This window comes from Tachyglossus aculeatus, chromosome 21 (assembly GCF_015852505.1).
Source record: "Tachyglossus aculeatus isolate mTacAcu1 chromosome 21, mTacAcu1.pri, whole genome shotgun sequence".
In the NCBI taxonomy this organism is placed as follows: domain Eukaryota; kingdom Metazoa; phylum Chordata; class Mammalia; order Monotremata; family Tachyglossidae; genus Tachyglossus; species Tachyglossus aculeatus.
Window position 1 is genome coordinate 10470023 of NC_052086.1, and position 107640 is coordinate 10577662.

General features: G+C 53.1%; 4 protein-coding genes across 8 annotated transcripts; 1 reads left to right on the top strand and 3 right to left on the bottom strand.

The window, feature by feature from the left end:
• Nucleotides 1-23194: 23194 nt before the first annotated feature.
• Nucleotides 23195-38023, bottom strand: LOC119942645 (interleukin-9 receptor-like). Of its 2 annotated transcripts, none has more exons than XM_038763525.1 (8): nt 37952-38023; nt 35585-35702; nt 35182-35357; nt 34816-34955; nt 33992-34184; nt 32379-32490; nt 25892-25976; nt 23195-24328 (listed from the first exon to the last, which is right to left on the bottom strand). In XM_038763525.1, exons 1-8 carry the CDS (start codon nt 38013-38015, stop codon nt 23942-23944), a joined length of 1275 nt encoding a protein of 424 aa, XP_038619453.1. In that variant the 5' UTR covers nt 38016-38023; the 3' UTR covers nt 23195-23941. The 2 variants fall into 2 exon arrangements, with proteins under 2 accessions (XP_038619453.1, XP_038619450.1); XM_038763522.1 differs by having other exon boundaries at nt 23195-24474.
• Nucleotides 38024-44920: 6897 nt separating this feature from the next.
• POLR3K (RNA polymerase III subunit K) lies at nt 44921-46457 on the bottom strand. The gene is made up of 3 exons (XM_038763768.1): nt 46283-46457; nt 45892-45979; nt 44921-45585 (listed from the first exon to the last, which is right to left on the bottom strand). The coding sequence occupies exons 1-3, from the start codon at nt 46391-46393 to the stop codon at nt 45458-45460; spliced, it is 327 nt and encodes a 108-aa protein (XP_038619696.1). The 5' UTR covers nt 46394-46457; the 3' UTR covers nt 44921-45457.
• A 109-nt stretch (nt 46458-46566) lies between these two features.
• On the top strand, nt 46567-53150 carry SNRNP25 (small nuclear ribonucleoprotein U11/U12 subunit 25). 3 transcript variants are annotated; one of them, XM_038763766.1, is made up of 6 exons: nt 46567-46785; nt 49488-49578; nt 49785-49890; nt 51174-51248; nt 52473-52538; nt 52742-53150. In XM_038763766.1, the coding sequence occupies exons 1-5, from the start codon at nt 46579-46581 to the stop codon at nt 52528-52530; spliced, it is 537 nt and encodes a 178-aa protein (XP_038619694.1). In that variant the 5' UTR covers nt 46567-46578; the 3' UTR covers nt 52531-52538; nt 52742-53150. The 3 variants fall into 3 exon arrangements, with proteins under 3 accessions (XP_038619694.1, XP_038619693.1, XP_038619695.1); XM_038763765.1 differs by having other exon boundaries at nt 52753-53150; XM_038763767.1 differs by having other exon boundaries at nt 52771-53150.
• Nucleotides 53151-53848: 698 nt separating this feature from the next.
• Nucleotides 53849-87615, bottom strand: RHBDF1 (rhomboid 5 homolog 1). Of its 2 annotated transcripts, none has more exons than XM_038763295.1 (18): nt 87599-87615; nt 68031-68173; nt 66335-66474; nt 63646-63859; nt 62111-62317; nt 61649-61771; nt 61369-61529; nt 60926-61183; nt 60570-60681; nt 59681-59755; nt 58753-58914; nt 58349-58449; nt 58104-58167; nt 57827-57921; nt 57158-57233; nt 56056-56156; nt 55004-55157; nt 53849-54518 (listed from the first exon to the last, which is right to left on the bottom strand). In XM_038763295.1, the coding sequence occupies exons 2-18, from the start codon at nt 68148-68150 to the stop codon at nt 54099-54101; spliced, it is 2583 nt and encodes an 860-aa protein (XP_038619223.1). In that variant the 5' UTR covers nt 68151-68173; nt 87599-87615; the 3' UTR covers nt 53849-54098. The 2 variants fall into 2 exon arrangements, with proteins under 2 accessions (XP_038619223.1, XP_038619222.1); XM_038763294.1 differs by lacking the exon at nt 87599-87615 and adding an exon at nt 73601-73713.
• Between the last annotated feature and the right edge of the window lie 20025 nt (nt 87616-107640).

Sequence of the window (107640 nt, forward strand, 5' to 3'; positions counted from 1 at the left end):
CCCATGCAGCAGACAAATGGCAGCAAATCTTCTGACTCCTTTTAGACTGTGAGCCAACTGTTGGGTAGGGACTGTCTCTATATGTTGCCAACTTGTACTTCCCAATCGCTTAGTGCAGTGCTCTGCACACAGTAAGCGCTCAATAAATACGACTGATGATGATGATGGTGATTCCCAGGCCCATGAGCCAACCCCATGCAGCAGACAAATGGCAGCAAACCTTCTGACTCCTTTTAGACTGTGAGCCTACTGTTGGGTAGGGACTGTCTCTATATGTTGCCAACTTGTACTTCCCAAGCGCTTAGTGCAGTGCTCTGCACACAGGAAGCGCTCAATAAATACGATTGATGATGATGATGATGATGACTCCCAGGCCCGTGCCCAACCCCATGCAGCAGACAAATGGCAGCAAACCTTCTGACTCCTTTTAGACTGTGAGCCTACTGTTGGGTAGGGACTGTCTCTATATGTTGCCAACTTGTACTTCGAAAGCGCTTAGTGAAGTGCTCTGCACAAAGTAAGCGCTCAATAAATACAATTGATGATGATGATGATGACTCCCAGGCCCGTGCCCCAACCCCATGCAGCAGACAAATGGCAGCAAACCTTGTGACTCCCAGGCCCGTGCCCCAACCCCATGCAGCAGACAAATGGCAGTAAACCTTCTGACTCCTTTTAGACTGTGAGCCTACTGTTGGGTAGGGACTGTCTCTATATGTTGCCAACTTGTACTTCGAAAGCGCTTAGTGCAGTGCTCTGCACACAGTAAGCGCTCAATAAATACGATTGATAATGATGATGATGACTCCCAGGCCCGTGCCCTTACCCCCTGCACCAGACAAATGGCAGCAAACCTTGTGACTCCCAGGCCCGTGCCCCTACCCCATGCAGCAGACAAATGGCAGTAAACCTTCTGACTCCTTTTAGACTGTGAGCCCACTGTTGGGTAGGGACTGTCTCTATATGTTGCCAACTTGTACTTCCCAAGCGCTTAGTGCAGTGCTCTGCACACAGTAAGCGCTCAATAAATACGATTGATAATGATGATTATGACTCCCAGGCCCGTGTCCTTACCCCCTGCACCAGACAAATGGCAGCAAACCTTCTGACTCCCAGGCCTGTGCCCCAACCCCAAGCAGCAGACAAATGGCAGCAAACCTTGTGACTCCTTTTAGACTGTGAGCCTACTGTTGGGAAGGGACTGTCTCTAGATGTTGCCAACTTGTTCTTTCCAAGCGCTTAGTACAGTGCTCTTCACACATTGATCGCTCAATAACTTAATATGATTGAATAAATGAATAAGGCCCCTCCGTGATGTTGCCGTATTTTGGCGCCATCTGGTGGACATTCATTAGCACGACACGCCTGTGGCTTCGCAGCCCTCTCTAACGGGGGGGCGGCTTCGCTGAGGCCCCTCTGTGATTCCTGCCTTAACTCATCCCTCTCCGCTGCCAGACAAAACTATTTCTCCTCCCTTATTGACACCCATGCCCATCATCCCCCTCAGCTCTTCAGTACATTCAACTCCCTCCTCAGGCCCCCGGTTCCTCTCCCTCCTCCTTCCCTCATCCCCAACTGTCTGGCCTCCTACTTCATTAATAAAATTAACCCTCTGCACATCTGCCAGGCTAGCTCTCTTCCTCCCTTCAAGGCCCTACTGAGAGATCACCTCCTTCAGGAGGCCTTCCCAGACTGAGCCCCCTCCTTCCTCTCCCCCTCGTCCCCCTCCCCATCCCCCGTCTTACCTCCTTCCCCTCCCCACAGCAAATGTATATATGTATATATGTTTGTACGTATTTATTACTCTTATTTGTACATATTTATTCTATTAATTTTATTTTGTTAATATGTTTTGTTTTGTTCTCTGTCTTCCCCTTCTAGACTGTGAGCCCACTGTTGGGGAGGGACTGTCTCTATATGTTGCCAGCTTGTACTTCCCAAGTGCTTAGTACAGTGCTCTGCACACAGTAAGCACTCAATAAATACGATTGAACAAATGAATGATGATGATGATGATGGTAATAATAATAATAATGGTATTTATTAAGTGCTTACTATGTGCCAAGCACTGTTCTAAGCACTGGGGGGCATACAAGGTGATCAGGTTGTCCCACATGGGGCTCACAGTCTTAATCCCCATTTTAGAGATGAGGTAACTGGGTAAGTCACTTAACTTCCCTGTGCTTCAAAGTCAAACAGCTGACACGTGGCGGAGCAGGGATTAGAACCCATGACCTCTGACTCCCAAGCCTGTGCTCTTTCCACTGAGCCAGGCTGTCTCTCAGTGCTTAGAAAGGTGATAGACACATACTAAGGGCTTAACAAATACCATTATTATTCTATAAAAATAATAATAATCCTGGCTCCGCCATCTGCCTACTAAGTGACCTAGGGCAAGTCACTTCACTTCTCTGTGCTTCAGTTTCCTCATCTGTTCCTCATCTCATTCCTCAACTCATTGGAGAAGCACTTCCCAAGCGCTTAGTACAGTGCTCTGCACTCTGTAAGCACTCAATAAATACGATTGAATGAATGAATGAATGAGTCAGAGGCCATGGGTTCTAATCCCAGTTCTGCCACTTGTCAGCTGTGTGACTTTGGGGAAGTCACTTAACTTCTCTGGGCCTCGGCTACCTTATCTGTAAAATGGGGATTAAGATTGTGAGACCCACGTGGGACAACCTGATTACCTTGTATTCCCCCCCCGCCCCCCCCCCCCTTCCCCCAGCGCTTAGAACGGTACTTGGCACATAGTAAGTGGTTAACAAATACTATTATTATCTGTAAAATGGGGATTCGATACTCCTGTTTAGACTTGCGAGCTCCATGTCAGACAGGGACTGTGCCTGACCTGAAAATCTAGTACTTACCCCAGAACACTACTAAGAGCTTGGAAGAGTACAGAACTAGCAGATACGTTCCCTGCCCATAACGTGGAGTCGGAAGGTCATGGGTTCTGATCCCGACTCCTCCATTGGTCTGCGGTGTGACCTTGGATAAGTCGCTTGACTTCTCTGGGCCTCGGTTCCCTCATCTGTAAAATAGGGATGGAGACTGTGAACCCACGTGGGACGAGGGACTGTGTCCACCCCGATTTGTTTGTATCGGTCCCAGCGCTTAGTACAGTGTGGGGCCCGGGAGCGTGCAGGAGGCCGCCGTCTGCGGGCGCCCTCAGGTGGACATTGCTGAGCACGACACCCCTGCGGCTTCCCTGGCCCCCTCCGTGATACTGCTGCCTTTTTGGCGCCGTCTGGCGGACATTGGTGGGCACCACACCCCTGCGGCTTCGCTCACCCCCTCCGTGATGTTGCTGCCTTTTTTGCACCCTCTGGCGGACATTAGTGAGCACGACACCTCTGCGGCTTCGCTGGCCCGTCCGTGATATTGCTGTCTTTGGGGCGCCGTCTGGTGGACATTGGTGAGCACGACACCTCTGCGGTGTTGCCGTCTCGTGTGCTGAGAAGCATGCGCAGTGGCTAGAGCCCGGGCCTGGGAGGCAGAAGTTGTGAGTTCGAATTCCTCCCCCGCCACGTTTGTCAGCTGTGTGACCTCGGGCAAATCACTTCACTTCTCTGGGCCTCATTTCCCTCATCTGTACATTGGGGATTGAGGCTGTGAGCCCTATGTGGGACAGGAACGGTGTTGACCGGATCTGCTTGTACCTACCCCAGCGCTTAGTGCAGTGCTTGGTACATAGTAAGTGCTTAACAAATACCACAATTATTCCCTTCTAGACTGTAAGCCCCGTGTGGGCAGGGATTGTCTCTCTTTTTTGCTGAACTGTACTTTCCAAGCGCTTAGTACAGTGCTCTGCACACAGTAAGTGCTCAATAAATACGACTGAATAAATGAATAAGGCCCCTCCGTGATACTGCTGTGTTTTGGCCGCCCTCTGACGGACATTGGTGAGCACGACACTCCTGCGGCTTCGCTGGCCCCTCCGTGATATTGCTGTCTGTCTTTGGGGCGCCGTCTGGTGGACATTAGTGAGCACGACACCCCTGCGGCTTCGCTGGCCCCTCCGTGATATTGCTGCCTTAGTAAGCGCTTAGTACAGTGCTCTGCACACAGTAAGCGCTCAATAAATACAATTGAATGAATTGGCGCCGTCTGGCGGACATTGGTGAGCACGGCACCCATGCGACTTCGCCGACCCCCTCCGTGATATTGCTGTGCTTTTTGGCGTCCTCTGGCGGACATTGGTGAGCACGACACCCCTGCGGCTTCGCTGCCCCCCTCCGTGATATTGCTGCCTTTTGGGCGCCGTCTGGTGGACATTGGTGAGCACGACACCTCTGCCGTGTTGCCATCCCGTGTGCTGAGAAGCATGCGCAGTGGCTAGAGCCCGGGCCTGGGAGGCCGAAGTTGTGAGTTCTAATCCCACCCCGCCACGTTTGTCAGCTGTGTGACCTCGGGCGAGTCACTTCACTTCTCTGGGCTTCGTTTCCCTTATCTGTACACTGGGGATTGAGGCTGTGAGCCCTGTGTGGGGCAGGGAAGGTGTCCTACCGGATTTGCTTGTACCTACCCCAGCGCTTAATACAATGCTTGGTACATAGTAAGTGCTTCAGAAATACCACAGTTATTCCCTTCTAGACTGTAAGTCCGGTGTGGGCAGGGATTGTCTCTCTTTATTGCTGAACTGTACTTTCCAAGCGCTTAGTACAGTGCTCTGCACACAGTAAGCATTCAATAAATTAATGATTGAATGACTGAATAAGACCCCTATGTGATATTGCTGCCTCTGGGCGCCCCCTGCTGGACATACGTGAGCATGACACCCTTGCGAACTGGTGGGCCCCTCCGTGATATTGCTGTCTTTTGGGCGCCGTCTGGTGGACATTGGTGAGCACGATACCCCTGCGGCTTCGCAGCCCTCTGCCGGGGGGGCTTCGCTGAGACCCCTCCGTGATAATAATAATAATAATAATAATAATAATAATAATAGCATCTATTAAGCGCTTACTATGTGCAAAGCACTGTTCTAAGCACTGAGGAGATTACAAGGTGATCAGGTTGTCCCACGGGGGCTTAAAGTCTTCATCCCCATTTCACAGATGAGGGAACTGAGTCCCAGTGACGTTAAGTGGCTTGCCCGAAGCTACACAGCTGACAATTGGCGGAGCCGGGATTTGAACCCATGATCTCGCCCGGACCCCAGGGACCCCAGTGGATGTGTTTGGCTTTGGAGAGTGCCCCCAAGGCCTCCCTCCCCACCCATAGCGTCACCTCAGAAGCCACCTCTGCCTCCTCCAGGTGGTCTTCCCCAGTTATCCCCCACCTCCACATTCTTGGAGAAGCAGCCTGGCTTAATGGCTAGAACCTGGGCCTGACAGTCAGGAGGACACAGGTTCCAACCCCGCCTCCACCACATGTCTATCGTGTGACCTTGGGCAAGCCACTTCACTTCTCTGTGCCTCTGTAAAATGAGGATTAAGACTGTGAGCCTGATGTGGGACAGGGTCTGTGTCCAAACCGATTTGCCTGTATTCTTCCCTAGCACTTAGTACAGTGCCTGGCACATAGTAAGCATTTAACAAATACTACAGTTATTATTATTATCACTATTACTATGACTTTCCATTGTGTGCCTCATTTATCTTTGTCCTCCTGTTCTTGTATTGTTTTTATCATTTCATTTCATTTCATTTTTATCATTTCCATCTCTGCACTTACTGCTCAGCCATTGTACATCTGACCAGTTGTCAGAACATTTGACCTCATTAGACTAATTAGACATTGTTTCACACAATTTCTTGAACAAGGGTTCATTAAATACCATTGATTGAATGATAAACTTCTGGAGGGTGGGGACCAGGCCCTCTCCCTCCGAAGCACATTCCCAAGTGCCCAGTACACAGCTCTGTAGCCAGGAGGTATCCAGTACAGTGTCATACTTCCAAGGTGAACTCTGCTCAGACTACACTGCGGTTGATGACGACGGTGACATCTTGCTTTCTGTAGAGTGCTTTTTCATTTCCAAAGCACTTTCACATCCATTTTCTCACTGTACGCTCATAACGTGCCCTGGGGGGAGCGAGAGGCAGTTGGTGTCGTCCCCGTTTTACGGCCGGGGAGACCGAGGACCAGAGAAGTTAAGTGACGTGTCCGAGGTCATCCAGGGGCGAGACGGGATCTGGAATCCCAGTCTTGTGACTCCCAACCCTCTGCTCTTTCCACTAAGCCACACCACCCCTGCTCGGGCTAGCTGTGAAGGCAGAACTGTCCGATACGATGGCAAAGTACTTTCTAATATTAATAAGCTTTAGCCACTTACTATGCACAAGGCACCATACTAACCGCTGGGGTGGAGACGAGCAAATCAGGTTGGACGGTCCCTGTCCCACGTGGAGCTCACAGTCCTAACCCCCATTTTATAGCTGAGGGAACTGAGGCACAGAGAAGTAAAGTGACTTGCCCAAGGTCACACAGCAGACCAGCGATGGAGCCGGGATTAGAACCCATGACTTTCCGACTCCCGGGCCCGTGCTCTATCCATTACGCCATGCTGTGCTCTGCACACAGTAAGCGCTCAATAAATATGATCGAATGAATGAATGCTGCTTCTCCAATCTTCCTCCTCCTCCTCCCCTCTCAGTATTTATGTCCATATCCTTTCCCTCTGCTGCTTCCCCTGCCTGTAAGTTATTTAAAACTCTGCCTCCCCTACAAGATTACAAAGTCCTTGAGTGCAGGGATTGTGTCTATCAACTGGGTTGGACCATCTCAAGCGCTCAGTACAGTTCTCTACCACAGTAAGTGCTCAATAAATACCCCTGTTGGAGAATGGGCTTCCCCTGTTGGGAAGTAGCAGGACCTAGTGGATAGAGCCCAGTCCTGGGAGTCAGACGACTTGGGTTCTAAACCCGACTCTGCCACTGGACTGTCGATTGACCTCGGGCAAGTCACTTCACTGCTCTGTGCCTCAGTTTCCTCATCTATAAAATGGGGATTAAATCCTCCATCCTCCTACTTGGACTGTGAGCCCCAAGTGTCTGGCATGTAGTAAGCACTTAGCAAATACCATAATTATTATTATTACTACTCTCGATGCTCCATTGAGCCCAGGTAGACTTTGCTATATGGGAGACTAGTCTTAACGCTGGCCACCCCACCCACTTCCCGTGTGACCTCGGGCAGGTGGCTTAGCCTCTCTGGGCTTCAATTTCCTCATCTAGAAAATGGGGATAATAATAATAATAATAATGGCATTTGTCAAGCACTTACTATGTGCAATGTTCTAAGCGCTGGGGGGATACAAGGTGATCAGGTTGTCCCACATGGGGCTCACAGTCTTAATCCCCATTTTACAGATGAGGTAACTGAGGCCCAGAGAAGTTAAGTGACTTGCCCAAAGTCACACAGCTGACAGGTGGTGGAGCCGGGATTAGTACCCATGACCTCTGACTCCCAAGCCCGGGCTCTTTCCACTGAGCCACGCTGCTTCTCAATATATGACCTCGTTGGGCTTGGTGGGAGGACATAAGAACTCTGTCGTGATGGGGCTTGGGGAAAGCAAACAGGGCCCAGGGAGAGAGGTTTAACTCCACAGAAAATGAGCAATCCCTGGGCCAAGGTACCCCTTGCTCACCCCCACCTCCTGCCCACCCCCCACCTCCCGGCTGTAGCTTGCTGCCCTCCGCACCCACCTACCTGATTCCTGGAAATCCCAGTTTCACTTTTCCACAACCTTGGTCAGCTTGTTTCCACTTGGAGTCCCTCCCCGGGCCTCTTTCTCCTCTGCCCCGTGGTAATATCCCCTCCCTCTGCACCCGCCGGTCCTTGCCTGGACCCCAGGGACCCCAGTGGCTGCGTCTGGCTTTGGAGGGTCCCCCCAAGGCCTGGGGGGAGCAGGCCTTGGGGAAGAGAGCCCCCCTTCAGCACCCTGCTGAGCCTTAGGCATGGACTCTTAGGGGTTCTTGGGCTTCCAGTCAATCAATCAATTGATCAATCAGTGGTCTTTATGGAGGGCTTACTGTAGGCCTTACTGTGTGGCCTAGTGGAAAGAGCAGGGTCCTGGAAGTTGGAGGCCCTGGGTTCTAATCATAGCTCTGACGTTTGTTTGCTGTGTGACCGTGGGCACATTACTTCACTTCTCTGGGCCTCAGTTCCCTCATCTGCAAAAGGGGGATGCAATACCTGTTCTCCCTCCTGGTTAGACTGTGAGCTGCATGTGGGACCTGATTATCTTCTACCTACCCCATTGCTCAGCACTTAGAACAGTGCTTTGCACATAGTAAGCCCTTAACAAATACCATCATTATTATTATTATTACAGTGCTTGGCACATAGTAAGCACCTAACAAATACCACAATTTTTATTTTCATTATTATACCAATAGTAAGAGTAATAATAATACTATTAATTTCACTAATTTTCAACTGAATAATCATTTTTGTTTAAAATCCCATCTCCTCCAAGAGGCCTTCCCCAAACTAATCCCTCATCTCCCCAATCCCTCTTCCTTCTGCGTTGCCGTTCCACTTGCATTTAATAATAATAATGTTAATACTAATAATTGTGGCATTTGTTTAAGCACTTTCTATTTGACAGGCACTGTTCTAAGCGCTGGGATGGATACAACCAAAGGTTAGCGGCAGAGGAGCGGAGGGTGCGGGCTGGGATGGAGAAGGGGAGAAGGAAGGTGAGATTGGAGGGGGCGAAGGGATGGACAGCTTTGAAGCCGAGAGTGAGGAGTTTTTGCCTCATACTAAGGTTGACAGGCAACCACTGGAGATTTTTGAGGAGGGGAGTGACATGATCAGAGCGTTTCTGTAGAAAGATAATCCGGGCAGCAGAGTGAAGTATAACCTGAAGCGGGGAGAGACTGGAGGTTGGGAGATCAGAAGTAAACAGTAAACAGTTATTAACATAAATAGAATTACTGATATTGAATTATTATGGATATGTACACAAGTGTTGTGGAGCGGGGAGGGTGTAAAGCAAAGGGACGGAGTTGGGGTGATGGGGAGGGGAGGAGAGCTGAGGAAAAGGGGGCTTAGTCTTAGCCTCGATCTCACCTGTCTCTCCGCCGAACCCTGGCCACGTCCTGCCTCTGGCCTGGAACGCCCTCTCTCCTTCAAAGTCCTACTGGAGGCCCACCTCCTCCAAGAGGCCTTCCCAGACTAAGCCCTTTTTTCTTCAGCTCCCCATCCATTCTGCCTCACCATGACTCGCTCCCTTTGCTCTTCCCCCCGCCCCACAACACTTATGTATACATGTACACTTTCATTCATTCATTCATTCATTCATTCAATCGTATTTATTGAGCACTTACTGTGTGCAAAGCACTGTACTAAGCGCTTGGGAAGTACAAGTTTGCAACATATAGAGACAGTCCCTACCCAACAGCGGGCTCACAGTCTAGAAGGGGGAGACAGACAACAAAACAAAACATATAAACCAAATAAAATAAATAGAATAAACATGTACAAGTAAAATAAATAAATACAGTAATAAATATGTACAAACATATATACAGGTGCAGCGGGGAGGGGCCTTTCATAATTCTATTTATGCCTGTTTACTTATCTGTCAAGCCCTCCACCCCGAGACTGTGAGCCCATTGAGGGCAGCGAATGTCTCTCTTTATTGCTGTATTGTACTTCCCAAGCACTTAGTACAGTGCTCTGTACACAATAAGAGCTCAATAAATACGGTTGAATGAATGAATAGCAGTATCGCAGAGAAGCAGTATTGCAGAGAAGCAGCGTGGCTCAGTGGAAAAGAGGCTGGGCTTTGGAGTCACAGATCATGGGTTCAAATCCTGGCTCGGCCAACTGTCAGCTGTGTGACTTTGGGCAAGTCATTTAACTTCTTTGGGACTCAGTTCCCTCATCTGTAAAATGGGGATGAAGACTGTGAGCGCCCCGTGCGACAACCCAGAGCTTAGAACAGTGCTTTGCACATAGTAAGTGCTTAATAAATGCCATTATTATTATTATTATTATCACGGAGGGGCCTCAGCGAAGCCCGTTGTTGGGTAGGGACCGTCTCTATATGTTGCCAACTTGTACTTCCCAACCGCTTAGTACAGTGCTTTGCACACAGTAAGCGCTCAATAAATACGATTGAATGAATGAAGGCCCCCCCACCCCCCGGCAGAGAGGGCTGAGAAGCCGCAGGCGTGTCGTGCTCAACAATGTCCGCCAGACGGCGCCCAAAACACAGCAATATCACGGAGGGGCCTTATTCATTCATTCAATCGTATTAATTGATTGAATGCTTATTGTGTGCAGAGCACTGTACTAAGCGCTTGGAAAGTACAGTTCAGCCAAAAAGAGAGACAATCGCTGCCCACAACAGACTTACAGTCTAGAAGGGAATAATTATGGTATTTCTTAAGCACTTACTATGTACCAAGCACTGCACTAAACGCTGGGGTAGGTACAAGCAAATCCGGTAGGACACTGTCACTGTGAAACATGGGGCTCACAGCCTCAATCCCCAATGTACAGATGAGGGAAATGAGGCCCAGAGAAGTGAAGTGACTTGCCCGAGGTCACACAGCTGACAAACGTGGTGGGGGAGGAATTAGAGCTCACAACTTCTGACTCCCAGGCCTGGGCTCTACTCACTTCACAGGCTCTCAGCACACGGGACGGCAATACCGCAGAGGTGTCGTGCTCACCAATGTCCGCCAGACGGCGCCAAAAACACGGCAATATCACGGAGGGGGGCAGCGAAAGCCGCAGGGGTGTCGTGCTCACCAATGTCCACCTGAGGGCGCCCGCAGACGGCGGCCTCCTGCACGCTCCCGGGCCCCACACTGTGCTAAGCGCTGGGACCGATACAAACAAATCGGGGTGGGCACAGTCCCTTGTCCCACGTGGGGCTCACAGTCTCCATCCTTATTTTACAGATGAGGGAACTGAGGCCCAGAGAAGTCGAGTGACTTATCCAAGGTCACACAGCAGACAAATGGAGGAGTTGGGATCAGAACCCATGACCTTCTGACTCCTCGTTATGGGCAGGGAACGTGTCTGCTAATTCTGTACTCTTCCAAGTTCTTAGTACAGTGCTCTGGGGTAGGTACAAGATTTTCAGGTCAGACACAGTCCCTGTCTGACATGGAGCTTGCAAGTCTAAACAGGAGTATCAAATCCCCATTTTACAGATAATAATAGTATTTGTTAAGCTCTTACTATGTGCCAAGAACTGTTCTAAGTACTGGGTGGGGGGGAATACAAGGTAATCAGGTTGTCCCACGTGGGTCTCACAATCTTAATCCCCATTTTACAGACAAGGTAGCCCAGTCCCAGAGAAGTTAAGTGACTTACCCAAAGTCACACAGCTGACAAGTGGCAGAACTGGGATTAGAACCCATGGTCTCTGACTCATTCAATCATTCATTCAATCGTATTTATTGAGTGCTTACTGAGTGCAGAGCACTGTACTAAGCGCTTGGGAAGTGCTTCTCCAATGAGATGAAGAATGAGATGAGGAATAGAAGTGGAAACTGAAGCAAAGAGAATTGAAGTGACTTGCCCATGGTCACAGGTAGGCAGGTGGTGGAGCCAGGATTATTATTATTTTTATAGAATAATAATAATGGTATTTGTTAAGCCCTTACTATGTGTCTATCACCTTTCTAAGCACTGAGAGGCATCCTGGCTCAGTGGAAAGAGCACAGGCTTGGGAGTCAGAGGTCATGGGTTCTAATCCCTGCTCCGCCACGTGTCAGCTGTTTGACTTTGGGCAAGTCACTTAACTTCTCTGTGCTTCAGTCACCTCATCTGTAAAATGGGGATTAAGACTGTGAGCCCCATGTGGGTCAACCTGATTACCTTGTATGTCCCCCAGCGCTTAGAACAGTGCTTGGCACATACTAAGCACTTAACAGATGTCATCATCCTTATTATCATTATTATTACAAGCTAATCAGGTTGGACAGAGTCCCTGTATCGGGCTCACAGTCTAAATCCCCACTTTCCAGATGAAGGAACTGAGGCCCAGAGGAGCAAAGTGACTTGCCCAAGATCACACAGCAGACAAGGGGCAAACCCAGGGCCTCTGACTCCCAGGCCTGAGCTCTCTCTGCCTGGTCCTGCAGCTCCCCACGGTCGCCTCTACATAGTTGATTCCATTTATTAGCCCAGTCATCGCCAGGTCCTGGCTGGGTCGCTCCTGAGAGAGCATCTGAGTTTAGATGGTGAGACCCCCTGCCCCCCACCAGCCCCCCACCCCCGACTCCCTGCCCATGGCAGATTCTTGCCTGGCATTACCGTTCTCGCTGTACCTTTGCTCGAAATTGTTGACTGAGATTTCTGCTCTTGATTAGTGTTTAACTTTCAGAAATGCTCGTCAACACAGATAAAAATCTTCCAGTAATAGTAATAATAATACTATTATTTTCACTAATTTTCAACTGAATAATCATTTTTGTTCAGCATTAATCATTAAATAATGATTAATCATTAAAATAGTCATTTTAAAAGCCCATCTCCTCCAAGAGGCCTTCCCCAACTAAGCCCTCACCTCACCACTCCCTCTTTCTTCTGCATTGCCCTTCCGCTTGCATTTAATAGTAATAATGATGATAATAATAATTGTGGCATTTGTTTAAGCACTTTCTATGTGACAGGCACTGTTCTAAGCGCTGGGATGGATACAACATAATCGGGTTGGACACAGTCGCTGTCTGTCCCACACGGGTCTCACACTCTTAATCCCCAGTTTACAGATGAGGTAACCGAGGCTCAGAGAGGTGAAGTAACTTGCCCAGGGTCACAGAGCAGATAAATGGTGTTGTGGCGATTAGAACCCAGCACCTTCTGACTTCCAGGCCCAAGCTCTATTTACTAGGCCATACCGCTTCGCATTTGTCCCCTTTATTCCCCCCCCTCCCGCCCACAGCCCCACAGCACTTATATCCCCATCTGCATTTGTTTTCATATCTGTCTTCCCCTCTGGACAATAAATACAACAGTGCCCACAAACAGCAATATAATACTAACAATAATGGCACTTGTTAAGCACTTACTATGTGCCCAGCACCTGTCTAAGCACTGGAGTAGATACAAGGTAATCTGGTGGTCTCGCAGTCTTAATCGCCATTTTACAGATGAGGGAACTGAGGCACAGAGAAGTGACTTGCCCGATGTTACAGAACAGACAAGCGGTGGAGTCGGGATTCGAACTCACGACCTCGTGCTCCAAAGCCCGTGCTCTTTCCACTGAGCCACGTGGTTTCTCCGTGGGCACGGAGGGCAGAGAGGCCGCTGGGGTGTCCTGCTCACCGATGCCCACCAGGGGGCGACAACACACCTCGGAGCACGGAGGCCTTACAGTCTAGAAGGGAATAATTGTGGTATTTGTTAAGCACTTACTATGTACCAAGCACTGCACTAAGCGCCGGGGTGGGTACAAGCAGATCCGGTAGGACACTGTTCCTGTCCCACGTAGGGCTCACAGCCTCAATCCCCAGTGTACAGATGAGGGAAATGAGGCCCAGAGAAGTGAAGTGACGCGCCCGAGGTCACACAGCTGACAACGTGGCGGGGGCGGGATTAGAACTCACAACTTCTGACTCCCAGGCCCGGGCTCTAGCCACTGCGCATGCTTCTCAGCACACGGGACGGCAACACCGCAGTGGTGTCGTGCTTACCAATGTCCGCCAGGCGGCGCCCAAAAGACGGCAATATCACGGAGGGGGCCAGCGAAAGCCGCAGGGGTGTCGTGCTCACCAATGTCCGCCAGACGGCGCCAAAAAGGCAGCAATATCACGGAGGGGGTCAGCGAAGCCGCAGGGGTGTCGTGCTCACCAATGTCCGCCAGACGGCGCCAAAAAGGCAGCAATATCACGGAGTGGCCAGCGAAGCCGCAGGGGTGTCGTGCTCACCAATGTCCACCTGAGGGCGCCCGCAGGCGGCGGCCTCCTGCACGCTCCCGGGCCCCACACTGTACTAAGCGCTGGGACCGATACAAACAAATCGTGGTGGGCACAGTCCCTCGTCCCACGTGGGGCTCACAGTCTCCACCCCTGTTTTACAGATGAGGGAACTAAGGCCCAGAGAAGTCAAGTGACTTGTCATTCATTCATTCATTCAATCGTATTTATTGAGCGCTTACTGTGTGCAGAGCACTGTACTAAGCGCTTGGGAAGTACAAGTTGGCAACATATAGAGACAGTCCCTACCCAACAGTAGGCTCACAGTCTAAAAGGAGTCAGAAGGTTTGCTGCCATTTGTCTGCTGCATGGGGTTGGCTCACGGGCCTGGGAATCATCATCATCATCATCAGTCGTATTTATTGAGTGCTTACTGTGTGCAGAGCACTGCACTAAGCGCTTGGGAAGTACAAGTTGGCAACATATAGAGACAGTCCCTACCCAACAGTAGGCTCACAGTCTAAAATGAGTCAGAAGGTTTGCTGCCATTTGTCTGCTGCATGGGGTAGGGGCACGGGCCTGGGAGTCACAAGGTTTGCTGCCATTTGTCTGCTGCATGGGGTTGGGGCACGGGCCTGGAAGTCATCATCATCATCATCAATTGTATTTATTGAGCGCTTACTTTGTGCAGAGCACTGCACTAAGCGCTTGGGAAGTACAAGTTGGCAACATATAGAGACAGTCCCTACCCAACAATAGGCTCACAGTCTAAAAGGAGTCAGAAGGTTTGCTGCCATTTGTCTGCTGCATGGGGTTGGGGCACGGTCCTGGGAGTCACAAGGTTTGCTGCCATTTGTCTGCTGCATGGGGTGGGGGCACTGGCCTGGGAGTCATCATCATCATCATCAATCGTATTTATTGAGCGCTTACTGTGTGCAGAGCACTGCACTAAGCACTTGTGAATTTCAAGTTGTCAACATATAGAGACAGTCCCTATCCAGCAGTAGGCTCACAGTCCAAAAGGAGTCACAAGGTTTGCTGCCATTTGTCTGCTGCATGGGGTTGGGGCACGGGCCTCGGAGTCATCATCATCAGTCGTATTTATTGAGCGCTTACTGTGCGCAGAGCACTGCACTAAGCACTTGGGAAGTACAAGTTGGCAACATAGAGAGACAATCCCTACCCAACAGTAGGCTCACAGTCTAAAAGGAGTCGTCAGAAGGTTTGCTGCTATTTATCTGCTGCATGGGGCTGGGGCACGGGCCTGGGAGTCACAAGGTTTGCTGCCACTTGTCTGCTGCATGGGGTTAGGGCACGGGCCTGGGAGTCATCATCATCATCATCAATCGTATTTATTGAGCGCTTACTGTGTGCAGAGCACTGCACTAAGCGCTTGGGAAGTACAAGTTGGCAACATATAGAGACAGTCCCTACCCAACAGTAGGCTCACAGTCTAAAAGGATTCACAATGGTTGCTGCCATTTGTCTGCTGCATGGGGTTGGGGCACGGGCCTGGGAGTCACAAGGTTTGCTGCCATTTGTCTGCTGCATGGGGTTGGCTCACGGGCCTGGGAGTCATCATCATCATCATCAATCGTATTTATTGAGCGCTTACTGTGTGCAGAGCACTGCACTAAGCGCTTGGGAAGTACAAGTTGTCAACATATAGAGACAGTCCCTACCCAACAGTAGGATCACAGTCTAAAATGAGTCACAAGGCTTGCTGCCATTTGTCTGCTGCATGGGGTTGGGGCATGGGCCTGGGAGTCACAAGGTTTGCTGCCATTTGTCTGCTGCATGGGGTTAGGGCACGGGCCTGGGAGTCATCATCATCATCATCAATCATATTTATTGAGTGCTTACTGTGTGAAGAGCACTGCACTAAGCACTTGGGAAGTACAAGTTGGCAACATATAGAGACAGTCCCTACCCAAGAGTAGGCTCACAGTCTAAAAGGAGTCACAAGGTTTGCTGCCATTTGTCTGCTGCATGGGGTTGGGGCACGGGCCTGGGAGTCATCATCATCTTCATCAATCGTATTTATTGAGTGCTTACTTTGTGCAGAGCACTGCACTAAGAACTTGGGAAGTACAAGTTGGCAACATATAGAGATATTCCCTACCCAAGAGTAGGGTCACAGTCTAAAAGGAGTCAGAAGGTTTGTTGCCATTTGTCTGTTGCATGGGGTTGGGGCACGGGCCTGGGAGTCACAATTTTTGCTGCCATTTGTCTGCTGCATGGGGTTGGGGCACGGGCCCGGGAGTCACAAGGTTTGCTGCCATTTGTCTGCTGCATGGGGTTAGGGCACAGGCCTGGGAGTCGTCATCATCATCATTAATTGTATTTATTGAGCACTTACTGTGTGTAGAGCACTGCACTAAGCGCTTGGGAAGTACAAGTTGGCAACATATAGAAACAGTCCCTACCCAACAGTAGGCTTACAGTCTAAAAGGAGTCAGAAGGTTTGCTGCCATTTGTCTGCTGCATGGGGTTGGGGCACGGTCCTGGGAGTCACAAGGTTTGCTGCCATTTGTCTGCTGCATGGGGTGGGGGCACTGGCCTGGGAGTCATCATCATCATCATCAATCGTATTTATTGAGCGCTTACTGTGTGCAGAGCACTGCACTAAGCGCTTGGGAAGTACAAGGTGGCAACATATAGAGTCAGTCCCTACCCAACAGTAGGCTCACAGTCTAAAAGGAGTCAGAAGGTTTGCTGCCATTTGTCTGTTGCATGGGGTTGGGGCACGGGCCTGGGAGTCACAAGGTTTGCTGCCATTTGTCTGCTGCATGGGGTTAGGGAACGGGCCTGGGAGTCATCATCATCATCATCAATCGTATTTATTGAGCGCTTACTGTGTGCAGAGCACTGCACTAAGCGCTTGGGTAGTACAAGTTGGCAACATATAGAGACAGTCCCTACCCAACAGTAGGCTCACAGTCTAAAAGGAGTCAGAAGGTTTGCTGCCATTTGTCTGCTGCATGGGGTTGCAGACACGGGCCTGGGAGTCACAAGGTTTGCTGCCATTTGTCTGCTACATGGGGTTAGGGCACGGGTTTGGGAGTCATCATCATCATCATCAATGTATTTATTGAGCGCTTACTGTGTGCAGAGCACTGCACTAAGCGCTTGGGAAGTACAAGTTGGCAACATATAGAGACAGTCCCTACCCAACAGTTGGCTCACAGTCTAAAAGGAGTCCCAAGGTTCGCTGCCATTTGTCTGCTGCATGGGGTTGGGGCACGGGCCTGGGAGTCACAAGGTTTGTTGCCATTTGTCTGCTGCATGGGGTTGGGGCACGGGCTGGGGGGTCATCATCATCATCATCAATCGAATTTATTGAGCGCTTACTGTGTGCAGAGCACTACACTAAGCGCTTGGGAAGTACAAGTTGGCAACATATAGAGACGGTCCCTACCCAACAGTAGGCTCACATTCTAAAAGGAGTCAGAAGGTTTGCTACCATTTGTCTGCTGCATGGGGTTGGGGCACGGGCCTGGGAGTCACAATTTTTGCTCCCATTTGTCTACTGCATGGGGTTGCGGCACGGGCCTGGGAGTCACAAGGTTTGCTGCCATTTGTCTGCTGCATGGGGTTGCAGACATGGGCCTGGGAGTCACAAGGTTTGCTGCCATTTGTCTGCTACATGGGGTTAGGGCACGGGCTTGGGAGTCATCATCATCATCATCAATTGTATTTATTGAGCGCTTACTGTGTGCAGAGCACTGCACTAAGCGCTTGGGAAGTACAAGTTGGCAACATATAGAGACAGTCCCTACCCAACAGTTGGCTCACAGTCTAAAAGGAGTCCCAAGGTTCGCTGCCATTTGTCTGCTGCATGGGGTTGGGGCACGGGCCTGGGAGTCACAAGGTTTGTTGCCATTTGTCTGCTGCATGGGGTTGGGGCACGGGCTGGGGGGTCATCATCATCATCATCAATCGAATTTATTGAGCGCTTACTGTGTGCAGAGCACTACACTAAGCGCTTGGGAAGTACAAGTTGGCAACATATAGAGACGGTCCCTACCCAACAGTAGGCTCACATTCTAAAAGGAGTCAGAAGGTTTGCTACCATTTGTCTGCTGCATGGGGTTGGGGCACGGGCCTGGGAGTCACAATTTTTGCTCCCATTTGTCTACTGCATGGGGTTGCGGCACGGGCCTGGGAGTCACAAGGTTTGCTGCCATTTGTCTGCTGCATGGGGTTAGGGCACGGGTCATGGGTTCAAAATCCGACTCCATCACTGGTCAGGTGTGTGACTTTGAGGAAATAACTTCTCTGTGCCTCACTTCCCTCATCTGTAAAATGGGGATGAAGTGTGAGCCCCACGTGGGACAACCCGATCTCCTTGTAAACTTCCCAGCTCTTAGAACAGTGCTTTGCATATAGGAAGCACTTAATAAATGCCATTATTATTATTATTATTATTATTATTATTATTATTATTATTATTATTATCACGGAGGGGCCTCAGAGAAGCCCCCCCGGCAGGAAGGGCTGTGAAGCCGCAGGGGTGTCGTGCGCATGAATGTCCACCAGACGGCGCCAAAATACAGCAATATCGCGGAGGGGCCTTACTCATTTATTCAATCGTATTAATTTATTGAGCGCTCACTGTGTGCACAGCACTGTACTAAGCGCTTGGAAAGTACAGTTCAGCAAAAAAGAGAGACAATCCCTGCCCACACGGGGCTTACAGTCTAGAAGGGAATAATTGTGGCATTTGTTAAGCACTTACTATGTACCAAGCACTGCACTAAGCGCCGGGGTTTGTACAAACAGATCCGGTAGGACACCGTCCCTGTCCCACGCAGGGCTCACAGCCTCAATCCCCAGTGTACAGGTGAGGGAAACGAGGCCCAGAGAAGTGAAGTGACTCTCCCGAGATCACACAGCTGGCAAACGTGGCGAGGGAGGGATTAGAACTCACAACTTCTGCCTCCCTGGCCCGGGCTCTACCCACTGCACAGGCTTCTCAGCACACGGGACGGCAACACCGCAGAGGTGTCGTGCTCACCAATGTCCGCCAGACGGCGCCCAAAACACGGCAATATCACGGAGGGGGGCAGCGAAAGCCGCAGGGGTGTCGTGCTCACCAATGTCCGCCAGACGGCGCCAAAATGGGAGAAATATCACGGAGGGGCCAGTGAAGCCGCAGGGGTGTCGTGCTCACCAATGTCCACCTGAGGGCGCCCGCAGGCGGCGGCCTCCTGCACGCTCCCGGGCCCCACACTGTACTAAGCGCTGGGACCGATACAAACAAATCGGGGTGGGCACAGTCCCTCGTCCCACGTGGGGCTCACAGTCTCCACCCCTATTTTACAGATGAGGGAACTGAGGCCCAGAGAAGTCAAGTGACTTGTCCAAGGTCACACCGCAGAAAAATGGAGGAGTCGGGATCAGAACCCATTCATTCATTCGTTCAATCATATTTATTGAGGGCTTACTGTGTGCAGAGCACTGTACTGGGCGCTTGTAAAGTGCTTCTTTAATGAGATGAGGAATGAGATGAGGAACAGATGAGGAAACTGAGGCACAGAGAAGCGAAGTGACTTGCCCAAGGTCACAGAGTAGGCAGGTGGTGGAGCCAGGATTATTATTATTTTTATATAATAATTTCATTATTTTTAATATTTAATAATAATAATTTATTATTTTTAATATTTTTATATAATAATAATTTTTATATAATAATAATGGTACTTGTTAAGCCCTTACTATGTGTCTTTCACCTTTCTAAGCGCTGAGAGGCAGCCTGGCTCAGTGGAAAGAGCACAGGCCTGGGAGTCAGAGGTCATGGGTTCTAATCCCGCTCCGCCACGTGTCAGCTGTTTGTCTTTGGGCAAGTCACTTAACTTCTCTGTGCTTCAGTTACCTCATCAGTAAAATGGGAATTAAGACTGTAAGCCCCATGTGGGACAACCTGATTACCTTGTATCTCCCCCAGTGTTTAGAACAGTGCTTGGCACATAGCACTTAACAAATGTCATCATCATTATCATTGTTATTATAAGCTAATCAGGTTGGACACAGTCCCTGTCCTACATGGGGCTCACAGTTTAAATCCCCACTTTCCAGATGAAGGAACCGAGGCCTACAGGAGTGAAGTGACTTGCCCAAGATCACACAGCAGACAAGGGGCAAACCCAGGGCCTCTGACTTCCAGGCTCAAGCTCTCTCTGCTAGGCCCCGCAGCTCCCCACGGTCGCCTCTACATAGTCGATTCCATTTATTAGCCCTGTCATCCCCAGGTCCTGGCGGGGTCTTTCCTGAGAGAGCATCTCAGTTTAGATGGTGAGAACCCCTGCCCCCCACCAGCCCCCCACCCCCGACTCCCTGCCCATGGCAGATTCTTGCCTGGCATTACCATTCTCAGTGTACCTTTGCTCAAAATTGTTTACTGAGATTTCTGTCTTGATTAGTGTTTAACTTTCAGAAATGCTCGTCAACACAGATAAAAATCTTCCATTTTGAGGCTACAGCCTGCTGTGCCATTTTTTTTTTCGCTTACCTCCACCCTGTTCAACCACTGGGCGGGGGCTGGAAGGGGGGACTTGTTGGGGTCCACCTAGCCATCTCCCCCAACTTGTTTATCCTCTCTTTATTTTAGCATCTTGCCGCAATTAGGTTGTCAGCTCCTTGAGGGCAGAGATCGGGTCTTCTAAAATTCAACTGGACTCTCCCAAGCGTTAAACCCAGTGCTCTGCACACCGTAGACTGCAGACTCCTTAAGGAAAGGGATCATGTCCATCGATCAAAGGCATTTGAATGCTCACTGTGGGCAAAGCACTGTACTAAGCACTTGGGAGAATATAACGTAACAGAGGTGGTAGTAATCCCGGCTCCACCACTTGTCTGCTTTGGGCAAGTCACTTCAGTTCTCTGGGCCTCAGTTACCTTATCTGGAAAATGGGGATCGTGAGCCCCATGTGGGACGACCTGAAGACCTTGTATCTACCCCAGTGCTTAGAACAGTGCTTGGTACATAGTAAGCGCTTAACAAATGCCATCATCATCATCATCATCCAGTGCTCTGCACACAGTAAGCACTTAATAAATATGATTGAATGAATGAATCCATTCCCTGCCCACAAGGAGCGTACAGTCTAGAAGGTTACTAACTCTACTGTGCTCTCTCAAGTGCTCAGTATAGTGCTCTGCGCAGAATAGAAGCAGCTCGGCCAATGGATAGAACACGGGTCTAGGAGTCTGAAGGTTCTGGGTTCTAATCCTCACTCCACCATTTGTCTGCTGTGAGACCTGGGGCAAGTCTCTTCACTTCTCTGTGCCTCAGTTCCCTCCTCTGTACAAAGGGGATCATGACTATGAACCCCAAGTGGGACGGGGACCGCGTCCAACCTGATGGTCTTGTCTCTATCCCAACACTCGGTATAAGTGCCCGGCACATAGTAAACGCTTAAGAAATACCATTAAGAAATAAAAAACCCACCTTTCTTACAAGTCTAGACCTCGGCTCACACCTCCGCCCATGAGTGAAACACCCCCGCCTTCCTTCAATACTGTGGATTCACATCGACACCCATAGTGTCACCTCAGAAGCCACCTCTGTCTCCTCCAGGTGGTCTTCCCTGGTTACTCCCCCCCCTACGCTCTTGGAGAAGCAGCCTGGCATAATGGCTAGAAACTGGGCCTGAGAGTCAGAAGGTCACAGGTTCCAACCCCGCCTCCACCACATGTCTGCAGTGTGTCCTTGGGCAAACCACTTCACTTCTCTGTGCTTCTGTAAAATGAGGATTAAGACTGTGAGCCTGCTGTGGGACAGGGACTGTGTCCAATCTGATTTGCCTGTATTCTTCCCTAGCCCTTAGTACAGTGCCTGGCACATAGTAAGCATTTAACAAATACCACAGTTATTATTATTATTGTTATTGTTACTATGACTGTCCATCGTGTGCATCGTTTATCTTTGTCCTCTTGTTCTTGTATTGTTTTTATCATTTCTATCTCTGCGCTTACTGCTCAACTATTGTATATCTGACTAGTTGAGTCAGAACATTTGACCTCATTAGACTAATTAGACATTGTTTCACACAATTTCCTGAACATGGCTTCATTAAATACCATTGATTGAATGATAAACTTCTGGAGGGTGGGGACCAGGCCCTCTCCCTTCGAAGCACATTCCCAAGTGCCCAGTACAGGGCTCTGTAGCCAGGAGGTATCCAGTACAGTGTCTTACTTCCAAGGTGAACTCTGCTCAGACTACACTGTGGTTGATGACGACGGTGACATTCTTGCTTTCTGTAGAGTGCTTTTTCATTTCCAAAGCACTTTCACATCCATTTTCTCACTGCACGCTCATAACGCTTCTAGACTGTGAGCCCCTTGTAAGGTAGGGACTGTCTCCATATGTTGCCACCTTGTACTTCCCAAGCGCTTAGTACAGTGCTCTGCACACAGTAAGTGCTCAATAAATACTATTGAATGAATTAATGAATAAAATGCCTGGAGGGAGTGAGAGGCAGTTGGTGTCGTTCCTGTTTTACGGCCGAGGAGACCAAAGACCAGAGAGGTTAAGTATCATGTCCGAGGTCACCCAAGGGCGAGACAGAATCTGGAATCCCAGTCTTATGACTCCCAACCCTCTGCTCTTTCCACTAGACCACACCACCCCTGCTAGGACTAGCTGTGAAGGCAGAACTGTCCGATACGATGGCAAAGTACTTTCTAATAATAATAATAATGATTGCATTTGCGCCAGGCACCGTACCAAGCGCTGGGGTGAAGAAGAGCAAATCGGGTTGGATGGTCCCTGTCCTATGTGGAGCTCACAGTCTTAACCCCCATTTTACAGCTGAGGGAACTGAGGCACAGAGAAGTAAAGTGACTTGCCCAAGGTCGCACAGCAGACAAGCGACAGAGCCGGGATTAGAACCCGTGACATTCTGACTCCCGGGTCAGTGCTCTATCCATTAGGCAGTGCTGTGCTCTGCACACAGTAAGCGCTCAATAAATACGATCAAATGAATGAATGCTGCTTCTCCAATCCTCCTCCTCCACCCCTCTATTTATGTCCATATCCTTTCCCTCCCTGTGCTCTGCACACAGTAAGCGCTCAATAAATACGATCGAATGAATGAATGCTGCTTCTTCAATCCTCCTCCTCCACCCCTCTCACTATTTATGTCCCTATACTTTCCCTCTGCTGCTTCCCCTGCCTGTAACTTATTTAAAACTCTGCCTCCCCTACTAGATTATAAAGTCCTTGAGTGCAGGGATTGTGTCTATCAACTGGGATGGACCCTCTCAACCTGATTATCCTGTATTTACCCCAGCGTTTAGCACAGTGCTTGGAGAAGAAAAAGATGGGAGAAGGAGGGAGAAGGGAGGAAATGGTGGTTCCGGGTGAGGCCATGCAGAGCGAACCCCCGGCCCGTTCTCCGACCGTCAGGAGCCTCCGTTCGAAAGGAGCCAGGCGGGCCCGGGGCACCGGCCCTGGTCCAGGCCAGGAGGAGGGCACCGTTGGCTGCCCGTCAAAGAGCCCCCCTGGCTCAACCTAGTGAACTGTGATCTTTATTATGGGCTCGTTGCAGATCAAGACTCTGGCAACACACAAAAGATCCACCCAGGTACCCAGCTCCACCCAAGAGAGCTTCCCAGAGGAGGCGGGGTTTGGAGAGAGGGAAGTGAAGGAGGGCTCTGAGGAGGGTACCCCTTGTAGGGAAGTCTGCCCGCCACCAGCCCCCCTGCGCTGGCCCAAGCTTCCTCGGGCCCGTCCGTTTCCCTTCCTTAGAACCCTCCCCCCACCGAGGAGAAGAGGACTGTGGGAACAGCTTGGCTTTGGTGTTTCAAAACGCACAGGCCCACCGCTGGACCATGAAGGGTGTCAGAAAGCTGGGCATGGCTGAGGTCACTGCTCCCTCTGGGGCACGGCGGCCCACTGAGACTGACCCCTCTGCCCGGGAGGACAGACTGAGGAGGAGGAGGAGGCGGTCGATGGCCCCAGCAAGCAGCACCGATACCTATCGGCCCAGGCCGGGAAGCTGAGGCCCCAGATGCTGGACAACCTTTAAGTAGTTACCCAGCCACTCTGGGCCTAAGTTTCCTCCACCGAAGGGGTGCGGGGAGGGAGGCACTCCAGCCTTCCCCGGCTACCGGGGAAGGGGACGGGTCACTGACTCCCACCCAGCGGTCTGCCCCACAACACGGCCACGGGCATCTCGCTGCAGTACAGGTCGCAGTAATCGTCTCTGCAGGACCAGAAGCCCTCCAGGGCCAGAGGCACTGGCCCCTTCTCTCTGGTGGGGAAGCCCGAGGCAGGGGATTTCTGCCCACCAGAGGAGGGCTGGCAACCGGTGCCGCTCTGGAGGTCCCGGCCTGGGGTCCCCGCCTCGGGCAGCCAACCCTGCAGGTCCTCCACCCTCACGTACGTCTCTTCCTGGCACTGCCAGGCCAGCTCCCTGGACCCCGAAGCCTGGTGGTCCTCTTCTTCCTCGTCCTCCTCCTCCTCCTCCTTCTCCTTCCGGGGGGCAGGGCTCCTGTTGGGGACCACGGGGGAGCAGGTGATGGGGGAGATGGCTTCTTCAGGACTGGGCCCCAGGAGGCCCTTGGTGGCCCCAGTTTGGGCCCCTCTGGATTCCTCTCTCCGGAGGTGGGAATCCGTCTGGGAAACGCCGGCCCAGGCCTGAAGCAGACGGAGAAATCCCAGCGGAAGGATGTTAGAACGGTTCGTGGTCTGCTTCTTCCCACTAGAGAGGAAGCGTCTGGTGGGCAGGAAATACTTGGGTTTCTGTTGCCTTTCTCAATCAGTAGGCCCTCGGTAAATAATAACTGTGGCATTTGTTCATCGCTTTCTCTGTGCCAGGTACTGTACTAAGCACTGGGGTGGATACGAGCAAATCGGGTTGGACACAGTCTCTGCCCCAGATGGGGCTCAGAGTCTCAATCTCCATTTTACAGATGAGGTAACTGACCCAGAGAAGTTCAAATAATAATTGTGGTTTTAATTAAGTGCTTAGTATGTGTCAAGCACTGTACTAAGTGCTGGGGCAGATATAAGATAATCAGGTCCCACACGTGACTCATAAACTGTAAGCTCATTGTGGGCAGGAAGTATGTCTATTGTTGTATCGTATTCTTCCAGGCACATAGTACAGTGCTCTGCATACAGTAAGTGCTCAATAAATATGGTTCATTGCCTGAAAACGGGATCAAATCCCCATTTTGCTGATGAGGGACTTGAGGTGTGGCGAATTTCAGTGACTCGCCCAAGGTTTCATAGAAGACAAGTGGCAGAGCTGGAATTAGAAACCAGGTCCTCTGACTCCCAGGACTGTGTTCTTTCCACTAGGCCACACCTCTTCTCATACTACTACTACCCACCCAACTATCACCAGCTCTCTGGAGGGCCAAAGATTTTTATTTTTATTTTTTGAGGTCCAAAGCTTCCAATGCTCTGTGGTGGGTCAGAGATACACAGTTTGGATCCTGCATTTCAGCCCTCCTCCTGGGCCTTTTTATGTAATTTGATGGTGGTGTCTTGGATGGGCCAAATGCTGTAAACCAGGACCCATTAATCACTGGTAATTTATTGTGTGCTTACTTGGTGCGGAGCACTATTCTAAGTGCTAGGGAGTTGGTAGACACGGTCCCTGCCTTTGAGAAGCTTACAAGCTAGTGGGAGAGTCAGACGTAAGTAAAAGTTACAGACAAGGGAAGCACTGGAATGTAATCCCCCTGTGGGCAGGGACCACGTCTCGTATTTCTGTTGCATCTCCCAAGCGCTTAGTACAGTACCACAGGCTATACTAAACACCATTTCCATAAACACCATTTCTTCTACTACTGCTCCTACCCAGTTAGGCAGTTGTCTCCCCTCTCCCTGGACTTGATCCCCATTTTCTGGATGGGGAGGTGCAGAACGGTAAGTGACTTGCACAAGGTAACACAGCAGCCCCGGGGTAGATATGGAACCAAAACCCAGGTGTTCCGACTCCCATGCGCATGCTCCTTCCACTGGAACACGCTGCCTCCCCAAAGTGACCAGCTCGGGGGTCGGCCGGGCAAAGATGGGCCGGGCTGGATGGATACCGGACTAATACCTGAAAGTTTCCGTTGTGCACAGCATACAGGGGTTTGAAGAAGCCGGCTGGAGAAGGCACATTTTTGTAGAAAGTTCTCTTCACCCTGAAGGATGACAGAGCATGGGTTTGACTAAGGTCAGTGGTCACCCAGCCTTCCCACCCCCAGTCATGGGAAGTGGAACTCAACCTAGCATTTCTAATCATTTTTTTTGTGGTATTTGTTAAGCGCTCCAGGCACTGTACTAAGTACAGGGCTAGATACAAGATAATCGGGTTTGACGCAATTCCTGTCCCACATGGGGCTCAAAGTCTTAATCCCCATGAGGTAACTAACGCACAGAGGAATGAAGTGACTTGCCCGAGGTCACACAGCAGACAGAGCGGTGGAGCTGGGATTAGAACCCAGGTCCTCTGACTCCCGGGTAAGGCTCTTTCCACTGGGCCATGCTGCCTCTCTTTTAAACAAGTACTACTAATAACTGTGGTATTTGTGAAGCTGGTCCTACTGCTATTATTATTATTGTTGGTAATGATAATAAGAAGAATAGTAGTGGTATTTGTTAAGCTCATACTATGAGCCAAGCACTGTACTATGCACCGGAGAAGAAATAAATGATCAGATGCCATATGGGAATCACAGTCTAAGTAGCGGGGGGAACAGGTATTTCACCTCCATTTTACTGATGAGGTCCAGAAAAGCGAAGTGACTTTCCCAAGGTCACACAGCAGGCACGTGGCAGAGCCGCAATGAGAACCCAGGTCTCCTGACTCCAAGACCTGGGCTATTTCTGCTAGGCCACGCTGCTTGTCGGTGAAAAATTATTTTCAACAGTTGGATGTTTTCAAATCAGTAAGGCTTGGTGACCGGGCCTTCTAAAGTCTGGTTCCACCAAAACCTCAAGTGGTTATTCATTCCCTTCTGCATCAAGGAGGAAATCCTGACCATAGGCCTTGAGGCACTTAGCTTTCCCCTCCTACTTCTCCTCTCTAAAAATAGTAATTGATTTGTGGTATTTGTTAAGCGCGCTTACTATGTGCCAGGCACTGGGTTGGATACAAGCAGACTCTATCCCACGGTCTCAATCCCCATTTTCCAAATGAGGGAACTGAGGCCCAGAGAAGTGAAGTGACTGGGCCAAGGTCACGTGGCAGGCAAGTGGTGGAGACAGGATTAGAACCCATGATTCCCAGGCCCGTGCTCTGTCCACTACACCATGCTGCTTCTCTCGCCTCTCCCAATACACCCCAGTTGGCACTGTTTTGCCCCTCTCTAACCAACATACATACTGAGCCTCATTCTCAGTCCCTTGCTCCCCTGCTTGGAACCTCCTCCCCCTCTCACGCCTTCCCCTTGCCTGGAACTCCCTTCCCCCTTCAAATCCGACAGACCACAACTCACTCTATCTTCAAAGCCCTTCTGAAATCTCATCTCCCTGATTAATTTCTCTTTCCCCTCAGGTCTTATCCTCCCAGCGATCCTCTGAGCCCTTCTGCGTCAACTCTGCCTTATGCACTCACGCCCACCCGCTGAAGGTCTGCGCCTGTCGATTTCTGTCCAAAAGGTCTTCTCTTACTAAGCCCTCCTCTTCTCCCCCGGCCCTTGACCTAGGATTTGCATTCCCTCAGCGCCTCAGGGCCACAACACTTATGTATTTCCCGTACCTTATTTATTTCCATTAATGTCTGTCTCCCCCATCTAGACTGTAAACTCATTATGAGCAGGGAATGTGTCTACCAACTCTGTTGCGTTGTACTCTCCTAAGTGCTTAGTACACTGCTCCGCACACGCTAAGTCCTCAATAAATAAGACCGATAGATTGCTTGACTTAGAGCACAACTATTTTAAACCCCTCCTAGCCTTCATATTTTTTTCTTTCTTTTTTCAGCATCTCCACCTCGGAAAAGCTAGTAGCTGTGGGAGTTGTGGAGGATTTTGAATCACAAGGAGAAATTCTGCTCCTCTGGCCAGCGCTTAGAACAGTGCTCAGTGCTTAGAACAGTGAGCGCTTAATAAATGCCATCATTATTATTATTACTGACTTGGGTTTTTAGTCTGTGTATGTGGGCAGGGAATGTGCCTACCAAACTGTTGTACTGTCCTCTCCCAAGTGCTCAGTGCAGTGTTCTGCGCAAAGTAAACGCTCAATAAATACCACCAGTGGACTGATAGATTGCATATTTGTCCTGGACCTTTAGACTGTTTTCATGTGTTCAGTCAGTCAATCGTATTTATTGAGCACTTACTGTGTGCAGGGTACTGTACTACACTTGGGAAAGTATGTTATAACAATATTAGAGACAAATTCCCTGCTCATAACAAGCTTATAGCCTAGAAGGGGGGGACTGACATTAATAGAAATAAATAAATGATGGATATTCATTCATTCAATCGTATTTATTGAGCGCTTACTCTGTGCAGAGCACTGTACTAAGCGCTTGGGAAGTACAAGTTGGATAGGGACTTAAGTGTTGTGGGGCCGGGAGGGGGGATGAATAAAGGGAGCAAGTCAGAGTGATACTGAAGGGAGTTCAAGAGAAAGAAAAGAGGGCTTAGTCACAGAAGGCCTTTTGAAGGAGATGTGCCTTTAGTAAGACTTTGAAGGTGGGGGAGACTCATCGCCTGTCAGATGTGAGGAGGGAGGGAATTCCAGGCAAGAGGCAGGACTTGGGTGAGAGGCTGGAGGCGAGATAGATGAGATCGAGGTACAGAGAGAAGGTTAGCATTAGCGGAGCCAAATGTGTGGGCTGGGTGCTAATAGGACATTAGCGAGGTGAGGTAGGAGGGGACGAGGGGACTGAGCACTTTAAAACCGATGGTGAGGAGTTTTTATTCGATGGGGAGGTGGATGGGCAACCACTGGAGTTTCTTGAGAAGCAAGAAAACACAGTCTGAAAGTTTTTGTAGAAAAATGATCCGGGCAGCAGAGTGAAGTTTGGACAGGAGTGGGGAGAGAAAGTAGGCAGGGAGATCAGCAAGGAGGCCGGTACAGCAATCAAGGCAGGATAGGATAAGTGATTGGGTTAACGTGGTGGCAGTTTGGATGGAGAGGAAAGGGCAGATTTTAGTGATGTAGTGAAGGCGGAACCGACAGGATTTAGTGCTGGACTGAATATGTGAGTTGAATGAGAGAGAGAGAAGTCAAGGATAACACCAGGGTTACAGGCTTGTGAGACAGGAAGGATGGTGATATCTACAGTGATGGGAGAGTGAGGGGGAGGACAGGGTTTGTGTAGGAAGATAAGGAGTTCTGGTTTAAACATATTAAGTTTGTGGTGACAAGAGAACATCTAGGAAGAGATGTCTTGAAGACAGGAAGAAATGCGAGTGCAGAGAGGGAGAGAGAGATCAGGGCTGGAAATGTAGATTAGGGTATCATCCACTTAGAGGTGGTAGTTTAATCCTTGGGAGCAAATAAGTTCTCCAAGGGAGTGGGTGTAGACAGAGTAGAGAAGGGAATTCAGAACTGAACCTCGAGGGACCCCCACAATTAGGGGGTGGGAGGCAAAGGAGGAGCCCACAGAGGAGACTGTGAATGAGCAGCCAGAGAGCTAGGAGGAGAACCAGGAGAGGACAGGGTCCGTGAAGCTGCGTTGGATAATATTTCCAGGAGAAGGGGGTGTTGCACAGTGTCGAAGGCAGCTGAGAGGTCGAGGAGGATGAGGTTGGAGTAGAGGGCATTGGATTTGGCAAGAAGAAGATCAACGGTGACCTTTGAGAAGGCGGTTTCTCTGGAGCAAAGGGGACGGAAGCCGGATTTGAGGGGGACAAGGAGAGAATCGGAGGAGAGGAACTAGAGACAGCGGGTGTAGACAATTCTCTCAAAGAGTTCAGAGAGGAATGGTAGGAGGGAGATGAGGCGATAGCTGAAGGGAGCAAGAGAAGGGTTTTTTTTTAGGATAGGGAGATATGGGCATGTTCATTTGTCTGTTATATTGTTATAACATACTCTCCCAAGCAGTTAGTACAGTGCCCTGCACACAGTAAGCGCTCAATAAATAAGACTGACTGACTGAACAGATGAAGATGGCATTCAGGGAGGTAGTGTTTCATTGCTCCCCTTGTGTCCTTTTCCAGTCTTCCCCACACCTATATTCATCAATTTTGAGCCCCCGATGGACAGGGTCCACATCTAATTCCCACCTGTGTGCTCTTTCCCAGTGTTTAGTCCAGCACTCTGCACACAGTAAGTGCTCAATAAATACCACTGATTGATTGATTGACTGACACAGGGTTTCAATGGAAATCCCCAGGTGGGCTGGGCTTCTCTTCTGGACCTGGTTGCCTTCCCATGAGCTGGATGAAGTGCTTAGAACAGTGCTTTGCACACACTAGGCACTCAATAAATATGACAATGAATGAATGAATGAATGAATGAACTGGCTCTCTTGTCCCAAAGTGACCTTGTGTGCAGGAGTGGTGCCTACCAACTCCATTCATTCAATCGTATTCATTGAGCGCTTACTGTGTGCAAAGCACTGTACTAAACACTTGGGACAGTACAGTATAACAATAAACAGACACATTCCATGCCCACAACGAGCTTACAGTCTAGAGCCTTTCCAGTGTTCTGCTCACAGTAAGCACTCAGTCAATACCACTGATTGCTAGATTCATTCAATCACTCATTTAATCATATTTATTTAGCACTTACTGCGTGCAGAGAACTGTACTAAGTGCTTGGGAGAGTACAGTACAACAATAAACAGATTGCTTGATTTCTTTACCCTCTCCACTTATTCCAGGACATCTTCCTCCCGTGTGGTCTCCCTAACCAATTTTCCACCTCTTGGCCTATGAGAAGCATTGTGGTCTAGTGGAAAAAGCCCAGGCCTGGGAGTCAGAGGATCTGGGTTCTAATCCCACCTCCTCCACCTGTCTGCTATGCAACCTCAGGCAAGGCGCTTCATTCTCTGGGTCTCGGTCACCTCATCTGTAAAATGGGGGTTAAGACTGTGAGCCCATGTGGGTCACGGACTGTGCCCAACCTGATGATCTTGCATCTACCTCAGTACCTCAGTAGAGAAGCAGCGTGGCTCAGTGGAAAGAGCACAGGCTTTGGAGACTGAGGAGTCCGCCGTTTGTCCGCTGTGTGACTTTGGGCAAGTCACTTAACTTCTCTGTGCCTCAGTTCCCTCATCTGTAAAATGGGGATGAAGACTGTGAGCCCCTCGTGGGACCGCCTGATTACCTTGTATCCCCCCAGCGCTTAGAACAGTGCTTTGCATATAGTAAGTGCTTAACAAATGCCATCATGATTATTATTATTATTATTACATGTCTGGGACATAGGACATAGGCACTTAACAAATACCATTAAAAAAAAAAAATCCCTCAACTATCCACCAAACTCAACTCCCTTGTATCCTGTCCCGACGATGATCTCAAACCACCAACCCACAGCCCTGGATCCCGTCCACAATTCACTTCCTCCTCTCCTGTACGCAGCTGAGGAGAGCGGCTGGTGGGAACACAGACTTATCTCAAACTCATTCTCTACAGTTATAACTTCGGGAAGCAGCATGGCCTAGTGGGTACAGCCCTGGCCCGAGAGTCTTAGAGGACCTGGGTTCTAATCCCTGCTCTGCCTCTTACCTGCTGTGTGATCTTGGCCAAGTCACTTCACTTCTCTGTGCCTCTGTTTCCTTACCAGTAAAATGGAGATGAAATACCTGTTCTCCCTCCCCTTTAGTCTGTGTGCGACCTGATTAATTTCTATCTACCCCAGCGCTTTGAACAATGCTTGACACCTAGCAGGCGCTCAACATATACCCTAATTATTAATCATTATTACTCTGTTCCCTCCTCTGTCCAGTGACAATTCTTCCAGTCCCTCAGCAAGTTTCATGCCCATTCCCACCGATTATTCAGCCTTTTAACTTCCTCCTTGAACCCTCAATGCCTCCACCTCCCCTTCTCTTCTTCCTCTACTCTACCGCTTCTCCCTAACCAGAGTTTATTCTAGCGCCCATCTCTTTTCTGTGCCTCAGTTTCCTCAACTGTAAAATGAAGAGTCCATACTTATTCTCCCTCCTAATGAGATTGTGAGCCCCAGGTGGGACAGGGACTACAGTATCCAGCCTGATTAACTTGTAGCTACCCCAGCACTTAGAACAGTGCTTGACAGGTAGTAAATGCTTAACAAATACCGTTTTAAAAAAACTCTGTCGTACTGTACTCTCCCAAGGACTTAGTACAGTGCTTTGAACACAGTATGTGCTCAATAAATAGCACTGACTGACCTGAGGAAGGATACACGGTGGACATAAGAAAGAACTTCCTGTAGGGAGAAAATCTCCAAGACCAACTAGGACAGGACACCCCTAGTAGTGAGGAGGAGGCGGGCAGGGATTATTGGGTTGGGGACACTGACCTCCCACCCCACTTTTTCCCACCACCCAGTGTGTGTCACTTTTGGAGATGGAGTCTTGGGCACGAGTTCCGGCGTCACTCGTGGTCTGGGCCGAGAGACGTCTTCTAGTCCCTGGGGCCGGCTGGCCTCCTTACCTGGGGGAGAGCTTGACCACCAGGTAGGGCAGGATGATGATGGAGAGCAAAATGGACAGGAAGGTGACCGTGGGGAAGGGCTGCTCCCCGGCTCCCGGAGGAGAAGTCGGATCTGGAAGACACAGAGTGAGGGGGAGTTGTGGGTGGGACTGCAAGCAGGGCCCAGGGCGACAGCGGTGACCATCGGGGTGGACCAGGATGGTCTGAGGCCCAGGAATGAAGAAACCAAGACAGGACTCCGGTTCCCAATGCCAGGGTTTCCAAAATCCCGGGTGCCCAGCTCCTCTGGGGGCTTCTAGGAGGCCTGAGGCTTGGCGCCTAGTCCCGGCACGTGTACTTGAGGAAAACTGAGGGGGACGCTGTGTCCAGGCAGGCAGGGGCCCAGCCCCCAGAGGGATCCTGGCCGGAGTCCAACCGGACGGGCTCCTGGGCGGCTCTGACCTCAGGGCAGATGGGCGCACCACGGAAGCGGAAGGCGTCATCCTCGGCTGCCCCAAGCCGGCCTCCCCCAGTCTGGGCACCGGGACTCGTATCGGGTCATACCCAGTGAGGAGAGCCCACCGTGTCTTCTTATCCACATCTCCGGGTTGGTGAGGGAGGATGTCACTTCCTCCCTAGCAACTCCCAGGGCCAGGGCCCAGCCCCGGGCTGCCCCTCTGGAAGATGGCCAGCCCCCTATCTGGGGTCCTCTCCTTCCTAAAACCCCCACCCCCACCCCCGAGGCTGGATCCCCGCCTTCCTACCCGGGTCCACCGGACCCGGTGACCTCTGGCCGACCCAAGCAAGCGGCCGGCTTCGTGGCAGGCGGCCAGCACTGGCGCGTGTCCCCGAGCGAGGGCCGAGCCCACTAGGATACCTGAGGGGGAAGCTAGTGGAGATGGGCTGCCACAGATAAGGCTGAGACGGCACCGCTCTGGAGGACCCTGGGGCTCAGAGCTGCCGCTGAGATACCACCGGTCACCTCGCCACCAGGGTCACGTCTCGACCTGCTGCAGGCGGGGGACGGGGCCCAACTGACCGAGGCCTGACTGGCAGGGAGAAGGGCCAGCGGATTTCACTCCCAGAGCTGGCTCAGGGTGGGCACACTCCTAGCTTCAGGCACAATCCCCACCGGGGTGGCAGGGGCTATCGCCTGCTGCGGGTGCCCGGGCCCTACGCTTGGGATGGCACAGCAAGGGCAGGCTTTTTCAAGGGAGGCATTTGTTCAGTGTCAAGTGGTGCCAATGCTGGGGGCAGATAGAAGATAATCAGATCAGGCAGGAGCCCCTGTTCTACCTGGGGCTCATGATCGAAGAGGGAGGGGGAGATCTGGGTGTGCCCTCATGTTGTTCTGGTGGTGTGGCGCCCGAGGATACGGGGGGAGATGCATCTCCCTACCGGAATCCCAGAGGAGGAAGTGTGGCTGCTCAAGGCGGATCTCCCATGGCTCAGCTCCATCCAGCTGCGGCCGGAGGGAGGTGGCCACGGGGACCTGGTTTCCCTCGGTTCCCTCCCCGGGGGTCAGCCTGAGGATGCGCTCAGGCAGAGGTGGGGTGGAGCCGGAGGCTGCCGGGAGGGTACGCCGGGTGGCCGCGCGGGCCCCGGGTAGCGGGTGGCGGCCCGGCCCTCCTTACCCGGTGGGATGGGGGAGCGGAAGGCCAGGGGCCGGCTCCAGTGGCTCCAAGGGCCGGCGTACTCCGGGCTGGTCTGCCGCTGGCCGGGCCGGCAGCGAAGTCTGGCCTGGTACATGGCTCCGCTGGCTTTGAACTCGAAGGCCTCGAGGACCAGCCACGTCACCCCACCGATGTCATTCTTACGCCGTGCCACCTGAGGGGCACCGGTCACCAGGAATGGGCTTGGGAAAGCGTTACGTCTCACCAGACGGCGGCGAGAAAAGAACCCCACAGTTGGTACCGCCCCCCGATAATAATAATAATAATAAATTATTTATATTTATTGTATGTTATTATGTTAACTTATATTAAATATTATACTAACGTTATTCTTTTTATTCTGGTATTTAAATGCTTACTACGTCCCAAGCACTTTTCTAAACCCTGGGGTAGATTCAAGTTAATGAGGTTGGACAGAATCTTAATCCCCATTTTACAGATAAGGGAACTGAGGCCCAGAGAATATCGATAATAATAGTAATAATAATGATAGTGCTTGTTAAGCACTTACTCTGTGCCAGGCACTGTACTAAGCGCAGGGGTGGAGACAAGCAAATCAGGTTAGACAGTCCCCGTCCCACATGGGGCTCACAGTCCTAATCCCCATTTTCCAGATGAGGGAACTGAGGCCCAGAGAAGTAAAGTGACACAGGTCTCACAGCAGGTGAGCGGCAGAGCCGGGATTTGAACCCATGACCTTCTGACTCCCGGGCCCCTAAGTCACTCCCCCCTCCTCCTCCCCGGGGGTGGCGGGCGGGCCGTGAACCCGCTAGAGAAGCTCTTACCTCCCAAGGCTCCTCTATCTTCTTGAAGTCGAGCTGATAGCTGAGATGTCCGGCCAAAGCCCGGAGCGGAGGCTGCCAGGAAATGACACAGCTCCGGCTGCTGACGTTGCTCTTCAGTTCAGTGGGACAGTCTGGCTTGACTGAGGGGAAAAGGTGCCCTGACTTGTGACCCAGGGGCACCTGTCCCCAACCCCGGCTGGCCCAGAGGAGCTGGAGAGGCGCGACGGGGAAAGGCCGGGTCAAAGGCAGGGGAAACCGGGAAAGAAGCAGGCCCGGGTCTCCAGGAAACGGGGTCCGCGAGGCGGAGGGGTCACGCTGAGTTATCTAGCGCAACCCCCGGCCTCTGAGCCCCACTTGGGCACTTACTGTTCAGCCGGGGCAGGTACAGGGCGTCCGTGAGGTAAAAAACGTTGGTCCCGCGAAGGGAGACGTTGAACCGGTCCCACGATGTGAACACATTCGGGGCTTGACAGGTGGACACGAGCAGGGCGGGGGCCGGGCCTGGCTGGACCGGGCACGTAAACTCGTATGGCAACAAATTGCTACAACGACCAGGTGAGATAAGGGGGTGAGCTCTGGGTGTCGGGGGGTGGTTTCTCCTCGACTCCGTCCCCGACCGAGCTCCCCGGCTCTCTTCTTCAACCCTCCTCCTTCCCCCCGACCGCCCCAAGCTCTCCTCCCCGTGCTGTCCAACCAAGGGCGCCCCTCGGGCCAGGACGAGGGCCCGGTGCTCCCGGAGTCGGCCAGAAGCCCTCGGCCCGGTCCTTACTGGATGAAATGGATCCGGAAGGGTCCGTCCTTCGCCGCCGTGGGCCCGGGACTGGTCCAGCTGCAGTTGAGCTTGTACTGGTAGTTGTTCAGGCAGGTCAGGTTCCCAGGCAGGTAGGCTTCGGGAGAGAGGGGGAGGACCGTCAGCTCTGAGCTCGGCCGGGGACGCCTGGGGTTCTCCCCTCCCCTGCCCACCTCCCTGTGCCAGGGTGGGTCAGCAGCTCAGAGCTGGAACATAAAGACACTGACCATCACGGCTCACCCAGCCCGGGATTCAATCTCCAACAGGAAGCTTGGTGGAATTAGGTACTGGTCAATTAGGTACTGGTCACCCTGTTGGACACCTGACCTTATTCATTCAATCGTATTTACTGAGTGCTTACTGTGCGCAGAGTACTGTACTAGGCACTTGGGAGAGTATACTACAACAACCAACAGACACATTCCCTGCCCAAAACGAGCTTACAACCTTACAGTTAGGGGAGTGAATCAATCAATTGTATTTAGTGAGTGCTTACTGTGTGCAGGGCACTATACTAAGCGCTTGGGAGAGTACAAACAATATAATCAACACATTCTCTGCCCACAATGAGCTTACAGTCTAGAGACCCAGACTGAGCCCCCACTTTTTCCTCTCCTCCTCCTCCCCTCCCTATCACCCCCCTCCCTCCCTCTAACCTACCCCCTTCCCCTCCCCACAGCACTTGTATATATTTGTACATATTTATTACTCTATTTGTACATATTTACTACTCCATTTCATTAATGATGTGTATATAGCTATAATTCCATTTATTCTGACAGTATTGACACCTGTCCACTTGTTTTGTTTTGTTGTCTGTCTCCCCCTTCTAGACTGTGAGCCTGTTGTTGGGTAGGGACCGTCTCTATATGTTACCGACTTGGACTTCTCAAGCGCTTAGTACAGTGCTCTGCACACAGTATGCACTCAATAAATACAATTGAATGAATGAATGGAGGGGGAGACAGACAGTAATATAAATGAATAATTATGGATATGGACAGAAGTGCTGTGGGGCTGGGGGTGGGGTGGTGAATAAGGGAGCAAAATGCAGAAGGGAGTTGGGAAAAAGAAAATGAGGGATTAGCGAGGGAAGGCTCCTTAGAGATGTGCTTTCAATAAGGCCTTGAAGGGGGTTGGCGGGGGTGGGAGAGGTGGGGGGAGAATAATTGTCGGATATGTAAAGGGAGGGTGATCCAGGCCAGAGGCAGGATGTGGGCGAGAGGTCTGCGGTGAGATAGACGAGATCGAGGTGCAGTGAGAAGGTTGGAATTAGAGGAGCGAAGTGTGTGGGCTGGGTTGCAGTAGGAGAGTAGCGAGGTGAGGCAGAAGGGGGCAAGGGGATTGACTGCTTTAAACCCAATGGTAAGGAGTTTCTGTTTGATTTGGAAGTGGATGGGCAACCACTGGAGGTTCTTGAGGAGTGAAGAAACTTTCATTCATTCCATCGTATTTATTGAATGCTTACTGTACTGTACTAAGCGCTTGGAAATGTGGGAAACGTATATAGAAAAATGATCTGGGTAGCAGATTTAAGTATGGGCTGGAGTAGGGAGAGACGGGAGGCAGGGAGGTCAGCAAGGAGGCTGATACTGTAATCAAGGCGGAATAGGATAAGTTCTTGGGTTAAGATACACCCCTGACTCTTCTCCCATCTCCATCCCTGACTCTTCCTCCCTGCCTAAATCACCCAACACTCCTAACTCTCCCCTTCGTGACACGGCACAGATGATCTACTACCCCCGACTCTCTCCTCTCCATCTCTGAGCGTCCCCCAGCGACTCAGCACGGACCATCCACCGCCACTGACCGTCCCTCCCGATGTCCAGAGAGCTACCCAAACCCCTCTGGGACCTGCCGATGCTTCCAGAAAAGATGACCTACGGGGATAGAAGTGCTAAAACTGGTCAGTTTCTTACTATAAATTCCATAGTACCATGATAAGAAGCACCATGGCCTGTTGGGAAGAGCTGGGCCTCGGAGTCAGAGGATCTGGGTTCTAATCCTGAGTTCTAATCTAAGAGAAGCAGCAGGGTATAGAGAAGCATGATGGTCTAGTGGAGAGAGCATGGCCTGAGAGTCAGAAGGTCATGGGTTCCAATCCTGACTCTTCTACTTGTCTGTTGTGTGACCTGGAAAGTCATTTCACTTTTCTGTACCTCAGTGACCTCATCTGTAAAACGGGGATTGAGGCTGTGAGCCCCACATGGGAGCAACCCGATTTGCTGGCCTCCACACAAGGGCTTAGTACGGTGCCTGGCATATAGTAAGCGCTTAACAAATACCATAATTATTATTATTATTATTTCTGGGCGCCCCTGGCCCATTCCCGCTCCCGCTCCTCACCTCCCTGTGGTCCTGGGACGGACGAAGTGGCCCAGAACAGGAGCTGCAATGGCCACGTCCTCATGGTTCTGCCCGAGGGGACACCCTGAAACACATGGATGCTGCGTCAGCCTCCCCGGGGTCAATCCATCCATCCCCCAGCTTCCTCCCTCAGCCCACCAACCCCACTACTCTCTCCCCTCCCTGCCCTGGATGCCCTGAAATTACCACAAGCCCCCACTGCCCCTCCCTCCCTTTCATTTTCATTCAAATGTATTTATTGAGTGCTTACTGTGTGCAGAGCACTGTACTAAGCGCTTGGGAAAGTACAATACAGCAATAAACTGACACATTCCCTGCCCATGATGAGCTTACGATCTAGAAAGTGGGATACAGATACTAATATGAACAAATAAAATTACAGATATGGACGTAAGTATTTATGGAGCGCTTACTGTGTGCAGAGCACTGAACTAACCGTTTGGGAGAGGACAAGAGTATAATAAAGAGACCCTTTCTCTGCCCACAGTGAATTTACAATCCCGCGGGGGAGACAGATATTACTAGAAATAAATAAATGACAGAGATCTCTGTGCTGCGTGGGGCCTTCCCCTGGCTGGCAAGCTTTGGATCAGAAGCGACCCTCCCCCGACCAGTCCCCCTGCCCTTGAAGAGGCTCTGCCATTGTTGGGGGCTTTCCTTTTGGAAACTCCCCCTCCCCATCCCCTCGACCCGGGTCTGACCCCCAGCTCCACATGCTTCGGCGCATTAGGACGTGGTTTCTAATCCTGGCTCTGCCGCCTGTCTGCCGTGTGACCTTAGGCAAGTCACTTCTCCGTGCCTCAGTTCCCTCATCTGTAAAATGGGGATTGAGACCGGGACCCCCACGTGGGACAACCCGATTACCTCGTGGAACACTGCCTGGCATGTAGGAAGAGCTTAATTCATTCAATCATATTTATTAAGCACTTACTGTGTGCAGAGCACTGTACTAAGCGCTTGGGAAAGTATAATATGACGACAAAGAGTGATAGTTACTGCCCACAACAAGCTCACATCCTAGAGGAAGAAAGAGACAGACATGAATACGTTGTTGGGTAGGGACCGTCTCTCCATGTTGCCGACTTGTACTTCCCAAGCGCTTAGTACAGTGCTCTGCACACTGTAAGCCCGTTGTTGGGTAGGGACCGTCTCTATATGTTGCCAATTTGTACTTCCCAAGCTCTTAGTACAGCGCTCTGCACACAGTAAGCACTCAATAAATACAATTGAATGAAGTAAGCATTGCCAATTTGTACTTCCCAAGCTCTTAGTACAGCGCTCTGCACACAGTAAGCACTCAATAAATACAATTGAATGAAGTAAGCGCTCGATAAATATGATTGAATGAATACAAATTAACAGCCATCAGTACAATAAATAAAATTACAGATCTAAGCATCATAATTACTATTATGCCACACTCCCACTAGGTGCCTGCCAGGCAGGCCCAGCAACTCACCAAGTCATCGCATCAGGGTTGGGGATGGGGGGGTCGGGGGTCGTCCTGAGCCGGGCTGGGGGTCAGGGGGAGGGGTGGAGACCCCACTGGAAGAGCAGAAGCCACTGCCCACGAGGTTGGCAGGGACTTGATTAGCCCCTCTGGGGAGTTTCCAAACCACTCGCTAGGACCCTCGGTGTGGGGAGGTAGAGGCAGTAATAATACTAATAATCATGGTATTTGTTAAGCGCTTACTATGTGCCAAGCGCTTCTCTAAGTGCTGAGGGAGATACAAGGTCGTCAGGTTGTCCCACGTGGGGCTCCCAGTCTTCATGCCATTTTCCAGAGGAGGTCACCGAGGCCCAGAGAGATGAAGTGACTTACCCAAGGCGGAGCCAGGATTAGAACCCACATCCTCTGCCTCCCCAGCTTGGGCTCTTTCCACTGAGCCTCGGGGTCCCCCCCCCCCCGCCCGAGGGCCTCACCTGGCCTCCAGGATGGTCCTGGGCTGGTTCGGGGTCTGGTCAGCCGGGGCAAGGGTAGCCTCGAGTTCCGCAGGCACGAGTAGGCAGCGGCCGGTCCTGGAGGATGCAGGCTGCAGGCTGAGGTGGCTGGAGGGAAGGGCTAGGAGGCAGGGGATTGATGTCCGGGGGTGGGGGGCGAGGGTTTGGAGAAAGGGGGCGACCCGGGGGGAGCCCAACGCAGTGCGAGCCTTACTCACAGCCTGGGGCCCCAGGGCAGGCTGCCAAGAGCCTCTTCCGAAGAACGGCTGACAGGGCCTCGGGTTGTCGAAAATGAGTGGGCAACCTCCCTTTTGAGTGGGAGACAGGGCTTGGGCAGGCTGGGGAAGGGACCCCGCCCCCCCCCCCCCCCACCTCCTGGGCCCGCCCCCCCCGGCCCGCAGACCTCCCTCCCTCAGAAAAAGCCTGAGTGATCTGATCAGATGCGGGTCTGTCCAGATAATAATAATGGTATTTGCTAAACGCTTACTACGTGCCAAGCACTGTCATAATAATAATGATGGCATTTGTTAAGCGCTTACTAGGTGCAAAGCACTGTTCTAAGCACTGGGGAGGTTACAAGGTGTTCAGGTTGTCCCACGGGAGGTTGTTTTAATCCCCGTTTTACAGATGAGGTAACTGAGGCCCAGAGAAGTGAAGTAACTGGCCCAAAGTCACACAGCAGACAAGTGGTGGAGCCGGAATTTGAAGCCATGACCTCTGACTCCAAAGCCCGTGCTCTTTCCACTGAGCCACGCTGCTTCTCATCATCAATTGTATTTATTGAGCACTTACTGTGTGCAGAGCACTGTACTAAGCGCTTCTCTATCATCTACCCAGCTCCACTGCCAGGGAGGCAGGGGCAGGATATCCTCCCCCGACACCACCAACCTCCCCACTCTATCCACTACACCATGCTGTGCCTCATGTGCCAAGAACTATTCTAAGTGCTGGGGGTAGAAAGAAGTTAAACAGGTTGGGCACAGTCCCTGTTCCACATGGGCTTCACAGTATTAATCCCCATTTTACAGATGATGTAACTGAGGCACACAGAAGTAAAAAAGACGACTTATGGTATTTGTTTAAGCACTTACTATGTTCCAAGCACTGTTCTAAGCTCTGGGGCAGAAATAAATGGATCAGGTTATACCCACTCCCTGTCCCCCATGGGGCTCACAGTCTACATAGAAGGGAGTAGAACTTTTTTTTTAAGATGTTTGTTAAGTGCTTACTATGCACCAGGCACTTTACTAAGCACTGCGGTAGATCCAAGTCAATCAGGTTGGATGCAGTCCCTGCCCCACATGGGGCTCACAGTCTTAATCTCCATTTTCCAGATGAGGTAACTGAGGTACAGAGAAGTGAAGTGACTTGTCCAAGGTCACACAGCAGACAAGTGGCAGAGCTGGGGTTAGAATCCAAGTCCTTCGACTGCCAGACCTGGGCTCTTTCCGCTAGGCCACAATGTTCTTCAATGGAAATGGAAGAGATGGGCTAGAGCGATGCCATCCTGGGATAGCACCTCATCCTGCCTAGCCCGGGAGGGACCCTGTCTGTCTCTGAGGGGGACATCAGGACACTTGGATGCTTAGACATCAGATGCTGTGTTAGCTGCCTTCCTGGATATCTTCCATCACCCCCCCCACCACCCCCCCTGCTCCAACCATGACTCTCCCCCAGTGACCCAACAAGGACCATCCAACACCTCTGACTTTCCTTTCTCCATCGCTGACTCTCTCCTGTGACCCAGCACAGACCAACACTCCTGACTCTCCCCTTTCCATCCCTGACCCTCCCACAATGACCCAGCTCAGACAATTCAAGAACCGTCGACTCTCCCCTTTTGGGAACCCCAAGAGCTGGGGTTCTGGGGTCATGAATGCGAAACAGTTCAGAAAGGTTGCAAAGGGCCCCAAACCCGCATCACCCAAGTTCTGATTGCTGCCGAACTAGGGGCGGGGGGGGGAGGGGGGCGGGAAGCTCTGTGTCCCTCCATCTCTTTAATCCACCCCAGTCCCCTGCCAGGAGCTGAGGGGACAGGGCGAGGCCAAAGCCAGCCACCAGGCAGTGAGGGAGAATCAATCAATCCTATTTATTGAGTGCTCACTGTATGCAAGGCAGCCCACTGTTGGGTAGGGACTGTCTCTATATGTTGCCAACTTGTACTTCCCAAGCACTTAGTACAGTGCTCTGCACACAGTAAGCGCTCAATACGATTGTTTGATTGTACTAAGCACTTGGGAGAGTACAGTATAACAGAGTTGAGTGAAACATTCCCCACTCATGAGTTTGCGGTCTAGGTGGGGAGACGGACATTAATATAAATCAATAAATTATGGATATGGACGTAAGTACTATGGGGCTGAGGGAGGGGTGGATAAAGGGTGCAAATCAAAGTGCAAGGGCGATGCAGGCCTGGAAGAGGAAATGAGGGCTTAGTGGGAGATGTGCATTTAATAAGGCTTTGAAGATGGGGAGAGTGATCATCTGTCAGATATGAAGAGGGAGAGCATGGGTGAGAGAGACAAGATCGAGGTGCAGTGAGTAGGCTGGCACTACAAGAGCAAAGTGTGTGGGCTGGGTTGGTGCAGGAGAGCAGTGAGGTAATGGAGGAATGGACAAGGTGATTGACGGCTTTAAAGCTGATGGGAAGGTGTTCCCGTTTGATGCAGAGGTGGATGGGCAACCACTAGTGGTTCTTGAGGAGTAGGAAAACACGGACTAACAGTTTTTGTAGAAAAATGATCCGGGCAGCAGAGTTAAGTATGGACCGGATTGGGGAGAGACAAGAGGCCGGGAGGTCAGCAAGGAGGCTGATACAGTAATCGAGGCGGGATAGGATAAGTGCTTGGATTAACATGGTAGCAGTTCAGATGGAGAGGAAATGGTGGATTTTAGTGATATCTGTGACTAGGCCGGTACCATGGCAGAGTTTCCGCTGTGCCCGGATGCCTGGGGCAGACTGAGTTCCCTTCTCTGGTCCGCGTCTGCGTATCTGTCCTCCCCGACCTAGATGGTGACTCCCGGGGAGGATGGGGACAGGCCTGATTATCTCCACTCCTGTACCCAGCGCTTAGTACACGGAGTGGAGGAAGCGCTTCAGAGATTACGTAATCAGTCAAGATAAGTGCCACCCCTGTGTCAGGAAGTCACGATTGCCAGATCTTAATCCCCATTTTACAGATGAGGTAAAAAGCAGTGGAGCGACTTGCCCAAAGTCACACAGCCCACATGTGGTGGAGTCGAGATTAGAACCCACCACCTGACTCCCAAGTCACTCTTTCAACTGAGCCATGCTGTTTCCCCACTCTAGTCTGCAAGCTCATTGTGGACAGGGAATGTCTATTATTGTATTCTCCCAAGTGCTTAGTACAGTGCTCTGCACACTGTAAGCACTCAATAAATGCAACTGAATGAAATAACGCTGAGTGACTAACTGCCAGGCGCTGTAACTCACCATCAGAAGTCTGGACAGACAGGAGTGACATTTGAGGGGTGGGGGCTGGATTCCTTCCATCCATCTAGTACTTTCTCCAACACCCTGTGGCCTTAAAGGGGTGTCCCTCCCAGCGGCAATCCCCAGGACTGATTCAGTGCGAAAGTCATAGCTGGCTTCAAAGCCATCCTCATGGCCCTGCTAAAACCATATCTCCTCCAGGAAGCCTTCCCGGACAAAGTTCTTATCCCCCCCAACTATTTTCCCTTTTTACTGCCTCTCCCACAGATTTGGTTCTACTCTCATCCCCACCCCTACAGCTTTTATGCTAACATCCTTAATGATTGTGGTATTTGTTAAGTTACTATGCATCAAGCACTGCTTTAAGTGCTGGGGTGGATACAAGCAAATCAGGTTGGACACAGTCACTGTCCCACGTCGGGCTCAGTCTCAATACCCATTTCACAGGTGAGGTAGCTGGCTAGACTGTAAGCTCATTGAAAGCAGGGATCATGCTTACCAAATGAATTGTCAAAAGATAACCATTACGGTTCTTGTTAAGCACTTATAACAAGATAATCAGGTGGGAACACATCTACCACCTCTGTGGTACTGTACCCTCCCGGGGACTGAGTCCAGCGCTCTGCACACAGTAAGTGCTCAAAAAATACTATTGATAAAGTGCTGAGTCCAGTGCTCTGCACAGAGTAAGCGCTCAGTAAATACCATGGATTGATTGAAAGTCCATCTCACGACTGATCGGCCCATGGGTGGGATAGTGGTTAGGAAAGCAGCAACCAGGAATGTGCATGAAGGTGGAAGGTTTTCCACTCCCCGGGACACGGGCTACTCCCAGCAGCAGCCCGTGTCCCAGGGATCGGAAAACCTTCCACCTTTATTCACATTCCCTGACCTTTTTTCCCTACCCTCGCGCTCTGTACCTTGAGGTCTACTTCCAGCTCTGCCACTCGCCACTAAACTCTAAGCTCCTTGAGGGCAAAGACTGTGTCTACCAACACGATGGTTATCATACCCATCCAGGGCACTCGGTACAGCAGTGCTCTGCCCACAGTAAGCGCTCGGTAAATACCATCGATTGCCTGCTGGCTGAGCGAATCACGTCTCTTCTGGGCCCCAGTTTCCTCATCTGTAAAGTTGGGTGGGGCTGTCAAACGAATATCTATTTTTCCTCCCCAGTAACTGTCCGATTGGTTTACCTTCTAAACTTAGGACTTAGTACCCTCTTTGACATCAAGTGCTGAAAAAATATCACTTTTCTTTTTCTGGTTGTTGTTTCTCTGCCCATGAGAGCCCTCCTGGATGCAGGGCTCTCATGTTAACTCATGTTATTTCCTTGTTGGCCCCGATTTATTCTTTAAGGACCGTCTTCCCCGCCCCAGGTTTAGAGTGAAGCTCCAAGTAGGCAAGGAATGTATCATTTCTTTTCATTCATGTGTATTAAGCACTCACTATGTACTAAGTGCTTAGAAAAGTACAATACAACAATATTGTTTTGTACTGCCTATGCTCCTTAGTCCAGCATATTGCACCTAGTGAATGTTCAGAAATACTCATTCATTTAAACGTTTATTGCAAGGGCAAATTCGAGGCTATCTGATCTTACGCAGTTCCTGTCCCACCCAGGGCTCACAAACCCACTTTGCGCCCATTTTCCAGTTGAAGGAACCGAGGCCCATGGACATTTAAGTAATACGTCCACAATTTTACAGCAGCGGGTTCATGGCAGAGCCAGAATGAGAGACCGGGCCTTCTGGTTTGTTGCCCCCAACCCCACCCTCTCACTGCGGTTTGGCACACCCCTGCCCCTGGTGAAGGGTGATCTGCGAACCCAAGGACAAACACCCGTTGCCAAGGTGCAGGGAGCTCGGCCTCTTGGGGCAAAAAGGTCCCGCTTCCGGAACTCCTGCGTTCACCCTGCTCCTTGCGACGAGGCCTGTCGGGGGGAGATTTAAAAAACCCTAACACTTAGGTTTAACTCCCCTCCGGACACGGTCCCCACTCCCGGGAAGCCCTCCGTCCTTCCCTGACCCCCTCCGCCTCAGCAGGCCATTTTTCCTATCGTGCGGCCTCCCCACCCTCCCCGCCCCGTCCTAGTCCCGCCAGCGGTGTCCACACTGAGCGTTGCAGCACTTGTAGAAGGTCGTCATGGGCTCGTCCGCCGAGCGCGTCTGGATCTGCATGAAGTAGGCCCGGGGGTGCTCGCATTTGGGGCACGGCTCTGCGGGAGAAACGAGGGAACGGCTGTCAGAGGGGTCTCCCGGAGCCTGACTTGGGTCTCTAAGGGGCAAACCTAACACGGGGAAGCCCAGGGAAAGGGATGGCTCTTTGTGGCTAGGCCTCTGGGCCTGCCACCCTACCCCACCCCTAGAGGATTCTGGGTAAACGTGGTCCTTGGCCATTCTCCGACTCCTCTTCGTCCTTCCCTTGGCCCAGGGACCCAGGCCGGGTCTCGGAGGGTCTTCCAGGGACAAACGGGGCCGAGGCCCGGCCGGCCTCCTTCTTCCCTCAGGCCTGGCCCGCGTACCTGGGGTGGAGTCCACATTCTCCCAGGCGGCTGCTCCCCCCAACACGTCGTCCACTTCCTTCAGCTTGGGGTACTTCCGGTTTGTGACCTGGGAAAACCAAACAGACGGGATGTGGGAGTGAAAAAGCGGGAAGAGGGGCAGGATGAGGCGAAACGGGTCCCTCAGACCGGTGGCTAATCCAATCCCTGATTCACTGGTTGGGATGGATTTTTTTATTTTTTCAATGTTATCTGCTAAGCAACCATTCTGGGCAGGGCACCCTGTCGAGAATAGGGGGAAGATACCAGTTAATAGGGTTGACCACACTCCCCCATGGGCACACGGTCTTCAGCCCCATTTTCCAGATGAGGCCCCTGAGGCCCAGAGGGGCGTCCCCCGTCCGGTTCCGACCTTCCTTGTGATGTTGTGCACGTAGGGGCAGGTGTTGCAGGCGAAGCGATGGCAGCGCTGTCCCTCCTCTACGATCAGCCCGTTCCCACAGCCAGGGCAGAACAACAACATGGCGGCCCCTCCTTCACTCGACGCCCGCCGGGCTGCTCCTTCTTCCCAGAAGCCTCCGCGCCGCCCGCTGACGTCACCGGGAGGCCGGCCCCGGGCGGAGGGGAGGGCTGGAGGGCGCATGCGCGGGGCGGTGACGTCACCGGGAGGGGGGAGCTTGAGCAGGGCGCATGCGCAGCGGCGTTGGTATGGCGACCGGGTCTCCGGGCGAGCGTGGTCCTCCGCAGGAGGAGGTGGAGAAGAAGATGGAGATGGAGGAGGAGGAAGGGGAGGAAGAGCAGGAGCAGGAGGAAGATGAGGAGGAGTCGCTGCCGCACGCCGAGGTGATGGACGTGTTCCAGGAGGGCCTGGCCATGATCGTGCAGGACCCGCTGCTCTGCGACCTGCCCATCCAGGTAACCCACCCCTTGTCACTCATTCATTCACTCACTCACTCACTCATTCATTCAGTCGTATTTATTGAGCGCTTATTGTGTGCAGAACGCCGTACTAAGCGCTTGGGAAGTACGAGTTGGCAACAGATAGAGACGGTCCCTACCCATCAGTGGGCTCACAGTCTAAAACACTCATTCATTCAGTCGTATTTATTGAGCGATTAATGTGTGCAGAACACCGTACTAAGCGCTTGGGAAGTACGAGTTGGCAACAGATAGAGACGGTCCCCTACCCAACAACGGGCTCGCAGTGTAGAAGGGGGAGACAGGCAACAAAACATGTAGACAGGTGTCGTCAGAACAAAACACTCCTGCCTTCCTTCCTTCCTTCCCTCATTCATTCAATCGTATTTATTGAGCGCTTATTGTGTGCAGAGCACCGTACTAAGCGCTTGGGAAGTATGAGTTGGCAACAGATAGAGACGGTCCCTACCCAACAACGGGCTCGCAGTCTAGAGGGGGGAGACAACAAAACATGTAGACAGGTGTCGTCAGAACAAAACACTCCTGCCTTCCTTCCTTCCTTCCCTCATTCATTCAATCGTATTTATTGAGCGCTTAATGTGTGCAGAACACCGTACTAAGCGTTTGGGAAGTATGAGTTGGCAACATGTAGAGACGGTCCCTACCCAACAACGGGCTCGCAGTCTAGAAGGGGGAGACAGGCAACAAAACATGTAGACAGGTGTCAAGTCGTCAGAACAAAACACTCCTGCCTGCCTTCCTTCATTCACTCATTCATTCAATCGTATTTATTGAGCGCTTAATGTGTGCAGAGCACCGTACTAAGCGTTTGGGAAGTATGAGTTGGCAACATGTAGATACGGTCCCTACCCAACAACGGGCTCGCAGTCTAGAAGGGGGAGACGGGCAACAAAACATGTAGACAGGTGTCAAGTCGTCAGAACAAAACACTTCTGCCTTCCTTCCTTCATTCACTCATTCATTCAATCTTATTTATTGAGCAATTACTGTGTGCAGAGCACTGTACTAAGCGTTTGGGAAGTACGAGTTGGCAACAGAGACGGTCTCCTACCCAACAACGGGCTCGCAGTCTAGAGGGGGGAGACAGACAACAAAACAAAACAAAACATGGAGACAGGTGTCAAGTCGTCAGAACAAAACACCCCTGCCTTCCTTCCTTCATTCACTCATTCATTCAATCGTATTTATTGAGCGCTTACTGTGTGCAGAGCACTGTACTAAGCGTTTGGGAAGTACGAGTTGGCAACAGATAGAGACAGTCCCCTACCCAACAACGGGCTCACAGTCTAGAGGGGGGAGACAGACAACAAAACAAAACGTGTAGACAGGTGTCAAGTCGTCAGAACAAAACACCCCTGCCTTCCTTCCTTCCTTCTTTCACTCCCTCAGAGAAGCAGCGTGGCTCAGTGGAAAGAGCCCCGGCTTTGGAGTCAGAGGTCACGGGTTCAAATCCTGGCACCACCTATTGTCAGACGTTTGACTTCGGGCAAGTCAGTTCACTTCTGTGGGCCTCAGTTCCTTTATCTGGAAAATGGGGATGAAGACTCTGAGCCCCCTGTGGGGCAACCTTATCTCCTTGTGACCTCCCCAGGTCTTAGAACAGTGTTTTGCACATAGTAAGCGCTTAATAAATGCCGTTATTATTATTATTTACTGAGCACTCACTGGGTGCACAACACTGGACTAAGCGCTTGGGAGAGGACGCTACTACTACTGTCTTCCCCCCTATTTTGCAGAAAAGGTCACAGGCACAGAGAAGTGAAGTGACAAGCCCCAAGTAACACAGTTGAAAAGTGGCAGAGCTGGGATGAGAACCCACGATCTCCGACTCTCAATCCCATGCTTTTTGAACTACACTGCTGCGTTTCATCAATAATTTATCTTAAGGCATCTCCCCAACTATTGTTATTGTTATTAATCGTTTTGATTGATCGCTCACTGTGTGCGAAGCACTGTACTAAGCGCTTGTACAGTTGAACAACAAATACATTTCCTATCCAAACGAGCTCACAGTCTAGGTTGTAAACACCTAGAGGGTGGAGAATATTCATTACCTTTTGCACCTTCCCTAGGTTCTTCCAAAAATCCCACAATTGTTTAATTAATAGGGTGCCATTCGCAACACATTAAAGTTCATCTTCCAGTAAACGGTGGTAATAAGATCCCTTTCTAATGCTAATGAGCTGACAACATTCTGGCAGCTCTGTTATTATTATTATTATTACCATTATCAAGTGCCGTCCAACTCGTAGTGGCTGGTTAGATTTTCTCCAATACGTCCTGTCTTCTGCCATAATCCGTAAACCTTGCTAAAGGTTGTTAGCAATATAAGCTCAATGGGAACAAGGAATGTATCTGTTATATTATGTTGCCAATTTGTACTTCCCAAGTGTTTAGTACAGTGCTCTGCACACAGTAAGCGCTCAATAAATACGATTGATGATGATGATGATGATGTCGTCCCCTCCCAAGTGCTTAGTCTAGGGTTCTGCACACAGCAAGCGCTCAATAAATACCATTAGATCGATTAATTGATTGAAACTACCTGACGATGGTGGGTAGATCTGGTGTGCTGCAGGGGTGGGGGGGACCCACCGACTCGGAGGTCCCCCTGGGGTTTTCCATCCCGCGGCTAATTTTGCCCCGCCCGCGGCGGCCTTCCCCCCCTTCTTCGGCAGGTCACCCTGGAGGAGATCAATTCTCAGATTGCGCTGGAGTACGGGCAAGCGATGACCGTCCGCGTGTGCAAGGTGGACGAGGAAGTGATCCGTACGAAGCCTCCCCGTCCCGGGGGGCTCATGGGACTCGGGGGCAGCGCAGAGGGAGGAGGGCAGGGAGTCCCAGTCAAGGGTGAGGGCTTGAAAGGGCCAAGTGGCAAGTGCCGGGATGTTGAGGGGGCCCGCGGCCCACTGGCTATGCGTGGGAGGGGGCGGGGGGCTCCCATCCAGGCCTGGGTCTCTCCCCTGTCTCCACAGCTGTCGTGGTAGTGCAGAACGCCACTGTGCTGGACCTCAAGAAAGCCATCCAGCGATCTGTGCAGCTCCGCCAGGAGAGAGAAGGCGGCACCCAGCACATCAGCTGGTGAGCCCTTTGTGCCCCCAACCCGAGCCCCTTCTTGGGGGCGGGGGGCCCACGGGCCCTGCCAGCTGGCTCCTCCTCTGCTGGGCAGTCAGTCTGTCAGTTGTACTTAATAATTGTGGTATTTTTGAGCGCTCACTATGTGCCAGGCTCTGTACTAAGCGCTGGGGTGGATACAAGTAAATCGGGTTGGACGTTGTCCCTGTCCCAAGTGGTGCTCACAGTCTCAATCCCCCATTTTACAAATGAGGTAACCCTGGCACAGAGGAGTGAAGCCACTTGCCCCAGGTCACCCAGCAGACAAGTGGGATTAGAACCCAGGACCTCCCGACGCCCAGGCTCCATTCACTTTGCCACGCTGCTTCGCTTACTTGGTGCAGAGCACCGTACTAAGCACTTGGGAAAGTGCAGTAGAACGGTATAACAGACACATTCCCTGCGCACAGAGAGCTTACAGTCTAGAAGGGGAGACAGACATTAGTATAAGTAAATTACAGATATGGACATAAGTGCCGTGGGGCTGGGAGAAGGGGGAAGAAGGAAGGGAGCAGGTCAGGACAATGCAGGAGGGAGTGGGAGAAGAGGAAAGAATTAGTCTGGGAAGGCCTCTTTGAGGAGATGGGCCTTCAGTAAGGTTTTGAAGCGGGAGAGAATTATTGCCTGTTGGATAGGAGGTCAGTCTGCCCAGAGTATAGGGGAAGCACCTTCTGGCAGTGTGGCCTAGTGGCTAGAGCCTGGAAATCAGAGGACCAGGGTTCTAATCCCGACTCCACCACTTGTCTGCTCTGTGACCTCGGGCAAGTTATTTAACTTGCCTGTGGCTCAGTGACCTCATCTGTAACAGGGGATAAAGACTGTGAGCCAACCTTGTAGCTACTCCAGATACAAGTACATCTGTACAAGTACAGATACAAAGGTTCGCTTTGCAAGTACCTGCCACCTCGTAATCGCTTAACAAATAAGGAGCAAGAACCAATCTCTGCCCTCAGGGGACTTCCAGCTGGGCAGCGAGATGGGCTTTGGGGGGGGGTCGCTTAGACCACGGGGCTGGGGCGAGAAGGGGCGGTGGCACAGAGCGCTCTCTGGACCAACAGTGCCGGACCTCAAGCATCCTTGGCTACCAGCCTTCCGGCTCCCATCTTCTGCAGAGAAAACCGTGGGCCTCGCAGGCCGGAAAACTGGCAGCCTCCCCGCTGCTGTTCAGGCCAAGAGCCCCCCGAGGGACGGCCCCCCTGGGGGGGTGGGCCAGGAGCTTTCTAAGCGTTGCCCCCTCTCGCCTTCCGCAGGTCTTACGTGTGGCGAACCTACCATTTAACCTTTGCCGGAGAGAAGCTCACGGAAGACGGGAAGAAACTTCGAGAGTAAGTGGCTCCTCCCCACCTTCGTGTTTACCCGGAATCCTAGAGCCAGAAGTGGGGGAAACCTCCCAGGAGTCAACTCGTCCATCCCCCGGTCTCCAGGCAGGCCTGCCTCTAAACTGGCCAGAAAAGGTCCTTCTTCCCCGGGGGGAGTCAGAGTTGGGAGTCTGTCGGGGTGATGAAAGTTGGGAAGCAGTGTGGCCTGGTAGATCCCGAGCCTAAGAGTCAGAAGGACCTGGGTTCTAGTCCCAGCTCCGCCACTAGTCTGCTGCTGGTTGACCTTAAGCAAGTCACTTCACTTCGTTGGGCCTCAGTTCCCTCATCTGTAAAATGGGGATGAAGACTGTGAGCCCCATGTGGGACAGGGAACTGTGCCCAACTTGCTGACCTTGTGTCTATCCCAATGCTTAGAACAGTGCCTGGCACATAGTAAGCACTTAACAAATGCCATAAAAACCAAAAACCTGGAACCCAGTCAATCTCCCTAGGAGTGTAGGACTATGGATAGTGGCTGTCAGTCAGTCAACTACTGTGCACTGAGCGTCTTCTGGGGATTGACTTGTACTAAGTGTGGGGCTGTGGCTGGGATTAGTTTCCCTGATTAGTTTCTCACCCCCCCACCCCCCACTAGCTGCCATTTGAGCACCTTTGTATCACGTAACTGCGTGAGTTCCCACATCTTTCTACTCCACTAGTTCCCCTCTCTATAGTTTGCCTTACTGTCTCCCCTTGTAGACCGTCAGCTCTTTATCAGCAGAGAACATGCCTACTACTGTGTACTTTCCCATGTGCTTAGTACAGTGCTCTGCCCCCAGGGAGCTCTCAAAGTCCACTGAATGATCAATAGTATTCCTGTATTTCCCCAGTATTTAGTGAATGCTTATTGTAGGCCGTTGGTTATTGCTCTCCACGGAGCTATGCACACAGTAAGCACTCAGTAAATACGATTGACTGGCTGACCCAACTGGGTCAGTGGCCAGTCAAACCAAAGTGCGTGGGGAGGGTGGGGAGGTTGGGATGGGGAGGGGTGCCTGGATCCCCCCACCTCCTCCGCCGCAGGCCCAGCTGGAAGAGGCAGGTTTCCTCAGGCCCTGAAACCCGTGGTGAGGTGGTGGGGAGGGGGCGGGCTCCTCTGACCCCGATCAACAGTTAGCCCTGGCTGCCATCGCCCGGGGTCTCTGCCCTGGTAAGAGCGCTGCGGTGGGTGGTCTCTCCCTCCCCCACCAGGTACGGCATCCGGAACCGTGACCAAGTCACCTTCAGCAAAAGACTGAGGAACAAATGAGCGGCTCGGTAAGTTGCGGGGTGGGGGGAGAGGGCCTGCTGGACGTCTCCCTCGCTCTCCCAAGCAGCCTGAGCCGGGGGGCAGACGGGGCCGTGGTGCCGCCCCCAACCTCTGGGCCCATACCCCGGTCCGCCTGCGTCACCCCACTCAGCACGCTTCCTCTCCGCCTCGTTTCATCTGGGTGGGGGCGGTGGCCGCAGCTACCTCACAGTTTCTCTTCAGCTCTGTCTGGCCACCCAGGCTGAAGAGGACAAGCAGCCCTGTCTTCAGCTCTTGGGGAGCGTCTGGCCGAGAGCTTCCCGGCGGTGGCGTGGAGGAGCGCCTCTGTGCAGGGCCTGAAGCAGCACGGGGGACGGTGAAGGGGCCGCTCGCCCGTTGCTCTGTTCACTGTGCGACCCCAGCGTGACCTGGAGCCCTGTAGCTACGGCCCGGCCTGCCCACCTTCCACTGAGCCCAGGTGGGGCCCGTCTCACTGACAGCCGCCCTGTCCGCATCTATGACTTTGTCTGAACGTGGTTCAAGGGGCCGACGCCGGCTGTGACTCCCGGGCCGCCCCAGGACCGTGTGTGGGGCAAGGGATAATGGGAAGGCGCCAGCTGATGGGAAAATAAAGCCTCCACTCACACACAGGGGCTTGGTGTGGTCATTGCACTGGGCCCCAAAGGGATCGGGGACCAAGGCATCCTCGCCCCCCACCACCACCCCGCTCACTCACCAAACACTGTCCGTCTGCCCGGGTAGCCAGAAGGGTCCGCCGTCCGCCCAAGCCAAGCCGCTCCTCTTCCCTCAGCACCGGGTCACGCCGGAGATGGGGCATGGTTCGCCCTGTTGGCCCAGGGTCCGGCGGTGGGCACCCTGCCCCCCGGGGCAGGGACCATCACCCGTACCCTGCTTTCCCTCTTCTGCTCTCTAGCACCGCAGCCCAGAGCCCCATCTTCACCTTTAGTCCATCTTCTTGGAGGTTTTCGCCAGGGTGGCGAAGGGACAGAAGAATCATGGGATGGCAGTCCCAAGAAGCAACACGTGTTGTGGGAGAAGCAGGAAGCCCCCGCCCCTCCCTTTGGCCGCAGCAAACTCCTGTAAAGATGGCCACTTCTCCAGCCCCCGAGGGGACCCCGCTGCAAAGGGCAGGGGTGGGACGGACGTCCGGGAAGGGGGGTGGGCTGGATGGGCCACCCCGCCTTCCACCTGGATCGGGGACCAGAGAGAGTAGCGGGCCGGCGGGGGCATCGCTCCCGCCCTCTCCCCACCCGATGCCCACCGCGGCTGAGGGAAGGAGACCGAGGCGGGCGGTGGCGACAGCAGCGGCTAGGGGGACGCTTTCTGGCAGCTAAAACGCTCCCGTTCCATTTAATGGCCGCCCGGCCCGCTTATAAACAAAGGACCGAAAGGAATAAGACACATCCGGCAGCAAGAGAAGGGGGTTCAGTAAAATTGAACGAGGCGCCGTCCTTCTCTTGGCAGGAAACACAGGCGAGTCCCCCCCGTCCGGGCGGGGGGCGGAGCGGGCCGCCCGGCTCCGGGCCCGCTGGAGCCGCGGTCCGCGTCCTCCTCCGCCGCCGCTCAGCTCAGTGGAGCTGGGTGTCGAGCTCGTACTTCTCGCAGAACTTGTCCGTGAAGGGGAGGCAGGTGAGGAACTCGCACCAGGCGCAGCGGATGGGGTAGAAATAGAAGAGGATGACCAGGCCGGCCAGCAGCCCCAGGAACACCAGCTGGAAGACGATGATCTGGCAGCGCTTGCGGTACAGGTCGAACCGGCCGAAGCTGATGTAGGGCAGGAAGGCGAAGGACAGGAAGAAGCCGCTGACGAAGCCCGAGATGTGGGCGAAGTTGTCGATCCAGGGCAGCAGGCCGAACGTGAAGAGGAACAGCACGACGGCCAGCAGCTTGAAGAAGGCCCGCCACGGCCGGGCCAGGATCTGCCAGCTCTGGAACAGCTCCACGAACAGGCAGGCCAGGATGCCGAACTGCGAGCCCGCCGGACCCACCTGCGGGCCGCGGAGGACCCGTCAGTCGCCGGGCGCCAGGGGACGGGCGGTCCCCCCCCAACCCCGAGGGCGGAAGCGCCCCGTGGGCCGGCAACACGGCTCGTGCATTCGGTACAGCGCCCGCTGGAGTGGACGCTCACCGTGGGCAGGGAGTGTGGCTCTCCCGCTCCGTACGGCGCTTCACCACCCGCCTCGGGGCGCTCAGCTCAGCGCCCAGCACCCATTTGAGGGGAAGCTCGCTGCGGGCAGGGAGCGTGGCTCTCGCTTCCGTTCCGTAGGCACCTCGCTACCCACACCCGAGCGCTCAGTCCAGCGCCTCACCACCCGTTCCCCAGGCGCTCGGTACAGCACCCGTTTGAGCAGAAGCTCCCCATGGACCGGGCTTGCTTCCGCTTCAAATGGGGCCTTGCCCCCAGGTGGCATTCCCTAAAGTCCGGCCACGCCCAGGACCCTGACCCGAACGGAGGGCCCCGTACCCGACCCACCTCGGCCCGGTACGGGAGGAAGATGGCGCTGGCCAGGTTCCCGGTGACGCCGCTGAGCAGGTAGATGATGGAAATGCGATGCCAGCCCGCCAGCTTCTCCAGGTCCCTGAGGACGGTCATCTGGAAGCACACCGACACCAGACAGTGCAGGATCCTACGGCCAGGAGGGCACAGCCGCGCCGCACCCTTAGTGCCGCCCTCTCCGCCCGCCCATGCTCGCGTGCCCCTCAGTTGGCCCACCGAGGCCCCGAAGGGAGACCGGGGCCGGTGGGTGAGAGATGCGCTCCAGGACTGCGGAGACGCTCCCCGCTTTCGGACACGAGACCCCAAACTGAAACCCTCCCGTTAGAGCGGAAGCTCGCTGTGGGCGGGGAACGTCCCTTGTGCTCCTGTCGGGCTGTCCCAAGGCGCTCTGCGCCTAATGGGCCTTCAGAAAATACCAGGATGACGACTACTACAGTTGAAGCAGTGTGGCTTAGTGGACAGAACCCGGCCCTGGGAGTCAGAAGGACCTGGGTTCTAATCCCAGCTCCACCACATGTCTGCCGGGTGACCTTGGGCAAGTCACTTCACTTCTCTGGGCCTCAGTTACCTCATCTGAAAAATGGGGATTAAGACCGGGAGCCCATCTGGGACAGGGATTGTGTCCAACCTGATTAACTTGTATCTACCCCAGTGCTTAGAACGGTGCTTGGCACATAGTAAGCGCTTAGGCAAGTACCATAATTATTATTATTGGTCAAGGTTTCTGTGACTGGTGGAGCGTAGCTTCTTACGGGCAGGGGCCAGGCCTTGTGCTCTCGCTGCGCTGTCCTACACACTCAGTACAGTGCGCTGCACCGAGTGGGCTCTCGGTAAACACCACGACAACGACTACTACAGTTGGTCAATGTTTCCGTAACCGTCCCGTGGAGCGGAAGCTCCTCACGGGTAGGGAATGCGCGTCTGTTGCGCTCTCCCCTCCCAAGTGCTTAGCGCAGTGCATTGTGCCTACTGGGGGCTGTCGGGGCCCCCCACCCACCATCCCCGGGAGGGGAGGGGCCCCCACTTGCCCAGCGTGCAGGAAGAGAGACAGCCACAGGCGGTAGAACTGGTCGGGAACCTCCGGGTTGAGGAACGGCAAGAGCCCACAGACGTCGTCCATACAGTGCACCTGCCAACAGAACCACCAGCCCGTCAGCCCGCTTCCCGCGCCCCCGGGCAGCGTGGCCGAGCGGAAGGGGCTGGAGGCCGGGAGTCAGGAGACCCACGTTCTAGCCCCGGCTCCGCCGCCGACCGCCGTGCTACCCGACGGCTTGCCGGGCCTTGGTTTCCCTGACTGGTAAAACGGGGAGAAGGTCCCGGGTCTCCTTCCCTCACGGTCGGAGTGGGGACCGTCCCCTCCCCAATCTACAGGCCCTCTAAGGAGGGAGCTACTGGCAGGTGGCACGGAGAGGTCGAGGACCCTAGTCCAGCTCACGCAGCAAGGCAGCGGTGGAGGGAGACTTGAGCCCCGCGTCCCGAAAGCCGGGTTGGGTCATGGGACCTGGGACCGGGCAACCACGTGCAGTCGCCTGATGACCAGCGCAGTAGCCCAGCCAGCCACTGCGGCCTCAATGAGGGGTAGCCATCCTTGGGCCGGACAGAGACAGGGCTCGCTCGGAGATGGCCTGGGGACCGGGGTCAATCCCGGCCCTGTCCTCGGGGCCCGTCTCTTCCTTTCAGATGCTCCAGCCCTGCTTTGTTTCTCCCGAGGGGAGGCCGGGCTGGTAACCTCCATCTCTGTTAGCCAGGCTGTTCTTGGGACCCGTCTGCGGCTCTGACGGAGTCTGTAGGCACCAGTCCCCAGGGAAGCCCCTTGATTTTTGGAGTGAGGGTCCCCTCCTGGCCCTGCCATCCTTCTCTGCCCAGCCCTGACAGAAGCAGCGTGGTCTAATGGCTAGAGCCCGGGCCTGGAAGTAGGCAAGTCGCTTCACTTCCCCAGGCTTCAGTTCCCTCATCTGGAAAACGGGGATTAAGACGGTGAGCCCCACGGGGTACAGGGACTGTGTCCAACCCGATTAGCTTGTATCCACCCCGGCGCTTAGTACAGTGCCTGGCACGTAGTAAGCATTTAACAAACACCATAATCCTCAATATCGTCAGTCCGTCCCCGGCTGGGCCCAGAAGCCGTACCTGGGAGCAGAGCGTGGCCTCTTCATGGAAGTAGCCCCTCATGAAGTCACAGTACTCGCGGGAGGTGATCTCGCACCTTGGGGCAGAGAGTCTGGGGTCAGGGGAGACGGGATGTGGCCCAAGGGGCCCTGGAGGCCTTCCTGGAGGAGGCGAGGCCACCACGGGGATCTACTGATCCCCGTTAGCTCCTGGGCATAGCTGCACATTGTTCTCTCTGGTTAGTGGATAAGCTCCCTTGGGCAGGGAATATGCCTTGGGCTTGCGTAAGCGCTCAGTACACTGCCTGGCCCTCAGGAGGTGGTCAGTGCATAGCAATACTACCCTACCCCTGACCACTTTGTGACATGCTGGTGTGTCTCAATGATATCACTTGGAGCAAATCTCATCTTGAGGATGCTCTGGCCGACCGCCCCCAGACTGTGAGCTCGCTGTGGGCAGGAATGTGTCTGTTTGTGGTTACATTGTCCTCTCCCAAGTGCTTAGCATGGTGCTTTGCACACAGTAAGCGCTCAATAAATACGATTGAATGAATACCTCAGTCTTGGCAGGTACATTCATTCGTTCGCTCAATAAATATGATTGAATGAGTACCCTCGGTTTTCTCAGGTCTCAGGGTCTTGTGGATTTTCTGCGTTGGGGAGAGCAGGGCGGGTCTGCCGCCCCCGTTACCTTCCTTTGGTGCCGATGCAGCAGGGTCGGCCCGTGATGGTGCAGTCCATGTGCGGGTGGTTGGTGCGGTTCCCCGCGCTGTTCTTGGTGCAGATCTGGGGGGGCCGGGGAGCAAAGGTCGCGGGAGATGGAGGGGGTGGCAAAGAGGGAGGGGGCAAGGTGGACTGAGTCAAGCAGGACCAAGGCCCCTAGGGAGATGCCCGTCCCGTCCCCAACCCGCTGGCCTACCCCTCCCGGCCTGGGTCCCCTCCCCAGCGACCCGGAAGGCCACGCTCACCGGCCACTTGGTGATGTCATCCGGCCACTCGTGGGGGTCCTCGGAGGACGGCTCGTCACACACCCTGCGGCCATCCCGGCTGGTCAGCCCTGCCCCCTCTCTCCCCGCGGCCTACCCCAGAATGGGAACCCCCGGAGGACCTAGGGGGCAGGCCCCCCACCCCCTTTAGTGGTCTGATCCTTGCCGCCCCCACCCCCGGCACCCCGTGACCCCCACGGGAGAAGGCGAAGGGGGCAGTCCCCTACCTGGGGTCCTGGTGGCAGACAGAACCAAACTGCCGCTTGTTCCCGGCGAGATACGGGGTGCTGGGGTGGACTGGCCACTTCACCCACACGGCCAACGTGGACTGGGGAGAGGGAAGAGGGGAGAGGGCCGGGGTGAACTCCTGGAGAGCCGGCGGGGAGGGAGGCCGGAAGAGGGGCTCCAGCCGAGAACTGGGGGAGGGTGGCTTTGGTCCAAGGAGGGAAAGCGGGCCCGGGGCTGGTGGATCAGCAGTTGGGGATAGAGGGGGCCGACGGCGGATGGGAGGGTGATGCGAAGGGAGCGGGGAACAGTTGTGAGGAGTGGCAAGGGGGGCGGCTGATGGGGTGAGGGGACGGCGCTCTGGTGTGGGGAGGAGGGGCCCGGTGGGGCGGGGGTCTCCACTCACGGAGCACTCCTCCTCGGAGGTCTGCACGCAGCCCGAGCGGTCGTTGCGCACGCAGCAGCCCGAGTTCTTCTCGCGGTCGCGCGTGGCCCGGATGAAGCTGTGCACCTGCTGGTCCTGCCGCATGCACGGGGAGAACTTGGCTCCCAGGTGGATGAGAGCCTCCTGCGGGGGCCGGAGCACGCACGGGGATGGGGGCGGGGGCCAGGGGGCTCCTCCTCCTCCTAGCCCCCAGCCCTGCCTGGAGTCGGCTGGGCCTCTTCCCACAGCCCCACCCACGGCCCTAATAATAGTAATTAATAACTGTGACATTCATTAAGCGCTTACTATGCGTCAAGCATCAGTCCAAGTGCTGGGGTAGATACAAGTTGATAACAATAACAACGATGGTATTTGTTACGCGCTTACTGTGCGCCGAGCACTGTTCTAAGCGCTAGGATAGATACAAGGTTATCAGATTGTCCCTCCTGGGGCTGACAGTCTTCATCCCCACTTGACGGATGAGGGAACTGAGGCCCAGAGAAGTTAAGTGACTTGCTCAAAGTCGCACAGCTGACAAGTGGCAGAGTCGGAATTAGAACCCACGACCTCTGACTCCCAAGCCGGGGCTCTTTCCACTAAGCCACGCTGATCAGAACAGGCCCAGTCCCTGTCCCACATGGGGCTCGCAGGCTAAGTAGGAAGGGAGGACGGGTACCGAATCCCCATTTTACAGAGGAGGAAACTGAGGCCCAGAGAAGTGATCTGCCTAAGGTCACAGAGCAAGCCGGAATTAGAACCCAGGCCTGTGACTCACTAGGCCGCGCTGCTTCCGAACTCCCCGGACTTTGGCACCGGTTCACTGGCTCAGGAGAGACCGTGTGTGGAGGCGTGGGGGGCCCCTCAATGTCCCGTCAGCCCCTTCCCACCCACCCGGCCCTCCTCCGCTCACCGAGCTCGGTCCGATCCAGAAGTTTTCCTGCTGAACGAACTTCACGTTCTCGTACACCCCTCTGTTCCTCAGGACCTGGAGGGGCCGAGGGGGGCATCGGGTCAGAGGTCAGGGGAGGCCCGCGAGGGGGCCCTTGACCACGGGGGCTGAGCGGGATCGTTGCTCAGGCCCAGGGACTCTGTGCTAAGCACTGGGATCAGAGCCAGCACATCCTCCGAACCTCCACCCCGGGGCTCACGATCTAAGAGGATCAGAGAGGTCAAGTGGCGGCCCCAAAATCACACAGCAGTCTCCTGTCTCCCTGTGCTACATCCTTTCCACTAGCTGTCTCTATATGTTGCCAGCTTGTACTTCCCAAGCGCTTAGTACAGTGCTCTGCACACAGTAAGCGCTCAATAAATACAACTGATTGATTGATTGATTGATTACCATCAGCCAGTCAGTGGTATTTACCGAGCACCAGCTGCGTGCAGAGCCCTGGTCTAAACACTTGGAAGAGTACAACACAACGGAATTGACAGAAACGTTCCCTGCCTTCACAGTCTAGAGGTGGGAGACGGACAATCTACAGAAATAAGTTCCGGGTACGGCACACGCAGGTGCCCTCCAACGGCACCATCCTCCTGGGCCGAGGCTGGCACGGGGCGGGCACCGGCTCGAGGCAGGGCCATCTCGAGGTGCGGGCCTGTGGGCGGGGTATACATCAGGTGCCCAAAGGGTACAGATCCAAAGGACTAGATGAGGCAGGAGGGCGAGGGAGGTGGAGAAAAGAGGGCTTAGCTGGGAACGATCTTGCATATACCCCGGTGCGTAGTACGTGCTTAACCGATACCACTCTTATCATCATTAGGGGCGGGCAGGGGGTGGGCAGAGGGTGGGCGGGCCTCACCGAATCCACGGTCTCGTGCTGGGAGAAGCCGACGGGCGCGATGCCGTAGATGCAGACGGCGAGGACGGTAATGAGCGAATGCACAAAGGTCAGCCAGTAGGTGAAAAACGGCCTGGTGGCAGGGGGTGGGGCGGGGCGGGGGGAGGGTGGGGCGGACACCCGGCGGGTCAGACTGGCCGCCCCCGGAGCGTCTCTCCCGGGCCCTGGGGAGAGCCACGTGGTGCCCGCCGCCCCGGCCCACCTTGTGGTCAGGGGCCAGTCCCCTCGCCCACCTGCCCGCCCCTCGGACGGCTCCCTCCACGCCCTCGCCCACCCGAGGCCCACCCCCTCCCTTCCGCGGGGCCCGGCACCCAGACCTGTGGTCGTCCATGTCTTCTATCTGGCGTTTGACGTAGCTGTCGATGCGTTTGCGGTAGGTGCGGTTGGTGAGGCGGCCCACCATGCCTAGCCCGTACGGTCGCTTCTCCTTGGCGAACAGCTTGCGCACGGGCATGGCGATGCGCTGCCCGCGCCGCGAGGCTGCCAGGGTCACCACCTCCTGCCGCAGGCGCACCTTGGGCTGGCCCGACCCCGCCGCCCCCTCCTTCTGCTTCCGCCAGCCGCGCTCCAGGGGCCTGCGGGCACGGGGGGAGTGCCCCCCACCTAGCTCAGCGGGGGTGGGAATGCCCGTCCCTCCCCGGCCCCGAGCCCCTGCCCAACCTGGGAAGGGGCGGTGGCCATCTCGGCATAAGGGACCCCATGTACCCCCCTGTGCCAGCCCCTTTGTGCCCCTGGCAGAGGAGTGGTGCCACCCACTCACAACATCAGGTGGCTCCTCTCCAGCTCGCCGCGGTCAAGGGCCCCGCCGGTCAGGTCGGCCTGGTCAGCTCCCTTCTCTTCCGAGTCCTTGAGGGCCGCCTCCGAGGGGGACTCGAAAACCTCGTCCGGGTAGGTGGACAGCTCCTCTGCCAGCACCCCCTCCTGCGTGGATGGCGGGATGCCAGGGGGCGGTGGTACGTCAGGAGCGGGGCCGGGGATGCCAGGGAGGGAGGGGCATCGGGGGCTGTGGAGGGAGAAGAGGAGGGAGGGGCGGGCCTCACCCGGGCGAAGAAGGACGTGTCCAGCTCGTCGGGAAAGTCCACCGTGTCCTCCTCCAGGAAGCTGGCGGGCGTGAAACTGCGCCTCTGGGCCCTCCGAGGGCCCGTCTCCTTGACCGAGCGGCCCTAGGGGCGAGGGCACGGGGCTGGTGATGGGCAGACTCAGCCCCGTCTGCCCCCCACACTGTTGGTTCTTTTTAAATGGTGTCTGCTGAGCGCTTACTACGTGCCAGGCACCTTTCTAAGCACTGGGGGAAGATACAAGATCATCAGGGTGGACGCAGTCCCTGTCCCACCTGGGGCTCACACTCTTCATCCCCATCTACTCGCCGAAGGTCACACAGTGGCCACGGGATGAGAAGCCAGGTCTTCGGCCACAGCGCTTCTCTTCGCCTCACCCCTTCCCGGGCCCCGCACCCCCGCGGGCAGTCCGACCCCCGGCCCCATTCCCGGGGGGCCCCTCACCTTGACGAGCGCGGCGGCGGCCCGGAAGCTCATCTTGGCCACGGACTGGCGTTTCCGGCGCCGCGGGAAGCGGTTGAAGCCCGAGCGGGAGCTCGTGAAGGAGCAGAGGGAGGTGGCCCCCGGGGTGACGGGCGTGTGCGGGGCGCTGTAGCCATCGGCGTCGTCCGCCATCCGGAAGGCCCGGCCACGGGCCAAGGGGTCGATGATCTGCGGCGGAGCCACGGGGGAGGTCAAGTAGGCACCGGGAGCCGGGCGCCCCTTTTCTCCCTCCCGCTCGCCTGGCACGAACCGGTGAGGAGCCGGGGTGGCAGTCGGCCCGTCGGTGGTATTTATCGAACTGGGTGCACAACAGTGTCAAACAGACACATTCTCTGCCCACAGGAGCTTACAGTCTAGAGGACCTAAGGAGCAGAGACGGCTCCCGTCCATCCAATGCCACTCAAGACCCATGCCCGCTCAGGCTTCTGCCCTCCCCCGCTCTACCGGGATTTATTTCTCTTCTCCCCAGAGCAGAGCCTCAGACTATCTGTACCAACCCCTAGGCCGGGCAGGGATCGTGTCCACCGATTCCACTGCCCTGGACTCTCCCACACGTTCAGCACAGTGCCCTGCACACAATAAGTGCCCAATAAATACCCCATTTACGCATCAACTCATCTACTCCCCCATCTTTTCGGTCTCTTTTTCCTCCTTTCTGGAAATGATTTTCCCTTTACCCCGCTGTTAGAATGTAAGCTCCTGAGGACTCCTGGGAGTACAATACAATAGAACAGTGCTCCCCACGTAGTAGCGCTTGATCATCATCATCAATCGTATTTATTGAGCGCTTACTATGTGCAGAGCACTGTACTAAATGCTTGGGAAGTACAAATTGGCAACACATAGAGACAGTCCCTACCCAACACTGGGCTCACAGTCTAAAAGCTTGATAGATACCATTGGTCAAATAGTGTTGGCAGACACATTCCCCAACTTTAAGGGGCTTGCAAATAATATTTATTGAGCGCTTACTGTTTACAGAGCGCCCTAGGGAACAAGTCTGTTAATTTCTCTTGAACTGTACTCTCCCAAGTACTTAGAACGGTGCCCTGCACGAAGTAAGCACTCAATAAAATTAACTGACTGATTATGCTAAACACTTGGGAGGGTCCAACAGAGTGGACAGACATGATCCCTGCCCTCAAGGAGATTACAGAAGTGCTCAGCACAGTGCCCAGCACGCCCAGTAGGCACTCAATATGCAGAATCGAGGGAGTGGGGAGGTTTCGGATGACGGCGAGTTTGTCGTGGGCAAGGAACGTGTCTATCGCTCTACTGGCTACTGGTCTCTCCCAAGCACTTGGCACAGTACTTTGCACACAGCAAGTGCTCAATAAATACGATCGAATGAGTGAAAGAATGGTGACGATGGTCACAGTACTCCATGCCAGGTACTGTCCTAAGAGTCAGGGTAGATCCAGGATGACTGGGAAGTACCCAGTCCCCGTCCCACACGGGGATCCCAGGCCGCGGGGACGGAGGCGACGGCAGCTCACCTTCTGCATGCCCAGCTGGCACGGGCCAACGTAGAGGGGCGGGGGCGTCTCGGTGCTGGCCAGGGACAGGTTGTCCTGGCTGGGCAGGTCCATCTCGCGGATCACCTGGGGCTTCAGCTTGCCGTAGCGCTGGCTGCAGTGCCAGATGCTCTTCCGCTGCCATTTCTGGGTTGCGTCGCTGTCCTTGCTAACGCCGAACCAATCGGCTGTGCCCCTGCCTCGCCGACGACGGGAGCGGGAGGGGTCTCCAGGTTAGGGGAGGTGGGCCCGGGGGGGGGCAGCCACCCCTCACACAAACACACACCCCTCCTCTCCCACCTGCATCCCACTCCACGGTTCACAGCACACAGGGACCACCCTGTAACTTCGGCCCCCCGCCCGCTTCCCCCTCTCAGACCCTCCCTCTGCCTGCCCGGTGGCGCCGGGGGACAGCGACAGGACGGCGTCTGACGGGCTGGGAGGCGGATTTTAGTCCCGGTTGTGCCACCCTGGTGCTGTGGGGCCTTGGGGAAGTCACCTAATCTCTCTGAGCATGCCAGTCCGTCCCCTGGGGAGACCCCCTGCCCAGGCCAGGGAAGCGTCGAGGGCCGGGCACTCTGGCATTGAGCAGTGACGGAGTGAAGGAGCACGGCCCGGGTCCTTCCATGGGGGAGGCCTCCGGGACCTCCGTCACCCCTGGGAGCTCAGCCAGGTCACCTTTCCCCCTCCCTACCCCGGACGAGGCCCCCCCCATGATCCCAACCCCGCGGCCAAGGGGACCTTGGCCTCCTCTGCTTCCCCCGCAAGGCCCCTTGGGGAGATTAACGGTACAGAGAAAGCCAAGGAAGAGGTTTAAAAAAGAAAAGGGTGCCCTTCCTGTTGTTGGGGGGACCCCTGGCCCCGGTAGACCACCCGAGCCCGGCCTGGCGTGCAAGGATCCTGGCTCGGAGCTGGCTGGGGGAAGGGCGGCATGCAAAAGGTCAGGAGTGCCTGGCCGGCTGCTGGGGGGGAGAGGGGAGAGGGACCCCCTGGGGAGACCGTTGCCCGCACCCGGCCCCAGGCAGCGCCCACGCAGCATGCGCCAGCCCGGGTACCTGAGCAACGAGCGGGGGAGAGGCGGGCGCCTCCGAGGGGGCAGCCGGCGGGCGGCCCGGGGCCCGTCGACCGGCAGGGTCTGAATTCGCTCAAAACGCACCTGTCTGCCGGGGAGGAAGGAAACCGGGACAGAGACAGAGACAGAGAGAGAGAGACAGAGCTGAGGAGCACGGGCCGGACGCAGAGACGCAGGCCCAGAGAGACAGATACGGAGCTGAGGAGCGGGAGCCGGTCTGTGCGTGGAGATGCTCGGAGAGCAGCCCAGAGGGACGGAGACAGAGCTGAGGGGCGGGAACCGGGCTGGACACAGAGACCTGGAGAGGCCGGCCCAGAGAGACCAAGCTGAGGAGCAGAGGCAGGTCTAAACGCAGAGGCGCAAGCCAAGAGAGGTAGAGACAGAACTCGGGAGGAGGAGCCGGGCTGGGCATAGAGAAACAGGCCTAGAGACTGAGAGAGCTGAGAAGCGGGGGCTGGGATGGGCGGACACACAAGCCCAGAGAGACAGAGACACAGCTGAGGCGAGAGAGGCGGGCTGGACGCAGAGACACTGAGCCACCAGCCCCGGGAGACAGAGATAGAACTGAGGAGCGGGGCTGGATCCAAAGGCACAAGCCCAGAGAGACAGAGACAGAGCTGAGGTAAGAGAGGCGGGCTGGACACAGGGACACTGAGAGACAGGCACCGAGAGGCAGAGACAGAGCTGAGGAGCAGGACTGGACACAGAGACACAAGCTCAGAGAGACAGAGCTGAGACGAGAGAGCCGGGCTGGACACGGAAACACCGAGCAACAGGCCCAGAGAGGCAGAGCTGCGGAATGGGAATGGGGCTGGACGCGGAGACAATCCCAGATGGACAGAGCTGAGGAGAGAGAGGCAGCCTGGATATAGAGACATTGAGTGACTGGCCCAGAGAAACAGAGACAGAGCTGAGGAGAAGGCTGGACACAGAGACACAAGCTCAGAGAAACAGAGACAGAGCTGAGGAGCAGGGGCCGGGCTGGACACAGAGACACAAGCTCAGAGAGACAGAGAGAGACAAAGCTGAGGGGCAAGAGCTGGGTTGGACACAGAGACAGTGAGATACTGAGTCAGGGGAGCCAGGGAGTGGGGACCTCCAGCAGACAGACCCTTCCCAGAGACACACAGAGACAGGGAAGGAGAGGGAGAGACAGGGAAGGAAAGGGAGAGACAGAGGCATTGCCCAGCAGGCCAGGGTCTGAGGGACGGGGTCTCCCTAGGGTCGGGGGTCAGTGGCCCCTGCGGAGGTCGGCACAGCCTGCGGGGGGGCTCCCGGGCACGCAAGGCGGGGAGGGGCAGGGGTCATGGTCACCTCTCTCCATGTTTTGTTGTCTGTCTCCCCCTTCTAGACTGTGAGCCCGTTGCCAACTTGTAGTTCCCCACCGCCGAGTACAGTGCTCGGCACACAGTAAGCACTCAATAATTACGATTAAGTGAATGAATGAATGAAACCCGCAGATGGTCTAAGTGATGGAGGTCTGCCTGTGCAGGGTGGGGGGTCAGGGGCACCCGCGGATGGTCTGGGTGATGGAGGTGTGCCTGTGGAGGGGGGGCCCAGGGCGGGGGGTCGGGGGTCAGGGGTCGGGGGTCACGGCACCTGCGGATGGTCTGGGTGATGGAGGTCTGCCTGTGGAGGGCGGGCCTGCGGGGAGGCCCCTCGGCGTGCGGTGAGGGCAGGCGGGAGGAGGCCTCGGCGGGGACGCTGACGCTCCGCAGAAAGCTCTGCCGCTTCAGCGGCTGCCGGTGGGACCCCGAACGGAACCGGGAACGGGAAACGGTGAGTAACCGGGTGCCCGGCAGAGGCCCCCGCTCCCACTCTCAGCCCCCCTTCTCCTCTCCTCCTCCCCATCCCTCCCCTCTAGGCCTTACTCCCTTCCCCTCCCCACGGCCCTTGTATATATCTGTACAGGTTTATTACTCTACTTATTTTACCTGTACATATTTACTACTCTATTTTGTTAATAATCAATCGTATTTATTGAGCGCTTACTGCGTGCAGAACACTGTACTAAGCGCTTGGGAAGTACAAGTTGGCAACACATAGAGACAGTCCCTACCCAACAGTGGGCTCACAGTCTAAAAGTTCCTATAGTCTAGTGTTCATATAGCCGTAATTCTATTTATTCTGACGGTTTGACACCCGTCCCCATGTTTTGTTTTGTTGTCTCTCTCCCCCTTCTAGACTGTGAGCCCGTTGTTGGGTCTCTATCTATAATAATGGCATTTATTATTAAGCGCTTACTATGTGCAAAGCGCTGTTCTAAGCGCTGGGGAGGTAACAAGGTGATCAGGCTGTCCCACAGGGGGCTCACAGCCTTTACCCCCATTTTACAGATGAGGTAACTGAAGCCCAGAGAAGTGAAGTGACTTGCCCAAAGCCACACAGCTGACAATTGGTGGAGCCGGGATTTGAACCCCTGTATGTTTGTACATATTTATTACCCTATTTATCTTACTTGTACATATCTATTCTATTTATTTTATTTTGTTAGTATGTTTGGTTTTGTTCTCTGTCTCCCCCTTTTAGACTGTGAGCCCACTGTTGGGTAGGGACTGTCTCTAGATGTTGCCAATTTGAACTTCCCAAGCTCTTAGTACAGTGCTCTGCACATAGTAAGTGCTCAATAAATACGATTGATGATGATGACCTCTGACTCCAAAGTCCGTGCTCTTTCCACTGAGCCACGCTGCTTCTCATAGCTCTTCTATCTGTTGCCGACTTGTACTTCCCAAGCGCTTAGTACAGCGCTGTGCGCACAGTAGGCGCTCAATAAATACGATTGTGCACACAGTAAGCGCTTTTAGACTGTGAGCCCACTGTTGGGTAGGGACTGTCTCTAGATGTTGCCAACTTGGACTTCCCAAGCGCTTAGTACAGTGCTCTGCACATAGTAAGCGCTTAATAAATACGATTGATGATGATGATTGAATGAATGAATGAATGAATGAATGCCCTGGAGGAAGGCGGGCGCCTCGGGCCCCGCCCCCTTCTTCGCGCAGGCGCGCGACTGGCCTGGGCGAAGGTGGGTTTCTCGGGGGCCCCGCCCCTTCGTGCAAGCGCGCCACGCCCCCTTCGCGCAGGCGCGTCACTGACCTGACCAGAGGTGGGCTCCTCCGGCCCCGCCCCCTATGGCCCCGCCCCCTTGCGCAGGCGCGTGACGGCCCCGCCCCCTTGGCGCAGGCGCGCGACTGTCCCGGCCGAAGGCGGGCTCGCCCCTTGCGCAGGCGCATAACTGCCCTGGCCTAAGGCGGGCTCCTCAGGGCCCCCTCCCTTGCGCAGGCGCATGACTCACCTGGAGGAAGGCGGGCGGCTCGTCGGGTCCCGGGCCGGCGTGGGCGGGGATGTCCAGCTTCAGCCATGGCGGCTTCTTGCGCTGGAGGCTGCTGGTGCTGTCGCGCCGCGCCTCCGTCATGGCCCCTTCTCAGGGCGGGGGCTCTGGGGGGGGGCATCGAGAAGGCGGTCAGGCCGGGGCGGGGGGCTGGTTGCTGGGGGAGACGCCCCCATCCTCCCCGCCTGTGCAAGCCTCCGGCCGGCCGCCAGGGGGAGACACTCCTCAGGAAAACGGGCTGGGCAGGCCACACCAGGCCCCCCCCCCCCCGCCAATGTCTTTTTTTTTCATTCGACGGTATTTATAATGATGGCATTTTATTAAAGTATTACTATGTGCAAATCAATCAATCATCAATCGTATTTATTGGGCGCTTACTGTGTGCAGGGCACTGTACTAAGCGCTTGGGAAGTTCAAGTTGGCAACATATAGAGACAGTCCCTACCCAACGGCGGGCTCACAGTCTAAAAGGACGGAGAACAAAACCGAACATACTAACAAAATAAAATAAATAGAATACCGTTCTAAGTGCTGGGGAGGTTACAAGGTGATCAGGTGGTCCCAGGGGGGGGCTCACAGTCTTCACCCCCATTTTACAGATGAGGGAACTGAGGCCCTGAGAAGTGAAGTGACTTGCCCAAAGTCACACAGCTGACCATTGGTGGTGCCAGGATTGGAACCCATGACCTCTGAATTAAAAGCCCGTGCTCTGAGCCACGGCTATTTGTGTCAGGCCCTGTGCTATGCGCTGGGGGTAGATACAAGATCAATCAATCAATCAATTGTATTTATTGAGCGCTTACTGTGTGCAGAGCACTGTACTAAGCGCTTGGGAAGTACAAGTTGGCAACATATAGAGACAGTCCCTACCCAACAGTGGGCTCACAGTCTAAAAAGTCTACAAAGATAATAGGGTTGGATACAGTCCCTGCCGCACGTGGGGCTCCTGGTCTTCATCCCCATTTTTCCAGATGAGGGGCTCAGAGAAGTGTGTGCCCCATTGTTGGGTACGGACTGTCTCCGTTGACGAATTGCACTTTCCAAGCGCTTAGTACAGTGCTCTGCACACAGTAAGTGCTCGATAAATACGATAGAGTCAATGAATGAATGAGGTCCCACAGCAGACAAGCGACCAAGTTGGGGTTCTAATCCGGGCTTTAGGCCCTAGGCCAGGCTGCTTCTCCTTATGAGGTGGTCACCTAGTTCTACTCCTTGAGGGAGATGTCTACATCCACTGGCTCAAATTCCTCTCCTCCACTTGTCTCCTGGACCCCCTCCAATCTGGCTTCCGTCTCCTTCGCTCCACAGAAACCGTCCTCTCAAAGGTCACTGATGATCTCCTTCTTGCCAAACCCAACGGCCTCTACTCCATCCTAATCCTCCTCCACGTCTCAGCTGCCTTCCAAACTGTGGATCACCCCCTGCTCCTGGAAACATCCAACTTGGCTTTCCTGACTCTGTCCTCTCCTGGTTCTCCTCCTATCTCTCTGGCCGCTCACTTTCAGTCTCCTCCTCTGCCTTCCACTCCCTAACTGTGGTGTCCCTCAAGGGTCAGCTCTGGGTCCCCTTCTAGTCTCCATCCACACTCACTCCCCTGGAGAACTCATTCGCTCCCACGGCTTCAATACCATCTCTATGCAGATGATACCCAAATCTCCATCTCCAGCCCTGATCTCTCCCCCCACCTGCAGTCTGGCATTTCCCTCTGCCTTCAAGACCTCTCTACTTGGATGTCTTCCCGTCACCTCAAATTTAGCATGTCTTAAACAGAGCTTCTTATCTTCCCACCCAAACGCTGTCCTCCCCGTGACTCTCCCATCACAATCAATCAATCAATTGTATTTATTGAGAGCTTACTGTGTGCAGAGCACTGTACTAAGCGCTTGGGAAGTACAAGTTGGCAATAGATGGCACCTGTCTCACAAGCCCGTAACCTCGGCATTATCCTTGACTCCCCTCTCTCATTCAACACACACATTCAATCCGTCACCAAATCCTGTGGGTCCCACCTTCCCAACATCACTAAAATCCCTTTTCCTCTTCTTCCAAACTGCTACCACATTAATACAATCACTCATCCCATCTTCACCTAAATTACTGCATCAGCCTCTTTGCTGACCTCCCAGCCTCCTGCCTCCCCCCAATCCAGTCCGTACTTCACTCCGCTGCCCGGATCACTTTTCTGCAAAAACATTCAGGACGTCACCCCACTCCTCAAAAAACTCCACTGATTGCCCATCCACCTCCGCATCAAACAAAAATTCCTCACCACTGGCTTTAAAGCACTTCTCTACCTTGCCCCCTCCTACCTCACTTCGCTTCTCTCCTTCTACAACCCAGCCTACATACTTTAATCCTCTAATGCCAACCTTCTCACTGTGGTCCCATCTTGCCTGTCTCGCCACCAACCCCTCGCCCACGTCCTGCCTCTGGCCTGGAGTGCCCTCCCTCCTCAAATCCAACAGACAATTACCCTTCCCCCCTTCAAAGCCTTAGAGAAGGCACACCTCCTCCGAGAGGCCCTCCCACACTAAGCCCCGTTTTTCCTCATCTCCCACTCCCTTCTGTGTCACCCTGACTTGCTCCCTTTGCTCTTCCCCACTCGCAGCCCCAAAGCACTTATATACCTGTCATTTTATTTATTTGTATCGACGTTTGTCTCCCCCCTCTATAGTGTAAGCTAATTGTGAGCAGGGAATGTCACGGTATATTTTAGTATTGTACTCCTCCAAAGCACTTAGTACAGTGCTCTGCACACAGTAACTGCTCAATTAATACTACTGAATGAATAATAATAATAATAGTAAAGTGGCAGTATTGGGTGCTTACTACATTCCACACACTGTGCCAAGCGATGGGGCAAATACACAATTGGTTGGAAACAATCCCTGTCCCACACTAGGCTCACAATCTAAAGAAGAGGAAAAACAAGCATTTAATCCCCCTTTGACAGATGAGGAAACTGAGGTACGGCAAAGACAAGTGGAGGTTTAGGTGTTCCGACGGAGGGAGCCCAGGGCTGGTGTTGATGATGATGATGACGATGGCATTTATTAAGCGCTTACTGTGTTCAAAGCACTGTTCTAAGCGCTGGGGAGGTTACAAGGCGATCAGGTTGTCCCACGGGGAGCTCACAGTCAAATCCCCATTTTACAGATGAGGTAACAGGCACAGAGAAGTTAAGTGACTTGCCCAAAGTCACACGGCTGATAACTGGAAGAGCGAGATTTGAACCCATGACCGCTGACTCCAAAGCCCATGCTCTTTCCACTGAGTCACGCTACTTCTCTAGCCACGCTGCTTCTCTAAGCGTTAAGCGTCAACAACCCTGGTCCTACCCTTAACCCTCGACCCCGGAACTGCTGCTTGCCTGACCTTCCCCCTGGAATGGCTTCCCCACTCCTCTTCAGCTAATTGAGGTCACCTCCTCTAGCGAGCCTTCCCAGATTGACTCCCCTTCCTCCAGCCATTAGTGTTTCTCCAAAAGCACTTTAGTGCCCATCTACTCTAACAGCCCCCTCCTCTCCCAACAGCAGGAGAGTAGAGAGCGGGGCAAACTGTCTCTTACCAGTCTCTGGTACCAGTCTCTGGTAAGGGCAGGGTAACCAAGTCTTCTCCTCTCTCTGTCCCTCCCCCTCGCCCCCGTGCTCTAGCTGGACTGGGGCAGGGGGAATTTAAACCACTCCCTACCCACCTTCCGGCAAGGATTTGAGCCACCTCCAATGGAGGCAGGGGGCTGGTCTGGATGACCTAAACAACTACCTTCACAGAGGAGGAGGATGGTATTTGTTAAGCGCTTACTATGCGCCAAGCACTCTTCTAAGGGCTGGGGTGGATACAAGGTAATCAGGTTGTCCCACACGAGGCCCACAGTCTTCATCCCCATTTTACAGATGAGGGAACTGAGTCACAGAAGCCTTGCCCAGAGTCACACAGTTGACAAGTGGCAGAGCTGGGATTAGAACCCATGACCTCTGACTCCCAAGCCCGGGCTCTTGCCACTGAGCCACACTGCTTCTCGAGGCTTGGCAGGACCAGTCCCTCCTGCCCCACCCCGACCCTTGCCTTTGGGCCAGTGTGGCATGACCTCTGACTAACCTCTTTTGGAGAAGCCTAGGGTCCGGTTGAAACCTTTCCAAGTCTGAGCAACACTGACCCGACAGACTTGAATCCCTGACCCCATTTCATAGAGGAGAAGACCAAGTCACACAGGATCTTGCCCAACACTGAGTCAGCCAGGCCCCGACTCTCTTTCCTCCCACTCATAAAGGGGCCTGAAGTCCTGCCCTCTGCTCAAACGCTTAATACAGCGCTCTGGACGCAGTAAACGCTCAGTAAACACCCTCGATTGACCGGGGGCTGGAGCCTGAGCCGCTCTGCCTTCAGACCACGGCGCCGGCCAAGAAATTCATGCGATCGCGTTTCTGGCAGGTATTCCGGCCCATGTGTGGCTCCTGGGAATGCCGGGAATTGTAGTCCCGAGCCCAGCACGTGTTTGATTATGGTTCACGTTAGGTGCTTAGTACGTGCCAAGCACTGTTCTAAGCACTTAGATACAAGTTAATCAAGTTGGACACAGTCCCTGTCCCGCATAGGCTCACACTTTTAATCCCCATTTTGCAGATGAGGTAACTGAGGCCCAGAGAAGTGACTTGCCCAACAGACACGTGGCGGCGCCGGGATTAGAAGGCAGGTCCCGGGCTCTATCCACTAGGCCACACTAACTACCTCGGTGTTTGGTACAGTGCTTGACGCAGCAAAAGCACTTAAATTCCACGGCGGTCTTTATTAGGCCGGGGCTTGGAGTCCCTGCCGACGGCCTTCAGCAGGACACCCCTGAATCTCAAACCCGGAGCCCGGGCCAAGCCAACCCGCCCTCACCTCGGAAGAAGAGGGTGACCTCAGAGCACACGCCTTCTCCCCTCCCCTCCCTGTTCGGTCCCCACACACAGAGTCCGCCAAGCAGCGGGGCTTAGCGGCGAGATCGCGGGCTTGGGAGTCAGAGGTCATGGGTTCTAATCCTGGCTCCGCCACTTGTCTGCCATGTGACCTCGGGCAAGACACTTCACTTCTCTGGGCCTCAGTTACCTCATCTGGAAAATGAAGATTAAGACTGTAAGCCCCACATGGGACAACCTGATGACCTTGTATCTACCCCAGCGCTTAGAACGGTGCTTGGCACACAATAACGAATACCATCATTATTATTATTATTAAGGTTGGCAGTGCAGTGAGTCTGGGGCAGGGAGGGGAGAGCAAAGCACCACCCCTGTTGGTGACCCCTGTGTAATCCCCCCAATAGCTACCCCCCAGCAAGGTACTGAGGGCAGGGGTCACCCACCCAGGCCCACCCCTTTGCCCACTGTCCACCAGACCTGGCTCCCCTTCCCCTGACCACCCTCTCAGGAGGGGACCCGGGCCCGGGTTGAGGTACCTGCCCCTCCCCTGCCTCCCAGCGAACCCAGGCCGCCGTTATCCTCTCCGCCCATTGGCCAGCCTGGCTGATGGGGCAGGGGCCCGGGCTCTCTGCTCACCTGTGGAACCGGGGCAGAGGGCGGGAGGGCCCAAAAACCTGCGGTCACTTCCACTGGACCCCACCGGCGTCTGCGGAGAGCACTTGCTGACCAGGGGTGGGGGGTCTCCGGGCTCGGACCGCCGGCTGGGATGGGAACCCAGGGCCTGGGGCTGGGGCCGGCTGGAGGCAGTGAGGCCGGCCACGAGGCCGGAGGGAGGGGACGGAGAGGAGGGGGTACTTCCTGGCTAGAGAATGGACCTCGGCGCAGACCGATGTAAACATTTCCTGGGCTGGGGGGGAGAGTGGGAGAGGAGGGGAGGATCGGGAGGGGGGAGGGGCAGGGCGTTTCTCGCCTTAGAGGGGGACCGGGATCCCTGCCGGCCCCCCAAGATGATGGCTGGGGTCTGGGGTCCCTAGAAGACCGGTAACCCCAGGGGCCAGAGGATGTGAGGCTGCAGTGCGGGAGGAGAGATGAGAAGCAGCATGGCCTAGTGGCGAGAGCCCACGATTGGAAGTCGGAGGACGTGGGTTCTTATCCTGGCTCCACCGCTTGTCTGCTGTGTGACCTTAGGCAAGCCACCTCACTTCTCTGGGCTTCAGTTCCCTCACCTGGAAAACGAGGACTGAGACTGTGAGCCCCACGTGGGACAACCTGATGATCTTGTATCTACCCCGGCGCTTAGAACGGTAGTAAGCACTTAACAAATGCCATCACTATTATTATTATTAGCGCCTGGTGGGACCAGAATCCAGTGTCCTTTCTGCTGGCTGGCAGGTGGGATGGATCCCGGCCTCTTCCTCTCCTCGGAACAGGGAGGCCCCCGTGGGCAGGACATTAGAACAGGCCCTGTTCCGGGGCGTGGGGGTGGGAGAGGGAGGACTCGGTGGGGCGGGGGCCAGCCAGTGGCAGGGCCTGGTCAACCCTTAAACTCAGCCCTGATACCTCCCCCTGCCCACCTTTCCCCCTCCCCGGGAAAGTGCCCTGAGAGTCCCCATATGGCATTGACTGAATAAATGAATGGATGAATTTTGGGCCCACCGACGGCAGGGGAAGGGGGTGTGGCCAGTGCCAGGCCACATGCCAATGCTGCCAGGCCACCCAGGGAAGGGTGGGCCCCATGCCCGCCGCCCGCCCAAGCCGGAGCTCTGCCAGGGGTCCCGAGACGGAGGTGGTACTACACAGCCAATAATAACAATAATAATTGTGGTATTTTTCAAATAATAACAATGGTGGTATTTAAGCGCTTACAACGTGCCAGGCACTGTACTAAGCGCTGGGGTGGATACAATCAAATCCCTTCAAAGCCCTACTCAGAGCTCACCCCCTCCAGGAGGCCTTCCCAGACTGAGCCCCGCTTCTCCTCTGCTCCTCCTCCCCACCCCATCGCCCTGACTCCCTCCCTCTGCTCTACCCCCTTCCCCACCCCACAGCACTTGTGCCTATATGTACATATTTATTCTATTTATTTTATTAATGATGTGCGTATAGGTATGATTCTGTTTATTTATATTGATGCTACGGATGCCTGTTTACTTGTTTTGATGTCTGTCCGCCCCCCTTCTAGACTGTGAGCCCGTTGTTGGGCAGGGATGGTCTCTATTTGTTGCTATATTGTACTTTCCAAGCACTTAGTACAGTGCTCTGCACACAGTAAGCGCTCAATAAATACGATTGAACGAATGAATGAACGGACCAGCTCGGTCTCAGCGACGACAGAGAGGCCAAGGTTGGGGGGCAAACAGCCCCGGGCAGACCCTCGGCCCAAAAAACAACTCTCTTGTCAGTCAGCCTGTCCTGGCACCCCGATCCTCCCGCTCCGGAAGCTGGGCTCCACCCTCGACTCACCCCCCATTCCCTCACGGCATGGCATAACAGATAAAACCCATGCCTGGGAGTCAGAAGGTCACGGGTTCGAATCCCAGCTCCGCCGCTTGTCTGCTGTGTGGCCTTGGGCAAGTCACTTCACTTCTCTGGGCCTCAGTTACTTCATCTGGAAAACGGGGATTGAGACAGTGAGCCCCATGCGGGATAGGGACTATGTCCAACCCCATTAGCTTACGTCCGCCCCAGCGCTTAGTACAGTGCCTGACACATAGTAAGCACTTAAATACCACAATTATTATTACTATCATCACTGAGGACAGGTGGCCAAGTGGCGAGGACACGGGATTGAGGGTGAGAAGGCCGGACTTCTCGTTCCCGCTCTGCACACAGGAAAGTGTTCAATAAATACCACTGACTGATTGATGGCCTGCTGGGTGACCCCAGCAAGTCATTTTAACTTCCCTAGGCCTCAGTTTCCTCACCTGGAAAAATAGGGATGATGATTACCTGTCTCACCCAGATCATGAGATAAAATCGAGATAATTGGGAAAATAGAGGCATCCCTCATTCAAGGGGTTAGTATTATAAGGACCATTTGTTCCCTCAGCTCTTCAGGATGGCCTAGTGGAAAGAGCACAGGCCACGGAGGCAAAAGACCTGGATTCGAATCCCGGCTCTCCCAAAATGTTGCCAATTTGTACTTCCCAAGCACTTAGTACAGTGCTCTGCACATAGTAAGCGCTCAATAAATACGATTGATGATGATGATGATTCCTTGCTGTGTGACCTTGGACAAGTCGCTTCACTTCCTCTGTGCCTCAGTTACTTCTTCTATAAAATGCAGAGTAAATCCTCCTCCCTCCAATTTACACTGTGGGCCCCATGTGGGACAGGGATTGTGTCCAACTGGATAAAACTGTATCTACCCCAGCGCTTAGAACAGTGCTTGACACCTAGTAAGTACTTAACAGATACCTTAAAACAACAACAAAAAAGCTGCATTGGTCCTTAGACTGTAAATGCCTTGTGGGCAGGGAATGTGTCTGTTGCACGGTTGTGCTGTACTCTCCAAAGTGTTTAGTACAGTGCCCCGCACAAAGTGAGCGCTCAATAAATACGATTGATTGATTGTGCTCCGTGGTCACAGTCAGGACCTGCTTTTGCAGGGGGCACTGGGACCCTGAGAGGAAACATTTAGGGACCCTCGCTACCCTCTTGGACTCTCCCCTGCCCCACCATGCTCCTGGCTAGAAATAATGATAGTATTTCTTAAGGGCGTACTATGTGCCAAGCACTGTATTATTGTTATTATTATTATTATTATTATTATTATTATTTTTATTAGATGGGGATAGGGGCGGTGCTAGAGGGGGAGGAGAGGGGCGGGTGTTTCCCCTCCAAGTGCAGGCACAGGCCCCGGAGGGGGAGGAAGCCCCCACCCAGGAGGGAGAGTCTTTTCCCGGTCTCCCTCCCCGCCCCCGTGCCCAGTGAACAAATACTATGATTACTATTATTATTCAAGTGGGGAATGAGACCGTGCATCCCACGTGAGACAGGGCCTGTATCCAACCTGATTTGCTTGGATCCAGCCCGGCGCTTAGTACAGTGCTCCGCACATAAATGCTGAACGAATACCACAATGGTTATTATAACAATTGCTAACAAATACCATAAAAAGGAAAAAATAAAAACGGTTCACGGTCCAGACATAATGAGCCTTCAATAAATCCCCTTGATTGACTGATGTCTGCAGGCGGTAACAGTCTGAGAGAAGGGATTTATTTCCACTGTGGCTGGCATTTTCTCTGGGCCCAGGCCCGGAGCGGGTGAGGGGGTAGGCGGGTAGGTAGGGGGTCTCTGTCAGCTCCGGGGGGGCTCCTACATTGCGATCCGATGAGCGAGCTGCCCGCTCCGGGCCATGCCAGGGCTTGTCCTGGCATCGCCTGCCTGTGGAGGGCCGGCCAGCCAGACCAAGAGGAGACGGGGCAAATCATCTAGTCATCCACTCAATCGTATTTATTGAGCACTTATTGTGTGCAGAGCACTGTACTAAGCGCTTGGGAAGCACAACTCGGCAACCTATAGAGACGGTCCCTACCCAACAACGGGCTCACAGTCTAGAAGGGAGAGACGGGCAACAAAACAAATAGACAGGTGTCAAAACCGTCAGAATAAATAGAATTATAGCAATATGTACATCATTAAGAAAATATAGAGTAGTAAATATGTACAAGTAAAATATACAGTTTATTGAGTGCTCACTGTGTGAGGAACACTGTATTAAGCGCTTGGGAGGGGACAGTATAACTGCTCCCTCACAGGGAGGGAGGGAGGGAGAACAGATATTTAAATCCCCATTTCAATCAATCAATCGTATTTACTGAGCGCTTACTGTGTGCACAGCACTGTACTAAGAGCTTGGGAAGTACAAGTTGGCAACATATAGAGACAGTCCCTACCCAACAGTGGGCTCACAGTCTAAAAGGCGCTCACAGTCTAAAAGAAACAAGAGAAACAGAGAGGGGGCAGAGAACATTTGACAGATGAAGAAATGACTTGCCCAAGGTCACACAGCTGGCAAGTGGCAGAGCTGGGATTGGAACCCAGGTCTCCCAGCTTCCAGACTTGTGGTCTTTCTCCGAGGCCACAATGCTCCTCAAATGCAATTCCAGTTCAACTCTTTCCTCACTGCCGCTTGTTTATTCAGATTTTTTAGTTACCCCCAAAATGTGAGCCAACAGAAAATTTGCATAACTGGTCTATGCCGAACTGGAATGAGAGCATATTCACAGAAGAGAGAAGCAGCGTGGCCTCACAGATGGAGCACAGACCTACGAATCGGGAATCCTGGGTTCTAATTTCACCTCCACCACCGGCCTGCTGTGTGGCCCTGGGCAAGTCACTTCATCATCACCATCATCAATCGTATTTATTGAGCGCTTACTCTGTGCAGAGCACTGTACTAAGCGCTTGGGAAGTACAAATTGGCAACATACAGAGACAGTCCCTACCCAACAGTGGGCTCACAGTCTAAAAGGGGGAGACAGAGAACAAAACCAAACATACTCACAAAATAAATACAATAGATATGTACAAGTAGAATAAATAGAGTAATAAATATGTACAAACATATATACATTTTACAGATGAGGTCACCGAGGCCCGGGGACGTGAAGCGACAGAGCAGACACGTGGCAGAGCCGGGATTCGAACCCACGACTTCCGATTCCGAGGCCCGGGCTCCACCCACTCCACCACGAGCTACAGCTCTCGAAAGCCACAGCTAATCCGGATGGGCACCGAGCGCAGCGGCTCTCCCCCGCCGTCCGGTCCGCGCCCGGCCCCGGAGCGGGCACCCCCGCGGTGCCCAGGCTGCCCACGTTCCCGGCCCCGTCACCAAACTTGAGGAGAAGGGTTGGCCGGACGGCTGGGGCTTGACGAGCGGCGGTGAAATGAAGCAAGCGGGCCTCCTAACAAGTTCTGCCAGTCTTCACGGGCTCCGCTGTTTACTCCTACCCATCCTCCCGGCTCCAAAGACGGCACCCTCCTTCCCCCGCCAACCCCAGGTTGACCTGCTTTCTCAGTCGCCCAGTCCATCGTATTGATTGAGCGCTTACCATGTGCCCGGCACTGTACTCGACGCTCGGGAGAGCATGGAATAACAATCTAACAGATACGTTCCCTGCCCACGGCAAGCTCACGGTCAAGAGGACTCTCGGGGTTCGGATGAACGCGCTGCCTTGCCCCCCTTTGGAGGGCTCCAGGGGTCCGGGAGAAGCGGCGTGGCCTAGTGGATAGAGCCTGGGAGTCAGAAGGACTTGGGTTCTAATCCCGCCTCTGCCACTTGTCTGCTGCTGTTTGACCGTGGGCCAGTTGCTTCACTGCTCTTTGGCCTCAGTGACCTCAATCGTTCATTCAACCGTATTACGGTGTGCAAAGCACCATATTAAGCGCAAGGGAGAGGACAATATCATCATCATCAACATCAATCGTATTTATTGAGCGCTTACTGTGTGCAGAGCACTGCACTAAGCGCTTGGGAAGTCCAAGTTGGCAACATATAGAGACAGTCCCTACCCAATAGTGGGCTCACAGTCTAAAAGGGGGAGACAGAGAACAAAACCAAACACACTAACAAAATAAAATAAATAGAATAGATAGGTACAAGTAAAATAAATAAATAAATAGAGTAATATAACTCTATTTAATATAACAATATAACAACAGACGGACACATTCCCGCCCACAACAAGCTCACAGTATAGAGGACCTCATCTGTAAAATGGGGATTAACACTGTGAATCCGTGTGGGACAGGGACTGTGTCCGACTTGATAAGCTTGTCATCTAACCCAGCGCTTAGTACAGAGCATGGCACAAAGTAAATGCTTAACAAATACCATTTAAAAGCCAAAAACCACCGGGCACCACCCTGTAGACTCAAGGAGCTCCTGGAGGGCAGTGCCCGCTGTCCATCTTTCCACAGTGGACACCCACTGTGACCATGCCAGCAAGCAATAGAAACCTCCAGAAGCTGGGGGCTGGAGAGGAAGGGTGGTTGATAGCTGTCCCCCCAGGGATTGAACTTGGGGGTGCCACCCGGGAGTTGGCACCTTCTCTCAGGAAGGAACTGAAAGGGATGCAGTGGTCAACCACGGAATTATTTTTTAAATGGTATCTGTCCAGCGCTTACTATGTGCCAGGCACTGTATTAAGCCCCAGGGTAGATGCGAGCTTTGGACACAGTCCCTGCCCCACAAGGGGCTTACAGTCTTCATCCCTGTTTTGCAGATGAGGCAACTGAGGCCCAGAGAACTGCACTGACTTGCCCCAGGTCACGCAGCGGACGAGTGGCGGAGCCGGGGGGAGGTTTAGAACCCAGGTCCTCTGACTCCCAGGCTCCGGGGCTCTAGTCCATGCTGGGATGGGGTGAAGAGAGTTTCTGAGGAGGGGGGGGTCACATCCCTAAAGTGAGTCTCCAGGGCCTTCCCTCTAGGCAGGTGCAGAAACGGACTCTCAGAAGAGAGGAGGAGGAGGGGAAGCACGGCCTAGTGGACAGACCACCAGCCTGAGAGTCAGAGGACCTGGGTTCTAAACCAGCTCTACCACTTGTCTGCGGTATGACCTGGGGCAAGTCACCTCACGTCTCTGGGCCTCAGTTGCCTCATCTGTAAAATGAGGACGAAAGCTGTGAGCCCTTTGAGGGCCCACGACCGTGTCTAAAGCTTACATCTACCCTAGCATGTAATACAGTAGCTGGCACATAGTATATGCTTAACAAATACTATTTTTTTTTAAATCCCAGCTCGGTCACATGTCTGCTCTGGGCCACTTTACTTCTCTGTGCTTCAGTTCCCTTATCTGTGAAATGGGGATGAAGACTGTGAGCACCACGGGGGGCAAACTTATTACCTTGTATTTATCCCAGTGCTTAGAACAGTGCTTGGCACATAGTAAGCGCTTTAACAAATACCCTCATTATTATTATTATGGGGGTATAGCCCAGCCCCTCGGTCTGGAGAGGCTGGGAACAAACGGGAAGGTAGGGGAGGAATGGGATTCCCCCCGCCCAACCACCCACCCAGCCAGGGCCGACTCCAGGGACACCCAGTCCTGTCTTTCCCAACCCTTCCACGACAGGACAGAATCCAGCCCCCAAGGGCAGCTAAGAAACCCGACTCCCCTTCCCACAGCTTGGACAGGGTGGGTAGGGAAGGAGGATAATAATAATAATATTTACTTATTTATTTTGGTATTTATTAGGTGCTTACTACGTGCCAGGCACTGGACTAAGCACTGGGGTGGATACAAACAAATTGGGTTGGACACAGTTCCTGTCCCACATGGGGCTCACAGTCTCCATTCCCATTTTACAGATGAAGTAACTGAGGTCCAGAGAAGTGAAATGACTTGCCCAAGATCACAGAGCAGACAACTGGCAGAGCTGGGGATAGAACCCATGATCTTCTAACTCCCAGGCCTGTACTCTATCCTAATAATAATAATTAATAATAAGAGTACCTGTTAAGTGCTTACTATGTGTCAAGCACTGTTCTAATCATTGGGGTAGATATAAGTTAATCATATTGGACACAGTCCCTGTCCCACGTGGGGCTCACACTCTTAAACCCCATTTTACAGATGAAGGAATTGAGGTTCAGAGAAGTGAAGTGACTTGCCTAAGGTCACACAGCAGGCAAGTGGCAGAGCCACTTCATAATAATAATCAATCAATCAATCAATCGCATTTATCGAGCACTTACCATCTGCAGAGCGCTGTGCTAAGCACTTGGGATAAAACGCTATAACAGAGTCGGTAGACGCATTCCCTGCTCATAACGGATTTGTTACGCATTTACTATATACCAAGCACTGTACTAAGCACTAGGGTAGAAATAATCGGATCCCATTTGGGGCTCATATTCTTAATCCCGTTTTACACACGAGGTAACCGAGGCACGGAGAAGCGAAGTGATTCGCCCAGGGTCTCACAGTGGGCGAGTGGCAGAGTCAGGATTAGAACCCAGATCCTCTGATTCCCAGACCCGAGCTCTCCTTTGCACTAGGTGACACTGCTTCTCCAGCTCCCTCCTTCCCTTCTTTCCCCGCATGCCAGCCCCGTGCCCGGACCAGGAATCTAAGGAGAGCCAGGGGACGCCTACCCTAGATGGCTTGGCTACAAACCACCTTGGGTCATTTCACAGCACTTATGTCTCTCTCTGTCATTTATTTAATTATCTTAATGTCCGTCTCCCCCCGCTCTAGATTATAAGCTCCCTGTGGGCAGGGAATATGTCCCAGCGCTTAATACAGTGCCTGACAATAATAATAATAATAATAATGATAATTAAGCACTTACTAGTAAGCACTTACTTAACTAATAATAGTTAAGCACTTACTCTGTGCCGGGCACCGCACTAGGTCCAAGCAAATCGGGTTGGACACAGTCCGTGTCCCACGTGGGGCTCACAGTCTCAATCCCCATTTTCCAGATGAGGTAATGAGGCCCGGAAAAGTGAAGCGACACAACCCAAGGCCTCACGGCAGACAGGCAGCGGAGGCAGAATTAGAATCCATGACCTTCTGACTCTCAGGCCACGGCTCTATCCGCTACACCACGCTTGCGAGCGCTTAAATACCATTTTAAAAAACAACAAAAAAAAAGGGAGGGGATGGACAGGGAAGAACCGGCAGGGCTGTTCCCCAACTTCCACCGGGGTGAGGGGGACCAGTGTGGCTCAGTGGAAAGAGCCCAGGCTTTGGAGTCAGAGGTCATGGGTTCAAATCCCGACTCCGCCAATTGTCAGCTGGGTGACTTTGGGCAAATCACTTCACTTCTCTGGGCCTCCATTACCTCATCTGTAAAATGGGGATTAAGACTGTGAGCCCCCGGTGGGACAACCTGATCACCTTGCTACCTCCCCAGCACTTAGAACAATGCTTTGCACATAGTAAGCGCTTAATAAATGCCATTATTATTATTATTACAATGTGGGGGGCAGGAAACCCTTTTTCGCCTGGTGAGGGAGGGGCAGGGGGCGAGCACGGGGAATCCATTCCCACAGGAAACTAGGCAACCGGAAACACCAGCAGGGCCCAGAGGGATTTGGGTAAATTTATGGAAAAATGTGCGTTGGGTCACTGGGGAGAAAGTCAGGGATTCATTCATTCATTCATTCAACTGTATTTATTGAGCGCCGGCTGTGTGAAAAGCACTGGACTAAGTGCTTGGGGGGAGTACGATATAATAACAGACGGACATTCCCTGGATGGAGAGGGGACGGTCAGGGGGGTTGGATGCTCCTTGCTGGGTTACTTGGGGAGAGTCAGGGAGGGAGAAGGGGGAGTCATCACTGAGACCGAATAGAGATTCTCTCTGTTGCCGAATTGTACTTTCCAAGCGCTTAGTACAGCGCTCTGCACACAGCAAGCGCTCAATAAATACAATTGAATGAATTGAAAACACTCCATAAGCTCTCCCCCCTCCTACCTTACTCGCTGCTTTCCGATTCTAATATGACGATGGTATTTGTTAACCGCTTACTCTGTGGTAAGCACTAAGTGCCGGGGTACATTGGCCCTCAGCTGGACCCAATCTCTGTCCCACATGGGGCTCGTGGGAAGGAGAACAGGGATTGAGGCCCCATTTTGCAGTTGAGGAGACTGAGGCCCAGAGAAGTTAAATGACTTGCCCAGGGTTGCACGTCCTCTGACTTTCAGGCCTGAGTTTTTTCCACTAAACCACACTGTTTTTCTGCCCCAACACAGCCCGCACCCTTCGCTCCTCTAATGCCAACCTAACTGCCTGTCCATCCCGTCCATCTCGTCGCCGACCCCTCGCCCACATCCCGCCTCTGGCCTGGAATGCCCTCCCTCTTCATATCTGCCAGACGATCGCTCTTACCACCTTCAAAGCCTCCTCCAAGAGGCCTTCCCTGACCAATATTTCATTTCCCCACCCAATTCACCCTCCCTATTAATACCTGTAATTTATTTATCTGAATGTGTGTCTTCCCCTTTAGACTGTACGCTCTCTGTGGGCAGGGAACGTGTCTACCTACTCTGTTACGTTCCATTCTCCCAAGCGCTCAGTACGGCGCTCTGTACACCTAGGTGCTCAATAAATACGATTGATTGATTATAAACAATTGATCGCCTACGCATTTGGGTGTGTCCCCTTTAAGCTTTTTGATAGGCACTCAAACCCCAGCCCAAGGCACAGCACAGCATATATCCTCATGCTCTACCATTTTTCCTACCTGAAATTTATTTTAATGTCTGCACTAGATTCAAAACTCACTGTGGGCAGGGAACATGTCTTTCAACTCTGTCGTATCATCCTCTTCCAATTGCTTAGCCCAATGCTCAGCACCAAGTGCACAATAAATACAATCGATTGATTGTTTTGAGAGTTGGACGGTCCATCTGGATGACTGTCCATAATAATTATAATAATGATGACTTTTTTTAAGCGCATACTATGTTCTAAGAACTGGGGTAGATACCAACTAATCAGGTCGGACGCAGTTCCTGTCCCACGTGGGGCTCACAGTCTTAATCTTCGTTTTTACAGAGGAGGAAATCGAGGCCCAGAGAAGTGAAGTGACTTGCTCAGGGTCACACAGCAGCAAGCAAGTGGTGGAGACAGGATTAGAACCCAGGTGCCTGGGTTGGCCAGGCTGGTGGGCTCACTGGAGTCGGGGGCCGTTCATTCATTCATTCAATCCTTTATTGAGCCTTACTGTGTGCAAAGCACTGTACTAAGCACTTGGGAGAGGACAACACATTCCCTTCCCACAACGAGCTCACAGTCCAGAGGCGCTGTAAAGGTTTGATTGATTACATATCTATTCTATTTATTTTATTTTGTTAGTATGTTTGGTTTTGTCTCCCCCTTTTAGACTGTGAGCCCACTGTTGGGTAGGGACTGTCTCTATATGTTGCCAATTTGTACTTCCCAAGCGCTTAGTCCAGTGCTCTGCACACAGTAAGTGCTCAATAAATACGATTGATGATGATGATGATGATGACAGATCTAGGCAAAGCAGTGAAACAACACCAGGCATAGCCACCTCCCACACAACAAATCCTCCCCTACCGCTGGACGGACGGATGATGGACGGACACTCCTCCCCTCTCTGTGCAGACAGGATTGTGGGGAAGCCTGGGAGTCAGAGGGTCAATAGCATCAATATAAATAGAATTATTGACGTATATATATATATATATATATCAGAACGAGTAAAACAGGCCTTAATATAAATAGAATTATAGATTTGTAACAGTTCCCTCATCTGGAAAATGGGGATTCAAACTCTCTTCTCCCTCCTATTTAGACTGAGAGCTCCGCCTGAGACCCGATGACTTCGCATCTGTCCCCAGTGCTTGGCACGTAGTAAGTGCTTAACAAAAACCACGGCGTAGTGGCTAGGGCCCCGGGCCGGGGAGTAGGAGCACCTGGGTTCTAGTCCCGCTATTACTTGGCTGCTGTGTGACCTTGGGCAAATCACTTCACTTCTCTCTGCCTCAGTTGCCTCATTTGTAAAATGGGGACTAACACTGTGCGCCCTGTGTGGTACATGGACTGGGCCCAACCTGATTTGTCTGTATCCACCCCAGTGCTTAGTACAGTGCCTGGCACGCAGTAAGCACTTAAATGCCGCAATTATTATTTGCTTATATCCACCCTAGCATTTAGTACAGTGCCTAGCACACAGTAAGCGCTTAATACCACAATAATTATTATTTGTTTCTATCCCCTTCAGTGCATAGTACAAGTGTCTGGATCACAATAAATGCTTAACAAATACCACAATTATTATTATTTGCTCATAATCATCCTCGCATTTAGTACAGTGCCCGGCACACAGTAAGTACTTAATACCACAATAATAACTATTATTGTTATTTGTTTGTATCCATCCCAGCGCTTAGCACACAGTAAACACTTAACGAATACCACAGTTATTACTATCGTCATTTGCTTGTACCCACCCCAGCACTTAGTACAGTGCCTGGTACATAGTAGGCACTTAATAAATACCCCAACTATCATTATTTGCTTGTATCCACCCCAGCGGTTAGTACAGTGCGGCACGTAATAAGGACTTAAAAAAGACTACGATTCTTAAAGCCCCCCACCTACCCCGTTATTATCAGCAGCAAGTTGGGGCATAGGGGTGGGAGGAGAGAGGGGCAGCCCAGAGACCCCCCCCCGACCCCCCCCCCAGGGGGGGCGTGGCCTGGGGGGGTGGGGGAGACCTCGGCCTCCAGCTCAGCCCCAAACCAGAAAAGCCTGTTTGGGGCCTGGCTCTTCTCCTTTCCCTTTTTTTTTTTTCCTCTGTCTCTCTTCTCTCCTCTCTTTTTCATTCATTCGTTCATTCCATCGTATTTATTGAGCGCTTTACTCTGTGCAGAGCACTGGACTAAGTGCTTGGGAAGTACAAAACGGCAACATTTTTCCTCTCTCCTCTCTTTCTATCTCCTTCCTCTTACTTTTGATCTCTCCTTTCCTCTTTTTCTCTCCCTTTTTCTCCCATTCACTCTCCCATCTCCTTCCTCTCTTACTTTTTATCTCTCCTTTCCTCTTTTCTCTTCCCTCTCCTTTCCTTTTTTCTCTCTTTCCTCTCACTTTTACCTCTCTCTCCTCTCTTACTCTCTCACTTTCTTCTCTCTCCTCTTTTTCTCTTTCCTCTCACTTTTTCCTCTTTCCTCCTCTCCCTCTTTCTTCTCTCCTCTTTTTCTCTTCTCTCTCTCTCCTCTCTTACTCTCTCACTTTCTTCTCTCCTCTTTCTTCTCTCTCTCTTTTTCTCTTTCCTCTCACTTTTTCCTCTTTCCTCCTCTCCCTCTTTCTTCTCTCCTCTTTTCCTCTTTTCTCTCACTCTCCTCTCTTACTTTCTTCTCTCCTGTCTTCTCTCCCCTCTTTTTCTCTTCCCTCGCACTCTCCTCTCTTTCTCTCTCTCTCTCCCTTTCCCCCTCTCTCCCATCTCCGTTCTTCCCCCTCCGGCCAAGGGAGTGGGGCAGGACGGCCGGGTTTGGGGCGGGGGTCCCAGGAGGAGGAGGAGGAGGAAGGGGGGAGGTAGCAGAGGGGTTGGCCCAAGCAGACCCCGCCGACCCCCGAGCGGCGATGGGGAGTGGGCAGGAGGGGGGGAATCCCTGGATCCCTGGGCCTGAATACGTAGGGAGGGGGCGGTCAGCGGGACCCTCTGGGATCCAGGAGAGCCCCTTCGCCCCCTCCCCCGACCTCTGACCTCCCTGGGCGCACTAGCCAGTTGGCACAAGATACTGGTCAACCCCCCTACCCTTTAGGGACCAAACTGGGGGGGAGTGGGGGCTAACAGGGAGAGTGACCCCCATGCCAGCCCTCACCCCTCGGCGGCTCCCAATGAGGCGGGGGGGCCTCCTCCCTCCCTACGGCCCGGGGGCACAGGCCGAGGACCCCGTCGGTGCCTCAGTTTCCCGAGCCGCCCAAGGGCCGGAGGAATCAGCCCAGGACGGAAAGGGACGGGACACTGGGGGGGGGGGGGGGGCGTCGTGACTCGTCTCCGGGGTCTGTTTTTCCCATTGGGCCGGGCCGGGCCCCACGTCTGTGTCTGTGCCCGTGCCCCTTCGCCCCCCTGACCCCTCCCAAACACCGGCCCCCCCCGTCCTCCTCCTCCCGGCGGCCCTCCGGGCTGCGCCCACACGGCCTTACCGTCCGGGGGTCCCGGGGGGAGCGGGCCGCCTTTGGCCGCCTCCGACTTTACTGAGCGCCCCGCCGGAGACAGACTCGCCGCCAACGCCGCCGTCTCGGCCACGCCCCCGGGTCATCGGCCACGCCCCCACTCAATAGCCACGCCCACTCAGCCTTAGCCACGCCCACACCCCCGCACCGCCCATTTTGGCCACGCCCACACCCCGTCTAGCCACGCCCTGTCCGCCTTAGCCACGCCCACACTCCGTCTAGCCACGCCCACACTTCATCTAGTCAGCTGTGTGACCTTGGGCAAGCCACTTCCCTTCCCTGCGCCTCAGTTCCCTCATCTGTAAAATGGGGATTAAGACTGTGAGCCCCCTGCGGGACAGCCTGATCACCTTGCAACCTCCCCAGCACATAGTAAGTGCTTAATTAATGCCATCATTATTATCTAGCCACACCTCGTCAATCAATCAATCGTATTTATTGAGCGCTTACTGTGTGCAGAGCACTGGACTAAGCGCTTGGGAAGTCCAAGTTGGCAAGATATAGAGACAGTCCCTACCCAACAGTGGGCTCACAGCCTTAGCCACGCCCACACTCCGTCTAGCCACGCCCACACCCCCGTCTAGCCGCCCCTCCCGCCTTAGCCACGCCCACACTCCGTCTAGCCACGCCCACACTTCATCTAGTCAGCTGTGTGACTTTGGGCAAGCCACTTCCCTTCCCTGCGCCTCAGTTCCCTCATCTGTAAAATGGGGATCGACTGCGAGCCCCCTGCGGGACAGCCTGATCACCTTGTAACCTCCCCAGCGCTTAGAACAGTGCTTTGCATATAGTAAGTGCTTAATTAATGCCATCATTATTATCTAGCCACACCTCGTCAATCAATCGTATTTATTGAGTGCTTACTGTGTGCAGAGCACTGTACTAAGCGCTTGGGAAGTACAAGTTGGCAACATATAGGGACAGTCCCTACCCAACAGTGGGCTCACGGCCTTAGCCACGTCCACACTCCGTCTAGCCACGCCCACCGCTTTAGCCACGCCCACACTTCAGCCACATCTCGTCGGGTTTAGCCACGCCCATACCTCATCTAGCCACACCTTGCCCACCTTAGCCACGCCCACATTCCGACTAGCCACGCCCCATCCGCCTAAGCCACGCCCTGTCAAGCCACACCCACCCCCACCTTAGCCACGCCCACGACTCGTCTCGCCACTCCCTCATCCACCTTAGCCACGCCCATGCCACATAATAATAATGGCATTTATTAAGTGCTTACTACGTGCAAAACACTGTCCTAAGCGCTGGGGAGGTTATAAGGTGATCAGGTTGTGATCAGGATGAGAGAACTGAGGCACAGAGAAGTTAAGTAACTTGCCCAAAGTCACACAGCTGACAAGCGGCCGGTGACTAGGGGTGTTAAGGCTTAATGAGGGAAGGCTTCTTGGGGGACACTGGGATTTTAGGCCATGCTCCCCGCTCAGTAAAAACAACGACGTTATTTATTAAGTGTGCTCAGGGCAGGGGTGGGTACCGAAATGATCAGGTCAGACACAGTCCCTGTCCCACATGGAGTTGGCAGTCTAAGAGGGAGGAAGAGCAGGGAGACCCCACCTCCTCTAGTCCACGTGTGTATTTGTGATTAACATGAGTGGGTGTACACGTATGTTTCACTGAATACATGGGTGTATGTGAGAGTATGTGTGTATATCTGTTTGTAAGAGTATATGTGGATTTGTATATGCCTGTGTACCCCTAGTTTCATGGGAGTTAAAGTGTGTCTACATGAGAGTGGATGTTGTGTTAAACCTTTTGTGGAAATTGTATGTATGTGACGACCTTTTAGACTTTGTATGTATTGTATGTATGAAATTGTATGAAATTGTATGAAACTGTATGTATGTGACGACCTTCTCTCCCCCTTTTAGACTGTGAGCCCACTGTTGGGTAGGGACTGTCTCTATATGTTGCCAACTTGTACTTCCCAAGTGCTTAGTACAGTGCTCTGCACACAGTAAGCGCTCAATTGATGATGATGACCTGTGTTTGTGCATTTGTGTGTGTCTGAGAGTGACCATTTGTGTTCACTGGGAGTTGGAGTCTGCTTGGCGTGGGGGTGTGTGTGTGTATCTGTACGTGTCACTGTGTGTGTTAACCGTGTCGTCTTCCAACATGGGTAGTTCAGTGGGTGAGTGTGTATGAGTGTTTGACGGGGCGTGATTAAGATTGTGTAAGCGTGTGGTGTGTTGTGGGGGCGGCCCCCTGGGATGGTCCAGATGGGCTTCATCTCATCCCTCCCTCCTCCTCCCTGCCAAAGGGCCCCGCTGAGTCACAACCCAGGAATGCTCGGGGCCCGGGCCCGGGCCCAGGCCCCGACGGAAGCCGTGGGCTGCGGCGGCCAGAAGAGGATGGACCGGAGTGGGGAGACCGGACCTCTCCGGCCGGGAACCCACGCCCGGCTGCTGTACCAGCTGTGGAAGAAAGACCTGGGTTATTACTATTAATAATAATAATAAGAAGAATGGTATTTGTTAAGTGCCACTATGTGCCAGGCATTGTACTAAGCACTGGGGTAGATACAAGCTAATCAGGTTGGATACAGTCCCAGTCCCATGTGGGGGGTCACAGTCTCACTCCCCATTTTCCAGATGAGGGAACTGAGGCCCAGAGAAGTGAAGCGACTTGCCCAAGGTCCCACAGCGGACAAGTGGCGGAGCTGGGATAAGAACCCTTGACCTTCTGACTCCCGGGGCTGTAGCCACCACGCCACGCCGCTTCTCTCTAATCCTGGCTCTGCCACTTGTCTGCTCTGTGAATTTGGGTAAGTCACTTCACTTCTCTGGTCCTCAATTACTTCATCTGTAAAATGGGGATTAAGACTGTGAGCCCTATGAGGGACAGGAGCTGCATATCAACCCCAGTGCTCAGAACAGTGCCTAGCAAATAGTGAGCGCTTAACAAATACCACAATCATCATCATCATCAGGGCCAGTCCTGTAGACTCCTAATAATAATAAATAATAATAATAATTGTAGCATTATTTAGCGCTTACTGTGTGCCGCGCAATGTAGTAAACGCTGGGGTACATATAAGCCTCTGGTCAGCTGTGTGACTTTGGGCAACTCACTTCACTTCTCTGGGCCTCAGTTCCCTCATCTGTAAAATGGGGATTAAAACTGTGAGCCCCTGTGAGACAACCTGATCACCTTGTAACCTCCCCAGCATTTACAGTGCTTTGCACATAGTAAGCGCTTAACAAATACCATCATCATTATTATTATTATTATAAGTGGTGGAGCCTTAACTTTCCTGGGCCTTGATTTCCCCATTTGAACAAGGGGGCTAGCCCCAGGAGGAGAGGGTTCAGGAGAGCTCCAGGGAGGTGGGATTCTGGCTGGGGCTCTGAGAGGGGGCGGTACTCTGCTCTCTCTATTTCCCTAGGACATGTACATTTCTTCATCAACTCAATCCATAGCCCACCCTGCTGCTAAACCCATTAAAAGCTGGGGAGGGGCTCAGGGACTGTGGGGGTCCAGGAGGGGGTTGGGTCCTGGGGGTATCCGGGAGAGGACTGGGTCCTGATTCTGCCAGCATTCACCCTCCTCCTCCCTCTTTTTTTTTTTTTAAATGGCATTGGTTAAGCATTTACAGTGTGGCTGGCACTGTACTAAGCGCTGGGGTAGATACAAGCCAATGAGGTTGGACCCAACTGATGTCTCTCACGGGGCTCACCATCTCGATCCCCATTTTACAGATGAGAAAACCGAGAGACAGAGAAGTCAAGTGTCCAGCCCCAAGGCACGCAGCAGATACGCGGCGGTGTCCTCTGGATCCCTGGCCCGAGCTCTTTCCACTAGGCCGCACTGCTTCTCTTTTTTTCCCCCTTCCTCCTCCCTTCCCCCTCCTCCTCCTCCACCACCTCCTTCTCCCTCCCTTCTCTCTTGGAGAAGCAGCGTGGCTCAATGGAAAGAGCACAGGCTTGGGAGGCAGGGGTCGTGGGTTCTAATTCCCGCTCCACCTACCAGCTATGTGACTTTGGGCAAGTTACTTCACTTCTCTGTGCCTCAGTTACCTCCTCTGTAAAGTGGGGATTAAGACTTTGAGCCCCATGTGGGACAATCTGATTACCTTGTATTCCCCCCCCCAGCGCTCAGAACAGTGTTTGACATATAGTAAGCGCTTAACATATGCCATCATTATTACTATTATAATTCTCAGGCCGGAGCCACCCCTCAAAATGGCTCTCCCGAAGTCTTGGGAATTGGGGTAGGGTCTCTGGCCACAACACACTGGTCCTTTCGGAGGGCTGAGAGGTCTTTCATCCCTCCCTCTGTCTCTGGGAGGGGTCTCTCTCGGGCCCAATTACCCACTGCCCAGCCTGTGAGCCCACTGTTGGGTAGGGACTGTCTCTATATGTTGCCAACTTGTACTTCCCAAGCGCTTAGTCCAGTGCTCTGCACACAGTAAGCGCTCAATAAATATGATTGATTGATTGAAGGAGGAAGAGAAGGAGGAAAATGAGGAGAAGGAGGTTTCCCCAGGCCTGTCCTGGAGTCCAGACAAGGCAGCCCTCCCTCTAGACCGTAAGCTGCGTTGTGGGCAGGGAATGGCACTGTTTATTGTTATACTCTCTCAAGCTCTTAGTACAGTGCTCTGCACACAGTAAGCGCTCAATAAACATGATCGAGTGAATGAATGAATCTCAGGGGTCGGGGTGGAGGGAGATGGTGGGGGGAGAAAGACTTTCAGGGTGGTCCGCAGGGGTGGGTGGGGGCTTCTCCCTCATGGAGCAGGGACTCCACCCATTTCCCAGGGCTCCGGGAGGGTGGGGGGCAGCTGGGAGAGGGAAAGGTTACTGACAGTTTGAAAGTCAGCCCAGTGCCCTCAACTACCCCCAGGTAGCCCACAGAGAGCTGGGGCCTGGGCCAGAAGGCCAGGAGGGGCCGGCCTGGCTCGCCTCTCCTCTCCTCTCCCCTCCGCAGCTGCAGCCTGGTCACAGAGGCTGCAGGCCAACAGGTCAGCTTTCAGCCAACCCTCCCGCCCCACACCGTGCTCACTCCTCCCTTTTCTGGGAAAGGGTACTGACCCCGAGAAACAGTCACGCTGGACTGGAGATTTTTCTTCTGCTTTCCTTCGGGGGGGCTCCCCCACTTCCTCAGACCCTCCGGTTCTCCCCCGGCCCCAGGACGGTGGGAAGTTTCCCCCCCTCCCCGCCCCCTTGATGGGTTGGGGGAGGGTGGTTCAGAGAGGTTAAGTGGCTGGCCTAAGGTCACACAGCAATCCATGCTAAGGTTCTAGGGGATCAGAGGGAGGGGTCCAGAGAATCTTGCTGACTGAAGAATTTTGCCTGAAGAATCAGTTGAACCCCAAGTTCACCTCACCCGCCGCTCCCTCTCAGACATTGCACTAAAGTCCCGTCAACCTTCTTGGCATCTCTGGGCCGATCAATTAATCAATTGCATTTATTGATTGGCTCATCTAGCTCTGCCAGCATTCACCCTCCTCCTTTTTTTTTAAAACAGCATTTTTAAGCGGTTAATAATATTAATGTTGGTATTTGTTAAGCGCTTACTGTGTGCCAAGCACTGTGCGGAGCGCTGTACTAAGCCCTTAGGAGAGGACAATATAACAGAGTTGGGAGACACATACCCTGCCCTTAAGGAACTTCCAGACAAGAGGGGCAGGCCTTTCCAGCCTCTCCACCCTCTCTACTGGACTCCCCAGGCAGGAATCCAGGCCTCTGGACCGCCGCCTTCTTTTTAATCCCACTGTTCCAGATGCCTGGGCCCCCCTTCATTGGTTCATTCATTCAATCATATTTATTGAGCGCTAACTGTGTGCGAAGCAGCATACTAAGCGCTTGGGAGAGGACGTTACAACATCAGACACATTTCCTGCCCACGACCTCACAGTCTAGAGGTTATAGAAATAAATAAATTAAATGAGACAGGCCAGAGTTCCGGGGGCAGGTGGTCACCCCGTTTCTCCTGCACCCCTGAGACTGAGTCCGGGGTCCCGAGCCGGGGGAGAGGTCAGCTGGCCTGGGAGCCGCCCGGGCGGTGACCCTCCGGGGCCTTGACCCTGCAGGCCGACCTCCGGAGACAGCTGGCGCCCCGTGAATGCGGAGCGGAGAGAGCCGACCAGCAGTCGAAGGGGAAGCCCCGACCCAAATCTTTCCCTCTTGAGAAATTACAAAGGGAACTGAAACCGGGGCAGGCCAGCCCCCGTCCCATCCCCCGCCAGCCCCCCCGCTCCACCAAACCACAGCTCTTCTCTCCTTCCAAGTCTGCAGTCTTGGGGCCAAAAGTAGACTCCGGAGGAGGGAGGCCGGAGTCCAGGCAGGTTTCCATTAATGAGCCCCAACCCCTGCTCTGTCCTGCCTCTGGCCTGGAATGCCCTCCCTCCTCAAATCGGAGAGACAACGACTCTCCCCCTCTCCCCATTCAAAGCCTTATTGAAGGCCCATCTCCTCCAAGAGGCCTTCCCTGACTAAGCCCTCCTTTCTCTTCCCCCACTCCCTTCTTTGTCGCCCTGACTTGCTCTGAGGCCCAGAGAAGTTAAGTGACTTGCCCAAAGTCACACAGCTGATCAGTGGCGGAGCCGGGATTAGAACCCACGACCTGTGACTCCCAAGCCCAGGCTCTTTCCATTAAGCCGCTCTGCTTAGCGTGATCGCGACACTGTTGTCCTCCAGGTTGTATCCTATCAGGGGACGGGGGCAAACCTGCTCCAGAAGAAATAGCAGAGGACACTTACCTGCTTGAGAAGCAGTGTGGGTCACTGGGTAGAGCACGGGCTCGGGAGTCAGAGGGACCCAGTAAGAAGGACCTGGTCCTAATCCCGTTTTATAACTCTAATTAACGCCTGTTTACTTGTTTTGATGTGTATCTCCCCTCTTCTAGACTGTGAGCCCATTGTGGGTAGAGATTGTCCCTCTTTGTTGCTGAACTGTACATTGCAAGCGCTTAGTACACTGCTCTGCACACAGTAAGCACTCAATAAATATGATTGAATGAATGACTGTGTGCTGTGTGACCTGGGGCAAACCACTTCACTTCTCTGGGCCTCCGTTACCTCATCTGGAAAATGGGGATTAAGGGTGTGTGGGACAGGGACTGTGTCCAACCTGTTTAACGTGTATTTATTCCAGTGCTTGGCATATAGTAAATGCTAAACGAATACCGTAATTACTATTACTTCAATCAATCAATCAATCATATTTATTGAGCGCTTACTGTGTGCAGAGAACTGTACTAAGCACTTGGGAAGTACAAGCTGGCAACATACAGAGACAGTCCCTACCCAACAGTGGGCTCACAGTCTAAAAGTGTTCCTCCTGCCTGCAAGAGGGTGACCGCCGGGAATCCGTTCCCACGGGAAGCTGGACAGCCGGAAACACCAAGAGATCCCGGAGAGGGACGGGTAGATGGGGGGATTGGGTCGGTGTCATGGAGCAGGGATGGAGAGGGGAGAGTCAAGGGGGGTGGATGGTCCGTTCTGGATCACGGGGGAGAGTCAGGGATGGAGAGGGGAGAGTCGGGGTGTTGTACGGTCCAGGCTGGGTCACTGGGGGAGAGCCTCTTCCTTCCTCTCCCCCTCGTCCCCCTCTCCACCCCCCCCCATCTTACCTCCTTCCCTTCCCCACAGCACCTGTATATATGTATATATGTTTGTACATATTTGTTACTCTATTTATTTATTTATTTTACTTGTACATATCTATTCTATTTATTTTATTTTGTTAGTATGTTTGGTTTTGTTCTCCGTCTCCCCCTTTTAGACTGTGAGCCCACTGTTGGGTAGGGACTGTCTCTATATGTTGCCAACTTGGACTTCCCAAGCGCTTAGTACAGTGCTCTGCACACGGTAAGCGCTCAATAAATACGATTGATGATGATGATGATGATGATGATGAGTCAGGGATGGAAACGGGAGAGTCAGGGGTGATGGATGGTCTGTCACTAAGCACTAGGGTGGGTGTCTACGAGGGCATCCAGTGTACCTTGTCTCCCCCTTTTAGACTGTGAGCCCACTGTTGGGTAGGGACTGTCTCTATATGTTGCCAATTTGTACTTCCCAAGCGCTTAGTACAGTGCTCTACACATAGTAAGCGCTCAATAAATACGATTGATGATGATGATGATGTGACTGTCACAGACCGAGCCTCCGGGAGGGCAAGTAATGGGGCAGAGCCTGGTAGGGTGGCAAGGGTCCCTCAGAGGAGGCTGCTCTTCTGAAGGTTCTCACTGACCCGACTCTGGCCTACGGCCCCCAGAACCCTCTCCCCACCCGCCTCCAGCCTCTGCCGGGACCGGACTTACCTCACGGGGCCGAGCCGAACCCGAGGCCTCGGTTCAAGCAGCGTGGCTCAGTGGAAAGAGCCCGGGCTCTGGAGTCAGAGCTCAAAGGTTCAAATTCCAACTCCGCCAATTGTCAGCTGGGTGACTTTGGGCAAGTCACTTCACTTCTCTGGGCCTCGGTTCCCTCATCTGCAAAATGGGGATTAAGACTGTGAGCCCCCCACCGTGGGACAACCTGATCACCTTGTAACCACCCCTGCACTTAGAACCGTACTTTGCACATAGTAAGCGCTTAATAAATGCCACTGTTATTATTATTTGGGCAAGTAACTTCTTTGGGCCTCAATTATCTCATCTGTAAAATGGGGATTAAGACTGTGAGCCCCCCGTGGGACAACCTGATCACCTTGTAACCTCCCCAGCGCTTAGAACAGTGCTTTGCACATAGTAAGCGCTTAATAAGTGCCATTATTATTATTATTATTACAAGAACTGGTAACTGAGGTAGGGCCAGGAGGGGCTCCCCTGACAGGGAACCTGTTGAGAAGCAGGAATCAGAAGGTCACAGGTTCTAATCCCACCTCTGCCACTTGCCCGCTCCGTGGCCTTGGGCAAGTCACTGTGCCTCAGTTCCCTCATCTGGAAAATGGGGATTGAGCCTGTGAGCCCCATCTGGGCCAGGGACTGTGTCCAACCTGATTATCTCATATCTACCCCAGCGCTTAGAACAGTGTCTGGCATATGGCAAGCGTTTAACAAATACCATCATTACTATTATTAGCCCGGACAGACCCCGGAGACCCCGGCCCAGAGGGGTGGGGAATAGTGGTCTTTGGTTCCCTCTCGCTTCCCCTCGAGGAGCCAGGGAACGTCCTGGAGTCTAGACAGCTGCAGCTATTTGAGGCTCGCGACCATGGGCGGGTCCTGAGGTCATACGGCTATTTGAGGGAGACGCCAGGCCCTGGCTCGGGACCCCAAAGGGACGGGGGTGGGGAGGGTCACACGGGAGCACAGGGAATGCCAACCTACTCACTATACCTCCATCTAATGCCTTAAAACAGTGCTTGATACATAGTAAGCGCTTAATACCATCCCCTCCAACCTCTAGCCCAAGTCCTACCTCTGGCATTCATTCAATTCATTCAATCGTATTTATTGGGTGTGCAGAGCACTGTAATAAGTGCTTGCATGGAACACCCTCCCTCTTCATATTACAATAATAACGATGATAATGGTATTCGTTAAGCACTTACTATGTGCCAGGCACTGTGCTACGCGCTGGATATCTCCCCAACAAAAACTCCAACTTTCTGGCTTTGCATTTTACAATTCTCAACCACACGGCTCCCATCAAATATTATTACAATCGAAAAACAGCTAGGTGCTTTGCAGTAAAAGTTGCTTTAATACAAACCCAAAATCTCCAATAGATGCTCTCTCCCCCCACCTTCAGAGCCCAAACTTGTCTTCTTCTTCTTCTTATTACTTCCTAATAATAATAACAATGATGATATAATAATAACAATGATAACGATAATGATACTACTTCCTGATGCTTACTCTGAGCCAAGCACTGGTACAGTGCAATCAGACCCAAGTGCTTATCTACCCCAGTGCTTAGTACAGTGCTTAGCACATAGTAAGCGCTTAACACATACCATAATTATTATTATTATTATTATTACAGTGCACTGCACTTAGGAGATGTTCAATAAAAACAATAAATTGCTATTTCTTCTGTCTCCAAGGATCCAGCCCTCCCCTCCCCTGACCTTCTCTCCAGTCAGCACAGGTTAGGGTTTTTTTGGGTTTTTTTTAATGGCATTTATTAAGCGCTTACTATGTGCAAAGCACTGTTCTAAGCGCTGGGGAGATTACAAGGTGATCAGATTGTCCCACGGGGGGCTCACAGTCTTCAGCCCCGTTTTCCAGATGAGGCTGTCTGATCTCATAGGCAAGTCACTCAGTTTCATCTCTCTTTCTCTCTCAGACTGTGAGCTCCTTGTAGGCTGTGATCTATTATATAAAAAAAAAATAATAACGATGGTATTTATTAAGCGCTTACTATGTGCAAAGCACTGTTCTAAGCGCTGGGGTAGATACAAGATAATCAGGTTGTCCCACGTGGGGCTCACAGTCTTCATCCCCATTTTACAGCTGAGGGAACTGAGGCCCAGAGAAGTGAAATGGCTTGACCAAAGTCACACAGCTGATAAGTGGCGGAGCCAGAATTAGAACCCATCTCCTCTGCCTCCCAAGCCAGTGCTCTTTCCACTAAGCATCCTCTCCCAAGTGCTTAGTACAGTGCTCTGAGCCCAGTAACTGCTCAATAAATTTGATTGATCGATACCGACATGCTGAGCACAGAGTAATTGCTTAATCATCACTGACTTTTTTTGAGCACCAATCAATCAATCAAACAATGGCCATTTACTGAGTGCTTACTGGGTACAGAGCACTATACTAAGCGATTGGGAGAGTACAATAAAGTAACTAGACATGATCCGTACCCTCAAGGAGCTTACAAACTAAGAGGGGAGACAGACACTACAAGAAAATATCACTATTAGGTAGAACCTGGAACTCCCTCCCCCTATATATAATAATAATAACTGTGATACATTAAGCACTTACTATGTGCCAGGCACTGTTAAGAGCTTACTATGTGGCAGGCATTGTACTAAGCACTGGGGAGGTTACAAGGTGATCAGGTTGTCCCACGGGGGACTCACAGTCTGAATCCCCATTTTACAGATGAGGTCACTGAGGCCCAGAGAAGTGAAGTGAGTTGCCCAAAGTCACACAACTGAACTGACAGTTGGCGGAGCCGGGATTTGAACCCAAGACCTCTGACTCCGAAGTCCGTGCTCTTTTCACTGAGCCACGCTGCTTCTCTAAGATAGGATCCTTGCCTTCAAGTATTTGATAGTCTAGAGGGGAAAATGTCGTGTGCTGTTTATTGCTATATTGTACTCTCCCAAGTGCTTAATTCAGTGCTCTGCACACAGTAAGTGCTCAATAAATACTACTGAATGAATTATTATTATTTAATTAATATTTAATTATTTAATTTAATATTATTTCATTGCTTTTTCTGCGTTTGCTCCCTGCCTTATATTCTCATATTGTGAGCTCCTCATGGGACAAGGACCATATCTAATTTCCACTTCTGCATTCTTTCCCAGCGTTTAGTACAGTGCACCGCACGTAGTATGGGTTGGGTAATCACCGCAAGTGGCGGAGCTGGAATTTGACCCCAGGCCCTGGGAATTTTCCACTAGGACAGGCTCCCTCCCCTCCCCCATGCGCCTGTGCCCTTCCTCCGTTCTCAGGCCCCCATACTAATAATAATAATTATTATTATTGTGGTATTTGTTAAGTGCTTACTGTATGCCAAGCATTGCGCTAAGTGCTGGGGCAAGGGCAAGAGAAGCAGATCGCACATGGGGCTCCCAGTCTAAGTAGGAGGGAGGACAGGGATTGAATCCCCAATTTGCAGATGAGGGAAACTGAGGCCCAGAGAAATGAAGTGACTTGTCCAAATTCACTTCCCCATGGGATGGTTCTAATAATAATAATGATGATGATGACAATAATAATAACGTGAGCCCATTTCTAGACTGTGAGCCCGTTGTTGGGTAGGGATTATCTCTATTTGTTGCCGAACTGTACTTTCCAAGTGCTTGGTCCAATTCTCTGCACAAATTAAGCACTCAATAAATACGATTGAATGAATGAATGATTGAATAATATATAATATAATAATATATAATATAAGTGTTGGGGCAGATTCAGGGATAATCAGGTTAGAGGGGGAATCCTCTAGGTTTTGAGTCTGTTGTGGGCAGGGAATGTGTCTGTTTATTGGTATATTGGACTCTCTCAAGTGCTTAATAAATACGAATGAATGAGTTCCTGTTTTACAGATAAGGAAACTGAGGCCCCGAGAAGTGACCTGCCCAAGGTCACACAGCAAACAAGTGGCGGAGCCGGGATTAGAACCCAGGTCCTCTGCCTCCAAGGCCCGGGCTCTTTCCACTAGTCCACCCCGCTTCCCCTTGGGCAACAAATGTGTCCTCTAGACCGTAAGCTCGTTGTGGACAGGGAATGAGTCTCTTTATTGCTATACTGGACTCTCCCGGGAGCTTAGTACAGCGCTCTGCATACCATAAGCGCTCAATAAATATGACTGAATGAATGAATAAGTCCTCGTTTTACAGATAAGGACACTGAGGCTCAGAGAAGTGAAGCGATTTGCCCAGGATCGCACAGCAGGCTAAATGGATGAGCCGGAATGAGAACCCAGGTCCCCTGAATCCCAGGCTGGGGCCCTATCCACTAGGCCCCCCCTGCTTCTGGAAGGGGGTTCCTGCCCACTACAGAGGTGGGGTCCCGTGGCAGCCCCCCGCAAAGCTGGGCTTCGGGCCAGAGGTGGGGGGGAAGGTACCTCCGGCCTAGGGGAGGGGCTGGGGGGCAGCTGGCCGGGGGCCAGGGAGAAGTCACCCTGGGCCTTTGCACCAAACTGGCTTTTTGTTGGCACCCGTGTAGGCGGGAGAAGCGCGTGTGAATGCCCCTTTGTGGCGTGGCTGGCACGCCACCGGTTCTGTCAGGGGAACAAGACTGCGGCCATTCAGAGGGGCCCGGGCTGGCCGTGAGGAGGCCGGCCCCTGCCCCTTTCCTGTGGGACTTTCTCTCCGCCCGGAGAACGGACCCTTTCTTCTCGGCCCCCGCCGGCTTCGTGCTCCGCAGAGCGGCCAGCGCTCCGGGGAAACGCAGGCCGGCCCCCCAGGGGCCTGTGGACCCCCACCCGTCTGGGATGGCCTTGGGATGCAGAGAGGGGAAAGGAAAGAGGAAGGGACACCCACCCCTGCCCCTGGCCAGCCCACCCCAGCCAGCCCGTTCCTACCTGCCCCTGGCCGGCCTACTTCATTCAATCATATTTATCGAGCGCTTACTGTGTGCAAAACACTGTACTAAGCGCTTGGGAGAGTACAACGTGCCTTACTGAAGGCCCATCTCCTCCAAGAGGCCTTCCCAGACTAAGCCCCACTTTTCCTCATCTCCCCCTCCCTTCTGCGTCGCCCTGACTCGCTCCCTTTGCTCTTCCTTCCCACACCACTTGTGTCCATATCTGTCACTTTATTTGTATTGATGTCTATTTGTTTCGATGTCTCTAGATTGTGAGCTCGTTGAGGGCAGGGATTGTCAGTCTTTATTGCTGCACTGTACTTTCTCAAACGCTTAGTACAGTGCTCTGCACACAGTAAGCGCTTAATATGACTCAATCAATGAATGAATGAATACAATATTACAACCAACGGACACATTCCTGCTCCCAAAGAGCTCACAGTCTAGTGGGGGGAGACACACGTTAATAGAAATACCTATCTACGTTTGCCCACCCCTGACCACTCCAGGCAGCCTGTTTTTGCCCACCCCTGGCCAACCTACCCTAGTCCAGACCCTTGGGGAGTGGGAAGAGGCTCAGCAGAACTGCCCCAGCAGAAGGGATGTGAAAAGCCATTTTGACCATCCCCCTGCCTCCCTGGGTGGGTTGGGGGGACACCTCCAGGCCCCAAGGCTCTCTGTCCCCTCCCCCTCCAGGTTTAGGTTCCTTCAGGCCACAGCTCCCAACCTCCCCCTACCCACCCTTAAGATGAAACCAGCCTGTTGAGGGGCGGTGGGCTTCGCAACCCCGACTCTAGGCCCCTGTGGCTGTAAAAGGATGTGTGTGATTGTGTGGTTTTTGGGGGGCAGGGACACAGAGCAAAGGACTCATCACAAGGGGCGAGGGGTCGGCGGCGAGCTAGATGAGATGGAGGTACAGGCAGTAGGTTGGCATTGGAGGAGTAACGTGCGCAGGCTGGGCAGGAGTAGAAAAACAGTGTGGCCTAGTGGAAAGAGCTCAGGCCTGAAAGTCAGAAAACCTGCACTCAATCCCAGCTCTGCCCATTGCTGGATCTGTAACTCCGGGCAAATCACTTAACTTCTCTGGGCCTCAGTTTCCTTACCTATAAAATGAGGCTTCGGTACCTGTCCTCCCTCGTATTTAGACTGTGAGTCCGGGTGGGAAAGGGACTGTGTCCAACCAGTTTGTTTCTTCACTCACTCGATCATATTTACAGAGTGCTTATGGTGTGCAAAGCGCTGTACTAAGAACTTGGGAGAGGACAGCATAATAGACACATTCCCTGCCCACAACGCGCTCAGAGTCTAGAGGGGGAGGCAGACATTAATATAAATAAATAAAATTATAGATATGTACATAAGTGCTGTGAGGGGAGAGGAAGAAAGGGAGCAAGTCAGGGCGATGCAGAAGGGAGTGGGAAAAGAGGAAAGGAGAGCTTATTCAGGGAAGGCCTCTTGGAGGAGACGGGCCTTCAATAAGGCTTTTCAGAGAGGCACAGTCGTTGTCTGTCGGAGATGAGGAGGGAGGGCGTTCCAGGCCAGAGGCAGGACGTGGGCGAGAGGTCTGCGGCGAGATAGACGAGATGGAGGGACAGTGAGATGGCTGGCATTGGAGGAGTGAAGTGCGCAGGCTAGGTTGGAGTACGAGAATAATCAATCAATCGTATTTATTGAGCGCTTACTGTGTGCAGAGCACTGTACTAAGTGCTTGTGGGAGAGCACTGTTCTTCTTTCCCGCTTTCCCCCATCAGACTGGCAGCTGGCCGAGTTCAGGAAGCAAGCCGGGTCTCTGGGCAGCCCACGCCTCCTAGCTTGCCGGTCATCGGATGGGCAGAGATGGGCGCGGGGAGAGGGCAGGCCCCGCTGGGGAGGAAGGAGCTACTTCTGGCTTGAGTTCAGCAAGCAAATGGCCCGTGGGCCACATTGTTCCAGAATGGGCAGGACGCCCACCCGCTCCATCCCCCCACCCTGTCCCGGAGTCCCAGGCTGGGCAGGGGCCACCGGCTGGGGCACCCCCAGTCTTGGAGGGGAGGGGCTGGGGATTTCCAGGCGGGACAGCCCATGAATGGCATGGAAATTTTATGCAATCGACACGCAAATTTGCTCTTCTTCTCCAGTCCCATTTCCCCCTTGAGCGGAGCTTCACTTTTACATTCTTTTTCCCTCCCGGAGGGAAACCGGACTTTGGCTAGCTCTGTTTCGCTTAGCAATCGATTTTTATGGAGCCCGAAGAGAGGGCTCATCAGGCTGCACCAGGATTTAAGTTTTTATAAAAGCCGTGGGGGTTATATTATACTCTCCCAAGAGGTTTGCACAGTGCTTTGAGCTCAGTAAGCGCTCAGTAAATACGACAATGAATGAATGTGGGATATGATTAACTTCTATCTACCCCAACACTTAGTACAGTACCTGGCACATAGTAAGTGCTTAACAAATATCATTAAAAAATTAATAATTTTTTAATCATTAATCCTCATCAGAGGTCACGGGTTCAAATCCCAGCTCCGCCAATTGTCTGCTGTGTGATTCTGGGCAAGTCACTTAACTTCTCTGTGCCTCAGTTCCCTCATCTGTAAAATGGGGATTACGACTGTGAGCCCCACGTGGGACAACCTGATCACCTTGTATCCCCCCAGCGCTCAGAACAGTGCTTCGCACATGGTAAGCGCTTAACAAATACCATTATTATTATTATTATTATTATTATTATCCCATCATCTCCAGCCCCTTTTTGGGGTCCCCAAACTGCAGCTTTCCCGAGCTCCACTGCGCTCCCCTCTTCCTGCCTGCGGACTCAGCTCAGGGGGCAACTAGAGCTCAGGGGGAGATGAGATGTAGACAAGACCCCTTCCTTCCCCCTGGCAACTTCTCGGGGAGCCTGAGAATGGAAACCTCAAGTAACCCAATGTTTACTGTTATATTGTCCTCTCCCGAGTGCTCAGTACAGAGCTCTGCACACAGTCAGCGCTCAGTAAATATGACTGAATGAATGAAAAGCCCTCCCACCTCCCGCTGCGTCTTCGGGGATCCACCCCAAGGCTCAGGAAGGAATCCGGCCTGGCCTCCAGCCTCCATCAGAAACTCCCAGCGGGGGCCGGAGGCCGGGCGGGAGTCGGGGTCCGGGCTTTTCCAGATAATTCCAGGCTGCAGCAGGGGCAGGGGTGAGGCCCATGGGCCTAGATAAACATTCTTCTTCCGACCGCTTCGTTCGCCACGGGGAATTCAGCTGACCAGAGCCCCAGCCGGGCTCTGGCCTCCTGCCCGGCAGGTTGGGGGGGCTGTGGGCCGCGGGGCCCAAGGGACTTTTAGACTTTTAGACTGTGAGCCCACTGTTGGGTAGGGACTGTCTCTATATGTTGCCAACTTGTACTTCCCAAGCGCTTAGTACAGTGCTCTGCACACAGTAAGCGCTCAATAAATACGATTGATGATGATGATGACTTGTTCCTCTTCACCCCCCACTCAAATTCCACCCAAGTGCCCGGTTCCTGCCAGCCCCCACCCCCCACCAGGCTTCCGGTCCCCCTGGGGAAGGGGGCGCAGGCCGTGCCGCCCCCCTGCCGGACTCTGGACTTTTAGGACCCTCCCTCTGAGCCTTGGGGAGCGAGTTCCATTCCACTCCAAGGGGATCCTCAGCTCCTCCCCTGACCATGCTCCCTCTCTCGCCTCTCCCTCTTCTTCCTCCCTCCTTTCCCTTCCTTCCCTCCCCTAAGGAAAAGCAGCATGGCAGGAGTAGCTAGAGCTCAGAACTGGGAGTCAGAAGGTCGTGGGTTCTAATCCCAGCTCTGCTGAGTGACGTTGGGCAAGTCACTTCACTTTTCTGGGCCTTAGTTCCCTCATCTGTAAAATGGGGATTGAGACTGTGAGCCTCAAATGGGACAGGGACTGTGTACAACCCGATTTGCTTGCATCCACCCCAGCGCTTAGTACAGTGCTCAGCTCACAGTAAGTGCTTAATAAATATCATTATTATTAATGATATTTTATTATTATTATTATTATTATTATTATTATTATTGGGAAGCAGCATGGCTCAGTGGAAAGAGCTCGGGCTTTGGAGTCAGTGGTCATGGGTTTGAATCCCGGCTCCGCCACATGTCTGCCCTGTGACCTTGGGCAAGTCATTTAACTTCTCTGAGCCTCAGGTACCTCACCTGTAAAATGGGGATGAAGACTGTGAGCCCCCCGTGGGACAACCTGATCACCTTGTAATCTTCCCCAGCGCTTAGAACAGTGCTTTGCACATAGTAAGCGCTTAATAAATGCCATTATTATTATTATTATTATTATTAATCTTCTCTTCCTTTCCACTCTTCCCTCCCTCCCCTCCTCTCCCCAGCTTTCCCTTCCCTCTCCCTTCATTTCCTTTCCTCCCCTCTCCTTTTCCTTCCTTCCTTCCCTCCCTCTCAGCTTCTTCCCGCCCTTCCCTCTTTTCTCTCCTTTTCCTTCCCACCCCCTTCAATGCGGCTTAGTGGAAAGTGGTCCGAGGTCGTGGGTTCTAATCCGGCCTCTACCACTTGTCCGCTGGGTGACCTTAGGCAAGTCACTTCTCTTTGCCTCAGTTACCTCCTCTGTAAAATGGGGACTGACACTGTGAGCCCCATGGGGGACAACCTGATGACCTTATATCTCCCTCAGCGCTTAGAACCATGCTTGGCACTTAATAAGCGCTTAGAGAGGCAGCGTGGCTCAGTGGAAAGAGCCCGGGAAAGAGGATGGGTCTGAGAACCTGCGGACCTCAGGCAAGTCATTTAACTTCTCTGGTTCTCCTCATCTGGAGATTGGGGATAAGATCCCTCTTTTCCCTAACTACCTCTTAGACTGTGAGCCCTGTATCGGACAGGGACTATGTCCCAAGTCATTCATTCATTCAATTCAGTGGTATTTACTGAGCGCTTACTGTGTGCTAAGCTCTTGGGAGAGTACAAAAGAATAAACAGATCACTTCCCTTCATTCATTCGTATTTATCGAGCCCTTTCTCTGCGCAGACCACTGTACTAAGTGCTTGGGAGAGGACAATACAACAATAAGCAGACATATTCCCTGCCCACAAGGATTTTATAATCTAGAGGGGGACACAGTGAGCTTAATCTGATCACCTTGTATCTACTCCAGCGCTTAGCACAGGGTTCTGGCAAGTGCTTAGGAAGTAGCATCATTATTGCGATTAAGAGAAAAGTTTTTAAAAACCACTGCTTTGCACTCAAAGTTCAGATTACACATAGAGAATTGCTTAAATGAACCACCTGATGAGTGCCCCGAAGGAAAAAGGAAACCACAAGTGAGATGAAAAATCAAGGAATATGGAAGAGCCCTGAACTGATTTTCAAATCGGTGTTCAGGCTAGAACCAATGACGATACCTTGCGTAGCCCATCCAGACAAATCTCCATGGCCAGGATGGGAGAAGTCTTCCACATCTGTAGACAGCTCTCGATAAATATTTTCTAAACTGGATGGGGGAGGCATTTCTCTGGGCCTCAGTGACCTCATCTGTAAAAAGGGGATGAAGACTGTGAGCCCCAAATGGGACAATCTGATTACCTTGTATTTACCCCGGGGCTTAGAACAGTGCTCGGCACATAGTAAGCGCCTAACAGATACCATTATTATTATTAACAAATACCATCATTATTAGAGAAGCAGCGTGGTTTAGTGGACAGAGCCCGGGGTTGGGAGTCGGAGGTCGTGGGTTCTAATCCCGGCTCTGCCACTTGTCAGCTGTGTGACTTGGGGCAAGTCACTTAACTTCTCCGTGCCCCAATTCCCTCATCTGTAAAACGGGAACTAAGACCGTGAGCCCCACGTGGGACAACCTGATTACTTTGTATCAACCCCAGCGCTTAGAACAGTGCTTGACACATAATATGCGCTTAACAAATACCATCATTATTAGAGTAGCAGTGTGGCTCAGAGGAAAGAGCACGGGCTGTGGAGTCAGAGGTCACGGGTTCAAATTCCGGCTCCGCCAATTGTCAGCTGTGTGACTTTGGGTAAGTCACTTCTCTGTGCCTTCAGTTACCTCATCTGTAAAATGGGGATTAAGACTGAGCCCCCCGGGGGACAACCTGAGCACCTTGTAACCTCCCCAGAGCTTAGAACAGTGCTTTGCACATAGTAAGCGCTTAATAAATACCATTATTATTATTATTGTTTTCTGGGCCTCAGTTTCCTCATGTCATTCATTCAATCGTATTGATTGACCTCTGTCAAATGGGGATGAAGACTGTGAGCTCCACGTGGGACAACCTGATCACCTGGCATCTACCCCAGCGCTTAGAACAGTGCTCGGCACATAGTAAGCGCTTAACAAATGCCAGGATTATTATTACTATTATTCAAACCCCGGCTCCGCCAATTGTCAGCTGGGTGACTCTGGGCAAGTCACTTAACTTCTCCGTGCCTTAGTTATCTCATCTGTAAAATGGGGATGAAGACTGTGAGCCCCACATGGGCCAACCTGAGCACCTTGTAACCTCCCCAGCGCTTAGAACAGCGCACTGCACATAGTAAGCGCTTAATAAATGCCATTATTATTATTATTGTTCTCTGGGCCTCAGTTTCCATTCATTCAATCGTATTTATTGAGCGCTGTCCAATTGGGGATGAAGACTGTGAGCCCCACGTGGGACAGTCTGATCACCTGGTACCCACCGCCAACTTTTAGAACAGTGCTCGTTACATGGTAAGCGCTTAACAAATGCCAGGATTATTACTACTATTATTCTCTGGGCCTCAGTGACCTCATCTGTCAAATGGGGATGAAGACTGTGAGACCCACGTGGGACCACTTCATTTCCTTGTATCAACCCCAGCGCTTACAACAGTGCTCTGCACATAGTAAG

Bases quoted from the DNA above. Each gene is read 5' to 3' on its own strand.
- LOC119942645 (XM_038763522.1), bottom strand. From the start codon at position 38,015: ATGAGGACGTGGCCATTGCAGCTCCTGTTCTGGGCCACTTCGTCCGTC. The intron at 35,703-37,951 runs GTGAGGAGCGGG...TCTCTCCCGAAG, and splicing joins CGTCCCAGGACCACAGGGAG to CCTACCTGCCTGGGAACCTG. The intron at 34,956-35,181 runs GTAAGTGCCCAA...TTTTCCCCTCAG, and splicing joins GTACCTGCCCCGGCTGAACA to TCAAGCCAGACTGTCCCACT.
- POLR3K (XM_038763768.1), bottom strand. From the start codon at position 46,393: ATGTTGTTGTTCTGCCCTGGCTGTGGGAACGGGCTGATCGTAGAGGAG. The intron at 45,980-46,282 runs GTCGGAACCGGA...TGGTTTTCCCAG, and splicing joins TGCACAACATCACAAGGAAG to GTCACAAACCGGAAGTACCC. The intron at 45,586-45,891 runs GTACGCGGGCCA...TTTCTCCCGCAG, and splicing joins GAATGTGGACTCCACCCCAG to AGCCGTGCCCCAAATGCGAG.
- SNRNP25 (XM_038763766.1), top strand. From the start codon at position 46,579: ATGGCGACCGGGTCTCCGGGCGAGCGTGGTCCTCCGCAGGAGGAGGTG. The intron at 46,786-49,487 runs GTAACCCACCCC...CTTCTTCGGCAG, and splicing joins TCTGCGACCTGCCCATCCAG to GTCACCCTGGAGGAGATCAA. The intron at 49,579-49,784 runs GTACGAAGCCTC...CTGTCTCCACAG, and splicing joins GGTGGACGAGGAAGTGATCC to CTGTCGTGGTAGTGCAGAAC.
- RHBDF1 (XM_038763295.1), bottom strand. From the start codon at position 68,150: ATGACGGAGGCGCGGCGCGACAGCACCAGCAGCCTCCAGCGCAAGAAG. The intron at 61,184-61,368 runs GTGAGTGGGTGG...CCGTGCCCGCAG, and splicing joins GAGAGGAGCCACCTGATGTT to GCCCCTGGAGCGCGGCTGGC. The intron at 58,168-58,348 runs GTAGGGGACTGC...GGATGGCCGCAG, and splicing joins GTCTGCCACCAGGACCCCAG to GGTGTGTGACGAGCCGTCCT.